The 115,965-nt window shown below is 38.4% G+C and overlaps 7 protein-coding genes and 1 pseudogene across 16 annotated transcripts; 3 read left to right on the top strand and 5 right to left on the bottom strand.

Annotated features, from left to right (window-relative positions):
- The first annotated feature begins 10,508 nt into the window (after positions 1-10,508).
- On the top strand, positions 10,509-13,272 carry LOC103441174 (protein PEROXIN-4). The gene is made up of 6 exons (XM_008379878.4): positions 10,509-10,707; positions 10,969-11,030; positions 11,617-11,736; positions 11,819-11,947; positions 12,207-12,336; positions 12,946-13,272. The coding sequence occupies exons 2-6, from the start codon at positions 11,025-11,027 to the stop codon at positions 13,032-13,034; spliced, it is 474 nt and encodes a 157-aa protein (XP_008378100.1). The 5' UTR covers positions 10,509-10,707; positions 10,969-11,024; the 3' UTR covers positions 13,035-13,272.
- On the bottom strand, positions 13,261-17,341 carry LOC103441173 (uncharacterized). Its single transcript, XM_008379877.4, has 14 exons — positions 17,275-17,341; positions 16,900-17,187; positions 16,697-16,773; positions 15,955-16,035; positions 15,715-15,843; positions 15,545-15,631; positions 15,186-15,239; positions 14,951-15,041; positions 14,787-14,857; positions 14,638-14,707; positions 14,290-14,342; positions 14,058-14,151; positions 13,740-13,837; positions 13,261-13,505 (listed from the first exon to the last, which is right to left on the bottom strand). Exons 2-14 carry the CDS (start codon positions 17,165-17,167, stop codon positions 13,416-13,418), a joined length of 1,263 nt encoding a protein of 420 aa, XP_008378099.3. The 5' UTR covers positions 17,168-17,187; positions 17,275-17,341; the 3' UTR covers positions 13,261-13,415.
- A 308-nt stretch (positions 17,342-17,649) lies between these two features.
- Positions 17,650-23,415, bottom strand: LOC103441172 (protein tesmin/TSO1-like CXC 5). 5 transcript variants are annotated; one of them, XM_008379876.4, is made up of 10 exons: positions 22,530-23,415; positions 22,024-22,125; positions 21,210-21,387; positions 20,669-21,016; positions 20,249-20,352; positions 20,061-20,155; positions 19,271-19,395; positions 19,003-19,174; positions 18,423-18,631; positions 17,650-18,068 (listed from the first exon to the last, which is right to left on the bottom strand). In XM_008379876.4, the coding sequence occupies exons 1-10, from the start codon at positions 22,859-22,861 to the stop codon at positions 18,051-18,053; spliced, it is 1,683 nt and encodes a 560-aa protein (XP_008378098.3). In that variant the 5' UTR covers positions 22,862-23,415; the 3' UTR covers positions 17,650-18,050. The 5 variants fall into 5 exon arrangements, 4 of the variants coding, with proteins under 4 accessions (XP_008378098.3, XP_008378097.3, XP_070682884.1 ...); XM_008379875.4 differs by having other exon boundaries at positions 19,003-19,395; XR_011583671.1 differs by lacking the exon at positions 17,650-18,068 and having other exon boundaries at positions 18,085-18,631; positions 19,003-19,179.
- A 13,153-nt stretch (positions 23,416-36,568) lies between these two features.
- Positions 36,569-43,481, top strand: LOC103441171 (protein EMBRYONIC FLOWER 1-like). 6 transcript variants are annotated; one of them, XM_029106956.2, is made up of 8 exons: positions 36,569-36,888; positions 37,884-38,093; positions 38,676-39,103; positions 39,193-39,294; positions 39,473-40,306; positions 40,400-40,878; positions 41,397-42,978; positions 43,138-43,481. In XM_029106956.2, exons 2-7 carry the CDS (start codon positions 37,927-37,929, stop codon positions 42,966-42,968), a joined length of 3,582 nt encoding a protein of 1,193 aa, XP_028962789.2. In that variant the 5' UTR covers positions 36,569-36,888; positions 37,884-37,926; the 3' UTR covers positions 42,969-42,978; positions 43,138-43,481. The 6 variants fall into 6 exon arrangements, with proteins under 6 accessions (XP_028962789.2, XP_070682880.1, XP_070682882.1 ...); XM_029106954.2 differs by having other exon boundaries at positions 36,666-36,888; positions 39,470-40,306; XM_070826779.1 differs by having other exon boundaries at positions 39,473-40,878.
- A 46,187-nt stretch (positions 43,482-89,668) lies between these two features.
- Positions 89,669-90,226, top strand: LOC139198021 (uncharacterized). Its single transcript, XM_070826255.1, has one exon. It carries the CDS (start codon positions 89,669-89,671, stop codon positions 90,224-90,226), a length of 558 nt encoding a protein of 185 aa, XP_070682356.1.
- A 4,612-nt stretch (positions 90,227-94,838) lies between these two features.
- Positions 94,839-96,720, bottom strand: LOC103421210 (3,5-dihydroxybiphenyl synthase-like; annotated as a pseudogene).
- A 3,864-nt stretch (positions 96,721-100,584) lies between these two features.
- LOC139198020 (uncharacterized) lies at positions 100,585-101,333 on the bottom strand. Its single transcript, XM_070826253.1, has 2 exons — positions 101,139-101,333; positions 100,585-100,995 (listed from the first exon to the last, which is right to left on the bottom strand). Exons 1-2 carry the CDS (start codon positions 101,331-101,333, stop codon positions 100,585-100,587), a joined length of 606 nt encoding a protein of 201 aa, XP_070682354.1.
- Positions 101,334-102,320: 987 nt separating this feature from the next.
- Positions 102,321-102,983, bottom strand: LOC108173867 (uncharacterized). Its single transcript, XM_070826252.1, has 2 exons — positions 102,719-102,983; positions 102,321-102,640 (listed from the first exon to the last, which is right to left on the bottom strand). Exons 1-2 carry the CDS (start codon positions 102,981-102,983, stop codon positions 102,321-102,323), a joined length of 585 nt encoding a protein of 194 aa, XP_070682353.1.
- Positions 102,984-115,965: the final 12,982 nt, after the last annotated feature.

Raw genomic sequence — 115,965 nt, 5'->3', positions numbered from 1 at the left:
TGAAGCTTTTGTTGGTAAAGCTTTTGTGGTGAAGCTTTATTGGGTACCATGAATTGATTTTGCTTCACACTATCTTGATCAAGATAGTGTGAAGCTTTTGAGAATTTGTAATTGTCCTCCATTGATGAAGCTTTGTTGCATTTCCTTTTTTTTTTCTTTTTTTTTTGGGGGGAAAACTAGAAATTTGAAAATGTGGGAGAGACAAAATATACAAATTTTGCTTCCACACTGTTGAGCAAGAGTTTGTGATGCAAGCCACACCTTGTAGTAGTCGAAGGTTTGGATGAACCATATAAATTGAATTTGCTTCAAACAGTCTTGATTAAGAGTGTGTGAAGCTTTGTACGAATTGTAGTTGCCCTTTATTGAGGAAGCTTTTGTTGGCACCATAAATTGGTTTTGCTTCACACTGTCTTGATCAAAAGTGTGTGAAGCTTTTGAGAATTGTGGTTGCTCTCCATTGATAAAGCTCTTATTGGCACCATAAATTGGTTTTGCTTCACACTGTCTTGATCAAGAGTGTGTGAAGCTTTTGAGAATTGTGGTTGCCCTTCATTGATGAAGCTCTTGTTGGCACTATAAATTGGTTTTGCTTCACACTATCTTAATCAAGAGTGTATGAAGCTTTTGAGAATTGTGGTTGAACTCCTTTAATAAAGCTCTTGTTGGCACCATAAATTGGTTTTACTTCACACTGTCTTAATCAAGAGTGTGTGAAGCTTTTGAGAATTGCGGTTGCCCTTCATTGATGAAGTTCTTGTTGGCACCATAAATTGGTTTTGCTTCACACTGTCTTGATCAAGAGTGTGTGGAGCTTTTAAGAATTATGGTTGCCCTCTATTGATGAAGCTCTTATTGGCACCATAAATTGGTAATTGTGGTTGACCTCCTTTGATGAAGCTTTTGTTGGCACCATAAATTGGTTTTGTTTCACATTGTCTTGATCAAGAGTGTGTGAAGCTTTTGAGAATTGTGGTTGCCCTTCATAGATGAAGCTCTTGTTGGCACCATAAATTGGTTTTGTTTCACACTGTCTTGATCAAGAGTGTGTGAAGCTTTTGAGAATTGTGGTTGAACTCATTTAATGAAGCTTTTGTTGGCACCATAAATTGGTTTTGCTTCACACTGTCTTGATCAAGAGTGTGTGAAGCTTTCTACGAGTTGTAGTGTTTGCATTGTTACAGAGGAGAAATGTGTGAAGCAGATGCAAGAGGGCTGAATAGTTTGATCTTCGTATGCCATGCACTGAAGTTGTTGTTGGCTTGCAATAAGACTTTGTTGGTGATTATAACTTTCGTTGGGCATAAGTGCTCTCTAGTTGAGTTGTCAAGCTTGAGGGTTTTTAATTATTTGTGAATGTTAGGAGTTCACATGTACAAATTATACCACTCGTCTTCTGGTAGGTGGAATGAATGGTGAGTTGCTTTCATCACTTGGTTGGTGGTACGAATGTGAGTTCCTTCACCACCTTTCATCACATTTCATCACCTGGTTGGTGGCACGAAGATGAGTTCCTTCTTCACTTGGTTGGTGGCATGAATGGCAAGTTGCTAAATGATATTAGAGTATGGGTTGTACATTTCATCACATGGTTGGTGACGTGAAAGAAAATACGGGTTGTACATTTCATCACCTAGTTGGTGGCATGAAGATGAGTTACTTCTTCACATGGTTGGTGGCATGAAGATGAGTTCCTTCTTCATATTTCATCACCTGGTTGGTAAGAATAAGGGTAAGGTGTCAAGGCATATTGTAGCACGTGTCGAATGACACAAAGTATGTTGAACCCTTTCGAAGCACAGTTGGCTATGAATGTGTTGGAATGTATGATTGAAGGAATATACTGTAAAGCTGTTCATTTATTTGTTTAGTCTTGTTAACATATACTTAGACTTTGTTTCATGTTGGAAACATTCATGTTGAAGCTTTGAACCCGAGTGTTTCATTGCTAGGAATGTAAGAGAATTAGGGCCGAGTTGTCAAAATCACCTCTTTATTGAATTCATCCCAAATAGTTTTTGTTACATAGGATGCCGAACGGCTGAAGCTTAACACTTGTACCATGTGAGTTTACTTGTAATAGTACTTTAAGTGGTCAGCGTTCCATAGATGGCCAAGGGTCTTGCCATCAAAGCTTCTAAGCTTGTAGGAGCTAGGGCGACTGATGCCGACAACTTCAAACGGCCCATCCCAGTTTGGACTAAGTGTTCATTCACTCGAGACTCTGTCGCAGAGTAATTTTTTCTTCAATACCCAGTCCCTCACTTTGAAAGAACGAGGTTTGACCATTGAGTCATAGTAGTTGGAAATGCGCTGCTTGTAGGCGACATTCCTCAAGTGAGCCTTTTTTCTGTGTTCCTCGACTAGATCTAAGTTGAGGGCAAGTTGTTTGTCATTTTCGCTTTGCACGTAGTTCTGGACTCGAAACGTTGCTTGCTCAAGCTCAATTAGGACAACTACCTCTGTACCAAAGGCAAGTGAGAATGGGGTTTCTCCTGTTGATGTCTGATACGAAGTGCGGTATGACCAAAGAACTTAGGGTACAAATTCTGGCCAACAACCTTTAGCCTTGTCCAAGCTGGTTTTCAAAGTTCACTTGATTATTTTGTTGATGGCTTCGACTTGTCCATTAGACTGGGGATGAGCTGGGGAGGCAAAACATAAGTTGATGTTGAACTTAGAGCAGAACATCTTGAACTTATTGTTGTCGAACTGTCGCCCGTTGTCAATGACTATCGCATTGGGAATGCCGAATCTACAAAAGATGTTCTTCCATACGAAGTCTTCTATTTTTACCTCAGTAATGGTTACCAAGTGTTCTACTTCAGCCCACTTTGTGAAGTAGTCAACTGCAACGATTGCATAACGGACCTTACCCTTCCATGCGGGCATTGGGTTGATCAAATCAAGTCCCCATTGGGCGAAGGTTCAAGGGCTGATCATAGGAATGAGCAGCTCGGGAGGAGAGATGAATAGTTACTTAACGTTGACACTTATCATATGAGCGAGATATTCTGATGGCATCTTGGTGGAGTGTTGGCCAGTAATATCCTTGGCAAAAAGCCTTGTGTGTTAGGGATCGAGATCCAGTATGATCTCCGCAGACTCCTTCATGTATTTCCCGAATGACAGTTTCTGCCTCTGCGGGCGTAAGGCATCTTAGGTATGGTAGGTTAAAACCCCGCTTGTAGAGTTGGTCATTGATGATCAAGCAACGGGTAGCCTTGTGTCGAATCTGCTTAGCTTGGACTTTGTCATTTGGAATGATGCCATGAGCAAGGAATCTATAAATCGAGGTAATCCAACTATCCCCATGTTGTAAGTTGCACACTTCCACAGCCATGGTGCTTGGTGCTGCCAACAATTCGACCTGAATTTTTTTTCTAATCTTGTCTTCCACCGCTGAGGCGATGCGAGCCAAAGCATTTGCATGACTATTTGCCGCTCGAGGAATTTGGGTGATCTGGTAGTGGAAGTGCTTAAGCAACAATTGTGTTTGTGCCAAATATGCTGCCATGGAGTTATCCTTAGCGTCAAAGTTGTTGGTGACCTGGTCAACCACCAATTGGGAGTCACTAAAGATATCAATTCGTTTAACACTAAGGTGTTTGGCTAAACGTAAGCCTTCTATGAGGGCTTCATATTCGGCCTCATTATTCGACGCCTTGAATTTGAAACGAAGAGCATACTCCATCGCCACTTTGTCAGGGGTTGTAAAGACTAGTCCTGCTCCACAACCCTGTTGGTTGGACGAGCCATCAACATATAGACTCCATGCTGGGGTTGTTAGTTCTATTTTCTGAGCTTCTGAGGGTAATGAAATCATTTCTTTAGGCGTAGAAATAATGTCAACAGGATATGTGAAGTCGGCGATGAAGTCTGCCACTGCTTGGCCCTTCTCAGCTGGCTTTGGTTGGTAGGAGATGTCAAACTCACCCAATGTTATCACCCATTTTATCATTCGCCCAGAAGTGTCAGGACTTTGGAGTATCTGTCGAAGATGATGATTTGTAAGCACGATGATGGAGTGTGCTTGAAAGTAAGGGTGAAGTTTTCAAGCAGACATGACCAATGCTAGAGCCAATTTCTCAATGTTAGAGTATCGTGTCTCTGCATCTTGTAAGGCATTGTTAACGTAGTAGACATGCCGTTCGACATTACCATCCTTTCGAATGAGAATGAAACTTACTGCTGAAGCCAATACCGACAGATAGATAATGAGAGTGTCACCAACCTCAGGTTTGGATAGCAGAGGGACTTTACTTATGTAGTCTTTGAGGTTCTTGAATGCCTCGGCACATTCATCAGTCCATGTAATATACTTCTTACTTCCCTTAAGTGTTTTGAAGAAATGAGCACATATGTCTGTGGCCTTAGAGATGAACCTAGTTAAGGCTGCCACCTTGCCAGTAAGGCTCTGGATGTCTTTTGAAGTTACCGGTTCCTTCATGTCGAGGATTGCTTTGATCATCTTGGGATTAGCCTCAATGCCTCGTTGGCTTATCATGAAGCCTAAGAATTTACTAGAGCCTACACCGAAAGCACATTTGTTAGGGTTCAACCTCATTCGATACCTCTTCAGAATGGTGAAAGTTTCAGATAGGTTAGCGATGTGTTGGTCAGCATGTTTGCTCTTGACTAACATATCATCAACGTAAACTTCCATGCTTTTCCCAATCTGTTCGGCGAACATTGAATTGACTAGTCTCTGATAAGTCATTCCTGCATTCTTTAGGCCAAAGGGCATGACTTTATAGCAATATAGTCCCCTGTCAGTAGTGAAGGCTTTGTGTTCTTGGTCTGAAGGATTCATAAGGATTTGGTTGTATTTTGAGTAAGCATCCATGAAGCTCAGGAGTTCACACCCTGCCGTAGAGTCTATAAGTCTGTCAATGAGAGGAAGAAGAAAGCTATCATTCGGGCATCCTTTGTTTAGGTCGGTGTAGTCGACACACATTCTCCACAAGACCTTTTGGAGCAAGAGACTTTCTTTGGTCTAATTTTTCTTAACAATGACCACATTTGCTACCCATGTTGGGTAATTGACTTCGCGGACAAAGTCTATGCCTTTGAGTTTTTCAACTTCTGCCTTCATTGCTTCGTATTGTTCAACATTATAAGATCTTCGCTTCTGTCTCACCAGCTTGGTCTTGGGGTCAATACTCAAGCGATGACATATGATATCGGGAGAGATGCCTGGTATGTCCTCGTATGACCATGCAAAGACATCAGTGTTCTCTTGCAAAAAAAAGATCAATGCCAACCGAATGGGTGGTGACAAAGTGGTGTCAATCTTCACCATGCGATCTGGATAATCTTTTGATATAGAAACCTTCTCCGGCTCTTCAACGGGTTGTGCTTGCTGGGTGCAAAAGTCATCTCGAGGATCGTCGGGTTGACTATTGCCACTGTGAAGATCCAAGTTGGCTTCATCCGGGTTGGTCTTTATGACTTGGTCATGTATAGAAAAGGTTTCCTTGGGCACAGGCAGGTGTTGTTGCTTGACCGAAGTGTTGTAACATAACCGTGCACTAAGTTGATCTCATTTGATGTAACCATTACCATAGGGGGTTGGAAATTTCATTAACAACATATGTGTGGATACCATGGCCCTGAGATCATTGATGCCTGTGCGTCCAAAGATAACATTGTATGCCGTTGGGCAATCAACTACCAGGAAGTTAGTGGTAATGGTAGCTATGTAAAGACCTGTACCAATGGTGAAAGGTAAGTGTATGCTCCCTATAGGTTGCACGATATCACCGGAGAAGCTTATCAGAGGAGAAATCGAGCGATCGAGCAAGTTTCAGCTACATTAAGTACCCTGAAAGCTTCAGCAAACATGATATTGATTGAAGCCCCCGTGTCTACCAGGATTCGTCGTACTTCAAAGTTGGCTATGTGAGCCTCTACGATCAGTAGGTCGTTGTGAGGGTAGATGATACCTCTTTTTTCCTTTAGGTAGAAACATATTGGATCCCAGTTAGGCTTTTGATACTTGGCTCCCCTGATGTCTTCCACGTGAAACACTTGGTGGCCAGGCCTTAAAGCTCGTTCGCTGTTTTTCATGACCCTATTGGAAGATTCAGATATGGGCGTGCCGCCGCTTATGGAATATATCACATTCACTTAGCGTTGGTTACGGTTATCCTTTGAAGGGTGAAGAAGAAATCGATCAATTTTTCCTTCACGCGCCAAAGCTTCAATATGATCACGAAGAATGATACATTTCTCGTCGTCATGGCCGTTATGCTCGTGGTAGTAGCAAAATGTGTCCGTGTTCTTCGTGGGCTTGTAACCCGACTGCCTCGGCATTGGCTTTGGTATCAAGTGTGCTATGCTGGGGTAAATGGCCACGCATGTGGCGTTCAAAGGTGTGTATGTCTCATACCTCGGGGTAGGGCCTGTCTTGACACGTGTTTGGCCCACTGTGTTGACTGACTGGGGGTGGGCATTATCGTGGCGATACCCTTGGTTATCGCCATAGTGTCCCTTACTCCTTTTACTAAAATGAGACTGGTGAGGATGGAAATCTTTCCTTTTACCCTGAGATTGATATGTCTATTGACTTGGCGAAGTATTAAGTAAGGCAGGGGGAGGCACTGCTGCTGTTTGGCTCGGTCTTCTCATTTGGTTGGATCTGGCTTCCACTTCCTACTTGCTGATAAGGGGTGGCTGTGGGGGTTTCCCTTGATATGTCATTGCCTCAGCGAATGCATGGTTGTAAGCATGTGCCATCACCTCAGAGTAAGTCTTCCAAGTGTTGGCATTGATCATGTACTTGAAGAAACAATCACGTAGGCATGCCGTGAAGGCTTTGAGGGCAGTCTTATCGTCTGCCTCGGCACAACAAGAATACTCTTGGTTGAAGCGGCCAGCATACATACGTAATGACTCGTCTAGCTTCTGGCGAATAGTGTACAAGTCATCTGGGGAATGCAAGCAACCGGTCTGGAAAATGTATTGAGAAACAAACAGTTTCCTCAATTCCTCAAATGAGTCTACAGTCTCAGGTGGAAAATGACAATACCAGTTTTAGAGCTTCGCCAGAGAGGGTGGAAGGGAAGAGAAGACATTGTTCTTCGTCGATGTGCATCTGGTATGCCATGGTGGACTCAAAAAGGTTAAGGTGTCCAATCAGGTCCTCATTTCTAATATAGAGTTGCAAGCCAAGCTTCTGCTTTGTCTTTGCTTAGAAGGGGTGTCGAGGATCCTCATTGTAAGAGGGCCAGGCCTAGGTTGGTTCCAATCAAGTATCTCAACTTGTTGTTCGGCCTTCAACTTGTTTACTTCCTTAAGAAGCTGTAGGACAAGAGGGTCCTGAGTAGAGTCATGTACCACTGGAGCTTTCTTTCGTAAATCTCCATCTCCTCTTGGAAGTATGAAGGTTTGATCAAGAGCATGTGATTTTTCCCTAGACTCGCCGTACTGACTTCCAAGGTATGTCTGTCGGAACATCTCTGAGTCCCCTATACCTTCGTGTTTCTCTAGGACTTGTTACCCCTTCCCCAAATTGGTAGCCAGCCTGGGACATGGGAGGGGACCGAGTCTTTCAAAGACCCTTGAGTCATTGATCTTCGAGCTTACATGGATGAGATTGTCTCGATGTTGCTTTAGGAAATCTCAACAGTAGCGAAAGAAGGCTTTCGATCCTTCCACTCCTTCTGTAAAGAGGTGTCTTCCTCCATTTCTCCTGCTTCGGGTCGAAGTAGCTGGGTTGAAAGAAGTCTCATGTTGATCAATGTTTTGATGATTAGCTCGCTCCTCATCAGGGATACCCATGTCGAAGGAAGGTGACCCTCCGTGTTGGGAGGCACCCAAATTATGGTTGATGTCTACAGGGGTAACGAGCTCGTGTGTTTGAGTATGCCTATTTTCGTGGAGCGTCTCAAAGAGCTTCTCATACTGCTTCTGGAGGACCTCATTCTTCATTGTTATCTTGTTATTCTGAGCTTCTAGCTCATCAACTGTAGCTTGAAGAGCAACCCTTTTTCCTTCCTTCTTTTGTTGCCTCGCACCAAGGCAAGAGGGGTGTCATTCTGCGTGCTATGGCTTCCTTCGCTCCCTATTTGGAGAGGGATGCCTGGTCAAAATAGAGTGTACGAATGGTGGAAACCAGTTTAACAAAGCTGAAGAGAGTGGGAATAAGTGTCGTTGCCACAGACGGCGCCAAATGTTGATGCACAAAATCAGTGGGGACTTTGGTACAACAGAAAGTGTTAAGTTTGTGATCTTCGCTAGATTGCTCCGGTCATTAGTGTGGATAAGTATGTAAATGGATAGAGACACAGAAGCAAAAATAAGATGTACGTGGTTCACCTAGATTAGCTACGTCCACGGAGTAGAGGAGTTCTCATTAATTGTGAAGGGTTTACACAAGTACATAGGTTCAAGCTCTCCTTTTGTGAGTACTAGTGAATGATTTAGTACAAATGACATTAGGAAATATTGTGGGAGAATGATCTTCTTTTATAGAAGAGAGTTTCTAGCTTTGTTCTGACATTGACACATGCTGTGTTGTGATTGGCTTCTGATGTTGACACGTGTCGCGCTATGATTGGCTTCTTATGTCGACATGTGTCGCGTTATGATTGACTTCTGATGTTGACACGTGTCGTGTTGTGATTGGCCTCTTGGTTTGAGGGAAACTCTTCTGGGTCCTTGACGGTATAATGTTGAACCGTGCTCAGTAGTTTCGGGATTGGTCAAGTATGGTACAAACACATGTGTTGCACATGAGAATTTATGGGATCACAAATTGACGATTACCAATGTTAATTTTGGTTTTCGGTAGCTACTAAATTCATTAATGAGTTGTGTTGATATTGAGCCACGTTCTTTTGTTCATCAACAAAAAGAAAAATTATTGGCCAAAAATAGAGAAAGGCAATTCTATTACAATTTATTACGAACGTGAAAAAATGGACCTATAATACAAATCACCAAATGATGTTGAACCTAGAAGGTTACATATGGGCATTTGTAATACAGTGAAATACACTCACATGATATGACACAAGGTTTCCAATTGAAACCTGAAATTGTAATACACTCCTGGAAACATGATTTCTCATTGTGAAGCTTGTTCATTTCAATGGAGAATTATACGTGCCTGAAGCATATCTCCGCAAGTAAATCCCTCAAGTATACATGGAAGCAAGTTGCCCTGTATAAATTCCAAAGGAAAATGTGTCATGAAGTGTAGAAAATCCCTTAATGATTCAAATTTCTTGAAGAAAGCCCTGGAATGGTAAAGCATAAATTATGTACTCGATACCAATAGATGGTATAAATTGCCTTAGTGAATACTATCATTATGATATTGTTGTAAAATACTAAATTTCTTGCAAGAGTTGATATTAAATTGGGACTTCTAAAGAGTCTAGAAAGATTATAAAGTGTTGAAAGGAATATTGTCTTGAGCTGCAGATCAAACAATATGCCAACACAAATCTTATCCAAAATGTTTATGGTATTAAAAAACCATATGGATTGAAGATTATGAGCTGAATACTCAAATGATTAACCAATAATTAGACACTAAGAAAGATCATTCATCCTCGTGAATGGTATCAGATTACATTTGGAGCGCATGTGGTTTTTTATATCTCACAGAAATACAGGAGTTTGGTTAAGACATGTGGTCATTAAAATTTGAAGCGCATGTGAACCACCTACAGAAGCAAACACTCCAACTATCATGAATGATATCAGATTACATCAACATAGTAGTCAGTCAGATTAAAGAATTCGAAATTAGGGGGAGATACTCATCAGGGGGAGCATCCAAAACAGATCAAGGTTTTAACGAGGTAACCAAAATTAACATATGGCTATCTAAGGGGGAGTGTTGCAATGAAATATGTGGATGGCCCACATGAATAGTTTGTTACTATTCATCCAAAGAAAAATCAGATAGGTTATCATTCATATAAAGAAAGTTTGTAAAGCAAATAGTATTGCTAGAGTAATCTTTTGCCTATAAAATGAGAGCATACGGATGAAGAAAAAAAAGTAAGAAAGAAAAGAAGAGAGAGGAGAAGAAGAAGAGAAAGAAGAAAGATACATAATAAAATACCAATGAGTTGGGCTAAAGAGAAGAAAGAAAATAGTGAGAGTTATCTTTGTACTCTAATTATTTCACATAATAAAAGAAAGTACTACTGTTGCGTTGATGACGTAGGCACACTTGCCGAACCTAGTAAAAATTGTATCTTATTTACTTTGTATTCAACTGCACACATTCCGTCGATTTTACAATAGGAGTCTCATTGTTGATAATTTTTATGTGTACATAGAACACAAAGTAGTATATCACATATTATGATATAAATAGAGAAAAGACTAATGTGTCTTATTTTTAGAATATAATTTTCAATGTCTCTCCATTTATAGTATGTCACATGGTGTACTGCCTGCGGTCTTTCTGCATTGAAAATGAAAGATCTTTCCTCAATGTCTAGCAAAAAAAAAAAAAAAAAATTTCCTAGTCCGTATTACGAGCTTACTGAAAAAAATTTCCCAAAAATGGAAACTATAGTTTGGTGAACAAAATATAATCTGAAACGTGGCCGCTGTTTATTGGGCGGTGGGTTCCCCGTTCCGTGTCCCTTTTCGCACCGTATAACAAATCCCATTCCTAACCCGACTGTAAAGAAATCGATCGTCGATCTTCATCTCTCCCGAGGAAACCAAGTTCTCTGCAAGGTAAGCTTCTGGGATTCCAATCGATTGCTTGAATATTTTCTGCAAAAATCGAAATTTATGTTTTATACCCCTGAGGTGCATCAAATTGCGTATATTGCCCCATATCAATCGAATTGTATTGATTCAGTCTTCCGGAGGTTGTGGGTTTGGATGCGTGTGGCGAAATCAAAACTTCCAATCAACTGAAATTTCCAGTTTTTATTTACTTATTTATTATTATTTATTGTTAATTTTGTGAAAAAATGTTGTAATTCTGTTCAGATAGTGGGGCTTTGTGGTGCAGTGCTGCGTTTTGAGTTTCCAAGGCGTCAATCAACATGCAGGTTAGCTCAAGTTCTTGTTTTGGCCAGTCAGGTTATAGCTAGAATTCATTATTGTTTTTCGGGTTTATTTTCGATAGGTTGTTTATCCGAATTCTGTTTAGCTTCAGAGGATATTGGAATATGAGTGTTGTTGGTTAACAAATTGTTAATTGTTTGAAATGTGTCAAACTTTTATGGCTGAAAGTGGATTGGGATAGAGGGAGGATTGTCGAAAGATGCGGTAAAAAGCTAGAAAGGTGACAGATGGAGGGAGAATAGATTTGAGTTTGAGGATAAAGCATCGTTTGTTTTGTGGAGAGGAAGGAGACTGTGGGGCCTAATGGAGCGATAATGATGAACTTGAATGACTAGTATGTTGTATTGCATAGTGTGGAATCGTTACGAATACCACACTGAAAAGATAAAATCGTGAAAAACAATCGTATCTTTAAGATGGAAGTGAATCCAATGTGAATGATGCACTTTAATGGCTAGCCGGGTGTTGCCATTATACAACATTTGCTCTGCTTCTGGTCTTCGATTGGTTTAATGCATAACTTTTTTAAACCATGCGGTGAAACCATTTTGAAGACATAAGTTTTTGCAGGCATCAAGGGCAAGGCTTTTCAAGGAATACAAAGAGGTGCAGCGAGAGAAAGTTGCTGATCCAGATATTCAATTAGTTTGTGATGACACAAACATATTTAAATGGACTGCTCTCATCAAGGTACGCTCAGTCATTACAATGAAAACTTCTTGGGGTATATTGTTATATTGTTTGTCCTCATCTGTCCAAATTTTGCCTGTAGGGTCCATCAGAGACCCCATTTGAAGGCGGTATATTCCAGCTTGCTTTTGCGGTGCCTGAGCAGTATCCTTTGCAACCTCCACAAGTCAGGTTCTTGACAAAAATATTCCATCCAAATGTACATTTCAAGGTATGAACTCTTTATATGATTGCGTCTAATCTGTTTGAATATGAACTACTACCTGAATTTGTTCTATCAAAACTTTCAATGAAGTAGTGCATCAAAGCTTACTGAGGATTTCATATGGTTAATTGCTCGGTCTACCAGGCTTACCCTCTGACAAATGACTGGATCACCAATGAAAATTAGATTGGAAACTATATGTTTAATGTACTTTTCTAAACACATCAAGTATTATTTCATTTTTCTGAAGTTGTTTTCTATGCAGACGGGAGAGATTTGCCTTGATATTTTAAAGAATGCATGGAGCCCTGCTTGGACACTTCAATCTGTTTGTAGGGCTATAATCGCTTTAATGGCCCATCCAGAACCTGACAGCCCATTGAACTGTGATTCTGGTTAGTTGGCACGCATATTATGTATATAAGCATTGACATTGGATTTTTAAGTTATAGAAGCTCAGTATTTATACTTCTATCCCTTGTGCTTTGTGAGTCGTCTTTATCAATTCTTAAGCCAGCGACTGGATACCCCCTTAAGTTTTCGTTTCAATAATGGGCGTTTCTTATGACACCTAAGCTTTGTTCCCATGGATGTCCGAGAACTAGGATTCTAAAACTAGGGAAGACATACATAAATAATCGTCTGAGGCTAGTGAACGATAGTTTACTTATGACTACCTCCATTACAAGGAAGAAAGTTGGTCAAGTTTTCCATATCTGCATTTGTTATGAAGAAAGGAGATAACTTAAAGAACTTGGGCGCATCCCTTATTGATGCATTTGCATTGTAGAAGATGAAATTCACCTGGAATCCCCAATTCCATGTATTCCGTGAAAAAATGCCGTGGCAAAAATATCTTTTTAGAATTAAACTACAGATAGCTTCAACTATTCCTTCCACAATGTTGCATTAAACTGAGTGCTAGATTTGAGTTAATATGCAAAGTACTGTCAATTTTATTTTCCATCTTCTGTTTTAGTTAATTGGTCTTGCTTGTGTGGTAGGCAATCTTCTGCGTTCTGGCGACCTCCGAGGGTACTATTCCATGGCACGAATGTACACTAGGCTTGCTGCCATGCCCAAGAAAGGCTGACGAAGCGGGCATGCTCCAGTTTTTTGTCTTCAATTTTAGGAGCTGCCGGTATGTGATTGTATTGCCTGATTTTATGCACGAAGTTGCACATAATGTAAACCTGGACACATATTAGCTTGGGGGATATTTATACATCATGATTTGAATGTGAATTTCTGATAGACGTAACTGAAAATCCTACTCGTTTAAGAACGATGTTTTAATAAAAGTCCGTACTACCATATGATTTTGCTGAAAACACGATGCATTATTTCGGTCTTCATGATACATTATCACAGAGTACATTGCTTAAGCCCAGAAGCCGATTGGATCTAATTACATATGAACATTGGGAAACTAGATTGGGTAGAAACAACGAACGGAACGACTGCAACCACGGCCTCACTGCTTCAGAAACTGGTCGAACCAGTCACTGGCCTCGACTACCATGAGCGGGGTCATTTGGTGCCCGATTCCTGGCTGCGCTATGAACTGCATTACGATGAAATGAAGGTCATTGAATAGCTTTGTCAACTAATCTACAAAAGGAAAATAAAATGCCAAGGTTCGATATTATTTGCGTTTGGATGAACAAATATGAACGTCGGCCATGAGCATGAAGGAAGATTTGAACACAAGAAGTGCTAAATCAGAGGCTCTAAATGCGGTTGAAGACGGTGAAATTTGTGAAAATTATTTGCAGGGTATGACAGCGCTACTCCGTACCTTGAAGTTGTCTATGGCGTGCCCATCTGCATAAGCCTTGCATGCTTTGGAGTTGGGAACTTCCAGACCAGCAAGCGGACATCGAGGATCTTCGGCACCTGATATTTTCGGAAATAAATGAAACATGATAAAAACTAACATGAAGTCATCTTCACGACGAATAAATTGAAGGAAAACAAGAATTCTTGAAGATTGTCCATTGTCAAGTGGATTTAAGAAAGTACTGCTCCGCATTAGGATTAGGACAGGGCGATGGACAAATAGGTGAAGCATCACTATGTTTGTGATTCGTAGCTCCACTGTGAAACGGAATTTTACCGTTTAAAATCAACAGAGGACGAGGTGCGATAGCTGGAATCAAGTAAGGAGAATCAAACTGGGAGGCCAGACCTGGAGCAATCCTATCCCAGACCTGGTCAGATAAGTAAATTGTAAGCTGTCGTCCAACTTCATAATAACAATCAATTACCCCTTCTAGTTTGAAATACTGAATGTATAGATCAGACTCCCCGAGATCAATTCGTATCTGAGAGTCAAGTATGTAGCGAACCTTCTCCACCACTTCTTTGTCAATCACACTCTTCCTAAGATCAATTCGTGCTTCTGCAGTACAACCGAGAAAATGAAAGAATCAGAGAAGTAAACACAACCCTGTCTACGAAGACAAGAAACACTAAAAGAAGGTCTAGGTTTTCGTTCAAATGAATCGAACAAAAGAGAATTTATGAAGAAACTTGAACCACTACACTATAATCGTATGTAGACTCATTACTAACAAAAATGGAGGCAAAAGAATCTACTATTGGAAGGGAACTAAGAGCGAAAAACGAAACTAATCGTTGGAGTGAAACCAAAAGTATACTTTCTAATATATAATTCAATCTTCTACTTCTCTTACCCTCAAAAACAGGTTTTATACTGTCAACTCGAGCCTGCCACTTATCGTTGTCTATGGCCCATCGAAATCCCTGCAGATGTAGTTGCACTGAGTTAGAAATTTAGAATCACAAGAGGTGAACTTATAACTAATGATATTAGATGCAGCACCTGAACACCAATTATAGGAACCACTACTGCATAACGGGTGTCAGCAGCAGCAGCAAACCATGCATGCATCCCTGCATCGGAAAATAACAAGATGACTTTGGAGTTGCACAGAAAGAGGTAATGTATTTTCAAGTTTCCGTCTCATAAAGTTTTCCTTCACAAACCTCCAAGTGATTCACCGGTGATTCCTACCCTAGTAGGGTCTATATCCTCCCTCTGTGTTAAATAATCTGCCAATTTTATCAAGTCCCAGACCTGCGATAATGAAATTTATTTCATTCACACACAATCATCAGATAACAATTCCCAATGACGAACTACATTTCAACTTATCAATTTTCCTACTTCAATGTACCAGTTGAGTAACTATCTTATTCACACAAAAACAAGTGGAGTTACCGTATCAAATAAGAATGGCATTGTATCACCTTTTTTCCATGCTGATACGAGAGCCTGCATGCGAATAAATCCCCAGATCAGTTTGTATGGCGTAGGAATGCTTACTAGCTTAAACCAGAGTAGGACGCCTCGCTCAATCTAAGATCGGTTCACGTTTTCTTGAGAAAACCATGTGAAGTACTAGTCTAGAACTCACACTACCATAGCACAGCTCACAATAGGTACTTACCCGACACTTTAATCTATGAGGAGATTCATAAACCAAAAAACTTGAAAACAGCATCTAGATTGTGCTTTTACCAAACCACAGGCCAAAATCACATAATTACGACGAAGCAAAGGTGGAAAAATATACGTACATCTCTGTAAGTGGAGATATTTCTGGCACGTTCGCCATGGTAGCGGGAATCAATGGCAATTGCTACGTATCCCCTTGAAGCATAGGCCTGAAAAACAACACAAACATGAGAATTCTTGCTCTGACCGAGTGTAGATTGTAATTGAAAGATCGCACAAAAAGATCAGGTACCTCAAGCAATGGTCTTAACCATTCTTTGTTCTTGTTTGTACTATGCAGAAAGACAACAGCAGGCCTTTTCTGGGTACAATTTTCCTTCATACTCAAAATTAACACGGGCAACCGCCCTTGCTCTCCTGCCTATCATTTAAGATAATAAGAACATTATTCCCCACCATAAAACTCCAACCCGAAATTTACTTAAACGATAATAATTTGAGAAATTTGATTATTTAGACTTAAACCAACTACCTCAGTATTTAAGTAAAGGTTTTCTTCCTGCAGCTTATCCTTGAAATCGGGGATGCTGGCTTTCGGACAAGCGTTCATTGCCTAGCAAGCAAAACACAAAACACCATAAATTCAACAATTTCGAATTGTCAAAATCACAACTTTCAACACATATGGGGGCCTGTTTGGAAGTGCTTTGAATAAGCTTTCAGATCACCAAAAGTGTTTCTAACAACATTTGAGAAAAAAAAAAGTTTAAGACCATCTCCAAAGGAGATGTCAAATATGCCAAATAGGATTAAAAGACATTTAAGTATTCTCCAATGGATATGTCATATATGATGGTATGTAAGTCATTTGACTTCTTACTTTCTAATGCCTTTTTTGACGGCAAACAAAGAAGGAGTCAAATATATTTAATTTAATTTTTTAATGCATAGATCCCATTAACAATCAATAGAATACAAACTAAAACTAATTTTGATTATTTTTTAATAATTAATGTAACTCTAAGCCTAATAAAATAATAAAATAATAAAATAAATATTTAACACATCCATTGGAAAAGAAGAAGATTTAACACTTGTATTCAATTTGCCATATTAGCCATCAAATAAAATTACAAAGATGCTCTAAAGGTGCTTCTAGATGTAATAAGGTATGTGCTTTTTCTTCACGAAGCAATAAGTGATTTCTAGATGCTTTTATTAAAAAATTAGACTTGCGTGAGAAAAGCATTTCCAAATTGGAATCAGATTCGAACCTCACTGAAGCTTGCTGGATTATCCTCCTGAAACAACGGATTCGCCACCGGTTTCGCCGGCTCAACCAACATTGGAACTGAAAGGAATCCAAAACGTTACCAAACAGGCAAGTATTCAATCAGACATTTTCCACCGATTCCCTCAAATTTTCTCACCAGCCAAACAGAAAATTAAGCAAATAAACGTCTACAAATTCACTCACCTTCGCCCGATCGTCTGCTGCGCAGAACTTGGAGGAACTCCGAGCGAAGCTTCTGAGCGTCCATTTCGCTCACTTCACAGTCACTGAGTTTTGATCTGCTGCTTCTGGCCTGCGACTTGGTCCGGTATTTATAGGACAGTTTTGGCGGGGAGGGAGGTACGGAGAGACACGTGTGGGACGGAGGAGGTGCCACGTGTGAGATCGTGGTGCTTGGTGACCTGGATTGCAGAGGTTGTTGACGAGCAGCGATGAGCGAGTGGGTCCTCATGATGCAGCTTCCTTTTCCTCCTGAAACGAATATTATTATTATTAAATAATATTTTTTTTTTTTTTGAGAAACATTAAATAATATAATTTAGTACAAACGATGAAAACCTTTTTGGCGTGCGATGGTTTCATCATATCCAAATTTTCTTTATCAATGTGATTGGCAGCTGAGAAAATTTTGAGGTGATGATGGAAATCATTTGGGTTAAACGATTTGTTTATTTTAAATCCAGAGTCATGTGGAATCAGTCTTTCTTTACACTTATGTATCAGAATTGTGCCTTATTTTTTTAATGTATCGAACATTTATCTTATCATCTGTTGTATATGTGTGTGACGTAATGAGAAAAATAAACACATAATTATATACAATCACTGATGTTCCATAATCTCTCCCCTGAAGATAACGTATGCAGGAATGGTCCTCCAATGGTTTTGTTGGATACGGCCGAACGATAATGGAGGAGTGAAGTATCAAAAACATGATAACAATAGTAAATGCTTTCCATCGCTTAAGCTACAAGTTCTTTACAAATCGGTGAATTAAGAAACTAATTTGGTATTTACATCCTTTTCTCAAATTTCCCAGCATCCAAACAGAAATTTTCGGTATCCGATTGAGTTCGTGTGCTTGACTTCTTGCGGTGATGAACCCTAATGGAGCCAAATTTTGTTTGAACGAAAAATCAAACAAAAAATGAAAGCAGTAGGAAGCAACGTTCAGGCAAACAAAACAATCAGAACGAAAATACAGTTTATGGAAGATGCAAGGAAGCTCCGCAAATACGGTAATCGAATAATCGTACTGTAGTATAGGGGAAAAGTGCTTTCCTGGGATAGGCTTTTTCTAGCTCCTCTACCAAGTCCCAGGTTTTCAATCCCAGCTATTCAACGAGATCCAACTGTTATAAACAACAATTATTGTGAAATTTGAACAGTTGTGTATTGAAATTTCCAAAACTGGGAAACAAAAGAGAAGCACTTTTATCGTACACAGCATAAATGCATAACGAAACTGAAAGCAGCCCTTTCGAGAATTAATTTATGCACCAAGAGAAAAAGGGTCTGGCTCTCATTAGTTTCTCAAAGTTCCTTTTTTTCTAACTGCGAGACCTAAAGATCGACTGATGTGGCACAAAATCAAGCCGAAGTGTCTCGAAAGAGGCACGGTGGTACCATTTGAACTACTTCGAATCCTAAGTTACAACCGGTATTGCTTTTAGTGCTCAGTATTATTTCTCAATGGGCAATCCAACCTTTAGAGTGAGATCATTGTCACCAGAAGTGACTGTCGTTGCCGACTGAAGAATTTTACCGTTTGCTGATGAAAGTGGAGATTTCACAATGCCGTTGATGTAGACCTCTTTCTGGTACCTGGGTTCAGTGTTTGGTTTTGCTGTTCCAACCTGTACGGATTCTTTCTGGCTTAACCTCTCCGTTTTGGCTTGGGGAGAACACATTGTTTCTGCAAAAGTCACCAAAGGACTCACTCTTGTTAGATTAGCTGGATGCATGAATGAAGAACAAGATCAATTAACGGTCACAAAATAGAACATGATGATGTGGGGAACTCAACATAACGAAAACCCATTTATATCAATGACAAAATGCATATTCACTCTAGAACTGCGGTCCGCTAGTTACAGTAACAGAAGACATGATCATCCAATTTATCACAATGCTCTGAACAGGTAGAAAATTATACGAATAAAGCCAAACTGATCTTTCTTTTAGGGTGTTCTCATAGTATTAAATTCCCAACAATATTCACAAAGCACATGGGCATTCTGTGTTTCTACAATTATAAGGTTAGAATTGTAACTTGAAGAAGCTCACCTTTTATGCTCCCCCGAGTAATAAGATGGTTAAGGAAATCCCTGAACCCGGTCAGGACAAGCCTTTCCTGTTCCACGTAAATCTCTGTGAAACCTATTTCCTGAGTTGGCTTCTCAGGCATACTTGGATTATCAGTTCCCGCACCCTTTGGCAATCCAGCTTCCATAAACATCTTATCTTGTTCATCACACATCAGGGCAAGAGTTACAGGGGACATTGGCCTACTATTTTGCACATCAACTCCATTTGATCCAGAAAAGGTACTTACTTCTCTATCTGCTTCGTTCACTCCTAATTGGTCGTCGTGCTGCTTATCATGTTCCATTTTATGTTCTTCCCCCTCTTGGGTGGATGAAGTGGTACTAGTATTGATTGTCTCTCTTTGCATATCTCCTGCACATATTAAATTAGCAAATCCTAAAGCGAATCACATATTTGAAAAGCCATATGGTAAATGGAGAATATCTAATATCCATCTAGCAACTCAAAAGGGGGGAGAATAAGATCTTTTAGATTCGTCTTTGGCTACCAGCTAAACAGCAAGTTTTCCTCCCCAGGGAAATCAAAATTAAACTAGAAATCTATTGATTAGTCTGAAATAAGCAAAAGTCGAGGAGGAGAACGAAAATAAAAGAGAAAAAACATGTACTTGATTTTGGTCAATAACCATGAGGAGATGAGCTCTTTTTCTTGGGCCCTTTAGAAACAGCCTCTTGTTCGTTTTCTTTTTTAAAACCTATGAAGGGAGTTTTAGTTTGAAAGCAAGTTTACTGAAACCAAACTTAATAGAATTGTGACTTCCCAAAAACAACAGAGTTCCATGCCTTAGAATAATAGCCTTTTCATTCAACTGATTAGCTACAAATTTGTTACTTTGGGAGAACCCATTGTAAATCCACCTACTTTTGAGGCCAGTAGGGTTCTAGCTTGCAGTGTCCTTAAAAACTTTTAAACAAGGAAAAAAGAAAAGAGAGCTAAAAACTTAAAGGTGAAATGAGATGCACAGGTATCAGCAAGAGAAGAAAGGAATCTAATTGACTTATGTATAGAACCAAAACCTGCAAGTGCCTTAGCAGCTGCTCCTGCAACTACAACCAAACGTGAGCACAGATCCTTTACATTCTTTGGTTGGATGATATCCGCCAATGGAGATCTTCAGTCATGAAACATGATGATTAGTATTACAATATTTTGAAGGAAAATAAAGAAAACTTTTAAATTAGCAATGTTAAGAAAATTAGCACACCTGTATATAGTGGTTTTTGAAGGTCTTGGTACAGCTGCATCAGCACGAAAAATAGGAACAGACAACTGAGAAGAAGAGGCCATATGAGGTCTTAGATGATTTTCCTGAAATAAGGTTAATATGAAGCCCGTTAGCTTAAGAAATAGATCGAATGATATGAAGGAAGAAAAAATAAGGAACTGGATCCGAATTTAATCTGGAAGGGATTGCCATATTCAGCAAGCATTTTGTGTAGAATAATGATCATTATCTTAGCCTTCATGAGCTAATGTGAACTTATGGTCATTCAAGTATTAATAATGGCAAAACTGGACTTTTTGAAGCCTGACAAGAACAACTTATCAAAATATTCATAACGCCAAACACACAGCTACCCAAAACCTAACAAAGATGTATTCAAGTAATTGAAGAAAAATGTACCTGTTGAGGTTGTCCAATTGGATGAGTGGATTGATTTCCAGTTGTAAAATAAAGTTCATAGCCTTTTCTTTTTCTGGACACCAGAGGGGTCCCATAACCAGAGGTTCCAATGGCCCCACTAATGGCCGCATTAGCCTGTTGCATGTAGGCCGCGGTATTGTGGCCTTCATGATAGAGAGCTCTTCTCTCTTCACTTCCTTCAAAGTTCTTGCAGTCCATGCATTTACAATTTTCAGAGCATAGAATATTGGCTTGGAAGCACTCACAATACTTCTTGAGGCAGCCTGATTTCTTACAATGGCATCCTTTGTTGTGCTTTCCAGCCGCTTGAATTTCCCTAACATCTTCCTGAATTTGTTATAAGAAACTGTTAATGTACACTGAGCTGAATTACCAAATGCAATCTAATGAGAACATCAATAACCAGACTAAAAATTAAGTGTCTACTATGCTTGCACCTCCTTGTTTGGTCTCCACTAAGAACTTGGTAAAAGTCAATCCAAGGGCACAGATGAAGCAATATATGAGTCAGATTACATACCCTACCATCACGAGATTCTTGTGGGCTGCTAGCAATCTTTGGTTGGAAAGCATTTGGATTACGCTCTAAAATTGCTCCCCTTGCGTCTTGCCTAGCAGCTTCATTGTTCACATTATTGTGACAATTTGAGCAGTTGCAACCATCACAATAAATTCCAGCTGCAAAGCACTCACAGTACCTACAAGATTATCAAGTCTTGACTTTAGGTGGTAAAAAGAATGTGGGGGAAGCAGAAGAGACAATGATCCACATACTGACATACATATGGCTAATTTAAAACTATAGAATTAAAGTACTAGAAAAGAAAGCTGACAATCGATAGTAACTTAACTTAAAGTGGATTTCCATTATTTCCACAAATTATCTTGTTCCAATATGCATATGGAATGAAATCCACAGAGAATTACATTCAAGCTTGCAGCTTTATGTAAGCAAATTTAAGCATCATTGAGAAAATCTGTTTGTTACTTTGTTTACATGTTAATGGACCACGAGCTGTGCTTCCACTATAAAGTACTTTGGCATTTTCGCTTGTAAAAACAGGATAACAGAAACTCTACATGAAAGGGTTAAAATGAATTTCAAGGTTTTAATGTAATGGAGAATTGACAAGATATGCAAAAGGTGAGCTGAAGTGCTCAGGACCAATAGTGTGAATATCTCACTCTGCAGATGTGAAGTGAAAACATCACTCACAAAGGGGTTTTAGGTATCCAAGTTTCAAATTGACAAGATTCCGAAAACAAATACAAATCACAAATGGTGCATTCTCATTCTAAGGCTAAAAATTACGAAGAGGAGGAAATGTCCTTACAACTTCAGGCACCGAGAGTTTTTACAATTGCACTGCTTCTGCTTCTTTGGAGTACAATCTTTTTCATCGCCACGTTGGCGTGATACAGGAGAGTCTTGTTTTCTGAAGAGACACACATGCACACAAAGGTCAAGAGAAGTATAATATAACAAATCTCACAACCAAAGCAGAACGTCAAATAGATTCTCAAAAGCAGAGCTTCCACCTCTATGATTACAATAGTTGGAAATTATTGTTTTTTCGACAATTTATCAACGACATTACCAATATCAATAACACATCTGAAAAATTTAACAAAATTTCCCATAAATGTAAAATGCACACTCCCAAAGCAACCATATTTTACCATCCAAGCATGCAATTACCAATTTTGCACTGTTTTCCTACGATAAATATCATAAATTTTAGCTCTACATCAAAGCCAATATTCAATACCAAAATCCACCATATAAACTTGAAATTCAACTCCGTAACTCCAGATATGATCAAAATTCATAGAAATTTACCTCACTTGCGAAAGCTTATGCACCGGGTGCGGAATCCGAACGTTTGCGGGCGGCGCCGGACTCCGCCGAGCCTGAAACTGCGGAATCGCCGGCGGCGGCGTTAACTGCTTCGACAACTGAACTGCCGCAGGCTGCGGCGACTGTAAATGCAAATGCAACTGCGGTCTTGCCGGTGAGATTTGTGGCTGCTGCTGCGCCTGTGACGGTGTCTGTAGCTGTAGCTGTACGTCCGTCAACGCCGCGCTCGCCGACGCTCGGTACACCGTCGTGAAATCCAATTGCCTCGCCAATTTCTTCGGCGCCACCTCGGAGACCGTTTCGCTCTGCTCCATTAATCTCCAATGAATCCAAACGCCAACATGCACAATCAGCCTCCCAAATTCGCATTTAATTTCCAAAACACAAATTATCAAAATCCTTCGAGAAATAATTCCACCGCGCACGCCATCGGTAACGGATAAACGGTGTCGTTTCGGAGCTCAATCGTCACCGGAGACGGTCGCGGACAGACGGCGGCGATTTGGCGGCGATTTCCAGTACCGAAAAAGCAGCCATAAAATTTTGAAACAAAAAAAGTGTGAAATTTCTGAAGGAGCTCGATTTGCAGCTGCTGAAAATCTCGAATCGGATCAGAGATTTTGAGAGACTAAAGAGAATCAGAAGAGTTGGGGAAGATAGAGCAGCTCTCCAGCTTTTGGTCTTTTTCTCTTTCACTCCCCCTCGTTGTTTTTTGAAATTGAATTTCCTAAATAATGGAGGGCTGGATGAGAGCGACAGGTGATCGGACGATTTGCTTAAAATCTCGGTTGGACGCTCACGATTGGGTGGGAGAGTGAGGAGTGGTGGCCAGCCGTTGGATCTGGAGGAGCTTTAGGTTTTGTTCTGTGAGAGCGACGCGAGTGGAATTTGGCGCTAATTAGAGTACAGAGAGCATCGGGGGTGAGTGGGGGGGAAACGTGTACGGGCGATGATGGATTCTGCTTGACCTAGGGAAACAATGGACGGTCAAAATTTGAAAACGATAAAGCAAGAAAAGTACGCGTTTAATTTTTTGAACTAGGAATTTGTATTTCCCGGCGGCTACAAGAGGAGAGGAAGGCTGTTTGTCGTTATCTACAAAAATAGCTACTCCTTTTTAATTTTGCCCCGAAATTATTTAAACGAAAATAAAATTTTTTAGGCACAGAAAGCAATGGAAGCATGGCTCTCACTTCAATCTTAATTATTTACCACAACAGGCCACAACATGATATATTTATAAATAAAATAAAATAAAAATAAGCGATTTCAATTCTTCTTTAGTTATTTTCGCATATTTTTGTTTATTTTAAAATTTTAGTTTGAATAAATTAAAAAATATTAAGAGACAAAACTAAATAAGATACATAAAAAAAGGGTTTGTACGAAAATCATGTCCAACACGAAAAATAAGATGTTTAATTATATTGTATCTTGTGGGACAAAAGGGTCACTACAAGTAAGGTACGTCAAAAATTCAGTTTACTACATTGGACAAAGTTACACTACGATTTTTTGTAGTTTGAATTATCGCAATCCAGTTGTCATAGTTTAGTAGTTGTTGCAATATTAGAAGGACAAACACTTCTTTCAAATTTTTGTTGACAAAATGAGCACATTAAGGTAATGTGGGGATTGGGGAGGTGTTTTACAGTTCTTAATGTTAATTTTTATGCATAAACGGAAATGAATTCTAATAAAGTACCAATATCAACGTCGTAGGTGAAAGTTAAAACAAACAATCTCAAACTATCACAAGAGATTTACGTGGTTCGGCGTAAAGCTTACGTCCACAAGCAAAGCACAGCGAGGAATTTCACTAAACAAATGGAGATTACAAAAGAGTGTTTAAACTCTCACAACCCAAATCCCACAAATTACAAACCCTAAATCAAATGAGTAGAGAACCCAAACAAACGGAGAAGATTTTCTCAAATTGCTCTCTAACTCACAAATTCACAAATTGACTCTCACCAAATTTGCCAAACAAATGAGCCACGAATTTGCCACACACTCATGACTCCAAACAGTGACCTCCACCCAAAACCAAAATAGAGAAAAGCTCTCTAAACCATGATGAGGCACACTAAATACACTAACCCTAAGGTCGCATAGGACTTAGGTTACAATAAGAATCCTAATAGGACATAAATCCAAATCCTAATCAAATAGGTAATTAACAAAATCTCTCCACCAAGGAAACTAACTAAGAAGTCAAAACCAAACCCAAATAGGACACCAAAACCAAATAGGTAACACAAACCTAATTTATTGCATCATCCTAATTTTGAGCCAAAAACCCAACATTAAGAGTCAATGTCACATCTCAGTCTCGACTCAGTCGTAGCACGATATTGTTCGTTTTGGACCTTGACCACGCCCTCACGGTTTTGTTTATGGGAACTCAGATGAGAACCTTCTAGTAGGACACCCATCCTAGGATTGCTCTCGCCCGAACTCGCTTAACTTCGGAGTTTCCAATGGAATCCGAAGCCAGTAAGTTCCCAAAAGGCCTCGTGCTATAGGAGGTGGGCATGTTACAGTCAATCATATGCTCACATATGCCACTTTTGTGCTATTTTCGTTAAAAATTGATGAAATTAAGTTATCGTCCTTGAACTGCAACGTTCATTAAACTAGAAGTCAAATTAAATAATCGGAAATATTTTGTTCAAAGCAACACATGTCAATTACATAAACCAAATCATAATTTGGCTGTGATTTTTCCTTTTATTTTTTGTTTTTGGTCCATATAAATGAAGCTAGGGTTCGATCGGTTTAGGCTTCAAACTCTACACACCTAAATCGATGTAACAACATTAATTGTTCGATTTAGTTCGGTTTAACCTAATCAAATCAAACAATTTTGTGATCGTTTTTTAGTTTAATTTTGTCATCAAATATTTCTTAGATCTCTTTTGTTATCTGTTTTTGTGGTTATGTTTGGAAAATTACGTAGTTTCAAACTATCAATTAAAGAATTTATCGCCAAATTTGTGGTTATGTTTGAAAAAATACATGGATTAGATCCGTTAATTTTAAACTCACCCTAAAAAAACCACTTGAACTCCCGAAAATTACCTCGTTTGGAAAATAAGTAAAAGACTAAAAACAAATCATATGCAGGATGGAATTCTTAAATTGACAACAAGATACTGATTAAAACAGCATTGAAAATCACTAAAAATAAAGTAAGACGTCATTTATTTTCGTCCTAAAATTAGAAAATTACAAAGTCTTAAAAGAAATAAACTTGGTGTAGGACCCAACTGCAGGACCTTAAATATGTTATTTGATTTGATTAAAAAATAAAAAATAAAAAAACCCAGAAGGGAGAAGTTTATTTGGTCATGATGATTAAAAAAAGTACTAATTAATTATTAAGGTTTCTAGTTAATTTATTATTAAAATCTCTATTTTCTTTAAAAGAAATTCTTCTAGTTATATATGGCACAGGTGTTTTTTCGCGTAGGAATTTCTTCTTTCTTACAGGTTGAAGCTACATCTTACATAGAGCTCTGCAAATAATGGGCAGCACAAATGCGTTTTGCAAAAGTTGATAATGAAGGCGACTCCAAAATTTTAATACATAAAATAAAAATTGAGATATATATTCTGTGACAAATTTCTTTTGTCATCAAGAATATTTAAATAAATTTCTGTCGCCATCAAGAATATTTAGAATTTATTGGAGGCGATAATTTTTAAATTACACGATTAATATTTTATTTTTTAACAAAAACGATTAATTATATTTTTAGAGAAGTCAACATGTTTGCAGATGGTTCATGTAAGAGCATCTTCACCCGTTTTTGGAGGGCAAGCAATTTCATTGCTTTTACTGTTCACTCTAAACCGTAATTACCTTTCTACAAGTCCACCCATTTAAAGGAGAAAGGGCAAGGGCAATGGTGATTACTATTCACGAATATATTTTTTAATGTTTTCTTCGTTTTATCCTCCAAATGTCATTATCGTCGTAGATTAATTGGGATACATTGGATGCGGTCCTTAATCTTTGACATTCTTTGATTAAAACCTAATAGTATTCAAAGTTTGATCAAAGTCCCTTAACTTTGTACACCTTATTATATTACTATTAATATTTATATTTTTATAGTTTTGATATTAATTGTTTGATATTTTATGAGATTTATAATCCTATAAATTTAAAATCCCTCATTATAATACTATTAGAAACGGTTACAATAAAAAAATTCAAACATTTTGATTTAATAAATGGATAAAAACTATGTAAAAATAAGAAATAATAAATGGCAAAAGAATGTATCCATAGTGTTAAAAAAATTGGTACATTTAAAAAAAAAGGGTACATTTCACATATAACAAAGTGGTACATTAATAAAGAAGAATGGGTACATTATAAATAAATTAGGGTACAGATAAAAGATAAAAAAATTATGAGTACAAATGAATTTAAAAAAAATATAGGTGCTAAAAGAAATTAATACGTGGGTACAAAATAAAACTAAAAAGAAAATACTACAATTTTAAAAAAAAAAATATTGCAAATTAAAAGTGGGTACAAACTAAAAATATAAATATATGATACAAAGTTTAGGCATAAAACATAAATATACCATATGTAATTTTTCTATCATTTATTAAATCGTGACAATATACACATGGATACAAACACAAATAAAACTTTAAAAAATTGGGCACAAAAAAAAAACTAATATATGGGTACAAATTAAAAATGAAAAGAAAATTGGTACTAATTAAAAAATATTTGCAATTAAAAATAGTTACAAACTAAAAATAAAAATATATGATACAAAATTTAGTCATAAACATAAATATACTAATTGTAACATTTTTAACACTAAATGAATATATTTAAAAATAAAAATATTTTATTATTCAAATAATTAATGATGTTATTAATACCCACGGACCTTGATCAAAAATTGAAAATGAATATGATTTTAATCAATGGAGTAACAAAAAGAAGGATGTGAACCTAATTTTCCCTTATTTTATGCTCCACGTGCCACATCCCGGGTCGGCTCCACCGTAGCACGATATTGTCCGCTTTAGGCTTACCATTCCCTCACGGTTTTGTTTCTGGGAACTCACGAGCAACTTCTCAAGGGGGTCACCCATCCTGGAAATGCTCTCGCCCGAACTCGCTTAACTTCGGAGTTCTGATGGAACCCAAAGCCAGTGAGTTCCCAAAATGCCTCGTGTTATATGGAGGTGGGCGAGGACACCGGGTTCCCCTTAAGTGGGGTGGATTGTAACATCCCACATCACCAATGTAGAGGGGGTGACGTGCCTTATATTCTCTTTGACCAATTTCTTGAGCTTGAGTTTTCTTTCGTAGCCTGTTGAATTCATAGTAGTCTTACCAATGACTTTCTCATCCACTTCAATATATCGGCAAATCTTGGTGTAGACAATTACAATCGATGGTATAATTCTCACCCTATTTTATTGTACTGTACTTATGCTTTGTCATCACGTGTGAATTGAGTTCATTCCCGCTCACAACGCACTTTTATATTTAGGCACTTTTAGGATTAAATTTATTCACATTTTTCATATCACTACACTTTATGGCTTCGTCACCTTCCAGGTGTCAGCTAGCATAGCTCGATTCGGAGTCCTAATGGACATACCGAGTCGGGGTGTGTCACCACGTTAGCAATAACAATATCTACTTATGTTTTATTTATTATATTTTGTGTGTTTAATTTTAAATGTTTACAATTTTGTAAGATTTTATAAGTGTGAACTTGAATTTTTTAAATTCTTTTTTGGTAAATTTTTAGAGTTAAGATTAATTTTGGCCATTGAATTTTTTATTTTTTTTTAAAATATCAATCGCTACAAAGCGCCACATGGTGCACCCTAAAGTTTTTTACCGTTAATAGACCGTAGGAAATCCAACCGATGTTGCATCAAATTTGAGCCGGCTCTATGTTCTTCACGCGGGGTGGGCCCCCTGTCTGTTGCTTCTCCACTCGAGCACAAGCCCTTGCAATTATCGGCGGGGCAACTGGCTGGGCACCTACCTTTCCCACAATTGCCTTCCCACCGGTTAAGCAACTTTCTTTGGGCAAGAAGGCAATTTCACGCAATTACAAGGGCAATTGATGACTGCTGGAGATGCTCTAATAGGTACTAGGTTACAAGTTTGATAATTTTGTTTTTTTTTTTTAACAAACGATATTACCTATAGAGGTGGGGGAGTGGGCTAAGCCTTATAATGGACTGACAATAATTTGGTTCAATTGCCTTTGACGATAATTGAATCTAAGACCTCTCACTTATAAGTAAAGATGAATACCACTAGAACGTAGTACTAAATCGCTACAGGTTTGATAATTGAATCTGGTTAACATCCAAAGTTTCTTTTTCTCCTAAAAAAACAATTAAAACGAAGGTACATATCCAAACCCCACCTTTTTTCTTTTGGATTATGTTATTCACACACCATTTTTTACTTCTCACACAGCTCAAGTCTTTTAATTTTCTTCAATTCATCCGATTACCAAAAATTAAGAGGGTGTGTGAATAGCCCAATCCTTTCTTTTTTATGATATATATCCCTGCCACAATTAGATTGCCTTATCCGCACATCTGCCAAAGTGGCTCAATTATATCGATCTATTTCTCCCACACAACCAACCCATTAAGAAAGAGAGAGCCACTACCAGGACCACCACCACCACAGACGGCCGGCCCTCCCCTTAAAGCACCACCAATTAACCCTACAAACTATACAGCAAAAATGTGATTGCCTACCAGCAGTTTAACCTGCACACGAAGAAAAAATTGGAAAAAGTCAAACGCTCCGGAGGACTGAGTAGTTTAAATGACAAGAAGGCCAAATTTACAACAAATACTGGAAAATAGAGAGAGAGAGAGAGAGAGAGAGAGAGAGAGAGAGAGAGAGAGAGAGAGAGAGAGAGAGAGAGAGAGAGAGAGAATTTGAAATAACAAGGAATCATTTCATACTTTTCAAGTCCAGTTGTTTAGAGAGAGAGAGAGAATTTGAAATAACAAGGAATCATTTCATACTTTTCAAGTCCAGTTGTTTAGTTTTCTCTTTTTTTTGCTAAAAAATTGCCGTGTATGGAAGTGATAGTGTAATTAGCAGTGATTATTTTCCAAAAAAAAAAAAAGAAAACCTAGTTTTAGGGAATTGTATTGTATTGTATTGAAATAGGAGTTTAAAGGATTTCGAAAGAGTTATAAATCTCTGAAGTTTAATGGAGCTTCATAGACACCATTTGAATCTTGGGTGAAACCATTAAAAATCTTAGGGAGAAATGCCTGATTTCTAAAGCTTAAAAATCACTATAACTCTCTCCAACTTCATTAAATTATTTATCTTTTAAAATTCTTAAAAATCAAATTCTAATTCAATACAAATAAAATTTTATGAACTATTTTAAATTTAGAATGAATACACTAGGATTTCTATGAAATTTTATAACTCTTTTAAGATCTTTGATTAAATACCCGTAAACTTGTACGTATTCACTAATCATTTCTTAGTGAATTAAATGGGTCCATTAATTAGGAATAAAATGAAGTAGTTTAGTTCATAAACTGATCTGGATCAAGGAAATTAATTATACGACTAATAAGTGTGACTATCAGATTAAGGGTCTAATCTGAATGACTAATTAGGACATGATCAGCCATTCCCTCAAACTTGAGGAGTTTGTTATTTCCATACCTCAGGCGCTCTTATGAGAATGAGACGATAAAAAGAGGTGTTGATATATTGGCATGCAATGCTTTGACAACAAAGAAACGTACACACATACGAGGATTTGCAATAGTTGTGGAGAAAACAAATTAATTTGCACACATTGCAAATTATTTACACACAACATAAATCTCAAAATTTAATTTAAGCGCTCAATAATGATGTCATTTCCAATTTTTGTACCTGAGATATATAAAAGAAAATGCATTAGAGAAAGAAGGTATGAAGAAGCTGGTGAGAGAGATATAGAAGAAATAAACAAAAAGGAATGAAAACAAAATCTTGAAAGTGAAAACAATTTAATATTGTTGTTTTTTTTAATTTTTATTTTGTGTCTTTTCTTGTATATTTCCCGCGAACCTTCATCTCTTATTTCTTCTCTTGTGCATTTCCACTTTATCACTAACACAAAATATAAAAATTAAAAATTAAAAAGTTATCAAGCGTACTCACAATTCCAAGGAAATGTAATGTGGTGATAATGCATAAATAATGAGCAAATTTATTCTCATATTAATATTGGTTTAATCCAAAACATAAATATATAATGCTTACTTCTAGGAAAAATGATTAAATACATTATTTTTTCACATTTGCACAGTATTTTTATTTTTGACAGTTAAATCGAGTAATGTAAAGAAAAATCGATGAACAAAAATAATCAAATCTACAAATGAAAAAGAAAAAGGTGTGTAGAATCATTTCCTACTTTTATACTCACTCTTGGCCTACTTGGTACTCATGCATGTTATGTTGGGTCGTAATACTTCTGTTTCTTCTTCTTTTTAAGCATCATGCATTGCTCATGTGCGAGAACCATCTCTCTCTCTCTCTCTCTCTCTCTCTCTCTCTCTCTCCTGTCAAATAAGGATGCTGTTATCCACACACTTTTTTTTTTCTTTCACACATCTTGTTAATTGCCATCATTTGAAATTCTTCAATTTATTTGATTTGAAAAAGATGTGTGGATAGCATCACCGCAAAATAAAGGTGCTAGTAGTATGTACGTACACTGCAAATTTTCATACGTACACGTATATAACCTAGCTACCACTGTGCCACACTTGTCATCATACTTTGTCATAAAAGAAGATTTCTTTGATTCGCAGTTCACCCTTGTCACTTTCATCCAGTGTGGATCAGAAATTTAAACTGGCCAACCACTCAGACTCAAAACTGGTATCGTCACCGATAATATTCCTTGATCAGAATTAACCCTTAATTAAAAGCTCGGAGTTTTTTTATCAATAAAAACTGGTTTGGATTAGAAGAGGACAGTACACTTTCCTACAAATAACACTTGATTGACTCCAGCTTGTGACAAAACGTACAGGCAGAGGTTGACGGTGGGGACCATGTACATTAGGGTCAGTGATGACCTTGATAGAAAATTTTGGTGAACTGTATATTCACAAGGTATAAAATTGAACGTAATGACGCTATAAGATTTATAAAGTCGATATTACTTAATGAGATAAATTTTTGTTGTTGTATTTATCTGGCTTATTATCTATTGCATTTACTTTCGTTTCATTCAAATCTAATTTATTTCATGTTAAGTTATTTTTTTTTTTGTTAAGTGGAGGTGTTATTTATAATTCAGGACCAACAACATTTAGAATTATAAAGTCTTTCCTCTAGCACAATCACAAAGGGTCATACATCGAAAACCCTAGAAACTTGGTTAAACGAAACACCATCTACAAAAATCAAGTTGAATTTCTGCAACTTATTGTTTGTGTCTCATATACGTAAGAATGGCTAATTAATTAAGTACTTTTAAAATTAATTGGCTATCCTAATTAGAAATTTAATAGGAGTATCAATTAGTTAAAAAAAAGAAAGAAATATTTTAACACTTGTTATATAAGTGTTAAATTTGTGCGCAAGAATCAGTTCATTTTCTTAATTAAATTCACGTTGATTCTTATAAACTGAATCATTAGGTTCTGCTCCGACCCAAAAGAATAAACCGGAGTAAGATTACGCAGCAATTCCTTTCTTACTTATATATATGAACAATTTAATGAATTAATTAATTAGAAGAAAAGCAGCATGATTAAAATTCATGGTTGTTCTGCAAATTCCTTTGCTAAGGACCTTTTCCTGACTCACAAAGATAAAATGATTTGCATTAAGAAATAGATGTATGATTTGTAGCTGTTAATTCACACAAACCACTGAGCAGCTGGCAAGGTTCTCAAGAAAAATGGCACAGTGACACACGAACTACATAGCAGACATCCAAAAACAATTTTGTTGCTAATGGGTAGACTAAAATACATTTTTTTTTTTGAAGAAAATAATCTAAATCCATAAATTTGTTTAACAATACAATCAGACGAAGATTTTAAAATGTACCAAGAGAAGGGTACTTGTAAGCAAAAAATTTGAAAAATACAAGATAATAAACTAATGTTGGACGTCTTTGAAAAGGAGGAAGATCCATAGAAATCAATTAATACATCCAATGTTGTAAGATTAATTATGTGAAAATGAAAACTCTCCAAACAATTTATTAAATATGTCATTTTAACTAAATTTATATATTAAAATAAAAACTGCAGCTAGTAAACTAGTCGAGCTATTATTAAGTCGAGCAAGCTCTATTTGGGCACAAGATGCAAGATATCAAGACTAAAATTTCCTCATGATCTCAAAGCATCATCTAATAATGGATCCAACAGTCACTTAGTACTACGGTCGCTAGTGGTATTCCTCTTTATTTGTAAGTGAGAGACTTTAGGTTCGATTATTGCCAAAGACGAATTTGAACCATATTATTGCTAGCCTATTGTGAAGCTTAGCCTACCCCTCCCCCTTAATGTAAATAATATTTTTTGTTAAAAAAAAAAAAAAAGGATCCAACAAACTCAACCAGCTCACTTCCAATACTCTAGTGTAAAATTAGCCTACTAAATTGATCTCACAACAACCAAACTCACATGTAGCATATAGCAAGATTAAAAAACTCGCTTAAAGCGACTATAAACACAAACAACTCATATTGAGTTCTGTAATTATTACAAACACAACATATACAGTTTTTGGTTACACATAAATTAATTCATACTTGGGTCATTGCAGTCCTTTTTTTGGTCTGTACGTGGATGACAGACTTTTTCTTCCTTTTTTTGCCTGTGCTTGGGGTTTTCTTTTTTTGCCGAGTTTGCAGTTCAAACGCTCTCTGAATTAAAGAATAAGAAACCGAAGAAGAACAAATTGAGAAGGAGCAGACAGGGTTCTTGGGTCGTGAAAGGCACTTTGTTAATTTAATTATTTAATTGGGTTAATATATACTTCTTTGATGGGGTCTTTTAATTAGATCTATATGCATGATGACAAGGAAATCTGAAGAGGGAGGGCCCCGATCTCCATAATAAGAGGGTGAGGTTATCTCTGTCAGCCTTCAGATTAACTTACACAAAATCCTGCAATAAAAAAAAAAACTCTCTCTTAAAATTTGTGTCAAATTTTAGCCATCAATTCAACACGCATCACTATATGGGTCCAGTGCCTTCAATCACTGATATATTCATCTATATATATATATATATATATATTATATACATACATCATCCATACATATACATATATACATATCATGTATATATATATGTATTTTTTTTCACTTCTCCTTCGATCGGTTTCTTATTCTGTATTTTTTTTATTCTCTTCATATATAGTATAGAGGCCGGACTATATCCATATATAAACAAGAAGAAATAAAGTTCATAGATCTGGAATATGCTTGTTTTCTTTTCTTTGTACGAATCATGATCTTAATTTCTTGGGTCGACAACATTGATCGATGCAGGTATAGTTAGGCATAACCCAAACGTGTCTATTGCTGGTACTAGAAATGGCACATCACAGTCAATTATTGGAGTGTACTGTTCCCCGTATTAACATTTTACAGAGCTTACTTTCTGGATTTAATGTTAAAGACGGATCTTAGTTCGACTTTTCATTTACTTGTATGTGATTCGTATTTTCAACTTAACGACATCAGAGAAGTGATTTTAAACTTGAGTGCAATTGATCAGTGCACTACTCTACAAATACGGCTAAGTTCAATGCGTATATGAACCGATAGATTCCTCTACATTGCCCCCTAGCTTTGTAGCAGTACATATGGATATATATACACACACACACATATACATATCTCTATTTAACAATGGGCTAGCTTAATTGATCACCGTTTTTCATTACTTTATAAAATGACGAGTATACGTACACAATAGCTTTTTTGTTATGAGAAGAGTATTACGCGCGAGTGCTTTAGGATCACCGTTTTTCATTCTTTTTTGTTTCCTGGTCACTGTTGGTATTAATTACAAATTGATAAAATCATACTGGAAAGTGTATTTGGCCAAGAAAATGAGGAGAAAATTACCTTTTTTTTTTCCATCGAGCAGCCAAAGCAACCTATTTATATTTGAGATCGAAGGGTATAAAGGCAATATTTTACAATACATTCATATTAAAAAGGAGATTTGAACCTTGATGCAAGAAAAACACTGTTTTTGTGAGCTTAACTAGGCTCAAGTTTGCACATTACGAGGTATTTAGCTAGCCAAAAAATGATCCATCGAGTAGCCCATATTATTTACCTTTGGACGCTATACAAATTAATATAGAATTGCATGGCTTGAATCAGCGTTAACATTAGCTACATTTAACTTAATGAGGTTGCCATGCATGCAGCCATATGTTCCTTCCAAACTTCCTCTTAATTTTGTCTTCCTTCTTAACTTAATGAATCTGGTCCAATAGAAATCACACTTAAAATAATTAAGTTAGCTAAATCGGCTAATATACTCCTCTCTAACCAATAATCTTACGCGCGCGCGCGCGCACATATATATATATGGGACCTGGCCAGCGACCTAACCAAAAAGATACATATAGCCTGTTGGTTTTGTTATAGGTTTATATCAACATCCTTCTAATATGTAAGCAATGCATTCAATGTTTTTGCCATGTCTAGCAATCACCATTATTTTTAGAGAATCCGATCACTTTTTACTTCAATAATCTGCATGAATCCAAGGCGGTCCCGATGTCAAAGCCCATTATATTTAATAATCTTGTTGATACTCTACTATGTTTTTAATTAGTCTTTGTAATACTATACAACTTTTTCTCTATATATATAATTCTTCATTTCTCTCAAGGGTAAGAAATCAAAATGAATCGATTTCATATATTGTTTATGTGTATATATGTGTTTTTATTTGGATTTACAAGGTATTTGAAATTTTGGGTCTTATATATATTGCAATTAACATCATCAATAAAAGTAAAATTCTAGTAAAAAATTCTGAATTTGCCACTGAATGAAACTCATCAAAGATAATATAGATAAATAGTAAGACTCTGACCCCACAAAAGTAAAATTCGAGGTCCGGCCCACTAAATAACTTATCCAATAAATCCCCGCAAAAGTAAAATTCTAATTCTGCAAGTTTGAACAATTTAAGACGCATATGTAACGAAGCTCCACAAAGGTAAAATTTGAATTAGCCCAGTGTTTAAAAAGTGTCTACATTTGGAAACCAGCTAATATAATTTGTGTCCGTCCATAGAATGTGACACGAATGTATCATGCATTACACATCAAAACCTATTGTTCCCCATTCAAAATTATTAATTGTATAGAATTTATATCATAACGAAATTAGATTTTTTAACTAATACATTTCATTAGTGTAATCCCGAGTAATACGGCAGAACATAACACTTATAATATCTAATTTATTTCACATTAATATTAGTACAAAAAAAAAATTCGAACCCCAACCATTTTCCTCCATCTCCCTCTTTCCCATTTTTATTTCCCCCCCTTTCGTGAATCATCGAATTGTTGCTAGGTTAAGATACGTAGATACCCTTTGATTACCCGCAAGAAAAACCTAGGGTTTCATATTGGACCGCACTCACACTCTCGAACGACTCACCTGAGCCACACGAACCGATCAGAATCCACTTATGTGCAAAGGCATCTTTGGTCCTCCTTGACACGACAGGTATAAATAAACTATCCACCCCCTCACCTGAACCAGAGCGTACACAACACGCGAGGGAAACAGTAGCTTTTTTTACCTCCGCTAGGGTTTCCTTTTCCCTTGTCGAAGGGATAAGTGACGCACACTGCGCCACGTGGCGGAACGGGATTGCTCCAGCACCGTATCTGGAAGTAATTTATCGTACAAAATGTATGTGTTTGGACATGACATGTAATATGTATGGTGATGTTTTTTTAAGTACATTCGACGACAAAAGAAAGAATAAAACCCTCTCTCTCTCTCTCTCTCTCTCTCTCTCTCCTCCTACCCTCACTCTCTCTCTCTCTCTCTCTATCTACATTTTCGAAACCTCCTCTCTACTTTTTCTCTCTCTAGGGTTTTACGATTGTTCGCACTCAAATTCCACTCACCCAGCTTCGCATCTCAGCTGAAAAATCGCCTCCCGATCTTCCCCCTCTACCGCTCTATCCGCCAGTGTCATTTTCCGGACGCGCCGTGGAGAATCGGGAGCTGAGCTTCTTACGACGTCGTTTCCGGTGGTTGTCGATTTGCCTTGAGGTTTCAGGTCTTTTTTTTCATCTGCTCGATTTACTCTTTTGTTCAATTGGGTTTTTGAAATCGATGATTTTTTGGATTTAATTAGTATAAAGTTTGAAGCTTTGAGCTGATTTTTTCAGCTGCTTATTAATTTTTATATTTTTTAAAAAATATTTTTTTGAGCTGGGTTTTACTGTGTATAGTACGTCAAGTTTTGGGCTTTACTTTCCATTTCATTACCTGGGGTTCGCTGTTATGCTCGGTATAAACAATTTTATGCGTTTAAGGTGTTATTCATGTCGTTTTGATGTGCTTGGACTCAGTTAATTGTCTAGTGACTGTGAATTTATACAAGGTATACAATGAAAGAACCCTAATTTTTTTTTTCTGTTAAGTTGGTTGATTGGCATGCATTTATTTTCCAATTTGGAGTCTCCGAGGGCGAGCCTGAAATGGGTTTGTACGATTGTAGCTTATCTTGGAATATTCATTCGACCTAGATTGCTCTAATTGAAACAAAACCCTAATATGTGGTTTAGCTTTATTGTTCCTATTTTTGAGGTTGAGTTTGCATCTTTAATGGTGAGTTTAGGTGTGCGAATAATTTCATCGATCGTAATACATTTAGCTGCCATCCTTGTTTATATTGATTCATGGAATGCTAGGGTTTGTAATATTCTTCCATTGGGTTGCTGTACATGTATATATCTATGCTTGTACATCAATGGAGGTTGTTATTTTATGTGCAATGTCAGTGTAGGATGAGTTGTTATACCTTGTCATTTATTTCTATGATAATTTTGACACTGAATAATTCGTTGCGGATGAGAATTGTTGGCGGTTGAGTATAACCCTAATAATTTTTTATTTTACTTGAACAAAGATTTTCTCTCGCATGGTATAGATCAATGCTTTCTTTACACTTTCCTCGGTTTTTCTCCCTCCATGGTGCTTTCTTTGCTATTCTAATTATCATACGATAATGATATCACTCAATTAATTGTTTCATTTGTTTGAATATAGGAAGTACTATATTAAGAACACTGATCTGGATAGATGCTATAACATGGAGAAGGGTCTTCTGATCGACAATAATCATAAGAGGAATGGTCCTATTATTGCTTCCAAGATGGTGGGATCATTTGTTAAAATTGATTCAATATCTATAGATCTTCCTGATGCTAATGACAAGGGTAGCAGCCATGTGGGAAACTGCGAGCATTTCAGTATACGGTAAGCCTTGGAGCCTTGCTAGTTGGTACCCCCTTCTGGGAAATCTCCTATCCTTCTCAATGTCTATGTGCTGTTAATTACTCACTTGTTCATAATAAACTAATGTGAATCTTTTGCTAATGATATTAACTGATTTATATTTCTTCATAAGCTGTCATTTCTTTTGGCTCAATTTTCAAGCTCTAATTTGGATATAGATTGATGTTGTTTAATTAGTTTCCTCCAATTTTAAAGGTAATATATTATGCTATTTTGCAGCAGTATATTATATATGATTAGAGAAGTATATCCTCTTTACTTTTTAGTTCACTGTAATATCACACTTGTTGGGATTGGACTCTTTGATGCAGCAAAGGTTTTCATCAGCAATCATATGGCATACTACCTAGCTAGTATGCGTGTTGCTAATATAACAAGATAGTGTCTGAAAAGACATAAGTACATAAACAATGGGGAGGATGTATGTGTGTGTGTAGAGCATTATTTTTCAAGAGTAAATTGTATGTAGTAAATAATTGACTTCTACTTCACACATGGATCTTTTTTTTTTATTGAAACTTCTGTTTTATGTTTTGGATGTAGTGGTTATGTAGCTGAAGTTCGCAAAAAGAATTGGAAGCTTTGTTGTCCATTTCCTCTGGATGGTGAGTTGGACAAGTTTGATCAGGAGCCAACATCCTTGCTTCCTCCTTTGGATCCTCCAAAATTCAGAAGGTGGTCTTGCCAGAATTGCGTGCTGGAAACTGGTTCTGAGAGTATTGCAAGAGATCATGGTACAGACATTCGTATTGGATCTGATTCCAATAACAAGTGTGCTCAGGTCCCACACCACAGTGATGCTCCACTGCTTCTGTTAGATTCTGAACAAGGTTCAATTTCAAAAACTGTTGATGGAAAAAGAGTTGAAGTTTATGTTTCTGTTGATGGAATTGGCAATAAGCAACATCCTTCGTCATCTCCCTTTGATAAGAAAGAAGGGAGGCATGAAGTTGCACCCACTGCCATCACAGGTATACTTAAAGTCAAGCTCAATTCAACTAAATAGACTGTTGGGTATATTATTGTCTTTTGATTAATTTACTTTTTGTGCTTCATCCAGTGAATAAGAATGTCTTAGATGATTATGCGAGTCATGAAATGCCGAGACTCAATTCTGTTGAGGCAGAAGTTGACCCAAAAAGGACGCAGGAGAGACATAAAGGTAAAACAGTTTTTCTTTCCCTTTGTTAAAATTATAAAATAAGAATCTGCGATTGAAAAAGTTTACCTGTAATTTCCACAGGTAAATTTACTTTGTTAAGAAAAAAAAAAACAAAATTACATTACAACTTACTCCATATGGTATCTCACAATCATAATGTCTTTGATTTCTGAAGCAGAAGCAGTAAATTTGGAGGGCAATGGATCTGTTGAAGTCTGGAAATCAGGATGTGAAAGTCGTGATGATACCAACATTAAGCTCCATTTCTCAAACAACAAATTATTCTGGAATAAGAACCTCACCCAGACTAGTGAAGCCGAGCGCCGACCTTCTGCAGAAGAAAATCACAAGGAGTCAATGAATGCCTCTGGGACATGTAAGATAGTCGGAACTGTTGACAGGGCAGGTGATGCTACCAAGGGCCAGACCAACATTAATCATCCTCCGCATGAGTGTGATTATGCATCTTCTGAAAATCTTGATAAGTCAAGTAGTTTGAATCGTAAGAAAGGTAGGAAGGTGCGTGTGCGTCTGCTGAGTGAGTTGGGTGATGCAAAGCCTGATTTCTTCAGGACGGAAGATTCTCCATCCAACAGAATTAGTAATACATCTGGGGCAGGAACTGTTTCCCAAGGCCAGGTGTCTGTCCAAGAAAGTGCTATAGTGGATCTTGGTGAGAATAACAAAAGGAAATTGCCTGAGGAAGAGGAACAGAGAAGCCAAGGGACGAGCCTTCCAAAAAGTTTGAATAGAAAAGTTAAGACTTCCAAGCGAGATGAAGAAACCACCAGACGCGTTGAGGATTCTGAATTAGAAGAAGATGCAGTTGCCAGAATATCTTTGCAGGCAGATATGAGGAGCAACTGGAATAGATCTGAAATTGAACGAATCCCGGCTGTTGGTAAGAAGAAAATTATGAAATCCAATGATATTGGTGTATGTTCATCCTTAGTCCCACCCAAAGATATTGTGCCAATAGAAGCGCTAGACAAAGTTGGAAGTTCAAGTAAAGGTAATGCTACTACAATAGCTTCTTCTATTCCTACGTATGATGCATCCACAGTTAGAGAGATAGATCAAATTGCTTTGCCTGCCCCAAAAGCAGGTAGAAAGTCTGGTTCCTGTAAGCGGAAAGACAAGATGCCAGAAGTTGATACTGGACTGGCTTCTCTATTTCCTTGGCTCACGAAAGGCCCAAATACAAGGAAAGATGCAGAATTCATGCAAACTGGGCATCCATTTCATCGGGCAGAGGACTCACCCGCTGAAAAAGGGTTGAATCTTTCTCTTAACAGCTATTTGTCTGCTCAAAGAGATGACAGGAAATTTATTCCTCAATCCGAAGATGGATTTCCTTCCTGGTCAACTCGGAAAGATGGCACCGGCAAACTAGATGAGTTTATTAGGAAAAATGCGGAAGCCAACGCAAATCTGAACAGACTTCCTAAACCTGTTTCAGATGCATTTTCTGGGAAAATAGGGCATGATGATCGCAGTAGTAAATTTTTCACCTACAGCATGCCTATCCCGAATGAGAAGCAAAACTATCGCTCCCAGGTTGAAGGGAGTTTGTTGCAGCAAATGGTAAGAGCTTTACTCTCTTTTTACTATTCCCTGGATGAATGTCTTCATCTTGATGGCTGCATGATATATGTCCGCAGCAAATGCATGTTTCTTCTGTTTCTAAGGCTTTTTATATGCAACTGTGCGGTTATAAAATTGTTGGGTATCATAAATCACTCATCTGTCTCAAATTATTACTGACACAGTTAAGTAGTGGAAACTAGTGAGTTTTTTTTTTTTTTTTGAACACTGCTGATTGGTGTTATGTCTAAATAATTTGTTTTCCTATTTCCGTTGCCTATGCTGATATGCTAAAATTAGCAGCATTGCTCAAGTTCAAAGAAATAAAGAAGCCAGTCCATTATCCTTGTATTTCCGTTGCCGATGTTGATACTGTGCATATTAGCTAGTCCTTAGAATCATGTTGCACATTTCTCATATCTGTAGTAAATTTGTAAACACTAATATGCATAATTATCTTCTCTGGTTCTAGTTTTGTTTTGCAATTTCTTTCTATGATGATTCATTTTCCTTTTCAGGATATTTCTCGTGCAAGAAACAAGGAGAAAATCATTGAGGTTCCGAAAAATTCAGCTGTGCCTGTTAGTAGGAAAGATAGCAACCATAGAGCTGAAAAGACGTCTCATAAAGGAGCTGCAGATGACATACCGATGGAAATTGTTGAATTCATGGCAAAAAATCATTATGAGAGAAATCAGAAAGTTTTGGAAGCAGATCATAGTTATGGCTTTGGAAACTTAAGAATATTAGAGGAAACAGGTCAGAAACGAAAACCTCAGGCAAGAAAGGCAAAAGATGGTGCAACAGCAAGAAAAAATGTGGGACCTTCCAAACAGAAGTTAGTTGACTTTTCTCCTTATATCCCCGAAAAAGACACATTTCGTCTTGATCAAATGCATTGCCCTACAGGGTTTAATGCTTTCAGTCAGCCTAAAAAGAAGATGAGTACTCGAGAGCAATTTCCTACTGCTGGTTACAGCAGCTGTAGTTGTGCTCAAAATTGCAAATGGAATGGAGATATGATGAGCCATGGGTTGTCAAATTCTAGCTTGCGTCCGTCTGTTCCACAATCAAAGGAAGAAGCAGCTCGCTTATGGTCACCTGCAATGCCAGCTCAAACTCCCTTAATGCATTACAATCCTCAAAAGTGTGCAGCTCAGCCTTCTAATGTCGATATGCTTTCACACCCTCCAGGCTCGCTGCATAAGGGAAATTTCCATGGTGATTATGGCCTGAAATTATTTAATTTAAATGCTACCAACCCGGAAAAGCATATTGAAGGTGTTGGTTCTGAACCTTTCAGCAGAACAAATGCAGAGTACTCATTCACTGGCAAACGTAACGGGACTGAGCCTCCTAAGAGTTCAGCGGGTTCTTTTGATCTATATTCCAATGAAACCATACCAGCAATGCATTTGCTCAGCCTCATGGATGCAGGTATGCGGTCAAGTCCGCCCTTCAGCATTGCTGGAAACCCGAAATTTCCCAAGAGACCCATTGATTTTTACTCGAAGGAGTATTCTGCGGTGGATGCTGGTGGTTATAAGGTTACCGATACTATGAAGCATCCATCATCCAGTTGTTGCGGCAAAAATCACATTTCTGAGAAGTCTCTTGACCTTTTTCCTATGAATCCTGGTGGTACATCTACCTCTTCCTATCCTAAAGGATTCAAAAGGGCTGCCGTAGAGAATAGAGGCTCCGGATCCCAGAATTCTGCATTTAAAGGTGGTGTTTTGGGAAAAAATCATGGAACTATCCCTGTTATGCACAAAGGACTCGCTACACTGGCTGATTCTACGATGTTTCCCCAGCACCACCACAACACTGAATATCCAATGCTGCAGAAATTAGATACTCATAATGCTAATGGGGCCATGAGGCCTCCAAGGAGCAGTCCCAATTCTTTAATCTGCACTATAAACAAAAACCCAGCTGAGTTTAGCTTGCCAGAAGATGGCAATGAGTACATGATTAGCGGGAAAGACTTAAAAGTTGGGAAGCAGAGGCACGGCTTTGTACAAGTAGATCAGAACAAGCAGCTGAAGAAGAGGAAACAGACTACAGGAAAAGGACGCGCACAACAATGAGTTTGATGAGGTTCCTGATATATCTTTACTTGTAGTATTGTATAACCCTTTATTAGCTAAAGTGCTCGAACCAGAACTCTTTGCTCAGCTGCCTGGTATACAGTGTTTTCTTATTGCGTGTCTTATTCACAAATTTATCAGTTGGGGTTAATTTGTTTTATTTTAACAGGCAAAGATTTTCCCAGCTAGCTTCCGCAAAATAAGGTTCACAGAGGATCCAAGTTGTAGTCGTATGAAGCTGATATTAGTCAGAGACTCGGAAGCTGAGAAGCGGAGTTTATAGCAGTCATACTGGGTGGAGGTTAAGGCCTGTATATAGCCTTCATATGTCTTGACCTGCCTGTGCTATTGATTTTGTATCAAATCTTGTTATTGTTTTTCGGGGTCGTACTTTTGCAATGACAAGATGGCTTTCGTACTGGTGAGTTATTTTCATGGATAAAACTTGAAATTGTAATTTCTGTAGTTGCCAAAAACATGTGAAAGAAGACAATGCATGCTGCTGTTATTTGAGTGATTTGAGAATAAGATTTTGCCTCATCTCTTTCAAGCACTTGAAAGAGATGAGCACATCTCTCTCTCTCTCCACACACCCACCCACACAGGTGATTTCTGAATCTCTTATAACTCTGGTTAATTTGTATATCTTTCTTCAGTTTCTACTTTCTACACACAAAACTGGAGACTCAATTTTTTTTGTTTAAAATTTTACTTTTATGACTTATGACAGTCAAAATTCCATGACCTTGTTATTTCGCCTGTCCAAACTCGTCATAAAATGGGCTCTGCGGTGTGGCAAATGAGTTTGGGCGGGAGATCAAAGGGAAAAAGATAAAATAAGGAGGGGAGCCGTGCGTTTAGAGAGATTTTTTCAATGTGCTGAGAATATGATTCTATACATCAAGTGATAATACAATTGGTTGGACACTTGAAATAAAAAAAAAAATTTCAACTAATTGCATTATGATACTTAATTTATCGGGACGTGTTCTCGGTACGCTAAAAAAATCATCCAGCGTGTACCTCGTTAAGAAGTATCTCCTTATTGACCGGCGAACTAATGACTGCACCTGATTGATGAAATGAAAGTAGGAATACACACATGTTCAAAAGAGCAAAAACACAATACCAAAATGTAAATTCCCCAATATATATATCAATCATATTTTTTAGGGCCTCGTTCTGTACTTCTTTTTAAGAATTTAAACCATATATATTTCAATTCATCATTCATAGATTATCTCCGTAAAAAATTAGACAAATTCAAAATTATTAAGAAATTCATCTTTAGTGAAGAAAATGAAAGAATACGATTTTTGAAAGAAACACTAAAATGATTATCATTTAATTCAACGATCACATGATTTTGAATTTGAGTGATTTTTTATAAACATGATATTTGAAGAAGGCCTAAAAGATAAACGTGTTTTTGCTACCCACATTTTCTCTCCTATGTATGCTACCCATCCTATAAGAGATATTTTATTTTTCTAGTGCAATATCACATAAAGAGGTTCCTACCAGTCAAAGAAATGAGAATTCGTAGTTTGGTTGGTAGAGGACTTGGCCTTTCAAGATTGATCCTAGAAGGCCAACTTATAAGTGCATAAACTCATTTTTTTGGCGGTTCAAGTATTTTCAGTCAATTGAATGTGTTTCCTAAGTTTTCTTCTAAGCCCAGTAACAAAACTTGTTTTCCAACCAGAAATTTATAAGAGAATCCCTTTCTTCAACATTGTAGTTCCAGCATGTGCCTGCAAATGAACTTCTTTAGCTTGTAACTCATGAAGCACAAAACCAACAGAAGAAAGTGGAATGCGATGCAGAATAAAACTACGAAGCGATTCAAAATCATCCCGAAAAGCCATAAAAAACTTCACTAGTCTCTTTCTCTATACGTACAATACTTAGCAATTAATAGAGCTAAGTTCTTCAGGTTATGCCAATAATGGCTCGTCCCATAAGACAGTCATTACATTATAAATTTCTTGAATGCTTTTATCGCCTAACTAGGTGGTACGTAAGTATATCCATCTCTAGCTGATAACGCTCAGCAAAATTGAATGTGGTCTACAACAATAACGACAACAATCAAGCTTTACTTCACTAAGTGGGATCGGTTGTATGAATTCTAAGACTACTGTTGTTCAAGCAAAGATCTCTTTGGAGAAGGCTCCTTGGACCTCAACATAGCTCCCCAAGGGATTGGCACTTTGGATGTATATGTTTGGTAGTCGGGCTCTTGCTTGCCTGGTTTGCTGCAATAAGAGCTTAAATTTAGTTCTAAAAGGTGCCTTTGTGGGGCCTTAGGTGTAGGTTTTGAGGCTCGTGATCAAAACTAACTAAATGCTTAGACGTGGCACTGCTATCTTAGTATAGCAGATGTTGAACAAGTGTGTTTTAAGTTGATTACTTGCGCCCCAAGTTACTCCAACTTCTTGTTACCAAAGGATTGTCACAGATGAGTTAAGTCTATATTAAGTTCTTTTTCTTGCCTTGTAAACAAGGACTTTTAGTTCATGGTTTTGTATGTTTGAATGAAGGGAGTCCAGAGCCCCTTAATTTATTTGTTTGATCTTAAATTGATCTTTAATGAAAACATATCCATTAAGCTAACCAGATCCAGATGTAAATGAAACTCTTTAAATAGAAAAACAGGTGGAAATAACTTGAATACATGCTGGAGAATGTATTAAGCAATAGATCTACTAATTTAGAAAACAAACAAAGAGCTTCGGGTAAGATTTCACCTTGTCTGGCAAGGTTGAACTTCTTGCTGTCACTTATCTTTGAATTTACAGGGATTGTATGCTAAAAAGGGATGGATGGTAAACAAGTTTACACGAGGGAATCGATAATACAACACTGAGGGAGGTAGCAGAGCTTTTATACTAGAGAAAAGATAGCTTTTCTAAGGAAACTATTGCTAAAAGGACTGAATTTGGGTTGATTTCAGCTTTTGAATGCAAATCTGGCTTGAAAGCAGAGTTTGTATGTTTGTTTGATTGGTTGAGTGTCTTTGTCTCTGGAGCCTGTCATCCTTTTTATAGACAATTTGGTCCGACTGCTGTAGCTTTTGCTCTTGCCCGAAAGCACTTGGAGGGTAGTGAGTCACCAACTTTTTACTAGCAATGCCATTAGAAAGTGTTCTTTGGCTGATAGTAGGTTAGTTTCCATCACTTGTCATTTCAATTATAGACATGTGACTTGTATCTTGGTTGAGAACGCTTCAATTTGCTTCTGGGTTCGATGCTGGGCTTCAACAAGTCTCTTTTTAGTTGGCATCCTTGGGTTTTCCTTCATTAAAGCCCAATATTCAAATATTAACCCAAATAGTGCCCCATTTAATCATTGTTGAGTTTGCAAATCGAGGAGTTAATGATGATTAAACAGCCACCGCATGCCTTTACTCAAGACTTGCACCATTCAACACAATCGTTTGTTTAACAAAACCTTTGCACTAACCTACGAATTCCAACGTTAAGTAACTGCATTAATATATAATCTTCAGTTAAACCCCTTGGCCAAATACCTTAGCAATTCCAAATCTTCAAATTTCCAGAATCCCCAGATTTTTCAGAATTTCCTAGGATTCTCTTTTGTTCTCGGCTCTTTCAGGTGAGGGCATCGCCACCATGCGCCGCTTGCTCAACAGACTTCATCTCCATCGGGCAGGCCTACAAACTTCACTTTTCTTCGAAGAGGGATGAGTGCACTCCCTGGGGCTTGCGTGGACCTCTCAGGTCCCAATTGCAGTAGAAAGCAACATGCCTAAGACAAATTGGTTCATCCCCAACCAGTACTTGACCGAGTCGGGCATTTAAACCTCCAAGTGGTCGAACCACCATCGAGGTTTTCCTTTAATGAAGGACGAGGGTTTGACACAGTGGATAACCGAGCTCGAGCTTACTTTCAAGTAGAAGTAGAATGGATGAATAACGACATATATGAGCTAATCATGCTTTCCAAGACCACCGTGATTGCCAAGCCCGAGCTGCTAACCATGGCCCTTATTTTCTGCAGTTCGGGGACAAACACCTTTGATTTCAGGATGGGTCCTATGTTCTTGACCATTCTTGACATGGCTCAAGTCTTCGGGCTAAGGCCATCGGGTAGAGTCGTGGACGTCACCCACGACTAGTCTCTTTTTTCTTGCCCAACTGCTGAGAGCTCGAGCATCTCTGATCCTATAACTCATCTGGACTACAACTCTTCTACTTTCAAGAGTTATGGGACCTCCTTCAAGGGTTTTATCCGGTTATTAAGAAGAATTTTGGGCCTTCATCCTTTAATGCCAACAGAGACAAAAAACATATGTACTTCTTATTGTACTGGCTTAACAAACACGTCTTCCCCAACAAGTCTAAGGGAGTAAAGGTTGAATGGATCCCTTTAGTGGAGGCTCTGCATAACTTTGATGATATGGCCATGGGGTCTTTCTTCCTCGCTCATATTTATCATCTTTTTTATTAAATGACCCAAGACGCTTATTTTAAGACCAACCTTAACGGGCCAACCTGGATGGTCCAGTTATGGTTGCAGTGGTACTTCCCCGAGCTTCGGGCACCCAAGCTCGAATTTCTTGAAAGAGTAGCTCCTACCCGTATTCTAGTCGAGGCTTCACCCACTAATCACTCCACATTTTCTTGCCTCTACTTTTTCAGAGTCTGCATGACTCAGGCAGACTTGGAATGAGGAGCTTTAGTACTAAGAAGATATCCTTGGTTCTTTGACCAAGCCTTCCAAGATGCCTTTTGAGAAGATGCCAGCCCTTTTTGCAGGGAGAAATTTATCAGTTGCATCCAGTCAAGGGATTTGGCATGGGAAGTCCGCAGTGATCATTACAAGAACGGGCCGGAGGTTTGCCACCCTAACTTCTGTGCTAAACAGTTGGGGTTTAGATAGCCATCCCGGTGCTTTTCTTCAACTCTGTTCATTACGGTACCTCTTATCGTCTTCGTTCACCACAATAAGCCACCTTTTGGGCTGCCCAACGTAGCCTTGAAGTTATGAGCAAGATTGCCCGAAAGCCTGTGGCCCTTAACTTCGAATGTGCTTCATGGTTCTCTACTTGGTGGGAGACCAAGTGGGCTAAGAAGTACGTAGGGGATCTCAAGGAGTCTTATGACTGCCTTTTCAGTCAACTTTCAATCAAGTCTTATCCTAACTCGGGCAAGCTCGAGAATTGGAAAGAGATGGTTTACCAGAAGAACCAGCTCATTCTAATAGGTATCTTTATCTTCTTGACTTGTATTTTATGTTATTTTATAAATATGTCTTCTTCTAATCATTTCCTTGGTTGCTTTACACTTGCAGCCGAAGCTAATATCGAAGAGGTGGATGTCCGGCTAGAAGAAGAAATTGCACATACATTTGTCTTCCAAGAGGCTGCTGTTGAGGTAGAGAGATAGGGAGTTGGATCTACCCGTGTTGGAGGCAATGCTGAGGACCTTTTAGAGTTGTTTGGGACTTTGGGGGTGAAGTTGAGCTACCAGCAAAAACTCGGGCAACAAGGCGGACAAGGGCATCAGTGGTGGAATCTTCTGAGTTCAAGCCCGAAAAGTAGTCTCAACCTCATTTGTCCATTCCGGGTTCGCGGGCAACGCCTACAAAGAAAAGAACTAAGGATTAATCTTTCAACCCTTTAAGTCTTCCGCCTCTATAGTTGAAGCGGGTAGGAAGAAACAGAAGGCTTCCAGTAAGTTATCTCCCTTTTTCTTGTTTAGTTGCAATTTTAAATTATCTTGAAGTGTGAGTTGATATTTTCTCTTTTATCTTGTCACTAGGGCCTCAAGTAACAAAGAAGCCCACTTTTGTATCGAGGGAAGAGCCATTGGGTATGGAGATACACCAAAAGGCCAAGGATCTTCTTGATACCACCCTTGATGAGCTAGAGGTATGGCCTGCTTCTCAAGTTATCCCTTTTTTTAATCTTTTTTATTAACTCTTTGCCCGACTACCTGAAATAAGCCATAAGGGAATAAATGATCTCTCAGCCCGAGGCCTCTTCACCTTTAGCCCAAACGGTACAAGCTTCCATTCCTCGAGCTAAATTTTCAAAGGTATACTTTTCTCACTCTTGACTTTAAACTTGCAACTTTACTACTTTGGAAGTTAATGATTGACTTCCATTTCTCTGTAGACCAAGGTTGGGGAACCTGTGTCTTCAATCGGGCAAGGCTCAACTCTCAAGTCTTCCATTCCTCCCCCTGTATTGGTGGTGACTCCAACTACCCAATTTAATCCAAGTACTGGGGAGATGCTACATTTTGTGGAGGACAACAGTAACTCAGTGAGCATTGTTACCTTAACATTTTTATGCTTACAGTTCCCCCATTTTTCTTTTATATTCATCTTCTTTTGCTTTTCCTAGTCTTCCTCAACACAAGAGTCACATCGACCAACATCAACTGTATTTGGGGAGCCTATAGTCTCTGAGATCCCTGTGGTCTCAGAGATGACTAGCCCACATGTTTTTCCTCAAACAGCAGTAACCACAGAGGAGCTTCCTCATCTCATTCAAGATCCTGCTCAAGTATATAAGTACTTTTACTTATATTTTCTTTTCCTCATAAGTTAGTTACTGACATTTTCCCTATCTCCTTGATATTTATAGGTCTCTGGTGAGGGCTCGGGCATAATCTTTCATTCTCAAGAAAGTGAGAATGATCCCTCTCAACCATCAAAGGAAACAACTCCTCCTCCACCTCATTCCAAGACTTCAGGCTCAATTCAGGTATACTAACTCCCTTTTCTAGCTTTCTTTAATCTTATTCGAAGGCTTCATTCTTGACTTTATTTTGCCTTGGTTTGTAGCAAGGTCCTGGAGAGGGCTCGGGTGAATCTCCCCCGCCCTTGCTGCGCAAGACAGACCTTCCCTAGCCTTATCTAGCTTCTGAGGTCACATGGATCCCTATCCCTAGACCTAAGAAGAAAGCCAAGATCACCGTTGCTCCTACTTCTTGGGTTCTTTCTTCTGTTGAGACTGTTTCCACTATTGCACCTTCTAAAGGAGCTGGAGCAATGCCCTCTTCCCTTACACCCATTTCTGTGACAACATCACTGCCCGAGCTTTTCAAAAAATTCAGGCAACTCAAGACAAGGTTGAGATCTTCAAGGTATCCCTTTGAGCCCCAAGGCTTTCACGATCAATGCTGAATCTTCCAAGAATGGTCTAGGAGGGACTTCTCAGCCTCTTTTAGCCTCAAGGCTCTCCATGATATAGAGAAGGCTATTATTGATCTGTTCAAGGCTGATCAACTATCCAAAGTTTAGTATGAGTCATTTTTCACCTACTTTGAGAACTTGAGGGCTCTAAGAGATCAGCATCAGCGGGTTGAGAGGCAAGCCAATCAAGTGAAGTGCTTCAAGGTGAAACAATCCAGTACTTTGGCTCATATTCAACAGCTGGTGGATGAAGGTCCAACTACAGAAGAAAGGATCAAGGTGGTGACTTTTGAGATCCAGAAGTTAGAGGAGTAACTTGCTGTGTTGAAGGCTAAACAAACTACTATTCTCAGTAAACTTCACCAAAAAATTGAAGAGGTGAAGAAAGAAAATCTGGAAATGGAGGATGCTGAATCTCAACTTGCTAACAGCAGCACCGTTTTGGCCGAGCCTACCAGAATTTTTGCACTTATGTAAACTTATTATTCTAGAATACTTACTTTGGGTGAAGATGTAAATCTATTAGGCTATGACCATTGTAACTTTCTTCTTATGAAATGACAATGAATCCCTTCTTTACTTTTACTTGTCTCACTTCCTGCTTCACATTGAGGTTTTTAATGTAACATCTATCTTCAATCATCTTTGAAATAATTAACCTTCCTCAATATAACAATCCTGAACATCCCACAGAGTTGGATGATATTTCTTTAAAAACTTATCATTAACTGGATACTTTTGCAAGTTCCCTTCCAAATCTGCCAAGTAATATCCTCCCTTATCCAACACTTGGTTGATAATGAAAGGACCATCCCAAGTAGGGCTCCACTTCCCAAAACCTCTAACTTAAGCTCCTAAGGGCAAAATTGCCTTCCAAACTAATTCTCTTTCCTTGAAGGTTCTTAATTTCACCTTCTTGTTGTATGCTTGGGCAATAGCTCTTTTCCCTTCTTGAATTTTATTTAAAGCTTTAATTCGCACTACATCTAGATCTTCAACTCCTTAACATATAGCCTGAATGTATTCTTTATTGTGTAGCCCAAACTGGTTTTGGATCTTAACAGAACTCACATTAATCTTCATGGGAAGCATAACATCTTGCCCGAAAGTTAGGGCATAATGAGTAGTTCCAGTTTCTGCCCTCTTGGAGGTTCTATAGGCGCATAAAGTGTCTCCTAACTTCTTATGCCATTTCTCTAGACTTCCTACCACCATTCTTTTAATAATATTTACCAAGACCTTGTTGCTAGCTTCTACTTGACCATTTGACTGGGGATAAAAAGGACTAGATTGGATCATTTTTATCTTGAACTTACTCGCAAACTCTTCTACTTCTTTTGAAATAAAAGATGGCTTGCGGTCTGTAAAAATAGTCTCGCGCACCCTATACCTGTGTAAGATTTTGGTTTCAATGAACTTTTTGACAGCAGTTGAAGTGATATTCTTCACAGATGAAGCTTCTACCCATTTGGTAAAGTAATTTGTTGCCACAATTATGAATGTGTGTCATTTGTTAGAAGTTGAGTAGATTTGCCTAATGAAGTCCATTGCCCATCCTCTGAAGGGCCAAGGTTTGACCATAGGGTTCAATGGTATTGAGGGCACATATTGGAAAGGTCCATGCCTTTGACATTTTTCACACCCTCAGGTATAGGCCTTGCAGTCTTTCTCCATGTCGGGCCAGAAGTAGCCATATCTTCTTAGCAACCACCTTATCTTAATTCTAGCTTGATGTGCCCCACAGATCCCTTCATGTACTTTGGCCATTATTCTCATTGATTATTCTTGGCCTAGTCATTTTAACAAAAGTCCATTTGGAGTTTTTCTTAACAAATTCTCCCCCCACAAAATATACTTAGTTGCTTGCTGTCTATTCTTCTTACTTGTGAGGAAAAAAGGATTTTTCAATTACTGAGTAATAGGTGATCTCCAATCTTTTATTTATGGCTCTTGAGTCATTACTTCCAGGGTGAATTCTCTTTCAAAGATAGAAGGTAGATTTCTTCTTTGCATTTCCACCTCTACCTCGAATCTTCTTTCTTGGATATGTGCTCCAGAAGCCAACTGTGCCATCTCATTGGCCATCACATTTGATTATCTGGGAATATGGTTGACTGATATTTCAGTGCCCCAATAACCAAACAATTGAGTGGCTGCTAAATAATAACCAGCCATATTAATATGTTTGCACTTGTATTCCCCTTTTAGCTGATTGATCACCAACTCTGAATCACCAAACACTTCAACTTCAGTTGCCCCCAACTCTATCAGGATTTCTAGGCTAATTATTAGTGCCTCATACTCTACCTGATTATTAGTAGTATCTTGATAATCCAGGAGAAATGAGTAACAATGGTGAGCACCCTTGGGATCACTAATGACAATCCCGACCCCAACGACATTTTGAGTGCAAGATCTATCAAAATACAATTTCCAAAGAGTGATCCAAAGGTTAGCTATCCTTTTTATTTCTTGTTGAATCCATTCTTTTTTTGCCTGAGAAGGCTTTTCTTGGTGGGATCCAAAGACTAGCCATCTCTAGAGTTCCTGGGATATTGATAAGTTCATCATGCGATTCTTGGTGCTTAGCCAAGAAGTCTGCAATTACTTGTTCCTTGATCACTTTTTGAGGCACATATTGAAAACTGAACTCTGATAGAGCTAGAATCCACTTTCCAATCCTTCCAGTTAGCATTAGTTTTGACAGCATGTATTTGATTACATCAGTCTTGGCAATGATGTGGATGTGGCAAGGCAACATGTAATGCCTTAGCTTGCAAGCAGTGACGTATAGAGCCAAACATAACTTCTCTTGTAGGGTATATCTTGTTTCTACCTCAGTAAGGATTCTACTGAGGTAGTATATTACATGATCCTTCCCACCTTCATTGTTTTGAGCTAGCAAGCTTCCCATTGATTTTTCAGAGGCAGAAATGTAAAGCTTTAAAGGCTTTCCTCTCTAAGGTGGCATGAGCACTGGTGGAGAGGTCAAGTAAGCCTTTATTATGTCAAAGGCCTCTTGGTGTGGTGGGCCCCACTCAAACTCTTCTTTATCTTTCAGCTTTAACAGAGGAGTCAACAACTGAATCTTGCCCGCCAAGTTACCAATAAATCTCCTCAAGAAGTTGATTTTTCCTAGTAGCCTCTTGAAGGAAAAATTTTGTCCTAGCTAAGAACATGTGAGAACATTTGAACACATATGCAAACTAATAACACTTTAAAGTAGGCATGCATTAAACAACAATTCTAAAACCCATGACTTTCAAATCCTAGTGAATGGTGAAACACAAGACTCTTTAACAACATTAAAGAGAAGAAATGAGTTTGAGATTCATTACCCTTGAAGCTCATCCTTGTTTACACAAGGGTTTCACCCAAATGAAGGGCCTTTAAGTCACCTCCTAGCTCCTTAGATCTTCCTTGTGATTTTCTTCCCTTTTGATGTTCCTTTGCTCTTTGAGGATGTGAGGAAAGGAACTCCAAAAATACCAAAAGTTTGGTAAATCTAAGTCTCCACACCAAGGATGATGGTGTGAAGATGAAATGGATTACATAGAGGAAGTTGGATGCTAGTGAACTCCCTTAGGAAGGCCCGCCTCTATAGAGAAAAAGGAGAAAAAGTTTCTTTTCTTTGTCTTAAGAAAACCCTAGTGAGAGAATGGCTATAAAGATGCCTTTATACCACTTCACACGTGAGTGGTAAACTTGCAATTAACCCAAGTTAGCTACCACTCACCCTATGGCCGGTTTTGACTTTATATTTGGGTTAATTTCCATTTAGTTTTAGTTGTCACACAACTTAAACTCAATGGGCCATGTGGACCAAAACCCTTTTGGGCCCAAGACCTGAAACTAACTTAAAAGCCCAATACGAACCTTTTGTATAATTAATTATCTAATTAATTAATCTTGACCATTCCTAATTAAACCATTTAATTGATTATCCATCACATTTATATTTCTTCACTTTCATCCTTAGTCGGTGTACAATCCATTAGGTTCCAATTAGCGAGGCAGTGGGCGATTGTTACTCTTAATGATCGATTGTGAATTGAAACTACATTTCAATTCTCCATTTGATGAAGATTAGTGTTTGCTAATCTTCAGGGCTTCCACAAACCATGAGTGGCACCTAGCAGTATGTCATGGCTACCCAAGCTAAGTAGAAGTGGTTGGAGAACCTATCCAGTTACAATTACAATGCAATACGGTCATTCTCTAATACAATACTCTTAATCACATTGTTTGAGTGATAGTTTTCTTTCATGTCTACTATCCAATGTGATACTTCTTTATATGATTCAATTGAATATGATTTGGAACAAACTTCCTAAGTCATATTCGTATGCTTTGGCCAAAGACTCCTGAACCATATCTCAGAGTATTATCCATCCACCATGGAAGGTTAGAGGTTGCTTGTTGTGTTTTCATATGCCTACATGACTAGATAGCTTAACCCCAACAATGTCATGGACACTTTCGATGGAATGCCTTTGATATGATCAAAGATCACAGACTTAACCATTAGACATCTATGATGCCTCAAGTCAAAGGACTACTTTGCATATTGCAACTTATGAGTTCTTACATGACATGTATGTTTGAACTCTCTTTTGATCGTAGTTCAGTGTACTCAATTACCTTTTGAGTACCTATGTGTTTGTCTCAGTATCCAACACTAAATGACTTAAGACTAGTCATACTCATGCTTGAGTTAACTTAACACTACTAACCTTAGTGGATTGTCAATGCCTAATTGGCAATCCTTTGGCTAGGAACGTTTTATGAATGAACATAAGAGAAAAGTCTCGTTAATCTAACTTACTTAGATCACTTCTCTCTTAGATTAAATACACTCATTCGATTCCCTTATTGCTTAAACACATAATACAATAAATAGTGATTAACAATAAGCTTTGCCTTTCATTAAACATATAATAGTTTAACACAATAAGTATTCTAAAAGCTATTACATCAAATGAGTGGCTTTGTGGGCATACTTCTAACACCTCTGTAGTTGTACTTTGTTGGTAGGAGGAGGTGATTCATTATTGCCCGAGCTTTATTTTTGTCTACCTCCACCTCTATTTGATGAACAAGGAATCCCAAAAAGTTGTCTGATCTTACCCCAAAAGCACATTTCTTAGGATTCATTTTCAACTTATGGATCTTCATTCTTGTTAAGGCTTGTTTGAGGTCTACTAGGTGTTGTTCTTAAGTTTTAGACTTCACCACAATGTCATCAATGTGTACTTCCATGCTATGGCCAATCAAGTCATGAAAAATGGCATTCATTGCTTTTTGATAAGTTGCACCAGCATTTTTAAGCCCAGATGGCATGACTAAGTATTCATATGCTCCAACATGGCCTGGGCATCTAAAAGCTGTTTTATGTATATCTTCTTTAGCCATTTTTATTTGATTATAACCAGCATTCCATTCCATGAAAGATAATACTTCGTGTTTTGCAACTGCATTTATGGATAGGTCAACCATGGGTATGTGATACTCATCTTTAGGCATGGCTCCATTAATGTTTTTATAGTTAACACAACATCAAACTGCATTAGTTATAGCTTTTAATATAGGTACAATGTTGGCCAACCACTCGACATATTTGGTAGGCCTAATGAATCCAACCTTACCAGCCTCTCAATCTCTTATTTGACTTTTTCTTTGATCTCTTTTGACATTCTCCGTGGTGCTTGTTTCATAGGTTTACATCATTATGTGTTCTACTAAGGCTGAATCCAAACCTGGCATTTCAGTGTAATGCCAAGCAAAACAATCTTTAAACTTATGCAGAAGGCTGATTATCTTTGCCCGATCTTCAGCTTCCAATAGGCCACTGATCTGTATAGGCCTTAGATTATTCTTAGTCCCCAAATCAATGGTTTCTAAGGGGTTTTGTACCTCTGGCGCTGGCTTGTTAGGTTCTACACACAAAAATTCAACCAGCTTTGGACTTTCGAGCATGTTTTCGGGCCAGTCTAAGTCATATATACATTCAACCATTTTTATGGTTGCTTCCAACTCCTTTCCAAAAAATTGTTCTTCACCCTTGTTCTGGTTGCTTGAAGCTTCTTCTTTTCATTCCTCTTGTTCTTTGGCCAAGCTCTCCCTTTCTTGCTTTCTTTCTATCCCATACACCAACAATATTTTGATTAAGGACCTGACTGCAACTACTTGGTCCTTTCTTCTTTGTTCTAACATTATTGGTGTTAGGGAGTTGGGATGATATGGGGTCTGTCCCATTCTTCCCTAGTGAGAAACAATCCTTATTCCAGGAGCTTTTGGACTGTCACCTTAGTTGGGTGGCCGTTCTCATCAGATCTTAAACACTAGAGAATCCCAACATTAGGATTATAAAAGCTGGCTTCTGTAACATTGGCGATAGGGAGGAATGGTCGTGATTCGGCCTCTACCATCTCCCAAAACCTTGGTACCATAGCCCCTTCCTTATGGTAAAATAGCTACTTGTTGATGCAAAATGGATGGTATAGAGAGACTCTGATGAATCAAATCCCTACCAAGTAAAGCTCCATAAGTATAACTACTGTCCACCACAAAGAAAGCTAACATGATTTGCTTGGAACCCAAGTCAACCTCCAGGGGCAATATACCATGAGTCATGGTAATGGCTCTAGAAAAGCTAGAAATTGTCAAGTGAGTGGAAATAAGATCTCCCTCGCTTCTTCCCAATTTTTTCATATGTTTTAATGGTATTACATTGACCGCAACTCCCCCATCAATCAAAACCCTCTTGAAGGGTACTCGCTCCAAATGAGCAGTTACACATATGGGCTTTAGATGGTTAGCTAGGGCCAAACTCGGGTGTCTAAAGACCATTTTATTTGAATACACCCTCTCGGGCTTTTTCTTTGTGAGCTCAAGCAAACCTGTTCTGCACGCCTCTCCTTTTCCTATATCCTCAATACTAACATGTGCCATCATAGGTTTATGTTGCCAAGTAATCACCCTCCATTATTGCTAGGTTCAGGTAACCCCTCTTTTTTGCCCCTAATATGGTCCATGAATTCATCTAACCAGGTTTGTGCTTTTTTTGGCAACATTAGCTCAGGTAATCCTTCATCTCGAGTTATACCAAAGTTTGGCACTTGCCCTAGAACTTCGCAAAAAGTATCAACCAACATAGGGCATTCTCCTTTTAGGCGAGATAGTTCCAAAACATATTGGTTCTAGACTCTGTCTTGGGGTTGGCATCATTACCATATCCTCTTGAGCTCTCCTCAAGATTCTATACTTTCCTAGATGAGGGTTTTGTGGCACATGATCTCCCTCTTATTCAGTCTTGCTATTAGCTCTTTCGACCTCCTTTTTGCTCCTCTATTTAAGTTGATTTCTTCCCTCATGAGGCACTTTTTCAAGCTTCACATTCTCAGAGGCTTCTGAAGTAGCAGGATGATAGGAGCATATTTATGCGACTTAGTTAGCTTGTTTTCTTGCATTTTCATAGTTTGTTTGTGTTTATTATAGTGTTTTAAGCTATTTTCGTGGGTTTTTAGGTCCATATGACAAAGTTGGCAAGATTTGCATTTTGGAGCATTTTGAGGCAGTTTTGGGCACCAATTGGATAACTTATGAATGGAGTAAGATGGATGGACGAATTTGAAGTTCAAGAGGCTAGGAATGTGCCGAAAAGAGTGAAGAAATAAATCCAAGTCAAGGAAGATAAGAAATTAGCTCAAAAGAAGGAACATTATCCAAAACCTTATCCAACCTTATCTTATCTTATCCTATCCTAATCCTATCCTAATTTAATTCCAGCTGCGTGGGGGATTTATTTTTAGATTAGGACCATTAAAATAGGTTTCTAGAAGCCCTTATCCACTCCTACAAAGGTGCCGCACCTTATCCCTTGTTTTTCTAGGAAATCAACCACAAAACAACCTTTCTAGAAGGCTTTATCCCTTGTCCTACAAATCTGGCGCCTGGACCCTTTTTAGAAGCTTTAGAATGTGAAATCCTTTTCCCTTAGGATTGTGCAATCATTTTCCCTTTAGATTTGGGTGAACCCTAGTCCTTTTCCTTCATGAATTGTGCCAAATACACATTCCTTTCCTTTAGAAATTCGTGGGTTTCCATAGCCCTATAAATACAAACCTTTGTGCAGCAATTAATCCACCACCTTCTACCATAAATCACCTACATCCATCCACCACAATCCTTTTGTGCCGCAGCTAAGGAAGGAGAAGAATGAGCCATCTGGAGTGTTTCTAGGTGTATTCTATCTTTGTTTTCAATGTTTAATTCAAGTTATCATTGTTTAATTGCGAACATGAGGAACTAATTTCTTTATAGTTAGAGGGGAATTCGAAACCATGATTATACTTGCAATATGAATTGATTACTTTCAATTGCGATTTGATAAATTGTGAATGCAATTCGCTTAACTGTTTTACTCAAAACTTATTCTTGTATGTTGATTAAGGTGGCCAACTTAGTTTGCATGCATGAATTTGATGCTAGAATATAAGGGATTTTCACCTAATCGTTATGAACTTATATTCACAAGTAGTGAAGGTTGCTTGTCACGATCGTGTTAAGTGAATTCTTGGCATAAGTTTTATGCAATTCATAGTTACAAGTGCCTCGTCAATGCTTATGATTTTCATAGAACTTAATGATCTTTACTCATATCTCTATTATGCAATTCATGTAGGGAACTTGTGGAGAATAATTTGGGTTGTTGTATGCAATCATCCAATTCAATGAAATTAGGAAAATCTGAGGGTTAATTAGTGCAATTCACGGTTAATCTGGGGCGTTGAGGTTTATGGTTTATTGAAAAGCAATTGGAGATTGATTTGTATGCAAGTGTGTCATGTGTGGAGGAGGACCTTCTAGCTAAACCATCACCCATCCAATTTCCCAATTTTCGTCCAAAATCTGTTTTAGTCTTTAATTTGTTTGTTTTACTTTATTTTCGTCCAAAACCCAATCCCCCTTTACTTTGAAGTGTTAGATTAGTTAAAATCTGTTTTGGTTTGTGTTTTTAATTGTCTTGAGTCAAGTTAAAACAAATTTTCGTCTAAATAATTCCCTAGAGTCAGTTTTGAGTCTATTTGGTTGTTTCGTGCTGTTTTGAGTCTTTTAAGTTTGTTTGGAGTCTTGTGAGGCTTGTTAAGTGGTTTTAAGTTTATTTTTGTGTTTTTAAGTCAATTTCAATTAGATTAGCAATCCTTCATAATCCCCGGTCCAGAACGATCCCTACTTATACATATACTACAATTGTCGAAAAAGGGTTTAATTTGTGTGCTTAACTTTTATCACATCACAGGAACTTTTAGAAATTTTATATGGGCTTTGTGTTGCCTCTGGATTCTCATAATAATATAAGCTCCCATTTCCTTGATAGGTCTCCCATCATTTCTAACCATATACCATTTCCGCCTGAGTATGGCATAATCCTTCTTGGTGACTGGGGATACTAAGCTCTATGTTCTTCCTTTCATCTTGATGTCATCACTTTCGTAACTTGGCTTGGGAAGCCTAACCTCCACCCATTTTGGTATTTTGGCTTATTTAACTTCCACTTATTCCGAGGTTTCAGGTTTCTGAATACTTCAGACAAGTTTTTTGGTTCAGAATCTCCTCCTAATCTTTGGAAAACATTTCTGGAGGTCTCATTCTCAGCTGCCTGCATGGTGTTTTTGCGGGCTTCTTGCTATTCTTTCTCTCTTCTTCACTCTTGATCAATGATTGCTCCTGATGTTGGTACTTCTAGCTCACATTCACATTGGCACTTGCTACACAATACCAGCCCTTTAACTATGGCTACTTTGGGTCTGTCAGGCAACTTGATAGCTCATTCTATAGGCCTGTCAACTTGCCTTCTTTCTGCTTTTACTTCCCAAGTGTTTTTTCCCTTTCATTTCTCAGCCCAAGTCAAGTTGATCATGTTTATTGGGGCCTCTAGGAAAGGATCTGTGTCAATCATCATATCAGCCTGAGGTTTCTCTAAGAATAATTTTCCTTTGACTATGAGTTTTGTATCTAGTCCCTGAACTGGACACAGTTAAGTATGGAATGGTTGAAGGTATAGTGCAGCTTGCAATACTTCTTTCCACTTAATTTTTTTGGCTTAGGCATCTTCTTGTTATTGTTGGGCACAATTACTCTTGCTCGCACCAACTCTTTATAGATTTATGAGGCCTTGGTTAAATCAAAAGAATAAGTCTGGTATTTAAAGGGCTTTATAGGGACAAATCCATCATCATTCATCACCACTTTCTGATCCTTAACTGGCTGAACTAAACCCTTTACTGTTAAAGGTTTGAAATGGGTGTTCATCTTTACTACACACATCTCAATTCTCTCTCCTCTATGACCATCACTTCCTTCTGGCTATGCTCATTCAAACTCTAATTGGTGAATTACAACTTTATTTTTGTAGAAATGAGGCACTTTGGATGAATGTTTCACTTGTTGTTCTTCAATCAACAACTTCTTATATTTTGAGGCAGCAATTATCAGCTCTTGCAGCTCATTGAACTATATATCATAAAACTTTTTTCTCAAAGGCAGCCTCAATGCCTTCTGAGCAATGGATATAAGTAGGGCATGATTGATAAGGAATTGGCACCTCATCCTTGTCTTTCTAAACCTCATCATGAAGCTTTTTGTAGACTCATGCTCATATTGCTTCACCTTCACGAGATCATTAATAGTCACTTTGGGCTCCATCCTATAAAACTGTTCATGAAAAGCCATCTCCATTTGCCCCCAGTTAGCAATAGAATTGGGAGGCAACATAGAATACCATTGAGATGCTAGGCCAACCAACAAGTTCCCAAACAATCTTAACTTATAGTTAAGATTGTCTTTAAATGCCATAGAATGGTTGGAAAACTTGAAAATATGATCTCTAGAGGACACACTGCCATATTCTCCACTAAAAGTGGGAAATGCGGGCATATTGAAGTAGAGGGGAAAAGGATTTTGCTCATCAATGTACTCGGGATAGGGCTTCTGGTAGGTGATCCTAAATAGCAGGCGAGCTTGAGGTTGAGCATTCTGGACCATCATCATTCTTAGTTCGGCTAACTCTTCTTTGAGTTGCTGGTTGGCTGTATTATTAAGTGGAGTATGAGGAGGTTCCCACTTTGGGCTATGATCATTGCCCGAGAAAGTTTGCTTTTTTAGTTCAGGCTTTCTCCATCTAGCCTTCCTCCCTTATTAGCCAATGGTAGAGGCCTATAAGAGGGAGGTTTGTCCGTAGTTGTGAGCTCACCTTTCCCGCTAGATTCTTCGATTAATTGGGGCATCCTATACTTCTTTCTTTCTTGCCCACTCTGCCCTATACTATCTAGTGAAAATAATAGGGGGTCGGGCAATTCTATTTCCAGGATCTCCTCCAATACTGGCTGACTAACTCCAGATCCTTCCTTGCTTTTCCCTTTATCTTTATTTTCCTCAAGCAAAGGAAATAGGGGAATAACAAGTTCTTTCTCAGGGCTTTATTCTCTCATCATTTTCTTGGCATAACCATTTTTGGAGTAGAGTACTCCAAATCTAATTTTCTTTGTAGACTCCTTATTAAGGAACAAAGTTTACTTACTTCTCATTTGGTTTCCAGAGTAATCTTCTCTACACTTTTCAACACTTGTACCATGGTGGCTTGTAAGTTTTCATTAGTTACCTTTCCTCTTGACTTCTCAGATGAAGTCGGGCTATCTAGAGTAACTGGTCCTCGTAGGAAGGGGAAATCTTCTGGATGGTCTGTCATGCTTGATCTTAGTAGGCACTGGGGTGGCCCGTATTCTGTGTTCCACCTGAAGGTTCGCTCATTCATTCTCCTTCTTGGCATATAAGACTAATTATAATCCCACCGGGAGTGCCAAAACTATGTTTGGGCAAAAATCTCTATGGAGAAGGCTCATTGGACCTCATCATAGCTCCCAAATAGATTGGCTATTTGGATGTATATATTTGATAGTCAGGCTCTTGCTTGCCTGGTGTGCTGCAATAAGAGCTTAAAGTTAGTTCTGAAAGGTGCCTTTATGGGGGCTTAGGTGTCGGCCTTGAGGTTCTCAATCAAAACTAACTAAATGCTTAGGCGTGCCATTGTTATCTTAGTTTAGCAGATGTTGAACAAGTGTGTTAAGTTGATTACTTGCGCCCCAAGTTACTCCAACTTCTTGCTACCAAAGGATTGTCATGGATGGGTGAAGTCTGTATTAAGTTCTTTTTCTTGCCTTGTAAATAAGGACTTTTAGTTCATGGTCTTGTATGTTTGAATGAAGGGAGTCCAAAGCCCTTTAAGTTATTTGTTTGATCTTAAACTGATATTTAATTAAAACATATCTATTAAGCTAACCAGATCGATATGCAAATGAGACTCTTAAAATAGGAAAATAGGTGGAAATAACTTGAATACATGCTGGAGAATATATTAAGCAATAGATCTACTAATTTAGAAAACAAACAAAGAGCTTCGGGCAAGATTTCACATTGTCTGGTGAGGTTGAACTTCTTGCTGTCACTTCTCTTTGAATTTACAGAGGTTGTATGCTAAAATGAGATGGATGGTAAACAAGTTTACACGAGGGAATCGACACTACAATATTGAGGGAGGTAGCAGAGCTTTTATAATAGAGAAAAGATAACTTTTTTAAGGAAACTATAAGTAAAAGGACCGAATCTGGGTTGATTTCAGCTTTTGAATGTAAATCTGGCTTGAGAGCATTGTTTGTATGTTTGTTTGATTGGTTGAGTGTCTTTGTCTTTGGGGCCTGTCTTCCCTTTTATAGACAATTAGGTCCGACTGCTGTAGCTTTTGCTCTTGCCCGAAAGCACTTGTAGGGTAGCGAGTCACCAACTTTTTACTAGCAATGCCACTGGAAAGTGTTCTTTGGCTGATAGTAGGTTAGTCTCAATCACTTGCCATTTCAATTATAGACACGTAGCTTGTATCTTGGCTGAGAAGGCTTCAATTTGCTTCTGGGCTCGATGCTGGGCTTTGGGCAAGTCTCTTTTTAGTTGGCATCCTTGGGGTTTCGTTCATTAAAGCCCAATATTCAAATATTAACCCAAACAACAGTGCTCATATGCATCACGTCTTTCGTTAACTTCAAGTACTCCGTATATTTTCTTATAATCTCTTTCAAAGTCTTCATAGGTCTTCCTTTATTCCTTTTGCCCTGAGTCTTCGTCTCATAATCACATCTTCTAACCGAATCATCTATTAATCTTCGGTTTATGTGTCCAAACTATTTTAACCGATTATATCTCATTTAACCGATGGAAATGAGAATGAATATCATTAGATCCTCCTCATGTTGTCAGATCCATGTATTTCTTAGCATTTAGGAGCTAGTAATGTAAGGTAATCTTATTAAATTCTTAAGTAAATAAAAGTTTGTTGTCTTCGGAAAAAATTGAAGTGTGTTACAAATATTTTTAGTTAAAAAATGTATTCTAAGAAAAAATTTGAAAAGTAAGTAGCTAGCACTACTACGTTTAACATTTAGCGTGACGAACACAAATTGGTCTCACAAAGCTTATCCCCATTGGTCACGCAAAGTGATGAAAACTTCGTCATCCAGAATCCATTGCAGAAAGATCGTGAAGAAAGACTTTGCGTGACGAATAAACACATTGGTCGCGGAGAAGAATGCGCGATGGTTTTGTATTCGTTGAACCAAATTTTTAAGAACGAAGATCTTCGTCGCACAAAATGCTAGGATATGAGTAGCAGTCGTCAGGATACATACATAGGACGACTAATCTTCATCTCTAAGAACTTTGAGCAACGACATGTTATTCTTGCACGACGAAAACGGATTAGTCACAAAAAATTATGCAAGACGAAGGTATTCGTCGCACAAAAAATAAAATAATTTTTTTTTTGTTCTGGTTTTAATTTTGTAATAAAATAATGAAATTAAATTGCAATAAAAAAAAGTAATGAAAAGAAAAATAATTTATTTAAAATAAAAAGAAAATGTATGTACAAGAAAAAGTTTATAAAGTAAAGGAGTAAAAAACTAAGAAAAGAAGGTGGAATAATCTACAGGGTCGTCGTTCGTAGGCGGCTAAAAATATTGGGGCAAGAAGGCCTCGGGGATGAGGACGGGCTCAAAAGTTGAAGGGGTAGAGTTCTAGGCATGCTTGGGTTGGAGGGGCTCGGAAGTTGATAGGGTACGAATATTTGGGAGACGAATGTCGGAGTCACTGAGGGGCTTTACGATCAATGACATCTGGCTCTTATATGAGGTAAGCTTAATCCTAAGGGTGGCCACCTCTTCTATCAAAGTTGTCACCTTGGCCTTCGACTGCAAGGATGAAGAGGCTTTAGGTTTCCGCCACCAAGCATTCTCTATCTCCCTACACTACGTCCCTGACCTTCGACCAAGAGTTTGATCTAAGGTGTATGTAAGGATCTGAAACCCCGCATCCTCGGGGGGATCCATGGACTCAATCGGAGTGTTGAGAGGAAGCTTGGAGATGGACTCATGAAGAACCGACTACCTCTTCTCCATCATCGTCGCCTGTGTAATATAACATGAAATATTAATAAAAACATTAAAATAATAACCATGATACTTGAATGCATAAGATAGTAATTACAATTGAAGAATACTTACATGAAGGGACTCGACTAGCTTATCCCTTGGTCGAACATAAACGTCTGCAAAGACATCGACCTCCAGGAATTTTGAACCCCCTGAATAGAACAACATAAGAAAAATGTTAGTACGAAAAAAAAATATTACTGACATATTAAAAATTGAATATGAAAAGCTTTATTATTACCTACCGTCACGCCTCTATCCTATATGAGAAGGGCCTCGAACCCAAATGGTGGAAAAGAGTCTTTTTATCCCGATTGATCTTATTGGCTTTTGCCTTCTTCTGTTATACACAAAATAAACGTATTAGTTGTAATTTAAATGAAATATAAAAAAAAATCAATAAACATTAGTAAGAAATGTATAATACTTTTAGACTTAAAATAAAAAACGTAGGGCTCTTGAAAATGATTACAGAGCCACACCCAGTTTTCTTCTTGGTCCTCAAACTCCTTTGGGCAACCCTCCTCAAGAGCGACTTGCAGATCATCAAACGTCTCAAAATATTTGTACGTGTCACTCTTCCACTGCGTGTACCGTTTAGCGAAGAGCCTGTTGACATACGCCAATATATTGTCGTTGATGTCATTGAAATTGTAGTTCATCTGCAATGTAACAAATTAATTAATTACATTAATTAATATAAATATATAAACTTCAAAGGAAAAGCAATAAAAAGTCAGAATACTTACCGACCAATAATCGCGCACCTTCATCCTCACCTTGTCCGACATCACCTTCCGAGGCTTCCATCACATAGGGCAATAAGTCTGAACAACGTGACCAATGTCGTTGGCCAATGTGATATGCTGCTCTATCGTTGGTACAGCCTGATGCTAGTTGTCGTATCTGATCATGATACATTCGTTGGTTACCAGGATGACCTTCGCCTTATTCAACTGGCGACAAGGTCCCTAAGTATTTTTCCTTGTTCAAAATAAAAAAGTCAAACATACACTACAAATTATACCGAAATTTTGGTAGAACTTCCCCTCAAATTATAACATTTCCCAAACCCTGGACATTGTAACGAATAATAGATGATATCCAACAACAATCACAATGGTTGAATAAGCCAAATTTGGACCAAACGCACAATTGCGGTATGTAACAATTTTGATTGAACTTAATATATGAATAACTAAATTCACAAGGAATAAAAGGGAGTTATTGAACTTTACCTGGTTGTGACCCTGAGGCATTAGTAGTGGATGCCGATGTCGTGTCGGGCGTGTCGGGGTGGCGGTGAGCATGCCTGGCACTAACTGGTAGCACCATTGAAGAGGTCGATGATGCCGGCGCCTAGGATACCCGGGGACCAACAAAATCTGTCACATCCTAGTCTGCATAGTAACATATTGTCCGCTTTGGGCTACTCCCTCATGGATTTGTTTTTGGGCTTCCACCCAAAACACGCCTTACTATAGGGAGGGGGGCATGTACATATAAGGCACATCACCTCCTCTTCCCCGGGTGATGTGGGATCTTACAATCCACCCCCCTTAGGGGCCTGACGACCTCGTAGGCACACTTTCGGCTGGGGAGTGGCTCTAATACCTAATTGTCACATCCCAGTCCGCATAGTAAGATATTGTCCGCTTTGGGCCACACCCTCAAGAATTTGTTCTTTGGATTCCACCCAAAACGCGTCTTACTGTAGGGAGGTGGGCATGTACATATAAGGCACATCACCTCCTCTTCCCCGGGCAATATGGGATCTTACAAAATCAACCGGATCAACCGGATTAACCAACCTAGGGTTCATTTCCACAGGAGCAGTGGCAGCTGAAGTAGGAGGTGGGGAATCGAACGGGGTGTAGTCGTCACTGCCCTACGACTTCTAATAAGATGCTACATCTGCACAATTAGAAAAAAAATTCAATGGATATATATGTTGTGATATGGCAGCAGCACGAAACCTTTTTTTATTTATTTTTAAAATCATAAATCTGCAGCAGCCTTTAGAAATCCTATCTAATGCCTATATATAGGCTTCCAACAAATCAATAGAAACACGCTGACTTAGGAAAACTATTTTCAACCAAATCAGATATGCATGTTATTAGGGTTAGGACTTATCATCCTAGCTTAGATGAAAAAACTCATGGGTTAAGAACACACGGTTTTATCAACATATAAACACTGCTAAGATAAACAGCACAATTAGTATTCTATGCCGACTTAAAAACATGTAATTCTAATTAATATGCAAGCCCAATACTTAATTAACAACCCCAAAATTAACCAGCCCATTAAATATAAACGTGTACTATCTAAATGCATATGCATGGCACACTTACGGAAACATACAAAGTAGTTACAATAGGATCAAGCTAATTACAAATTCCTAAAATTTTACAAAACCCTATTTCCTACCTTTACTAAATCCTAAAATTACAAATTCCTATCCCTAATTTGATATTAAGAAATAATCCTACAATTACTACTTCCTAGAACCCTAATTACAAGTATAACACTAGAGTTAAGTAAATTGAAAAATTACCTCAGAGAGAGAGATAGAGAGTGTGACAGAGATTGAGTGAGAGAGAGGGTTGTCAGAGGAGGAAGAGAGAGTACGAGGGGGTCTAATGGCGAGAGGGCGAGAGGGTGATAAGGTGACAGAGATTGAGTGAGAGAAAGAGGGTTGTCGGAGGGAGAGAGGAGAGAAAGGTTGAGTGAGAGAGAGTTTGCAGCGTCGAGAAAAAACAGAGAGGAAGAATTGAGGGGAAAAAGTGTTTGACATTTTAATTAAATCCTGAGATTCTTGCACAACGAAGAGAAAGGTAATCGTCATGCAAAAGATTCAAATTTTCACGAAATTATTTTGGTGCCCGCCTAGAAAGTCAAATTTTCAACTCCTTGCATGACGAAAAGGTAGTCGCCGCCAAAGAACATTTGCACGAAAAATACCTTCATGTTCGTTGCGCAATGAGCTGAAAATTTAATTTACCCAGGTCAAATTTTTTTTTTAATTTAAATTTATTTAAATAAAAACAATTTATTTATAACATAAGATAAATAAATTACAAAAAATATCATTTAATATGTTTTACAAAGCAAGTCACAAATAAATTGCATTATTCATAATCCTAACTATAATAACTTTCACTATCGTTGCTATCATCATTTTCAGTCTCCTATACCTCCTCGTTGATAGGTCCAGCACTGTCGTCATTCGGGCCCACTGTAGCATCGTATCGCGGAAGCTTACCGAGGTCAATTGTAATTGACTGAATCGGTATTTCAATTGAAGCCACTCCTTGTATCTGAAACGATTATTGGATAAGATTTGTATCTCATAGTGTTTCTGCATCATTTTTCATTGACGATTCTAAATGTTAGTCAACAACGTTGTTGACGTCGTCGTCAATAGGGCCTTGTTCTGTAATAGCATACACATTCCTTTGATTTATCTTCTGAACAACTTTCCAACCTTTCCCGGCTTTAGGGTCATCTAGATACAAAATTTGTTTTGCCATGTTTGCCAAAATATAAGGGTCGCCATCGTACCAAGTTCTGTTAGTGTTCATTGATAGTAAGTCATGGTCGATTTTAACACTTCCCTGCCTTTTTGGGTTTGTATCAAACCATCGACACTTAAACATGATCACTTGGCATTAGTCTTTGTAAAGCAATTGCACGATACTTGTTAGTTTGCCATAGATATCAATGTCTGTACTTTTGCCTCCACCTGGGACATGAACACCACTATTTTGCTTACACAACTTGTCATCTCGTGTTGCCCCTAAAAACTTGACGCCGTTAACATGGCAACCTGAGAAAAATTCAGCGCGAATCGGTCCGAACGGCAGGTTATATAACTCTTCACTGTATGTGGGGCAATTCAATGCTTTCAATTGATTCACCTAACATTATAAAAAACATACAACTGTTAGTTTGAGAAAATTAAATACTACAATATATATGTCAAATACAGAACACTTATAACTTACATATTTGAGAAACCATTATGGGAACAATTCATGGTGTTTCTTGGCATACAAATGTGATAGATGTTCTCGCTTCATCATCTCTTTATGCTCATCTAGGTATGCCATTGTCTCGTCACAATTGTTCAGTATGAACCAATGCGTTACCTCCATGTCATTTTTGGAAAACGACTAGCCATGTACAAGATATCCAAAGGGTCGTGCGCTTTGGGCAAAAACAGAAAGTTTCTCCTTTCTCACACCCCCGTCATTATTGCATTGAGGATGATTGAAAATCATCTCCAAATCTTTTACATACATTCCACAAAATGTAAGCGACTCATATGCCACCCAAGCCTCTATAATTGATCATTCTGGCTTTGCCCTGTTGCGTACATTTTTTTTCAACTCCCTGAGAAGCCTGCCAAAATAAAACAATACGATACAAATTAGTAAGCATCAATTAATGATGAATAAACAAATGATGAGGATTATATACCTTTCTATTGTATACATCGAACGATAGTTAACAGGATTAGCAAGCAATGCCTTTTCTGGCAAGTGAACCATCACGTGGATCATACTTGTGAGGAAAGCTAGATGAAATATCATCTCAAACTTGCATATAACTTGGACAATGTCATGGTGCAATTGATTAATGTTCATCTTTCGCAACATTCTTGATGTCAGTTGGGAAAAAAATCTGGACAACAACATGATTGGTTTGACTACATCTTCTAGCAATAGGTGTCGAATACCCACAGGAAGTAGGTGTTGCATAACCACATGGCAGTCATGGCTCTTTAATCCAGCAAATTTACCCCCGTCAACATTCACGCAAAGCGCGATATTAGAAACATACCTATTGAGAAACTTTACAGACGATAAAAACTTTAAAAACAATTTTTTGTCATTCGGTTTCATAGAAAAAAAAAACGCAAGATCCCTTTTGGCTTTATCCTTGTCCCTATTCATCCACAAACCTCTCTATATTCCTATTCATTCCAAATCAAGATGAGTTTTGATCGTGTCCTTTGTCTTGGCCTTGATATCTAGAATGATACCCAACAATGTATCGTCGAGGTTGTGTCTCCATTTTTCTTAACATGTATAACGTCGAGGTTGTGTCTCAATTTTAGTTTCGACCAATATGGGAGCTCAAAAAACATAGACTTGTGCGTCCAGTTCATATATGTAGAAGGTCTGGTCCTACTCACTGTTTTCCCGAACGGAGCAAAATCCAAACAGTTAAGCTATTTCAAAATCTGATCACCTAACCATTCTCTAGGTTTGAGGCGAGGCTCTATTTTCCCGTCGAACTCTTTATCCCTTTCCGCCACTCGTGGTTCCATGGCAACCATTTACGATGACCAAGGTAACAAACTTTTTTTACTTACTAACTAGATGTTACATCATTCTTCCATACAGGGCATGCTATATAACCCCTAGTGCTCCACCTAGGAACCATTGCATATGCATGAAAATCATTTATAGTCCACATAACTGTTGCCCGCAAAATGAACATCTTCCCAGTACATTTATCGTATGTGCACACACCAGTTGTCCATAAATCCTTCTCATCAACCAACAGCCTTAAGTAAACATCGATTGACCTACCAGGATCCTCAGTTATGAAAAGAGTCATCATAATGTATTGCTTTTTCATGCATTTCCAAGGTGAAAAATTATATGGAAATACAAAAATCAGCCAAGTGCTGTGGTGTTGGGTTAGAACCTTGAATAGATTGAATCCATCAGTGGCAAGTCCCAATCTAACATTTTGTTTATTGCAGTTTTATCTTAGTTGTAATAATATTTGCATGATCATATTTTTGATTATGCATAGCACTGCACTTTGTTGTATTTACTGTTGTGTGAAGCTTCTAGTTGATCTGACGTGATGTTATTAATAACAGGGTTTTACCCGAGATAATTTGTGTCCCCAAGTGAGGAGGATGATAAGTACTTGTAGCAGCTTTGGATTTTATTATTTAATGAATACCTTTTGGTTCAAATTTCTACACATCATAATTTCTTACTATGGCTTCGTCATTGAGTTGGCTTATTACGTTATCTCCGAATGGGGTCATATATTCAATTTAGTGGCGACTAGCACATCACTACCTTGTAACTTGTGTTAATGGGGTTGGGGTGTGTCAATCAATTCATTGAGAGGTCAAAAATCTTACATATAATTTTGTGCATGACATAATTGGTTAGTACATATAAATATAAGGTCTATTAAATCAAACCTGTGCTCGTTTTTGGTGACTCAAAACAAGAAGTCAGGATAGTCTTCTTGGTAGTAGACGTTGGGTGGATTTGCATTGCCAATGGCTAGGATTTTGGCATGTTGAGGCTCTACATATTCTTAACCAAAGGCGCCATTGAGCTTAGTTAAAGAGAAGATACTATAGTAGCTAGGGACTGGCTGAAACTCGAAAGAGAGGGGGAGTTGAAAGTTTGCAATAAAACGAATGGCACTACCCCTTATCATTTATAGCAATCAGAGATCCTATTAACATATAATATTGGCATTTTTGGAAATTAATTTATTTTTAAATATATGACCACACAGAATATTACAACCAATTGTGGATACAGACCATATTGAAAATGGTAGGTTCAAAGTGCTGTTACCAAAATCTCTTATCATATTGTTATGGTTTTTATCTTGAAATATCCCATTTTAATTTTCTTTGTGACCGGCCATTTAATACTACAATTTAGTGGTATTCATCTTCACTTGTAAGTGAGAGGTCTTAGGTTTGATTCTCGCCAGAGGTGAATTTGCACCACATTATTACTAATGTGGAGCAAAAAATAACCAAGAAAATTATGGAGGGAACACATGGATATTTGGGAGTAAAAAGACAAAATTACCCCTGAGGCACATCGGGACTCCCACGCGCATGCAACGGACAACAACGGCTCTATCAAGGTCAAAGGTAATCAAAATGGTATTCTTTTAAATCTCTCTCATCACTCCTCATCAAATCTTCACCCACAAGGTAACTCCCAATTATTCTTTTCAAATTGGGAATAATTGCCAAATTAATTGATTAATTACCTAATTGATTACAAGATATTATTTGGCATAATATCTTGCAATTAGAGCCAATTTCCACCATAAGTGGCTGGTCCCTATTTCTCCAACTAGGGCCGGCCACACCCCCATATTTAGTTTCTCATTTCTCTAAAAACCTAGGTCCAATTCTCTTCTAAAATTCTCTAAACACTTTTCCCTCAAATTCTAACTTTGACATCGGAGATTCTTGGGCCAAAGCCCCCCCCATTCGTCCAAGAAGACTCTTGGCCTTGATCTTAGGTGTAAATTATTTTTTAGGTGCATTTTCGTCCAAGAAGAAGAATGCGGAAATTTGCATCCACAACTAGCTCATTATGAGACTTAGCCCACTCCCCTATTCCCTTAATGAAAATAATAATATCGTTTGTTAAAAAAAAATCTTTGTTAATGGCCTTTCATGTAGGCTTATTTTTTTTTCTTTATTTTATTCCAAGTGATAATTTTCTAGCATTGATGCAACTTTTTGTTCTGATATTCGCAAGGACAGAGCCAATTGTGGCCGCTGCAACCCTAACTTTTAAAACATGAAAAAAATTGATGTTAGCATTACGAGTGTTACGGAAAAATTGTCCAATATTGCCCAAAATAGAGGGATGTACTGTGTAGACAAATAGGGCCAAATATGGTTTACTTTGTGCTTAGTCAAAAAACATCATATGCTTTTCTTCTATGATAATATGATTGATATTTGATCAAACAAAATTAAATAAACAATTTAGCGCCAAAGTCCCTTATCCATGACTAGTGTAACGACCAGTCACCAATTATTATGATTTTTATAATTTTAAAAAGTGAATTTTCGAAAATGCCCTTCGAGGCAAATGCATTGACTTTTGTTGACTGCCTTGTCGAGTTATGTAAGATTCATTTTCTTGGCGTATCCTCGTAGTACTCGTCACTACGAATGCGTGGGCTCAAACGGATCATGATTTGGAGTTATAACGAATGAAGTTGAGGGCAAAATTGTAAATTTATTTATTTCTAGAATGCTCCAGATTTTTGGAGCAAAATCTAGTGGAGCCACGTGTGTGGCTTAGATTAAAAGACAAGAGAGATAGGCGGTGGAGATGAAGGATAAAGGAGAGAAAAAAAGGAGATGTGAGGCCCATCGGAAGAGGAGAGAGAACTCAGGTGGCCAATTAGGAAAGAAAGAAAGGAAAGAAAGGAGAAAGGAGGAGGAGGAGGGGAACCAAACCGGATTCCCCTTAACTCGCGAACCTGGTTGCCACCCATAGGTTTCTCCGATGAAATTCATCGTTTTTCCGACGAATTGAGCCGACCTACCACTCCTAATCATCATCTCGACCTTTCATCTACCATTTCCATATCAAATTTGAGGAGATTAGGTTTGGAATTGGGAAGAAATGAACTCGTGGGTGCAGTGAGAACCGTGGCCGATATCCACCAAATCTGAAATGTGTTCTTCCAGTTATTACCACCATTAGACTCCGAATCATGCTTGACAAATTTCTATCGTTTGAACCTAGTTCCATTAAGGTCCGCCGCTTGATTATTATAGTAATCAACGATCCGATTGTTGGATCTTAACCAAACTTTGATACGTTATAATACATAATATTTGAGGATATTAGAAACTTACGGATTAGGAATCTGATGTACGGATCTTCCCGAATAGGAAATGTAAGATATATATTCTATTGATAATAATTCTAAGACATGATTTGATAATTGTTCTAGGCGTTGATTGTTCGTGACGCCTTGATGTTTGTGCTAGGGAGTTGTAGCGTGGACTCCAGGTGAGTGGGCTTTTGGTTTTCTATGTATATATTAGTATAGATATGCATATTATTGCATGACGCTGTAGACGCCCAGGTAATCCTTAGGTGAGTAAATATTGATAATAGTGATTGCAGAGTGTATGGTTATGTTTAAATGCATTTAGTGCTCATTATCCTGCACCTTAGTGTTAGTGCTCCGCCCAAGGCTAGGGCCAGCCTTCACGTGATCGTTCACTTCCCGCACCGCACGCTCACCTTGGATCCAAGGCAGGTGCCAGCTGTCGTACATACCACATTAGGTCGTTTCGACTCGTAGGTGACTTGTGATATTTCGCCCAACCTTCACATGATTGTAGCACTTGAGCGTACTTATTTACACCCAGCCTGTTGTACAAACCACAATAGGTGGTTCTGACTCATGTGCAGGAATTGGTTAATGAGCTATAGGTTCAGCCGTACAGGTCACGTTAGGTGACTTCGTTTGGCATATCATTTTACATTGATTTATTTGACCTGGCTTACTTATTTCATTGCTGAGATACTTGACATGGCATAAATTTGGTTTTCACTACTCTCGGGCATGAATTCTATATACGTATGTATTATTTATTTTCTGGGAAATTATATGGGTTTTACGGCGAGGGGTTATAAAGTTTTCAAAAGGTTTTTATTAAAAACTTTATTTTCAAGCCCACTCACCCTTGTTTTGCGCCATTCCAAGTTTTAGCTGCTAAAAGTTCGTATCGATAAGGATTCGTGGCGAATCTCAGTATAGGTGGCTACCTTTGAGGGTATGATCCTTACCCACAATATTGTACTTTAATATGCTCTGACGTCGCGTGTGAAATGAGTTCATCCCAGCTCACAGAGCACTTTTATCTTTAGGCACTTTTAGGTTTAAATTTATTTACATTTTCCATATCACTATACTTTATGGCTTCGTCACCATTCAGGTGTCGGCCAGCACAACTCGATTCAGAATCCTAGTGGACATTTCAGGTCGAGGTGTGTCAACTAGTGACCACTAACCGAAATCTCATGAAGGGGAGGTTTAAATCTGAAAATTTCTTACATGATCCGTTAACATGACACTAAGCGACTTGAAAATAATGAGGTCAACACAATAACTAATAGGGTTATTATCGGGTCACACGATAAGAACCCATTAATAACGGGTTCTTAACAGGTACACACGAACGTGACACACGGTTATCCCATTTCAACAAGTTAAGAAAAAAGTTATTTGATGATTTTAATTTTTAAACTATTAAATAAAAACTTACTATAAAATACAATAGCCAATAGTGTATATGTATATATTGTATATTAAATATGTATTTTTATTATTATTCTATATAAATTTAAAAAAATTTAAGTTTTATTTATTTGTTTTTATAGTAGACTCTAGGCAAAGAGTGCGATTAAAAAATTATAAAACATACTAAAATAAAAATATCAAGTAATTTAAAAATATCAAACACATTAAAAATTATAAAATTAATTTACAAATGCGAACAATGTGAAAAAAAAATGCAAAAGCTCGTGGTCACATCCTTTATGCTTTGAGGATGTGTACATCGTCGTTTGAATTTTTAAAACTATACAAACCCTCATGAATAGTATTCTTAAGGGAGTTCAAAATAAATAAAATTCATAATCATTAACGTACAAATATGAAAAATGTGAAAGCATATATAAACGCTCGTGATTGCATCATTTACGGTTAGACGATGGTTACATGGTTGTTTAGATGTTTAATGTGGAAAGCCTTAATGAAAACATCGTCAATATAACTCTTAAGATAATATATCAAGTCAAAGTTCCAATATCATTTCCCTTGGTGATTGATGAAAATTGAAGGGTTTTATTGTAAAGAACGTGCAAGGTTCCTCGACCTGGAAATGCAACTTCCTTCAATTTGTATATCCTTGAACATTTGGTATTTTGTAGTAATGTTCTAATGTTTTTTCATTAGCCTCCTCTCATTTTTGGGATATGTAATACTTGAAAGACAAATGTTTTATTTATTTATTTTATGTTTCGAAGTAATATTTATGTGACAATGTGATATGCATATACTAATTTAGTATTATGTTTTACATTTTTTTGGGGTTCAAATTATGTTTTTCAATTTTATTATTTATTGATTTAAAATATATTACATACCCCAAAATAAGAGTCTAATGAAAAAACATTAGTACATTACTACAAAATACCAAATGTTCAAGGATATGCAAAATGAAGGGAGTTGTGTTTCAAGGTTGAGGAACCTTGCAATCTTTTGACAATAAAACACTTCAATTTTCATCATCACCAAGGGAAATAGTATTGGCACTTTGGCTTCATACACTGTCTTCAAGAGTTATATTGACGATGTTTTAAATTAAGACTTTCCACATTAGCACTCTCTTTAACATCAAATAAGCATCAAAAACCAAATTTTGTAAACTATTCAAATGTGTTTGGTATTTTTATTTTTAACGTATTTGGTATTTTTTTAACAAACGTATTTGGTATTTTTAAATTACTTGATATTTTTTAAAATGTGTTTTATAATTTTTTAATCTCATTATCTGCCTATAGTATATTGTAAAAATAAATAAATAAATAAATAAAATGCAAAACTTTTAAAATTTATATAGAATAATAATACAATCTATACCTATTTAATATACAATATATACATATAAACTATGGCTATTGTATATTATAGTCAGTTTTTTTAGTAGTTAAAATATTAAAATCATTAAAATGATTTTTTTTTCTTAATGTGTCGAAACAAGTTACCCGGGTGTCATCCGTGTAAACTTGTTAAGGACCCGTTTCTTATCATGTGACCCGATAACTACCCGATTAGTTATTGTGTTGACCCCAAAATCCATTATTTTCATGTCATTTACGTGTCATATTAACAGGTCGTGTAAAAATTTGACAAGTCTAGTGACAATGGGGTGCTAATGCGGTGCTAAAGTGCGATATGTGAGGACATATACCAGTTGGCAGTGTTGAATGGTGGTACTGATCCACTAGACATTTGACACATATACAATTAAAACAATCGGCTTCATGCTGTTAAAGTCCAGTTACATACCAAAGACGTGTTAAATTTTTCTGGCAATGGTCAAGACAAAAGAGGCATGACGATCACTAAGTCCTCCATTCTTTATATCTGCAATTTGTATCATCAATATATAATTTTAACAATGAAGACCATTGCGATAGCCATGGCTACCGCCACAATCGATTTCAATTTTGTGAGCACCCCTTGAAGATGGGAGAAATCTAAACCTAGCTAGCAAATTGAAGATGGTGGCGGAGGGAGTTTCTAGAATTCTCCACAACAGACGTATTGGACGTATATACAATTGAAATCGTTATTAGGAACAGAAATCTTGATGGATGGCTTTATTTTGATACTGAAGATTTACCAGTGCAGTCTTTTAAGCATCATAACCAAGCATCATAACTAGACATATAAGTTTATGTTAGAAGATCTAAGGAACCACAAAGCTTACAACTTTGATTCTGTTCTCGAAGTCTACTCAGCAAACCCTAACTACAGGATGATCGCCATGGAAGAACATTACTAGATTTTTGTAGCACCAGACATGTCTCTTCATCACTCTTTCATGCCAGTGCTTTGCTGTGATGGAGACGCAACGAAGAACTATTTGTTGGAAAAATTGGGTCTAATTGCTATATTAAATCACATAAAAATTTAAGAAATAATTCATGAAATTATATATCACAATCATGCATGCACATGAGTAACCAATGTTAAATGAACATGAAAAACCGAAGCATGCAATCATGCAAAACAAGCAGCAATTATGAAGTAACACCTATGTAATGCCAATTCGGAATTGATGTCAAAATTATAGCGACCAAACCTAAACTTGTCTTAAGATTCTTGGAAAAATCGGGTCTAATTGCTATAATAAATCACATAGAAAATCAAGAAATAATTCATGCAATTATATATCACAATAATGCATGCACATGAGTAACCAATGTTAAATGAACATGATATAATGGATTAGAAAAACCTAGAAAATACGGTCGAGGCAAGTGTTGGACACTTTGTCCTTTAGACAAGTTTACGCCCCACTATGGTGTTCATGGTTGATCAGTGCATGTCTCCCAAGATACAACGATCATGTCCTTGTAATAGTAGTACTTCGAATCACAAGGCTCTATGAACCACGATTGTGTTAAAAACTCTCTCATATGAACTCAATGAGACTCTCTAATATTTAATGCACTATATATATGTATGATGAAAAGTTATTATGTGATTATAGGGGGCTTCTCTATTTATAGAATGTGAGATACCTATTTGGAAAACATGTGACTATTCATGAAGAGGCAAAAGTTGCAACTCTTCATTTGAGTAGACACATCTTTCTACCAAAAGGCTCCACTTCTAATTTTCATTCAATTAATAAATTTAATATAATAATATTATTATTAAATTTTCCAACAGTATTTGTAAGCATAGACACGTTATTCTTCTCTTCCTGATTCATAACAATACTTAAACTTGTGTGGACACAATGAGAATGAGTGATGTTCTTTTGCAACAAGCTCCAAAAATATTGATATGTTAACTTTAATATTTTGGAACCACAATGATCGCAAATTTTAAGCGTTAACAGTTTGGCGCTTTTGTAAATATGCATATGTGAAATAAAAAGTAATTTAAAATATCCAGAAGGCGACGCGTGGACTTCTGCTCAAGAAAGACAAGAATGCCCTCATTAAATGGACATGCTTCTCAAATACTCTCACGCCGAACTCAGCATCCTTGGAAGTTCAAGCAGAGGACTACGACTGCTCTATGCTCCCCTGCTCGTGGTGTGGAAAAGCCAAATGCATTAAAGGTATGATTAATTACTAAATCCTATCATTAATACATTCCCAATTGAAGACCAACTCTATCAAGCAAGGTTCTAAAAGTCGCTAGGCGCTATTCGGGTGGCGAACTGAGGCCTAACGCTTAGACGAGGCCTATACGGATTTAAGTAAATTTATTATATATCATATAAATAAGGGCCTAATTGGATAAATGGTCATTGTGGTGATAGAGTATTCAAAAGGGAGTCCGCATGATAAAAAAATTCGGATTTAAACCCCTGTGGTGAAGTTCGTTAGGATTTAAGCCCAAAAGCAAAATTTCTATTAATTCTCCGTTAACTTCATTAGCCATGGCTTTACACTCAACAACCAAATTTCCTCCACTGCCACTGCTAGTTACGAAGCACACAACCAAAGTTCATAAAGAAATCTGTATCAGAAACACCATGGCTGACTACAGGGTGTACTTGGAGAACATTGGTATCGGCCAGTTTTCAAGGCTCCTAGGAGCAGTAAGGAAAATCAGCATGTCTATCAAACCTTCCGCAGAGAGATCCTAGAAGAATGATAAGGAAAAGACTCATCAGGACATATCTGACTACGAGATCGTGTTGCCCGATAGGCACATTGTCTACTGCTTGTGATGGGTTGAAAGGCTTAACCACATTGTGTAGGAAAGCCTTGAGTATGGAGGTACGACTTGCCAAACAAATGAAACACCTGAGGAAACTTAAGGTTTACCTACACTCACTACCGAAGACGAATCCGCTACAGTGGCAGAGAAACCTTAAGAAAAGAAGTTAGTCAACCTACTGGAGGACCATCAAAGGTAGAAGAAGCTACACAAGTAGTTGTTGAGCCTAGGGTACTATTATCGTACTAGGAGGGAAGATACGCACAACATGGTTAAAAAATGCCAAGTATGCCAAGTTCATGGGAACTTGACTCCTCCGACATTGCTGCAAGACATACGCATTCCATAGCCATTCCAAACTTGGAGGGCTTAACATAATTGGAACAATCAACCCAACTTTTAAGGGTCATTTATGGATCTTAGTAGCCACTGAGTACTTCACGAAGTGGGTGGAAGCAATCATTCTCTAGAAAGCAACAAGAGCTGCAGTGCCCAACTTCATCAGGGAAAATAAGCAGATAAGTATCACAATCAATCATTGCGGGATCAAGCATGTCCACTTTATGCCATACTACCCTAAGGGAAACATTCAAGTTGAAACCACAAACAAGACACTACTAAGGATCCTAAGCAAAATTGTGCATAATTACTTTAGGGGCTGGAACATGCATCTTCCAAATGTTCTGTGGGTATATTGCACATCTCCAAGGAATACCACAGCCTGCACTGAATGGAGGTGGAGAGATCTCAAGTCATTCGAGGAAAGAAGAATGAAAGTAGTTAGGAAAAGAACTCTATACCACTAATAGGTTACCAAAGTCTACAATTATAGAGTCAAGCCACGCAGCTTCAAAGAAAGAGGTATTGTCCTTAGAGCGCTAGTAAACCTCTCGACCTTCAAAGTTTGCCCCACACTAGGAAAGACATTTTGCGGTTAAGGAAACCTACGAAAGCAGATGTTACTACTTGACTTTGGTTAACGATGACATGCTAGGAAAACATGTCAATGGTAAGTGGCTTAAGCCTTATTACTACTAAGACTCTTACTATTCCCTCACGCTCATTAAGAAGAACGAGCTCATTTTATGCGGTGGTCATTTTGTTTGCTCTATGAAGCTTTATAAAGCCTTGCACCGATTGATGTACCTCAAATTTTAGTGAAATGAATGGAGTATTTTGTCAAAATCCTTGGTACATTTATCCATTTACATTGACGAGAGTAAATGGAATGACTTCTTCTAGTAACATGTTATAGCAGTAATTAAGCCAAAGTTATAACAAAAGCCCAAGCCTTCCTAATACTCAAATCATGCTAAAGTTAAAGCAATAAATGCATATACATACCCATGCCAAACAAGCTGCTTAATGGTTCAAACAGTGCCCATGGAACATGCCAAGCCAAATTACAATACGCCATGAAAACCATTTGAGTCAAGCAACGAAGGCTTTTGTTTGTACCATACTTGACCAATCCCGAAACTATTAAGCACTGGTCACATTATACCGTCAAGGACCCAGAAGAGTTTCCCTCCAACCAGGAAGTCAATCACAGCACGACACGTGTCGACATCAGAAGCCAATCGTAGCGCGACACGTGTCAACATCAGAAGCCAATCACAACACGACACGTGTCAATGTCAAAATGAAACTAGAAACTCTCTTATATACATAGAGATCATTCTCTCACAATATTTCTTAATGTCATTTGTATCATTCTCTCACAATATTTCCTAATGTCATTTGTACTAAACCATTCACTAGTACTCACAAAATGAGAGCTTGAACCTATGTACTTGTGTAAACCCTTCACAATTAATGAGAACTCCTCTACTCCGTGGACGTAGCCAATCTGGGTGAACCACGTACATCTTGTGTTTGCTTCCCTATCTCTATCCATTTACATACTTATCCACACTAGTGACTTGAGCAATCTAGCGAAGGTCACAAACTTAACACTTTCTGTTGTACCAAAGTCTCACCAATTTTATGCATCAACATTTGGCGCCGTCTGTGGGAACGACACTTATTCCCATTCTCTTCAGCTTTGTTAAGCTGGTTTCCACCATTCGTACACTCTTTTTTGACCAGGTATCATTCTCCAACATGGGGAGTGAACGAAGCCACAACACATAAAACGACACCTCACTCGTACCTGGTGCGAAGCAACGAAAGAAAGAACAAAAGAAGTTTGCTCTTCAGGCTAAAGTCGATGAGCTGGAGGCTCATAATAACAAGATAGCGATGAAGAATGAGATCCTCCAAGAGCAGTATGAAAAGGTCTTCGAGATGCTCCACGAGGCTAGATATACTAAAACATACGAGCTCATCACCCCTGTGGAAGTCAATCATCAATTGGGTGCCCTCCAACATGGAGGGTCATTTGCTTTCGACATAGGTATCCCTGTTGAGGAGCGAGCTACTCATTGAAATGGCGACCAACATGAGACTTCTCTCAACCCATCTGCTTTGACCCAAAGCAGGAGGAGTGGAGGAAGGCACCTCCTTACAGGAGGAGTGGAGGAAAGCACCTCCTTACAGAAGAAGTGGAAGGATCAAAAGGCGTCTTTCGTGACTGTTGAGACTTTCTAAAGCAAAGTCGAGACAATCCTATCCATGTAAGCTTAAAGATCAATGACCTAAGGGTCTCTGAAAGACTAAGTCCCCTCCTATGTCCCAGGCCGACTACCAATATGGGGAAATGGCAATAAGTCTTAGAGAAACACAAAGGTATAGGGGACTCAGAGATGTTCCGACAGACGTACCTTGGAAGTCAGTACGGCAAGTCCAGGGAAAAATCACATGCTCTTGATCAAACCTTCCTACTTCTAAGAGAATATGGAGATTTACGAAAGAAAGCTCCAATGGTACATGACTCCACTCAGGACCCTCTTGTCCTACAGCTCCTTAAGGAAGTAAACAAGTTGAAGGCTAAACGACAAGCTAAGATACCTGATTGGAACCAACCTAGGCCTGGCCCTCTTATAAGGAGGATCCTCGACACCCTCTTCCAAGCAAAGACAAAACAGAAGCTTGGTCTGCAACTCTGTACTGGAAATGAGGACCCGATTGAACACCTTAACCTCTTGAAGTCCACCATGGCATATCGGATGCACACTGACGAAAAACGATGTCTTCTTTTCCCTTCCACCCCCTCTGGCGGAGCTCTAAACTGGTATTGCCGTCTTCCACCTAAGACGGTAGACTCATTTGAGGAATTGAGGAAATTGTTTGTTTCTTAACACATTTTCCAGACCGATCGCTTGTACTCTGCGGATGACTTGTACACTATTCACCAAAAGCCAGACATGTCATTACGTATGTATGCTGGTCACTTCAGCCATGAGTATTCTCGTTGTACCGAGGCAGACGACAAGACTGCCCTCAAAGCCTTCACGACAGGCCTACGTGACTGTTTCTTTAAGTACATGATCAATCCCAACACTTGGAAGACTTACTATGAGGTGATGGCGTAGGCTTATAACCATGCCTTCGCCAAGGCAAGGACATACCAACAGAAACCTCCAACAACCATCCCCTATCAGCAAGTAGGGAGTGGAAGCCAGACCTACCCAAATGAGAAGACTTCAACCTTCCAAACGGCAGCGGTGCTTCCTTCTGCCTTACTTAATACTTCGCCAAGTCAACAAACATATCAATCTCAGTGCAAAAGGAAAGATTTCCATCCTCACCAGTTTTATTTTAGTAAAAGGAGTAAGGGACACTATCGCGATAACCAAGGGTATCACCACGATAATGCCCGCCCCCAGGCAATCAACACAGTGGGCTAAGCACGTGTCAGGATAGGCCATACCTCGAGGTATGAGACATACACACCTTTGAACGCCCTATGTGTGGCCATTTACCCCAACATAACACACCTGATACTGAAGCCAATGTCGAGGCAGTCGGGTTACAAGCCCATGAAGAACACAAGCATGTTTTGCTGTTACCACGAGCGTAACGGCCATGACAGCGATAAGTGTATCACCCTTCGTGATCATATTGAAGCTTTGGCGTGTGAAGGAAAAATTGATCAATTCCTCCTTCACCATTCAAGGGATAACCGTAACTAACGCCAAGTGAATGTGATATATTCCATAAGCGGCGGCACACCCATATCTGAATCTTCCAACAGAGCTATGAAAAACAGCGGCACACCTATAGGTTCAAAATCCTGATGGGAGTAGGAGTACTCGAGATGGTGTTTAATTAGAAGAAGAAGTCCTAATCCGAGTAGGGTTTTAACTCGACCTAGAAGGTATCCGGTGCTAAAAATATAGGAGGCTATGCATCGTTCAAGCCCTCCAATTCAACACACAACGTTGCCCTGCACAAACTATCTCAACAACTTTGAGATTTTTATTTTCTCTTTTCGCTGACACATCTTCCGTTGGTATCAATAGCACTGTGAAAGAAACCAGTGATATCTTCAGTCGGCATAGATAGCTCTGTCGCCGTAGAATTAGCCGATCTCGCAGCATCTTCTGTTGGCATCAACAGCACTACGGCGAGGGCGGTTGGTTACCTATCCAAGTCTCAGTTGAGAAGGATTTCTGAATCCTTATTGATCGAGGTCATCTTATTAGCCTTCTCGGTGAAGTGAGGTGTTACAGCTTACTGAGCTTGGCGCATTGCACGCCGAGTTATTTTATGATTGGATACTCTCAAGTAGGATTTAGAGTTCGACATTCAGACGGTCGAACCACGTTCACTATTAATACTTATATCCACTTTGAGTATTTGTGCCCTTACACTTTGGTGTCGATTCAACATGAGTTTGCTCTGACGAATACCATTACTGTGACCGAATCCAACGACGACGATTTGTGAACTTCGTAAGAATAGTAGCCTTGTCTTCAGGTTTGAGAACCCAAGAGGCCGAGACGTGTTCCTTCCTTGGTCGCAATCGCAAGACGCAGAAGTCAACCGCGCACCCAACGCAACATCAACAAATTTACTCCTCGGCCGAGCTCGGCCGACGAGTTGGCACGCCCTGCATTCACCGAAGGACGTAGTTAGCTTATAGATTACTCGGCCTGCGCGCCACGTAGGCTTGGTAGTTTTTAGGGTTAACATTTTGGCACGCCCAGTGAGACCTGGTGCTAAACTATGAAGTTCATGCCAATTGAAACATGATTGATAAAAAAGAAAACAGCTATGGGAAAATTAACAGTCGATTTGCCAATTCAGAACATAGAACAAAGTGTGCCGCAGGCGCATAATCCCCTTAACGCCGTGACACCTGAGTCCACAAACGCGACTCGTCGAGAAAGGGAAGTTAATCTCGGCGATCAGTTTCGCAATCTAGAAATCCCTAACAGGAACACCTGCGTTCTCAATGAAGGATAATAGAAGATTGTGACGAGGATGGAGGTGAAGGATCTGATCCACTAACAAGATCGTTTCTTTGAAAACGACTTGACGAGCAGTCTCGGACGGTTGAACAGACGTTTAGTCGAGGAATCGATAAACTTCATGATGTGATACGCAATACCAGTGAGGCACAAACCAGATTACTCAAAATACTGGTTAGTAAGGTCAGCGACGGTAGGTCTTTCGATCTTGCCCAGCACTTGCCACCAAGAAATAATCTGTTACCAATTGTACCAGCTAAGTCAATCCTTGCTCGGCTCAAACCAATTAACTTGGAAAAAGAAGAAGGATCAAATAGTAGGTCAGATGGATCCGACCATAGAGTGGAAGCAACACTCATTGATATGACCGAGGTCCAACAGATGATCGATTCGGCCATGAAGAAAGGGTCGAAGTTCCCTAAATTTATACATCTGTATCCAGCTTATGTGGAATAGTTCGAATACCCTAGAGGTTTCAAAATCCCAGATTTTAACCTTTTTGCTGGAGAATCATCCTTATCCTCGTTAGAGCATATGGCTCGTTTCACCGCGCAATGCGGAGATGTCAATAGCGACTTTCACAAGCTGTGACTTTTCAAATTTGCGCTGACCGGTTCAGCATTTGCTTGGCATATCAACCTCCTACCGAATTTTGTCCAGAGCTGGGAGGAGTTGGTTGAGAAATTTCATGAGCAGGTTTATCGGCCAGGGATGGAAATGTCAGTGTCCTCATTAGCAAGGATGGCTCGAGCATCTGATGAGTCACCGATGGATTATCTTACCAGATTTAAATCAGCCAGGAATTGGTGTCGAGTACCCCTCCCCGAAGTTGCATTCGTCAGACTTGCTCTGAACGGTCTTGACGTAGAATACAAAAAGAAATTCTTGGGGGCAAACTTTCGGGATATGTATGAACTAGCCCAGCATGTCGAGCAATATGATTATTTACTCCGTGAAGAGAAGATTTCGAAAGCTCCATCCCGAGGGACGATCTACAAAAATCCCACTGTCAGTTACGCATCGACCAAAGGTGAATGTGTCAGCGTGGACGCAGCTGAGATAGTAATAGATAAGCCATATGTTTGCAAGGCACTAACTCAAATTGACTCTAAGGAAGTCAAAACCCGCTCGGCCACTGAAGAAACAATGAAAACGTCAAAAGTTTATACTTTTGATATTACAAAGGCCGATGCAATTTTTTATCAATTGTTATCAGCGAAGATCATCAAACTTCAGCCCGGGCATAACATTCCCAAGGCCGAAGAGCTTAAAGCAAAGATATATTGCAAATACTATAATTCAAGCAAACATACGACAAATAATTGTGTCGTGTTTCGAGACAACGTCCAAAGCTGGATTGATAATGGCAAACTCAGATTTCCGGAGAAGAAGATGAATGTTGATACTGACCCATTTCCCACAAAAAATAGTAAATATGGTAGATGCTCGCCTACCTAGGGACAAAGGAAAAGGGAAGGCAGAGGTCGTTACAACGCAACGCTTTCTGAATCAGAATTCTCGACCACGTTTCAATGCTGATTTTCATTCAAACAAACCACCTACAGCTCTAACGGGACCCGCTATTGTCAAGCCCATGACAGATTACAGCACTGATGAAGAATGTGGGTCGGCGGTTTTATGCAGAAAGTGTAAAGCAAATGTCAACGCCGAGTCGAAGGAAAAGTCATCTCTGGCTATAATGGAACAACCTGCAGCCGCAACACAGCAAAAAGTGCTCAACGCAGGCTAACATCAAGGGGTTTTTGATAGGCTCGACCATAAAGTGCGGGTGGAAGAGACACATTCGGTCAGATGGCGCCTCTATTTTGATGCTCCATTTTATGACGAAGATTATTACATACACAATTCTAGCAGCTCGGAATCAGTGCAGAGCCAAAAAACTTTCAAACATCCCGAACCTCGAGACCAGCGTTGGTATACATATCACTCTTCGAAAGGTGTCTACACTTCACTATCCAAATCCCAGAAACGTCGGCACCAAATAATAGACTGCATGGCCCGCCGACGGGTAGCCCAAGAAACTTCAGTCCCTAAATGGCGACCGAAGGAAACAGTTGCCAATGATGATGAATGACCATCTCCAACTATTATAACATAGCTGGTTCAAGGGAAACCGCTGGTCAATCGGCTGGTCAATCGACATGTTGAAACCATATTTGAGGAGGCTGATAAACGGATCAAACTTCTTCTTCGGCCCGGGGAAATGAAGGCATGCTTCAAGAATTTCAGGCAAAAAGCTGAAAGCAAACTGTCTCCCCCAGCCCTACAAGAATCTTTGATCAAAATTCGACGGAATTTACATCCACCATTCCTCGAGGAGGCCTTGGAATATATGCGAAAGTTTTATAAAAAGCATTCGGCTAACGATCCATATGGTTTGCCGAAAGCATGTCAAGATACAATCGATCTCGTCCTAACTTGCCTGAATGCCGAGCGAATTATTCAGAAGACCTCAGACCCAGGATTGAAAGCTAAGTTCCAGCACATACGAGAAGCTCGAGTCCTTGGCTTTGAAGTCGACCTATACACTGATATCGATGCGGTCGACCTTCCTTTCTCATTGGAGGACCTTCAGTATTTATGATACCACTTCAAAGTCTTTTCGGTCGTTTCTCTCTTCGGCCTTACGGTCGATGAAATAACATGAGTCGCACGGTTGGATGCCTATCTCGACACCAGGGATGCCCGTATAATGTACCAAGAACAAGCTCGTAACCTGGCACCAATCCCAGGCACAATTCTGATTTTAGACGCACCTGAGGCACCTGCACAAAACGAACAGGCTTCCGAAGAGACACCGTGGGAACAAACCATTGAAGAATGAGTAGATGAGTCTTTTAGTACAATTCCGACGGAAGCAGATGCCACAGTCGGTGACCAGGAAAGAGAAGAAGCCGAAGAGGATGATCATAACCCGATGGGCCCGTTGGTTCTGGATAACATGGAAATCAATATGGTCCATGTTTTGCCTGCTGATTTTTAGTCGAGCATATCTCAACCGAATTTCCTCGATGGCGACGTAGTTGCAGAGGAAGCCGGTCACATTGATTTTGTAACTGTTGCTGAAGTCGAGTCAATAACAAAAGATGACAACCTCAAGGCAGTTTTGGCCGAATTATTTCCTCGATCATCATCGGCCAAACTTCATCATTTGAAGCCATTGTATGTAACGACCCATATCGAAAGGTATCCAGTCTCCAAAGTTTTTGTCGACTGTGGAGCCACTGTCAATATCATGCTTGTAAACGTCATAAAGGCGTTACGTCGCTTCAATGACGAACTTATCCCTTCTGGAATCACAATGAGCAGTTTCATCGGAGACAAAGCCCAAACTAAATGGGTGCTTCATTTAGCGGTAAACATTACCGGTCGTAATCACATGACCACCTTTTTCATCGTCGACTCCAAGACCGAGTATAATGCACTGCTCGGTCGAGACTGGATTCATCAAACCAGCTGTATTCCTTCATCATTGTATCAAGTGCTTTTTTTGGGATGGTAAATCGGTCATTGTTCACCCGATCTATAGTCAGCCCTTCGAAGCTAACATGATCCAAGCACGGTATTATGATGACCACGTCGGCTACATCACCCTACAAAGTTTCAATGATGAAGGACGGCCAACTTGGATTTCTGTTAAAAAAGCTATCGAGGTTGGCGCCGAAACTGTCCACCAGGATTTGGCGAAACTTGGGTTAGCTAACTTCATCCCCGACCCCGATGTTTAACACCGATCGAGAAAAATGTTGGGCTGCGATTTCATCTACTATGGAATGACTGCTGGCTCATTGGTATACTATATCTACACAACCAAATTCAGGCGTTAACCTCGTCGAGTTCCTCGCCGAAGGAGATAATGGTCTTGTCTTATCTCTTGACAAAATTCAAGCTGCCCCGGCTTAGCTCGAAGACAATCGGCCCCAAGTCAATGACCCATTGGAAGAAATTAATGTTGGGATGACCGATGACCCATGACCTTTATTTATTAGTGCTTTGCTTCCCCAACGTATGAAAGTCGAACTTCGTGCCCTACTTGAGGAGTTCAAAGATTGTTTTGCTTGAAGCTACCACGAGATGCCTGGCTTAGATCGCACTCTCATCGAGCATAAGTTACGTATTAAACCTGGGTGTAAACCCTTCTGTCAACCACCTCAATAATTCTCGATCGAAGTGTAACTCAGCATCAAGGATGAACTGGTTTGTCCCTTGAAAGCAGGGTTCATTCTAACAGCTCAATACGTTGAATGGTTGGCCAATATCATTCCTGTTTTAAAGAAAAGTGGTGCATTGCGCATTTGCATCGACTTCAGAAATCTGAATCTGGCAACTCCCAAATATGAGTATACAATGCCGATTTTGGATTTGTTAATCGATGCTGCAGCGAATCATGCGATCTTATCTTTTATGGATGGACATGCCGGGTACAACCAAATTTTCAATGCCTAAGCCGATGTGCACAAGACTGCTTTTCACTGCCCGGGGGCACTCGGTACATACGAATGGGTTGTCATGCCATTCGGCCTCAAGAACGCCGATGCCACGTACCAACGAGCAATGAACACCATATTTCATGATTTAATTGAAACCATCGTCGAAGTCTACATTGACGATGTTGTAATCAAATCTAAATGATGGCAGACACATTTGGATGATCTTCGACATGCTTTCCTCCGTATGCGTCAACACAACCTCAAAATGAACCCTGCCAAATGTGCCTTCGGTGTGTCGGTCGGTAATTTTCTCGGCTTCCTTGGGCACCATCGTGGGATTGAAGTGGATGAAAATAAAGCACGTGCAATCATCAATGCTCCACCCCCGACGATGAAGAAACAACTGCAGTCCTTACTCGGTAAGATAAATTTTCTCCGCCGATTTATAGCTAACTCGGCAGGTAAAATGAAAGCGCTCTCTACACCTTTGAAACTTAAGGACTCAGATAAATTTGAGTGGAAAGACGAGCATCAGGCGGCATTTACGCAAATCAAAGTCTTCCTCACGACACCACTTGTCCTTGTCCTACCCTGGCGTGGTAAGCCTCTCAAGTTATATATCTCAACGATCGAAGAGTCTATCGGCTGCCTCTTCGCGCAAGACAACGACGCCAGACGAGAGCAGGCTATTTTTGTATCTAAGTCAAAATCTCAATCAACCGAAGATCAATTATTCCGCCATCGAGAAGCTCTGCCTAGCCGTATTTTTCGTCGCTTCCAAGCTTAGGCATTACATGCTCCCGTCGGTCACCCAAGTCATTACCCATACCGACATCATCCGCTATATGCTCACCTGACCAATCGTCAAAGGCCGAATTGGGAAGTGGACAATGGCGTTGTCCGAGTTTAGCTTGCAATACGTGCCCCAGAAAGCTATCAAAGGCCAGGCACTGGCTGATTTCTTTGCTCAACACCCTTCCCCATATGGTTTTGGGGGCAACGACGTCGAAATCGGCATGGTTGAAACGCACGATAACTATTGGACGATGTACTTTGACGGCTCACATACTTCATCTTTGGCTGGCGTTGGAATTGTTATTCAATCTCCAAACCACGATCGTTGGTATTTTTCGCTCAAGCTGGATTTCGAATGTACAAATAACCAGGTCGAATATGAGGCCCTTATCATCGGCCTTGGAATCCTTCATGACTTGTGGGCGACCTGTGCCTTCATCCTCGGCGACTCCGAACTTGTGATTAACCAACTTAATGGTTCTTTTTTATGCATGAGTTGTACCCTGACACCCTATAACATGGTCACCATCTATTTGGCCGAATCCTTCGATGGTATTACATTTGAACATATTTCCCGAATTCATAATACCGACGTAGACGAGTTGGCTCAAATCGCCTCCGGTGCACAACTCCTGAAGGGCAAGCCAGGCTGAGAAATACCTGTGTTATGACAGTTATACCCGGCCTTGGTTAACCAGCAAGTCCTCCGACATGACAACGTGATACGTACAAGAGTCATGTCCTTACCTTCGTTGGTGGACCGATAAAACCTTATAGATGTTTGCACCGTCAAGGCTATACCAGATGATTGAGGGGTTTGAAGATGAAAATCTGGAAGAAAGGGATTCACTGGAGAATGAGGGCAAGAAATTTCAGAGAGTTTGAAAACGTAAAGAACAAATGAGAGAATTTCGGTATTTATATAATTGTGGAAGGAAGGGCAATCGTTCAAAATTCAAAATGAAGGGTAAAATTGACCGAAGAATTCGCTAATCATTATGAACATTCAGACAATCCAGTTGAAAGGACCGAGGGTTTCATGTTTTGGGGGGCGCACAATTGCGTGTGGCGGCGAGATTTATGATGAAGGACATTTTGGCGTCTGCACGATGGTGAATGGTTCGCGGATCAAGGTGACATGTTTGTGTTTAGCAACAAGGTCATGATGGTATGACGGTTCAGGGAGCCACACGCTTTAAACGTCATCATTAGGGATTAGCCGTGTGAAAGGATGCCACGTGGTGTATTGGTCAGCAGGATCAAGATCGTGCAATCATGCTTAATAAATGCACCTCGGAAATAGAGTATTTGGACTCTGAGTATTAGTTTCGCTTCTGCAAGGTCGGAGCTCGACCAGAGAATTCAGGCCGAGGACCTCAGAAGCGAGGGGGCAATGTTTGGGCCCAAAATATTAGTTTGGGCCAAGTATAGAATCATTCTCAGCCGATCTCGCAGCATCTTTCGTCAGTATCAATAGCACTGCGGCGAGGGCAGTTGGTTACCTATCTAAGTCTCGGTCGAGAAGGATTTCCGAATCCTTATTGATCGAGGTCATCTTATTAGCCTTCTCGGCGAAGTGAGGTGTTACAGCTTACTAAGCTCGACGCATTACACGCCGAGTTATTTTATGATTAGATACTCTCAAGTGGGATTTAGAGTTCGGTATTCGGACGGCCGAACCATGTTCACTATTAAGACTTATATCCGCTTTGAGTATTTGTGCCCTTACACTTTGGTGTCGATTCGGCGTGAGTTTGCTCTAACGAATACCATCACTGTGACCGAATCCAATGATGACAATTCGTGAACTTCGTAAGAATAGTAGCCTTATCTTCAGGTTTGAGAACCCAAGAGGCCGAGACGTGTTCCTTCCTCGGTCGCAATTGCAAGACGCAGAAGTCGGTTGCGCACCCAACGTAACATCAACAAATTTACTCCTCGGTCGAGCTCGGCCGACGAGTTGGCACGCCCCGCATTCACCGAAGGATGTAGTTAGCTTATAGATTACTCGGCCTGCGCGCCACGTAGGCTTGGTAGTTTTTAGGGTCAACAGTTGGCTTTTCAAAGATTGATTTTGGTAAACGGTGGAATAATGCATGGTTAATATATATATATATATATGTCAATTAGGAGACAGCGGCAAATTCATGATTGGTGGGCGGGCCAAGCTGACAAGAATGGTTTTTCTCGGCCCAATGTTTCTCGAGCTCGTCCTAATTTTTCTTAACCGACCTTTTCTCGACCTTGGCCTAGTTTGCTAGTTTCTGAAATGTTTATTTGCTGCGTTGCTGACATTGGGTTTAATATATATATATATATATATACACACACATATACATACATATATACATACACATATATATACATATACATACATATATATACATATACATACATACATACATACATACATATATATATATAATTAGCAACGCCATCATGCTTCTTTCATGATTATTAACACTCGGGTCATCTAAGATGGAGATGATAAGCTGCTCGGGCTAGACTTTAAAGGTTAAGTGCAGCTGTTGCTGCTGCTCGAATCAGCCTCTTCTCTGATGATAAGCTCGATGTTTGATTTGATGGGTGTTTGTTGAGCTCAACAGTAGTTTTTGGTGTGTACGTCTCAACCGAGAAAATACCATACCCTTGCCAATAAAATCTTAGTAGAAGTTGCCGAGCTGTTGTAACAAATAGGCCACTTTTTGGTGGCCATTCGGTGTATACACGCAGCATCCCTTCGAATAATGGAAGATAAGACCCTTCTAGTATGGTTTGGCCAATTTATCGGATATATATATATATATATACACATATGTATGCCAACGTTTGTCGAGCTCGGCGAGCATGAGTTGGTGCTCGGCAGTGAAATCATGGGGTTTTTTCCATTGCATGGTATCTACAGTAAAAGAAAGATGCTAGTGGTCCAGTTGTGTTTTTTGCAATTCGAATGGGATCCCCACAATGAGGGCTTGGCCAAACTACAAAAATAAAAAAAAAAAAAAAAAAAAAATTGGCCGAATAAAAGATTGGCAGATTGAGGCCAACTTTGGAGCCTTGGTGCTAGAAAGGTAATTCGGCCATCAAACATATATAGGCTTTGGTGGAATATATAAACAAAATGTCTTGGTTTTAACCAAGCCATTTGGAAAAGGCCACCTTTATTAGATGGTAGGCCTTCACGTGGTTCCAATATTTCTATGCTTGCTTCAAAATGTGATGTGATTAAGACAAAGAGCTAGTAGGCTTCAGCCTATGGACATGTTTGGAATGAGGAATCATGATTTGCTTCCAAGTTATGTCAGAATACCATTGGGGAAGAGACAAAAGTTTTTTTTTAAGGCCGAGCTTGGCCAACTTTCAAGGTATACTTTCTTAGTAATATATATGCCGACCAAGCATATATAGCAACCTACATGTTCCTCAGCCACTTTTAAGACCCTCTGATGTCCTCGGCCAAGATGTAGTTCGTCGGCCACGATGTTGTTCCTAAGCCACTTTTATTAGTTGTGTCCGTACACATGCTAGCCAAGGTGGTTGGTCAATAATGGATACTCAGGAAATTGCCGAGCTAGGCATGAGGCCTATTTATTTTTAAGCCTCGCCGAAGAAGAATATTTGATGACTAATTTCCTTAACCTTTCGGCTTACGAGCCGAAGTTCAAGGAAACTGGGGGGTAAACATAGTTCTCAATCGTCGGATGGAAAATGGGGATAATTTTTTGTTATTGTTAAAGGATAATATTATGGTTTTTATCATAATAATTATCTTTTAATATGAATTATCTTGGCATATTCTTAAACGGGATGATGCAGATTATATCCCCAAGCAAACGGTAGAGTTCAAATTGATTTGGATGTCTGGCAATGGATGTGCAATTTGAAAAAGCTTAGAGTCGAGATCATCATATGGGATTTGATGATTTTAAAATCATGGTCTTGGATAATGATAGGATAAGGAACCTAGGTAAACTAGGTCTTTTGCATGGTGATGGATGTTGTCGGATGGGTTTAAAAGCTATTGATAGAGTTTTAATGATAAAAAGCCTAGTGGGCTAGGCTTTTTATGAGATGTGATAAGCCTAACTTTTATTAGGTTTGAAAAGTCAAGGAAAAAATCCCACGGATCAATTTGAAGGATATGCCTTGGTTTCTGATGCGGATCAAGTTCAGTTCTGCGAATTAGAGTTGTAGTCGGACTCTACACAATTATCTAGCCGTGCCAAGCAAGTACACCAGTCCTATAAATACAGATGCAATGGCAACAGAAAAAATCCCTCCAATTCAACACATAAATTGCCCTGCGTAAACCCTTACTCTACGCGAAACCTCTCAATAACCTTGAGATTTTTAGTTTCTTTTTCACCAACACATCTTTAGTTTGGATAAACAGCACTGTGAAGGCAACCGGCGAACATCTTCAGTTTGGATAAACAGCACTGTTGCCGTAGAATCAGCCGACCGCGGAGCACCTTCAGTTTGGATAAACAACACTGCGTCGAGGCCAACTGCTTATCTATCCAAGTCTTGGTCGAGAAGGATTTTCGAATCCTTATTGGCAGAGGTCATCTAATTAGCCTTTTTGGTGAGGTGAGGTGTTACAGTTTACTAGGGCTCAGCACATTGAATGCTGAGCTGTTTTATGATTGGATACTCATAAGTAGGCTTTAGAGTTCGACATTCTGACGATCGAACCACATTTACCATCAAGACATATATCTTTTTTGAGTATCTGTGCCCCTATACTTTGGTGTCGATTTGGCGTGCTTATACTTTAACGAATATGATCACTGTGACCGAATCCGGCGCCGATGATTTGTAACTTCGCAAAACTAGTAGCCTGGTCTTCAGGCTCTAGAACCTGAAGGCCAAGGCGTGTTCCTTCCTCGGCCGCAGTTGTGAGATTCAGAAGTCAGCAGCGTACCCAATGCGACATTAACACATTTTACTCCCCGGCCGAGCTCCGCCACTAAGTTAGCGGGCTTGCATACAACCGTAGTACTCGGGCTATGCGCCATGTAGGCTTGGTAGTTTTTAGGGTCAACAGTACCTGATGAAAATTGGCCGCACGATATACGATGAACGGCTAGAATGTGAGGATCCCTAGATCCCCACAAAATGGATCCGAAGATGATCCTCTTTCGATGCATATGATCATCTGATAAGTAGGAATATGAGAAAACTTAGTCGCATCTGGTGTATACACCGGTTGTGTCATAGTCTCTCGCATCAGTGAAATACACAACCGGTGCATTCATACACCTTTTAACCCAAGTTTTTTCCTGTAATAGATTCAATGTGTAACACAATTGTCTCGATAGTGAATCCTGGTCCAACATTGATCACGATCCCCCATTCCAAACCTTTAGCAGTTGTGGCTTTACCTTCCTTGATAAACTTGTTTCTCATCTCATCCAAAATAAAGAGCACAAATGGAGCTCCCATGTTGCCATACTCACTTTACACATGCCTTATTGCCCTAAGCTTCATTTCCTTCAAACTCAACTGCTCTTCTACCTGGTCTACAATGGCTCGCCCACCTAGGTGCTCACTGAAAAACAAGAAGTTCCAGTCCCTATTCTTCCCATCAACTTCTTCAAAAGTTTTAGTCACATAATCGCAACATTTCCACCAACAAGTTTTGGGACTTCTTCTGATAAATAATACTCATACCCTATTTCACGAATGTGGACCACCACACCATGCTCTGAATTGGGAACGATCGTTTGCCTGCATGCCATGATTTCAAACAATGAACTCTCAGTTTCAGGATCTGGATTAGCCCCAACTATAATAGCTGATGCTCCATTAGCAAAAAGAGCTTGGCCAACCAAAATGTCTACGTGGGTATCCGTGAGTTCGTGGAAATACAAGGTGAAGATCTCGGCACACACCACAAAGACACGTGCACCCTCATTGTTCTTTGCAAAGTCTTTGGCCAGGCGTAGGACAGTCGCACCAGCATAGTAGCCAGCTACATAAATCATAGTTCTGGTGATAGATGGATGAAGATCCCATTTGGATCCAAATGGTGGGGATCCTAGGGATCCTCACATCTTAGTTGTTCATCGTATATCGTACAATCAGAAATAATTTGAATTTTATTATTTAAAATTAAACACAAATAGTACCTAACGAAAACTGACCGCATAATATATGATGAACGCAAGAAGCTGTGCGAAAGATGAGATAGGTGATCTTTGAGATGGGTTGGCCCCACTCTTTGATGGCTTTCAATGCTGCTTGTTGCCCTAGCTTTGGGACCTCAGCGTTCAACATGTCTTGGCTTACATCAAGTGATGGAGCTCCATATATGTATATATATTTGGGTTAGCCTTTAGCAACTCTTCCGTTAGGTACAAGTAACACTTTTTTATTCTTGACTTCTCACCAGTTTATCAGTAAATTAAGACTATTAAGGTGATTTCAATACTTTTTTTAATCTGAAGTGAACAATATTAAAGTAAGGATTTGATATGTATTCATTTCACAAAACATTGGCAAAGGTTGGCATAAAATTTTATATAACGCGAACCCTATACTCCAAACCACTTTATTTGAGATCTTAACTAACATAATTTTATGGACTAAAGTAAGATGCATGTACAAAGTGGAGTGACTTGAAAGCCTCATCAACGTTTCCAAGCTCTTTTATGCTTGAGATGACGCGTGTGGACAAGATTTACATGTATAAAAATTAATGACTATTTTTTAGTGTTAATAACAACATATATTTTGACATGGATATACATTTGTGTGGCCATTGCATCAAAACGTGTTTCACTTGACCTCATAAAACGTGATAAAATTAGAGTATACAACGCAAGATCAATTATAACCCATAGAGAGGTTAAAATCCTTAATACTACTGTAAGACAATTTTATGCATGATATGTTTCGTTACTATGTATAAGTATATGGTAATTTCACGCATATGCATTATATATCCCGAGTCGTACTTGCAAAAGTTACAATTACATATACGATCAAATTTCTCCTTCAAATCCGTTATGTGCTCCTTTTTGGTGACTCTGAACAAGATATCGGGATAGTCTTTTTGGTAGTAGACATTGGGTGGATTTGCAGTGCCAATGGCTAGGATTTTGGCATGTTGAGGCTCTACATGATTCTTAACCAAACGCGCCATTGGAGAGTGAGAGAGCAGATGGAATTGGGATTTTCTAAAACTAGAAAGAAGGGGAAGTTCAAAGGTTACAATGAAATGAATGTTACTACCCCCATTTTATTTTGGGGTGTGTGAACCTTTTTACTTCTCACACACCCTTTGTTAGTTTTTTCCCTTTGATCTTCTTTAATTCAGTCGATCCGACGGCCGCAAATTAAGAGGGTGTGTATGAAGTAAAAAGGGGTGTGTGGATAGCACACCTGTTTATTTTTTATAGCAATCAGAGATCGTATTAGACCCACTTCAACCGTTGGAGTAAAACTCAAATTTTAGATTCTAAACCTATCCCAACTTGCTCCAACATTGGGGCCAAATATGAGTTTTAACCCAAAACTCATTTTTGGAGCAAATTTAGGCCAGAATTCCCCTTGGGTTAGTGGGCTGGTCTATCATACATGTGCATTTTTTTTAGCTTTATATTTATAAATTCATTAAATCCAACGGTTAAAATCTAATATGATCATATCCTATGGTAAAAAAACATCTAACGGTCTAAATTTACATCAAACAGCTAAAATAATAAAAATAAATAAATTCTTTCATGTATTTCATTTTCTTTCATAGTGTTCCACCAATTTCATGGTGTCGGTTTAGTGATTTTTTTAATATTTATCAGAATCTAAATCTTTTGATTTAAAATATTCATAAAACTAAATTAGGATAGTCTACGTACTTGTGTATTTTTTTTTTTAAAGTTACTTTAAGAACAAAATTTATGCTAATTTAATAATTTCGGGCTAAAAATTTAACCCAAAAGGGTTGGAGCAGAAAGCTGCTTCTAGTTAAAAAATTTAGGTTTTAAACCCAATGGTTGGAGATGATCTTAGCCTGTAGAATCTTTCAAAGTTGGGATATTTTTAATGTACATATACAATATTCAAACATTATTCAGGATTTCTTTAATCGAAAAAGTCTTTATCTTAGAGCTCCGATGGAAGTCCCCATTTAGGAACTCCCACCACTACTTTTGAGTACTCATTTAAGGACTTAAAGGGAATCTTTGTGTCTCTAAAATAATATTGCCTCTAATGGTAGAGTTTTTATAATAGAATCCCTAAATTTGAAGTTTTTATGATTTTATGTGATAATTTGATTAGATGCAAATTTTTTGTTTATGTCAAAATTTTTATTAATTAAAAGCATTAAAAACATTAAAATCTTCAATCAAGATTGTGGGTTTTGTTTTCCACTCAAGGTGTACATTTTTTTTGTTTATGCTAACTTTTTTTAAAGCATTAAAAGCTTCAATCAAGATTGTGGGTCTCGTTTTCCACTCAAGGTTGTATTTATATAGTCCCTATATGTGAGGACATACACTGTGAATCCGGTGAGTCCCTGTACTTTAGGGACTCACTTTCTAATATACATTTTGTCCATTTATTTGTTTTATACTTATTTTATACAATGGTTGTCTTTATTTAGAGATTCCACTGGAAGTGCTCTTACTACATTTGTGGGGAAAGGAACTATATATACCACGTGAAATTGGTGGAAGAAGTTATGAAGTAAACAATTTTTCTGATAGTGATATGTACAACCTAACTCACATGTCCCCTTCTCTAGAAATTAAGAAGTGTTCCAGATCCTTGCCGGATCCTTTTCTTAGGGATCCTAGGGATCCCATGATCTCACATGTTCATCGTATATCATGCGGTCAAAAATCGTTTTAAAATTGAAAATTGAAAATTAAATATGAATAGTACGTAACAAAAACTGACCGAACGATGTATGATGAACGAGTAAGATCACAAGATCCCTAGGAAAAGGATCCTCTTTTTCCGTCCGTTCTCCAGAAATTATTAGGTGGTCCTTTCTCCAGAAATTATTAGGTGGTATCGTAGGAATCCGGATCCTCGTCGGTTCCTCTTTGTGAGGATCTCAGGGATCCGTGAATTATATATGTTCATCATATATCGTGTGGTCAAAAATCATTTTAAATATTTTTATTTAAAATTAAATAGAAACAGTACCTAACAAAAATTAACCGCACGATGTACGATGAACGGACATGATTTACGGATCCCCAAAATCATCGCCAAAATGATCCGAAGAATATCATGTTGGGTACCGTAGCACCAACTTGCAGTGTTTATGTGACAACGTGGTGCTAATGTGGTGCTAAAGTGCTAATGTGGAAATTTCCAAAATGTCTACAAATGTCTTGAGTGATAATGTGTTGCAAATGTGGTGCTAAAGTGCGATATTGAGTGGTGGTACTGATCCACCAGAAATTTGACACATGTACAATTAAAACAAATCGGCTTCTGCCATTAAAGCCCAATTACATACCAAAGACAGTGTAAAATTTTTCTGTCAATGGTCAAGACTGAAGAGGCATGACGATCGCTAAGTCCTCCATTCTTTATATCTGCAATTTGTGTCATCAATATATAATTTTAACAATGAAAACCATTGCGACAAACATGGCCACCGCCACAATTGATTTCAATTTTGTGAGCACCCCTTGAAGATGGGAGAAATCTAAACATAGCTAGCTAGTTGAGGATGGTGGCGGAGGGAGTTTCTAGACGTATTGGACATATATATAATTGAAATCATTATTAGGAATAGAAATCTTGATGGACGGCTTTATTTTGATACTGAAGATTTACCAGTGCATCTTTTTTTCTTTTTTTTTTGAACCAAGGATACAATATCAAGGCAGAGAGGCCAACCAAGAACAAAGAAAGCCGCAAAGGAACTAATGACAGAGCAAAGGCCCGGGATTACAATAGATGCTGCCATAGCTAACGAACACGTCATCCCCAAAAAACAAGAGCCGAAGCTAGCTACTCGGAGGGCAAGGCAAACCATCCTTATTTAAAATTCTAACAAGAGAAGATGGGGGGCCTGTAAGCCCAAACAGAGTTGCACATCTCCGGAGTGAAGTTCTTCGCAATGAAGTTCGCCGCACAGTTTGCTGATCTTGGAATCCAAGACTAGGAGCAAGCTTGGAAAGCCTTCCCAACCAACCAAATACGATCTTGTATTGGGAAGAGTTCCCAAGTGCAACTCGAAGAACAATCTTGCAAACACAAAATAACCAGTTTTGAATCTGATTCAATCACCACCTAGGGGAAATTCAGACCTTTCGCTAGAAGACACCCCTCCAAAACTGCCAAGGACTCCGCCATTGAAGCAGAAGAGGCCAGGACCTCCATCCTTCTGACCTCCAAACACCTACGACTCGAGTCACGGATCACCAAGCCAACCCATGCCGAAGAAGCACCATGCCTCCAACTTACATCCACATTTAAGCATCATAACCAGACATATAAGTTTACGTTAGAAGATCTAAGGAACCACAAAGTTTACAACTTTGATTTTGTTCTCCAAGTTTACTCAGCAAACCCTAGCTATAAGATGATCGCCATGGCAGAACATTACCATATTTTTGTAGCACCAGACGGGTCTCTTCATCACTCTTTCATGCCAGTGCTTGGCTGTGATGGAGACATAACGAAGGAGATAGAGAACAACTGGTCTTGCCCAGGGCCGTCTTTGAGATTTCGGATGCCTTGTGCAAAATTCATAAAAGGGGCCCTTCTTATAAGACATCTTAAAAAATAAAAAAAATTGAACAACGTATTGATGTTAAAAAGCAATATCGAAATAAACTTTAAAACTAACTAACCATATGTTTCTAAATATTATTAAGTGTAAGGAAAGCCACACAATAACCATAGTACTAATAACTAACAATAAGTTCCATCTAAGGAAACCAAATAAACAAAACTTAAAAAAGTAAAGATGGCTCTTTGTGCATTCTTTGCTACAAAATCATCAATTAAACCTTTATAATCAATATTGTCTAAAAAATCACTTTCAATCGATATCAAAGCTAGTCCATTTAAACTTTCCTGCAACATGGTTGACCGCAAGTATGATTTTAATAACTTTAACTTTGAGAAAACTCCTTTTTGCAGATGCAACGGTAATAGGTATAGTCAACAAAATTTTGTATGCAATGCTTGCAGTCGGGAAACAACGCATGCTCTTCAAGTAGTTCAATATGTCAATGGATGTCTTTATTTCTTTTGGCAAACGCTCTCGTAAAAGCTTCAACTCTACTAATAATGCTTCCCCATCAACATCAAAGAGCTCATCTTTCTTAAGAAAGTTTTGAAGCCAATCACAACAATCTTTCAATTTATCATTGTCTATCGAATTCAGCCGTTCTGAAGTGAACAAAAACCCAAATATATCATCATACGCTTCATATTCTTCAAACCTTCTCTTCAATGAACCAATAGATTGATCTATTATATACAAGAAGTAATGAACCCTAAAAGATTCCTCCGCTGATTGTTCAGTTGGTTGGGACCTTCATTCTCATCAAAATGTCTTTTTCTACGAACTTTACGCTTTTATGGAAACACGGGATCAATTTCCATTTCAATAGCAAGTTTTTTAGCATTAATCATAGCCTTCACAAACCCAGTTTCTCCATACTTTTCAAAATAAGCAATCAATCCTTGTACTTGTTCTATAGCAACATCAATAAGCATGTCTTTATATTGCAAATCTTTGCTAACCTCATTAACAGCAACCAATATTTCATACCAAATAGTCATGCCCAATAAAAAATCAAAATTCCCAATGTCGTATGTTGCCAAAGATTTAGCTGCACTTCTTGTTACTAAGTCATTGTCACTTTCTGCTAATTGGAGTAAAGCTTTTTTTATTTGTAGAGGTTGGAATTGAATTTATTTAACACTTGCAACATGGCTTTCCCATCGTGTGGCCGACAATGATTTGAGAGTCAGTCCTTTTATATTTTCTTTCAAAGTTAGCCATCATTTTGTAGAATTTGCGAACAAGTTGTAAATATGTTGTACTGTTCCAAAGAAATCTTTTGCTTTGCCACAAGAGTTTGCCATATCAAAAAGCGTTAAGTTAAGACCATGGCAACCACATGGAGTGTACATTGCCCTAGGATTTATATCCAAAAGCCTCTTTTGTACACCTTGGTGTCTCCCTTTCATATTTGATCCATTATCATAACTTTGCCCTCTTACATCATCAATATCAAGAACTTTTAATGCATTTTGCAACTCTTCAAACAATCCTTCTTCTGATGTGTTATTCACAATTAGATATTGCAAAAAATATTCTTCTACTTTTACTGGAGTACTGTTCATATCCACACATCTTATGATCAACGTCATCTGTTCTTGGTGGCTAAAACCAGGAGTACAATCAAGTATCACGGTAAAATATTTAGCTTCTTTGACTTTTTGAATGATTGCATCTTTGATTTCACAAGATATCAACAATATCAACTCATTCTGGATGGTATGACTAAGATAATGATAACGAATCTCATTATTTTGGAAGCGTTGAAGATGATTATTTATCAATGGATCAGACTCAGCCATCATTTGAACTAGACCCATAAAATTTCCATTACTTTCTTCATAAAGCGTATCGTTATTTCCACGAAAAGCCAATGTTTGTTTAGCTAAATATTTCACAATGGAAATCGACCTTCGTAATAACTCCCTCCAATGCTTTTTTTTCTTGATCTGGTTTTGCACAACTTTGTCAATTGTTTCGTTTTTCTACAATCTAAGACGCAAATCAATCCAAGTGGTCATGTTCGAGATGTGATCAAAACTGTTTTCATGCTCTTTAAGCCTCACATTGAAATGTGTCCAATCTTTGTAGCCCTTATTTGCTAATTGACCTTTGAGAGGCCCTTTCTTGAACAATTTACAACAAAAGCAAAACACTTTATCAACATCCTTTGAATAGACTAGCCAATCTCTCTCATGTTTCTCTCCATTGGATAAGTATCGAGTGTAAAAGGCTGCATTAAAACGCCTATTAAACTGATATTTAGGACCTTTCTCAATTGATAGATCTCTTGCAGGACCTTTTTCTGCCAACAAATCAATCCATTTAGGATCAAGACTATCCCAAATTTAAGGATCATAAATGTTTGAGGGAATGGACTCACTCAGTTGATCAGTAACAATAGGAGCATCCTCATGATTATCATTCTCATCAAGGTCATTATTAATTTCATCATTGCCCAAATCATCAACTAATTTCTCATTGTCATCTTGTTGTTCCGTAATTAAATCATCCACTGAACTTTGTGGTTCTTTTTCTTTTAGAAAGAACCTATCAATATCTCCTTTTTGAGACTGAATCAATTGTTCAACTTTTCTTTTTCTTTGACGCTTTAAGTAGCCGGATGAATATTTTCTAGTAGGTGCCATCTTTTATATCTCAAACAAGATCACAATAAAATTATAGTAAGTATGAACAATGAAACCTGATAGTCCATAATACGTGTGCGTCTAGCAATTTTTTGTGACTGCTCTTCTCTTGATTTTGTCCTGAAAAGTACAAAAGAAAAAAAAATCATTATAGATGAGAAATACCCAAATCTTCAAATTTCGAGTCAATATACCTAAATTAGTAAATATCTTATTTTGATCGAAGTTTACATCACTTTGATCAGTTGAATTGTCATCATGATTTGGAAGTTTCTCTTTAATTTCATAAATTTATAAATTAGGGTTTAATAATTTGTGGGAAATATACGAATAGAGAAGGGAATTACACTGGGAGTCTAGGACACTCACATTGGCACACGTTCTGGTGCTCTGCGCTGAATTGTTTGCCTCGGTAGTGACGTTAGTCTGGTGTGAAAAGAAGAAAAATGGAACGCAACGATGGGATTTTGGCGTGAGAGAAGTAGTCTATCTTTGAATTGTTTGCCTCGGTGAATGGGTTTTCCACTTTAATTGATTAATTTGCCCCTTGTTAATTATTATTTTATATATTTTCGTACAAGTTGTAGGTAGTACTACCAGTAGTCTGATGGCTTTTAGCCTTTTAGGTAGTAGCCTGACTATGATGGCTTTTAGGTGGTAGTCTGATGGTTTTTTGCCCATCAGATTTTTATATGTATTTATTTTGATTTGATTAGTATTTCTATATAACATTATTTTATATATATATATATTATTATATTTAATAAAAAATATTTTTCGGGCCCCCAAAATTATGGGGCCCTATGCCATGGAACCGGTCACACTCCCCCAACGACAGCTCTGATTGCAGCATATGACATACTATATTATATATATATAATATTGGTGTTGCATTGTGCAACATGTGTGTACGAAAATGATGATACCAAAAGTTTGGATTTAATTCAACCTTGTATCTTTTGGTTGTACTACAACTTTTGGTCATACAATTTCTTTCTAGTTATTTCTAAGGGAATACAATTCGGTTTTGCTAATCGAATATTCCATACTTTGTTGTATCCTGGAAGTGACTTGCCAAGAGCCCGATGGTAGGACAAGATGCGTTTTATGCTTACTGTTCTAAATGTCATATATTTGTTGGACCCGAAATTGGAGCTTATTTGTGAACCAAGTGACAAAGACTCGGACAATATAGTTGCCGATCGAAAGAAGCGTGAAGAAGATGAATTGGTATGTCGAGGACACATCTTGGGCACATTATATGATTGCTTATATGACCTGTATGCACACATTCAATCTCCAAAAGAAATTTGGGAAACACTTGAACACAAGTACACAACGGAAAAAAAGAGGTACCAATAAATTTTGAATGTTCAAATATTATGAATTCACTATGTTTGATAACAAACCCATCCTAAACCAAGTTCATGAATTATTGGTCTTGGTCTCAAAGCTTCGTGAACTTAAAATAGTTATTCCGGATCCTATGATAGTTGGGGCTATTATGGCAAAATTACCCCAAACATGGAATAACTATAGAAAGAAACTTCTACACATGGTGGAAGATATTGGTTTGGAGAATTTGAAAAAGGGTATTCAAATTGAAAAGGAAACTCGAAATCGTGATAAGAATTTTGCAAATCAAGATTTCTCTAAAGTTCACATTGTCGAAGGACATAAATATAAAAAGAACTTCAAAGTCAAAATTGACAAGGGGAAGTTTAAGAAGACTAATTCCAACAACAATAAAAAGAATGTAAATGGTGTCTGTTACCATTGTGGAAAGAAAGGCCATTACATTCGTGATTGTAGACACAGAAAAGCAAGTGAGGAATATGCCAATAAGACCAATAGCGCAAATATGGTGGAAAACTCTGGAATTGATAACATTGTTGCAATGGTATCAATGATGCATATTTGTATGATTACCGAATTGAATTTGGCAGCAGCAATAAAATCCTCTGATTGGTGGCTCGACTCATGGCTACTATACATGTGTGCAATGACAAGGCACAATTCAAAACATATGAAGCATTAACGAACAATCAAGAAGTTTTAATAGGGAATCATAATTCCGCCAAAGTTTTAGTAAAAGGAACCGTTGAACTTCAATTTACTTCTGGGAAGAAATTGACGTTGCTTAATGTACTGCATGTTCCAAAAATTAGAAAGAATATTGTGTCTACAAATTTATTATGTAAGAATGGTATAAAGACTGTTCCAGAGTTCGACAAGTTAATAATGTCGAAAAACGAGGTGTTTGTTGGGAAGGGGTATTCTTGTGATGGGATGTTCAAACTAAGTATTAATAATAAAGTGAATTCTTCTGCTTATATTGTTGAATCTTCCTCTCATTTATGGCATTTACGTTTAGCATATATAAATTTTAGATATTTAAAATACATGCGCACACTTGGTTTAATTGCTTTCAATGATGATTATAATGATAAATATGAAACATGTATTCAAGCGAAAATGATTAAGAAACCTTTTTCCAACAACCGAAAGAAATACAAATTTATTAGACTTAATACATTCTGACATATGTGAATTTAATGATATTTTAACAAGAGCAGGAAAAAGATATTTTATCACATTTATAGATGATTGTTCTAAGTTTACCTATGTTTATTTATTGTCTAATAAAGATGAAGCTTTTGAGTGTTTTAAGCGCTATAAGGCTGAAGTTGAAAACCAAAAGGGAAGGAAAATTAAATGCCTTCGTAGTAATAGATGTGGTGAATATTTTTCACATGAATTTGATATTTTTTGTGAAGAGCATGGTGTTGTACATCAAACAACTGCACCCTATACACCATAACAAAATGGTTTGGCAAAAGAAAAAAAAAATAGGACACTCACTGAAATGATTAATTCTATGATGATTAATGCTAATACTCCAAAATAATTATGGGGTGAAGCATTGTTTACTGCATGCCATATACACAATAGAATTACATCTATGAAGACACATGTGTCACCATATGAAATTTGGAAGGGAAGAAAACCAATTCGTCATATTTGAAAGTATGGGGTTGTGTAGCTTTTTATAAGGCACTCGATCCTAAGAGATCCAAGTTGGGTCCAAGAGGAATTAAAAGCATATTTGTAGGATATGCAAAAAATTCAAAGGCATATAGGTTGCTTAATTTAGACTGAAACATAATAGTTGAGTCTAAAGATGTCGAATTTATAGAAAATAAATTCTATAATGACTACTCAGTGTCTGGAAAAGAGAATGATCAAACACCTTTCTCTAATCCGTCTACTAGTCATTCTCAAGGTGAGAAAAGAAAATAGTACGAAACTGTTAATGAACCAAGGAAAAGCCAAAGGGTAAGAAAAGAAAAGACTCTAGGCTCTGATTTTATTTCATCTCAATCTATTGTATTTTTAGTCGAAGGAAATAGAACAAAGGTTCTTAAGAAAATACCCATATTGTTGAATGTTGAGGATGATCCTAAAAGTCTAAGCGAAGCATTGACTTCAAGAGATGCAACCTTTTGGAAAGAGGCTATAGATGATGAATTTGAATCATTAATATCTAATCAGACATGGGTTTTAGTAGACTTGCCCCAAGGATCAAAAGCAATAGGTTGTAAATGGGCATTTAGAAGAAAATACAATACATACGGGTCTATTCAGATATTTCAAGCCAGGCTGGTTGCCAAAGGTTTTAAGAAGAAAAAAGGAATAGACTATTTCGATACATATGCACCAGTAGCTAGGCTTACATCAATTAGAATATTGTTTGCATTGGCATCTTTATATAATTTTCATGTGCATCAAATGGATGTGAAAACGGTTTTTTTAAATGGTGATTTAGATGAAGAAGTCTATATGGAACAACCAGAAGGGTTTGTTCTCCCTGGGAATGAAAAGAAAGTTTGTAAATTAGTCAAGTCATTATATGGATTGAAGCAAGCACCAAAACAATGGCATGAAAAGTTTGATATTGTCATTTTATCATATGGATTTAGACATAATAATGTTGATAAAGCACATACTCTAAATTCACAAATGATTATGGTGTTGTTATATGTTTATATGTCGACGACTTGCTAATTTTTGGTACAGACATGAAAAGTGTATCTGAAACTAAAAAGTATCTAAATTCAAAATTCAAAATGAAGGACTTGAATGAAATGGATACCATCTTGGGAATTAAAGTAAAGAAGCATAGTGGGGGTTACGCTTTGTGTCAGTCACATTATACAGAAAAATTGCTTCTTAAGTTTAAGCATCTACAAATAAAAGAAGCAAATACCCCTTATGTCCTTAGGAAATCTTTGCTTAATAATTCTGGTAGGTTCGTTGCACAGCTTGAGTATGCTAGTTTAATTGGAAGTTTAATGTATGCCATGCATTGTACCAGGCCAGATATTGCATTTGCAGTAAGCAAACTTTCTAGATACACTAATCATCCAGGTACTGCTCATTGGAAAGCAATAAATAGAATTTTTGGTTATCTTAAAAGAACTATTAACTTGAGTTTAACTTACTCTGAGTTTTCAATAGTACTTAAAGGATATTCAAATGCAAGTTGGATAACAAGTGCTAATGATAATAAAATCACTCGATTTCGTTGAGTATTGCAGAAGTTATGATTTTTCCAGTTTTTCCATGGACCAGTCACCTTTCAGGCTATTTTCCGACCATAACCAGTAATCATTGGGCTTTCAAATGGGTATAATCTTATTCTAAACTTTCCTATCTTCATTTTGATATATTATGGGTTGAATTTGGTTAAGAAACAATTGAGTTATGAAGGTTTGAAAATTGCTCAAACTTCCGGTCAAGAACTTCGGGACACTTAACGGAGTTTTTAACGGAATGACCAAAAAAATGGATGGTGGACAATCTCAAGGACCATTTCTATTGATTTTCAATCTCAAGGACCAAAACAGGGACCATTTTGGATAAAAAGCCTAATTTTAATATTGTGGAGCCACAATGATTGCAAATGTTAAGTGTTAATAGTTTGACCTTTTGTAAAAAAGCATATGTGAAATAAAAAATAATTTCAAAAATTCAGAAGGCGACGCATGGATTTCTGCTCAAGAAAGATAAGAATGTCCTCATTAAATGGGCAGACTTCTCAAATACTCACACTCCAAACTCAGCATCTGTGGAAGTTCAAGCAACGGACTACGACTCTCAATGCTCCCTTGCTCATGGTGTAGAAAAGTCAAAGACATTAAAAATAGGATTAATTACTAAATCCTATCATTAATATATTTCCAATTGAAAACCAACTCTATCAAGCAAGGTCCTAAAAGTCACTGGTCGCTAGTCAGGCGAGGAATTGGGGCCTAGTGCATACGCTGCTAGACAGGGCCTAGGCGGATTTAAGTAAATTTATTATATATCATATAAATAAGGGCCTAATTAGATAAATGGTCGTTGTGGTAATAGAGTATTCGGAAATGAGCCCAGGGATAAAAAAATTTTGATTTAAACCCCTGTTGTGAAGTCCGTTACACTAGTAGGAAAAACCATGCTCGCAACATATGTTTGAGCGACAAAGCAACATTTGTCACACAAGTGTGTTTTGCGCAACGAAATCAATACCTTCGTCGCACAAGAATGATGCTACTTTGCACGACACACACATTTGTTGCTCAATACAGTATGCACGAGTTTTTTTTTTTTGTTGTGAAAATTGAACTTTTAAATTATTTGGTTTTTCGGGTAGGTTCATAAAAAGTCATTAGTTACAAAATACTGTCAAGGAGGATACTGAAATCTATTGGTGGATGACAAAAGAAGATCCCCAATCTTCTTTAGAAAACGTTGGTTGATAAATTCTTTGGTTACACTCTTAAAAAGCTATCTTTGGTTAATAAATTCTTTGGTTACACCATCCACTTGGTTGCTAAAGCCAACCCAGTCAAGAACGTTATGTCTAAACCCGTTTTGACAGGGCGACTAGCTAAATAGGTGTTGCTTCTCAACTAATACGAGATCATCTACGTCCCAACTAAAGCTGTCAAAAGACAAGCACTAGCAAACTTCCTTGCCGATCATCAAATCCCAGCCGATTGGAAAATCTCAGACAACTTGCCTGACAAGGAGGTGTTCTACATCGACATCTTCCCGACATGGATAATGTTCATCAACGGATCTGGACGAACTGACGAAATGGGGGCAGGAGTAGTATTCATGTTGCCATAAAGACAAGTACTACCCTATTCCTTCCGACTAAGCGAGCTATGCTCCAACAACATCACTGAGTACCAAGCGCTGATCATTGGACTCCAAATGGCGATCGACATGAAAATCACAACACTAGAAGTGTATGGCGACTCCAAACTCATAATCAATCAACTCTTGACTGAATATAAAGTAAGGAAAGATGATCTTGTCCCATACTTTCAACTAGCAATTCAACTACTACAAAAGTTCGAGGCTGTGACACTAGAACATGTGCCAAGAAAAGAAAATCAAATAGTGGACGCTCTTGCTAACCTAGCCTCAAGTATGGCATTAGAAAAAGCCGAAGCTGAGGACGCATTAGTTTGCCAAAGATAGGTGATCCCACTCATTATTGAAATGCTATTAGATGACACAAACATCGTCTCAGTACTTCCAGTCGACACCGAAGAATGGGGACAATTGTTGGTTGATTACTTGGAGCATAGAAAGCTTCCAGATGATCTTAGACACCGTTCTGAAATACGTCGACGAGCACCTCGCTTCCTCTACTACAAAAGAACACTCTACTGACACTCTTTTGAATGAGTACTTCTAAGATGCCTATGTGAGGAAAAAGCCAATCAAGCCATGGAAAAAGCTCACTCGGGCATATACAAAGCGCATCAATCTGGACCAAAACTACACTTCCAGCTCAAGAAAATGGGTTACTACTGGCCAAGCATGGTGAAAGACTGCCTGGAACACGCCAAAAGATGCCAAACCTGCCATTCCACACCAACTTTATACATCAACCACCTGAGCCATTACACCCTACAGTTGCTTCATGGTCGTTCGATGCATGAGGATTGGACATCGTAGGACCAATCACACCAAAGTCATTTGCAGGAAAAGCTTACATCCTAGCTACAACAGATTACTTCTCCAAGTGGGTTGAAGCCATACGCCTAAAGGAAGTCAAAAAGGAAATTGTCGTTCGTTTCATCAAGGAGCATATCATCCACCGATATGGTGTGCCTCGTTACATCATCATCGACAGCGAAAAACAATTCTCCAATCGACTCGTGGACGAGCTCTATGAGAAATACAAGTTCAAGCAGCACAAGTCTTTCATGTATTATGTTCTGGCCAATAGTCTCGCGAAAGAATTCAACAAAATGATGTGCAACCTCTCGAAGAAGGTAATCGACCGAACAAAGAGAGTCTAGCACGAAAGAATAATCAAAGCACTTTGGGCATATAGGACAACACATAGAACTCCTACCCAAGCTACGTCTTATGCTCTCATATATGGCGTGGAAGCTGTTCTGCCACTCGAAAGTCAAATCCCTTCACTAAGGATGGCTATACAAGAAGGCTTGACTGAAGAGGAAAATGCAAAGCTACGACTTCAAAAGTTGGAAGCACTCGATAAAATGAGGCTCGAAGCTCAACAACACTTGGAATGCTACCAAGCACTGCTATCCAAGGCATTCAATAAGAAGGTATGCCTAAGGTCTTTCCAAACTAGAGATCTTGCCGAGGCATTACGAATGCCTATCATCACAACTCACAAGACAAAAAACAAATTCACATCATAGTAGGATGGACCTTACGTAATACAAGATGTCTACACCAACGACGCCTACTTAATCATGGCAGAAGACAACTTAAAGATCGACCCCACCAATGGCAGATTCTTGAAGCATTACTACCCATAAACCAAACAAGCAAAACTCCTCACCTGCATGAGCTTAAAATGTACATGGCATAAAGCTCCTCGCCTGAACGAGCCTAAACTGCACATGGCAACAATGCTCTTTGTTCACACGAGCTTAAAAGGCGACACATAATGCTCCTTGTTAGTATGAGCTTAAAAGGCGACACCCAAAGCTTCTCGCCTACATGAGCCTAAACTACACACGGCACAAAGCTCTTCACTTGCATGAGCCTAAACTGCACACGGCTAAACTGCACACGACACAAAGCTCCTCGCCTACACGAGCCTAAACTGCACACGGCAACAATGCTCCTTGTTCACACAAGCTTAAAAGGCAACACACAATGCTCCTTGTTCGCACGAGCTTAAACGGCGACACCCAAAGCTCTTCGTCTGCATTAGCCTAAACTGCACACGACAACAACGCTCATTGTTCACACAAGCTTAAAAGGTGACACCTAATGCTCATTGTTCACACAAGCTTAAAAGGCGACACACAATGCTCCTTGTTTGCACGAGCTTAATAGGCGACACCCAATGCTTCTGGCACGCAAGAGCATAAACTGTGTATGGCACCACAAAAAAATAAATAAAATAAAATATTTGAACTATATGATGACTTGATCCCTTCCCAATCGAGGGTATGTAGACAACTCGAACATTCAACTTCGAGTTCAGTCACATCAAAATTTTAAAAAAAAAACAAAGGTTTATTAAAGGTGACTAATGAAAGTCAATTTTATTACAAGGGCAAAAAAAAAAATAATATACATTGAAGACGCTACTAAAATAAATAAATAATAAATAATAAATAATAATAAATAAAGACTGTGTCCTTGAAGCCATGTCGCTGAATCATCGGCAAGCCATTTTCATAAATGATAAAGTAAAAGAAGATCAGATAAATCAAAATCTCAAGAATGCAAAAAATGAAATTTCTACAAGCAGCAACTTTCTGAGCATGCTTTTGAACACAATTGATGTATCTATAAAAAAAAATAAAAAAATAAATAAAAAAGAGGTAACAGGATCACTTGTTCAGAAATCGAAGAGGCACCACTCTCCAAATTTCAAAAGCTGGATTTTCTGAATAAAGTTTGCCGACACTTTTTAAATGCAATCTTAGCTTTTTGGATATCAAGGGCAACTTTGTCAAAAATCTCTGACAAAGTTGAAAACACATGTATTTTACTGTTCTAATTACCCCACTGTTGCTGACAAGAGTAGAGGAATAGAACCAATCTCTGACAAAGCTGAAAACGTGTGAATTTTACTTTCCAATTACACCAATGTTGCTGACAGGAGTAAAGGAACAGCACCACTACTAGTTATTGGGAAATCCCTATATATGTCGATCTTCGTCCTCCATGGCAAGGCAGACCTACAAAAAAAATGCCTAACTCTTCCTCCCCTCCAAGAATGCATCTTCAACAAAGCATCTATAAATACTCATTTTTCTTCCTCTTCGAGAATACCTCCTCAAACAAGTTATACCAGAGCAAAAGTATCTCATATCATCAGGGTTGAAAGCAAAAGTATCTCATATCATGCTTTTTTCATGTCATTTTCTTTGTCCTTGTTCTTACCTGCAGCACAAGGAGAAAGAAAGCAATCAGTAGGAACCTGAAATCAAACTTCCGATTTGAAACTGATTGTCTGGAACCTTTGCCTGGTTACTTACCTAACGTTGCTCTCAAGTACTCATCTTCAACTGTTGTTAGGTCTCGAATTTCCTCAGCAAATATATCAAAACAGTTGATATGATGCTGGCTCTTTACACTGAAGTTGCCAAGCATGGATAAGTTGCTAAGAAGTGATGTTTTGAAAGATCATCCAAGGGCAAAGGTTGCACACCACTTCTGCCTGGGGAACAGATAAGGCAAGTGAAAATGATACATCAAGCTTGTGAAGAATCAACAAGCACAACAACTGCGCGTGTTGATTCATCCTCGACAGAGCCGAAGATCACTTGCCATGTGAAGCTTCCCGTGGTCCCATTGCATTGAAGATTAAGCCTCGACAGCTCTTGAAGAAATCACAAGTCCGATTCAAGATCAAGTGTCCACCACCCTTGAATCAAATTTAGCTCCAGCTAAATGAAGTAAATTCAGACCTTTGGAGGAAACCAAAAAGCTCTCTAGCCAAAACCCTCAAGCCCAGTTCAAGATCAAGTTTGTGGAAAGTTAACAAGCGCAACAAAACACTTGCCGATTCATCCACTACCAAAGCCAAAGATCATCCACCACGAGAAATCACTCGTGGTTTGTTTCATTCAAGATCAAGCATCGACAGCCCTTGAAGAAACCTTCAGCCCAATTTAAGACCAAGCCTCGACGGCCCTTAAAGAAACTTCCAACCCAATTCAAGATCAAGCCTCAACGGCCCTTGAATCGACATCTACATTGAGGGACTTCAAAGCATTATCGCCAAATACATTCACTATGCAAGGGACTTCCAAACACATCTTCTACACATGACAAGCACATATATACAACATGCCTTGAAGTGGGGGCAATTGTAGAGATCAAAATTTTGGTGAAATAAATGTTCACCAACGCATTAAAGTTTCAACGTGCCAGGGCATACATGGCATCGCCACATGTCGTACAAATTGTACACATGGCATGTGACTCAACAAAATCAGACGAATTACCTCATATTGAAAATGGGTGCATGAAGGGTATCATAAGAAATACCCTTGCAGGATTAAACAAGTTTTTTCCTCATTTTGGGCAATGACAAAGCAAGCACACTTCAATCCATTATGAATCAAAACAAGTTTTTCTCATTTGGGCAATGAGAACAGAAGAGGTCGAATCGCCGATATCTGAAGTGGCAAACCTAAAGGAGCAGATTGTCGCCCAGTAGTCTCAACTTGCGTCCCAAAGCAATTTGATGAACCAAATTCGTCTTACCCTTCAAATCTCTGGCATTCAATTTCCCGACATTGAACCACCTCCAGCAACAACCTCCCAGCCCTTAACCGCAGCAACTACCATCTATCAGCCCTCGCCGTAGCAGCTACGACCTCCCAGCCCCTCAACACAGCAACAACACCACCAACAGGTCATTATGACGTGAACGACTACATATTCTTTTTTTTTTAATTATTTTCAAATTTTAAAATATTTCTTTACGTTGTATGTACACTTTCAATAATTTTTAATTCAATATTCTTCTTTACATTTTCTATTTTTAATTTCATTAAATTAATTTATATATATATATATATATATATAATATTATCAACATTTTAAAAGGAAATAATAAATAATAAATAAATAAAAATTATTTAAAAAATTAATTTTAAAATCATATTGCGAATGCCTTATGTCCGTCGCCCAAGTGTTTAGGTCGAACCCTAGTTTCGTCGCAGTATCACGCGCAATGAATACTCATTTGTCATTCTTTGTTTCGCGCAACAACCACCAATTCTGTCGTGCAACATTCATTTCGCGCGACAAAGCACTTTCTTGACTGCACGAGCTTTGCGCAACGTCCTATTCGCTACCCAATGTTTCTGACGACCGTATTTGCCTTTGCGCGATGACCATCCCTTCGTCGCCCAAGCAATTATGCTTAGTAGTGTTAGGATTTAAGCCCAAAAACAAAATTTTCGTTAATTCTCTGTTAACTTCATTAGCCATGACTTTACACTCAACAAGCAAATTTCCTCCACTGCCACTACCAGTTACGAAGCACCCAACCAAATCTCCTCCAATCTGTTTAGTAATAGAGCAGCAAAACGCCTTGTAGACAACGAAATTTCGGTAAATAAATCTTCACCAACACACTAAAGTTTTGACGTGTCACGGCATACATGGGATACGCCACATGTCACACAATTGTACACATGGCATGTGACTCAACAAATTGGAAGAAATACCCTTGGAGGATTAAACAAGCTTTTCTTCTCATTTTGGGCAATGACAAGGTAAGCACATTTCAATCCATTACGGATCAAAACAAGTTTTTCTCATTTGGGCAATGACAAAGCAAGCACACTTCAAGTTTAAAATTGTATCAAGTGGGAAAATTAGGCCATAAGTTAGACCATTTTACGTTTAAAATGGTATAAAGTGGGAAATTAGGTCATATGTTAGACCACTTCAATTTCAATATTGCATTAAGTGGGAAAATTAGGTAATGGTGCTTAAGTGGGAAAATTTTATGGTGGTGATTCATTCTCAAAGCCTATAAATAGGCTTCTCCATCAAGGTATCAAGCATCCTAAAAAAAACACCAATTCACATCACACAAACACCTTGAAGTTTTGAAACTCTAAAGCTTTCAAGCAAATCTCGAAGGATCAAGAAAGCCCTCTTCGTTCTTCGTCAAATCCTCCTTCAAGATCAAGCCCCAACGACCCTTGAAGAACTTCCACCAATTCCAGATCAAGGCTCGACAACCCTTGAAAAAAGTGTTCATCGTTCATCATCCGTTCATCCTAAGATTAAGGCCCAACGACCTTTTTATCAACAACATCAACAAATCCACACATACGTTCTTCAAGATCAAGCCCAAAAGCCCTTGAAGATCTGTTCATCCTCAAACCTTCGAGATCAAGTCCAAAAGCCCTTGAAAGAACTTCCCTCAACCTTCAAGATCAAGCCCCAAGGGCTCTTGAAAAAACTTCCAACAGTTCATCCAAGATCAAGCCTCAACGGCCTTTGGATCAACAAAACATCCACAAATCAACACCTTACGGAGATCAAATCAGAAGATCCAATTATAACGAGATTGTAACCCTACAAATCCATTAACACTAAAATCTTTCTTTGTACACGTTCTTGTTTCAGGAATTTCCATGTTCACGCACCCTGCCCCATTTCACTTCAAAATTTCTTCTAAACACTTGAAAATGCTCAAGAGTGTGTGAGGTTTTTTGTAACAATTTCTCAGCTAAAACCAAAGAAACTGAAAATTGCACCATAAGCTAGAGAAATGGCTTTTACTTTTCCATCCTTGAAAATGCTTCGATAAATATAGACAGCTATTAATGTCACTTGTCCAATCAAGCTAAGTGAATCCTCAAAAGTTGGCTCCCGGTACTTTGATTTATGTATCTCCTTTTCATATGCCTTTTTGGATTCACTCTGTACCTGGAGGGCCATAAGACAAGTGGTAAAC

The sequence above is a fragment of the Malus domestica genome, chromosome 08 (assembly GCF_042453785.1).
Source record: "Malus domestica chromosome 08, GDT2T_hap1".
NCBI lineage: Eukaryota > Viridiplantae > Streptophyta > Magnoliopsida > Rosales > Rosaceae > Malus > Malus domestica.
Note: the sequence above shows the minus strand (reverse complement) of the source record. Positions and strands in the feature narration are given on the sequence as shown.

Excerpts from the sequence above, each read along its gene's own strand:
- LOC108173867 (XM_070826252.1), bottom strand. The coding sequence starts at position 102,983 with ATGGCACCTACTAGAAAATATTCATCCGGCTACTTAAAGCGTCAAAGA. Across the intron at positions 102,641-102,718 it reads TATTGTTACTGATCAACTGA|AAAAAGGTCCTGCAAGAGAT; the intron begins GTGAGTCCATTC and ends ATTTGTTGGCAG.
- LOC139198020 (XM_070826253.1), bottom strand. The coding sequence starts at position 101,333 with ATGACTATTTGGTATGAAATATTGGTTGCTGTTAATGAGGTTAGCAAA. Across the intron at positions 100,996-101,138 it reads TTGAAATGGAAATTGATCCC|AGAAGGTTTGAAGAATATGA; the intron begins GTGTTTCCATAA and ends GGTTCATTGAAG.
- LOC103441174 (XM_008379878.4), top strand. Across the intron at positions 11,737-11,818 it reads AATGGACTGCTCTCATCAAG|GGTCCATCAGAGACCCCATT; the intron begins GTACGCTCAGTC and ends TTTTGCCTGTAG. Across the intron at positions 11,948-12,206 it reads ATCCAAATGTACATTTCAAG|ACGGGAGAGATTTGCCTTGA; the intron begins GTATGAACTCTT and ends TTTTCTATGCAG.
- LOC103441171 (XM_070826778.1), top strand. The coding sequence starts at position 37,927 with ATGGAGAAGGGTCTTCTGATCGACAATAATCATAAGAGGAATGGTCCT. Across the intron at positions 38,094-38,675 it reads TGCGAGCATTTCAGTATACG|TGGTTATGTAGCTGAAGTTC; the intron begins GTAAGCCTTGGA and ends TTTTGGATGTAG. Across the intron at positions 40,879-41,396 it reads GGAGTTTGTTGCAGCAAATG|GATATTTCTCGTGCAAGAAA; the intron begins GTAAGAGCTTTA and ends TTTCCTTTTCAG.
- LOC103441172 (XM_070826782.1), bottom strand. The coding sequence starts at position 22,861 with ATGGAGCAGAGCGAAACGGTCTCCGAGGTGGCGCCGAAGAAATTGGCG. Across the intron at positions 20,353-20,668 it reads CAATTGGACAACCTCAACAG|GAAAATCATCTAAGACCTCA; the intron begins GTACATTTTTCT and ends ACCTTATTTCAG. Across the intron at positions 20,156-20,248 it reads TCAAAAACCACTATATACAG|ATCTCCATTGGCGGATATCA; the intron begins GTGTGCTAATTT and ends TCATGACTGAAG.
- LOC103441173 (XM_008379877.4), bottom strand. The coding sequence starts at position 17,167 with ATGAGGACCCACTCGCTCATCGCTGCTCGTCAACAACCTCTGCAATCC. Across the intron at positions 15,844-15,954 it reads ACCTTTACTTAAATACTGAG|GCAGGAGAGCAAGGGCGGTT; the intron begins GTAGTTGGTTTA and ends CTTAAATGATAG. Across the intron at positions 15,632-15,714 it reads GGTTAAGACCATTGCTTGAG|GCCTATGCTTCAAGGGGATA; the intron begins GTACCTGATCTT and ends GTTGTTTTTCAG.
- LOC139198021 (XM_070826255.1), top strand. The coding sequence starts at position 89,669 with ATGGCGTTGTCCGAGTTTAGCTTGCAATACGTGCCCCAGAAAGCTATC.